This window comes from Oryx dammah, unplaced genomic scaffold, assembly GCF_014754425.2.
Source record: "Oryx dammah isolate SB20612 unplaced genomic scaffold, SCBI_Odam_1.1 HiC_scaffold_28, whole genome shotgun sequence".
Taxonomy (NCBI): Eukaryota; Metazoa; Chordata; class Mammalia; order Artiodactyla; family Bovidae; genus Oryx; species Oryx dammah.
In genome coordinates this window covers 51,512,542-51,634,437 of record NW_024070212.1, presented here as the reverse complement: position 1 = coordinate 51,634,437, position 121,896 = coordinate 51,512,542, and the positions used below count along the sequence as shown (strand labels likewise).

Below are 121,896 nucleotides of genomic sequence, written 5' to 3'. Positions count from 1 at the left end.
TGCTAAGTTGTGTCCAGCTCTTTGTGCTACCATGGACTGTAACATGCCAGACCCCTCTGTCCATGGGATTTCCCAGACATGAGTATTGGGGTGGGTTGCTATTTCCTTCTCTAGGGCTCCTCACAATCCAGGGATCGAATTTGTGTCTCCTGCATTGGCAGGCGATTGTTTACCACCTAATTGCTAGGGAAGCCCAAATAAATGAATTAGGGAATGACTTGATAGTCTCCCAAGTATTATGGAGTACCTCAGGTATTGTCACCTGCCTCTGCAAGAACACTTTGTATTAGGGAAGGAAGAAGGAAGGAGGGAAAAGATCCATGTCTTTTGGTATTTCCTGGAGTTATGAGTTTCTGATCTGGCAGTTTTCTCTTTCAGGGAAATAAGGGGTGTGTGTGTGTGTGTGTGTGTGTGTGCATGTACACATATGTGCACATGATTCACAAAGTGACCCAATATTTATTTTCTTCCACTCATGCCAAGACCTGAAGACCTTGGATTATAAAATCACTTCTTTACTCTGATAAGAAGAAAAAAAGTTAAAAGTCTCAGAGAGAGCTCAGTTTTAATTGTAAAACTTATGTGCTTGGCACTTAGGATACCAACAAGACTTGGATCTAATCTCAAAGGGCTTTTTACGTGGAGAGATATAGTATTTGATGCAAAGGAGAAGGTGCTAGAGCAGAGGCTGTCCCAGGAAACTTAGAGGAGGGGCTTTTAATAGAACCCAGGGCCTTCTTGCTTCTTATTCCAAGTATAGTTTGACTGCCAGCAGCAGCATCTCCTGGAAAATTGTGAGAAATGCAGACTCTCCAGCTTCAACCCAGACTGACTGAATGTGAATCATATGCACATTAATATTTGAGAAGCACTGGTCTAGGGGCAGGGGTGGGATATGAGAGTGTTCTTAAAGGAAATAAGTTTTGAACTGTTTGAGCATGAGTAGGGTTAACCAGGGGGCTTCCCAGGTGGCTCAGTGGTAAAGAATCTGCCAGTCAAAGCAGGAGAGGCAGGTTTGATCCCTGGGTCAGGAAGATCCCCTGGAGGAGATGGCAGGCAACCCACTCCAGTATTCTTGCCTGGGAAAGCCAAAGGACAGAGGAGGTGGCAGGCTATAGTCCATGGGATCACAAAGAGTCAGACACGACTGAGCAGCAGAGAGAAAACCGTAAGCAAAAGTTCAGAGTCATGAAAAACTATTGGGGTGTTTTGGGAACTGTATGTAGCTTAAAATTGCCAATCAATAGGGAAAGAGTAGGGGAGAGAGGAGAATGGAGAAATGCAGGAAGGTGGCAGGGTAGGCAGAGGCCAGACCCTGCTGGTTGTGCTTTATGTTAGAAGCTTTGCCTTCACCTAAAGCATCTGAATGCAGAGTTCCAAAGAATAGCAAGAAGAGATAAGAAAGCCTTTTTCAGCGATCAATGCAAACAAATAGAGGAAAAGAACAGAATGGGAAAGACTAGAGATCTCTTCAAGAAAATTAGAGATACCAAGGGAACATTTCATGCAAAGATGGGCTCGATAAAGGAAAGAAATGATATGGATCTAAAAGAAGCAGAAGATATTAAGAAGAGGTGGCAAGAATACACGGAAGAACTGTACAAAAAAGATCTTCACGACCCAGATAATCATGATGGTGTGATCACGCATCTAGAGCCAGACATCCTGGAATGTGAGGTCAAGTGGCTTTAGAAAGCATCATTCCGAACAAAGCTAGTGATGGAATTCCAGTTGAGCTCTTTCAAATCCTGAAAGAGGATGCTGTGAAAGTGCTGCACTCAATATGCCAGCACATTTGGAAAACTCAGCAGTGGCCACAGGCCTGGAAAAGGTCAGTTTTCATTCCAATCCCAAAGAAAGGCAATGCCAAAGAATGCTCAAAATACCACACAATTGCACTCATCTCACATGCTAGTAAAGTAATGCTTAAAATTCTCCAAGCAGGCTTCAGCAATACATGAACCATGAACTTCCTGATGTTCAAGCTGGTTTTAGAAAAGGCAGAGGAACCAGAGATCAAATTGCCAACATCTGCTGGATCATGGAAAAAGCAAGAGAGTTCCAGAAAAACATCTATTTCTGCTTTACTGACTATGCCAAAGCCTTTGACTGTGTGGATCACAATAAACTGTGGAAAATTCTGAAAGAGATGGGAATACCAGACCACCTGACCTACCTCTTGAGAAACCTATATGCAGGTCAGGAAGCAACAGTTAGAACTGGACATGGAACAACAGACTGGTTTCAAATAGGAAAAGGGGTACGTCAAGGCTGTATATTGTCACCCTGCTTGTTTAACTTATTTGCAGAGTATATCATGAGAAACGCTGGGCTGGAAGAAGCACAGGCTGGAATCAAGATTGCTGGGAGAAATATCAATAACCTCAGATGACACCACCCTTATGGCAGAAAGTGAAGAGGAACTAAAAAGCCTCTTGATGAAAGTGAAAGTGGAGAGTGAAAAAGTTGGCTTAAAGCTCAACATTCAGAAAATGAAGATCATGGCATCCAGTCCCATCACTTCATGGGAAATAGATGGGGAAACAGTGGAAACAGTGTCAGACTTTATTTTTTGGGGGGCTCCAAAATCACTGCAAAGGTGACTGCAGCCATGAAATTAAAAGACACTTACTCCTTGGAAGAAAAGTTATGACCAACCTAGATAGCATATTCAAAAGCAGAGACATTACTTTGCTGACTAAGGTCCGTCTAGTCAAAGCTATGGTTTTTCCAGTGGTCATGTACGGATGTGAGAGTTGGACTGTGAAGAAGGCTGAGCACCGAAGAATTGATGCTTTTGAACTGTGGTGTTGGAGAAGACTCTTGAGAGTCCCTTGGACTGCAAGGAGATCCAACCAGTCCATTCTGAAGGAGATCAGCCCTGGGTGTTCTTTGGAAGGAATGATGCTAAAGCTGAAGCTCCAGTACTTTGGCCACCTCATGCGAAGAGAGAAGGGATCGGGGGCAGGAAGAGAAGGGGACGACAGAGGATGAGATGGCTGGATGGCATCACTGACTCGATGGACGTGAGTCTGAGTGAACTCCGGGAGCTGGTGATGGACAGGGAGGCCTGGCGTGCTGCGATTCATGGGGTCGCAGAGAGTCGGACCCGACTGAGCGACTGAACTGAGCTGAACTGAGTCGGTGATAGAGAGGCACGATGCACTCACATTTGCCTTCATATTAGTGAGGCCCTGAGGAGCCTGAGAAGGTCAAGGTGGAAAAGCAGAGAAATTACTCAGGAAGCCATCTCAACAGTTTAGGAGAAAGATAATGAGAGTCTAACTCAGGTAGTGCAGTGAACTGGAGATCACGGGCAAACTTATTAAGATATTTTAGGAGGTAATAAGCAGATGAAAGACTTTACCGATTGAGGATGAGAGAATGGGAGAGGGCTGAGTCTTGACTGCATTAGTAGTGGGTGGTTGCTCATGATGCCACTCACACAGCATTATTCACAGATGAAAGAATAAAAGAAGATGAACAGGTTTGAGGAAGGAAATTATGAGTTCAGTTTTCAACATGTTCTGCTCTGGTGAATAGAAAACATGCATAGGAGGGAAAAAAAGAAGAAAACACTGTAAGGGTGGAGAACTGGGTGAATCAATGAGGGTGGAGAAGGAAAGCGAGGAGGAAGGAACAGTACCCTACCCAGATCTGGGGCTGTGCTCAGTCGTGTCCAGGAACTGTAGCCCGCCAGGTTCCTCTGTCCATGGAACTTTCCAGACAAGAATACTGCAGTGCATTGCCATTTCCTGCTCCAGGGGATCTTCCCAAGCCAGGGATCAAACCCACATTGCTTGTGATTCCTGCATCAACAGGTGGATTATTTACCTCTGCGCCACTGGGGCTACAGTCATACACCTTCCTTAGTATACCTGTAAGTTTTTCCTTTAGTCATGTTTCCAGAGACTGTTTCTTGGAACTTGGTTCTGGAAACTCAATGGACTTCAAAGAAGGGCAAACGGCTTGATTCATGATTTCCTATCCTGTGATCAACTCATCATTGACACGATTTGCTCTATGAAAAAATGTTATCTAACCTGGAGTTCAAGCTGCTCCAGGATTAGAATGACCAAACAGTTGTCTTTTCCCACATTGTCTTATGGGCGAGTGACTTTGCCCACTGTCCTCAATACTGTTTCCAAAGTGACAATAATACAATGCTGAGTGATAACTTGCTCAGTCGTGTCCGAGTCTTTGTGAGCCCATGTACTGTAGCCTGCCAGGCTCCTCTGTCCACGGAATTCTCCAGGCAAGAATACTGGAGTGGGTTGTCATTTCCTTCTCCAAATACAGTGTTAATATGTACCAAAATGTGTTGATATGTGTTTGCCCGTGGTTGTTCTTCAAGTTCTGGATGACTCCTTCCAAAAATCTTCCCTCTGTTAACTTTTACAACACTTTCATTTTGCACCTTGAAGTTCAGAACTCGACCGTGGTCTGTCTCGGATCACACTCGTAACTGTTTCCTATTTAGCAATCTGTTCTCTGCTCAGTCAGTCAGTCAGTCGCTAAGTAGTGTCCGACTCTTTGCGACCCCATGAATTGCAGCACGCCAGGCCTCCCTGTCCTCTGCTCACAGAGATCTAAAAATATCCTGGCCTTCTGAATCTCCACGGCAGAAACTCCATAAGGTTTTTTTTCTCTCTTTTTTTTTTTTACATTTTCCGATCAGTCCTTATCAGCCAATAAAAAGGGAAAGGTCGGCACGTGGTATATTAGTTCGGGCAGAGGGAAGGTATTCCAAGCAGATCCTTTCGCTCTTGCCAGAATCAAACATGGCGGGCTTCAGCCCGACCTTCCGGAAAACCCGGCTTTCTTTCCCTTGAGCCCGGCCAGTCTTTGGGCCTCCTTTTTAACCTTCCGTACCCCTCGGCGGCTCGGAGAGGGTCAGCACCTGGGAGCGCGACAGCGGACCTGCTTCCCGCCCCCATTCGAGGGCCCGCCCACCAGCCCGCGCCAGCCAGTCGCGGGCTGCGCTGCGGCAGCTGGCAGCGCCGGCCGGGCCCGCCCCCCAGCCTCGCTGTGGCCTGCGGCTCCCGGGCCGGTAGCGCCACTCTTGGTCGCGCTGACTCGTAGTGTGGAACGGCGGGTCACGGGTGCTCTTCTCCGGCCACAGATTAGCCAAGCGCCGCCGAGGCCGTCGGCCCCGAGCCTCCGCCATGGACTTCGAGGACGGTAAGCGCGGCCTCTGGCTGGTCACCGCGGCGGGCGGCAGGCGGGGTGGCCTGCCCCCGGGGTCTGTTTACCGTCTCAAGATGGCCGTGTGGGCTTTGTTCTGAGGGCCTTGAGGCCGTCCGCCCGCCTGCCCGCCTCGGGCCCGGTGCCTGGAGTCGGCCTCGGTGGGGACCCGCGCGCCCGGATCGCCCCGCCCGGCGCCCGCTGTGGCCCGCGACCCTGAATTCCGCTCCGGCCTCGGCGCGCGGAAGGAAGCTCCCAGAGCGCCGCGGCCTCCGGAGTGCCCAGATCGGCCCCCGCCCCGCTGCGAGCAAATTGCCAGGAAGCCTCCAACTTCCCGTTCTGGGCGAGAGGGCGAGAGGGCCTCCCCCGCCGCGGCTCGCGCTCGCCCGGTGGGCAGCGACCCAGATCGTCCTTTTAGTAAATCCCCAACTCCAGGTTACTACTCGCCAGATAGGATTTTCTGAGGCTTGTTCATGATCTTGTTCCTTGGTTGTCTTAGTTTTTAAGATGAGTTTAAAGGGCGTCTGTAAGTGATTAAGTATAGTAGATCTCCATCCAGAATGGAACGTTAAGGTATTTCTGGTTAGCAAAGTGGGATGTTTATCCGCCAACGAAGAGTGCCTGGGCGTTAATCCCTAAATTTAAAATGCTTCTGTGAACCAAAGCGTTTTCTCTGGACATTGTGTTAAGTTAGTCAAAATTTTGGCACAGCATCACGTGCCCTTCAAATTCAGACCTACACACAGCCGCCTGGGATGGTCTGCTGTTTAATTAAATGTGCACTACCTTTCGGTCGTCTCTTACGCCAGTTCTTTAAACCGTTTCATACGCTCACGAAATAAAATTAATTTGGTCTTCATATTGTCTTCAAATCTTGCCCAACTTTTATAGTGATTGGTGTCAGGGTAATATGAGTACGTAATGACAGCATTAGGGAGACTTGAAAAGGGATGTGAATATACTGGATTTACTCTTGAGTTACCGGGCGTTTCTGAATAAAATGGCTTCACTAATTAGTCGTAAGCCTCTAACCCAACCAACTTTGAATATGCTGAGCCTGATTAAATGATCTTTTGATCTTTGATTTGATTTCATGCCACAAAGAATTAAAGCTGCAAATCTAAGTGTATGAAAGTGAAGTCACTCAGTCGTGTCCGACTCTTTGCGACGCCATGGACTGTAGCCTACCGGGATCCTCAGTCCATGGGATTTTCCAGGCTCTACCGGTGTGGGTAGCCATTTCCTTCTCCAGGAGGTCTTCGCCACCCAGGGATGGAACCTGGGTCTCCCGCATTGTAGGCAGACGCTTTACTGTCTGAGCTACCAGGGAAGCTAAGTATATGAAAAGGGAATGGAATAACCTTTTGTGGATACTTTTAAGTTACTTTGAAAGAGGAAGTTCAGATATTAACAGTAGCACACTCTAGTGTTTGTTTTAGTTGAACTTTGACTCATTTTGATATCGTTACCTTTAAACTGAATATTTGAAATGCCAGAGTTGGGAATGAATTTAAAAAATATGTTGCTGTGTGTTCACACCAAACTTTGGTGACAGTACCAACACCCAAGGTGCAGCAGAAACTACCAGTGTGGGAGGAGGGAGCGATGGGAATGGTCCTCTCCCCCCATGAAGGAACCCATTGTCTTAGTATGTTTACTTTTTATTATCACCGACTGCCCACAGTTCTAAGCAGTGTGAAGCATAAAATTCTAAACAATGTCACTGATAAAATGTTCCCTCCCTCCTGCTCCCTCCCTTCCCCTACTGCTTTATTTGGGGGATGGAATTTGCCTGACAATATGTTGAACTCTAATCCTGTATAGTGTAGTTGGAGTCTATTGTATCCAAAGGACTGCTCTATTAAATTCCTATTTGTTAGTAGAATTAACTAAAGGATTTAACAATTGCCAAATCAGTTTTGACAAAGAAATTATGATCTTTGATAATGATGCCACATCCTGAATAGAAATAGCACACACAGGTATACACATATGAATGTGCATTTCTCAAATAAGATCTTGAAATCTTTATAGAGAGCAAATTAAGCGCCAAGAGAAATAGTAAATTGGGGAAAAAAAATATATAGAATCAATTCTCACATGTCCCTGTTTTTTGCATTGTTGGATATATAATTTGTCATGCTGTATAAATCAGTACTGGATCTCCCTTTTTGGCCTTAATTATATATCAGGTTTTATTAACTAATTTTTACATTACCATGATTTGGATGATAAAGCTGCCATTTGGGGAGATAGTGAAAAGAAAGGGATATATATTTTCCTATATGAAGTATATATAATTATTAACACCCTGTTTTTGCAGATAGTTGAGTTAATGGCAGTTTAAAAATTGTGTTTGTTTTTAGTAAGTGGGTATATAATTCAAGATTTTTGCTAATATTGCACTAATTCCTTTCTGTTAAATGTGTCTTCATAGATTATACACACTCTGCTTGCAGAAATACTTATCAGAGCTTTAATGGTGAGTATCCTTTTTCATTTGATCTAAAATACATTAAGGGAACGCATCTCAGTTTTTTGTCACCCATCTAAAGTACCAATGTAAAAGGGAAATTCTGCCTTGTTTCAGTCATTGTTTAGTCTTTGGATGTGTTAGTGTTAATGTTTTCATACTATGTATAGTATTTGAGTTAGGAAATTTGGAATCAGAAAACCTTAGGGCTATTCAGAGTAGTTTGACTCATTATTTGAATTCTGAGTTCTTTATTCCAAAAGGCCCTGACTGTATTGAGTGATGACTTATAAGAAACTAGCTGAGTTATTTTTGTTGAGTTAGAGGCTTTGGTATTGAGTAATGCAGATTAAATGGATTATTGGCTTGGTTTTTATATTGCTGCTTTCATAATTCATTTTGACCTGTTTTTGAGGTCATTTGCTTTAATGTGTCCAAATGTGTTAGTATATTAAGAACTGTCTAGAGCATATAAAGAAGCCTTATCAATATAAGTGTGACATCAGAGTGACTAAAGAGCTAGATAAAATCATGACGTATGTAGAATACAATTGGGGTAGAGTTTTGATAGTTTAGATTAGAGTTAAGGCTTTGCCAGACGGGATAAGAACATAAAGAAGAGCATGGAACAGTTCAAGAGGTTATAAAAGCATTATATGAAGGACCCCAGAGAGTGGAATTAAATTCCCTGATTGCCAGAAAAATGCAACTTTCAACTGTTGTACAGAATGTAATCTATTCACAAAATAAAACTGAAGCAAATGTACTATGAGAATAATTACCATGCAGTTAATTGCTACTTATCATCTCTAGGAATTTAGAGAAACTTCAAATTTGATGTCAGCTAAAAAGGTTAAACATATAGGAATAGTCAATATATACTGAGTACTGAAAAACATATTTTTGAGCAGGAGAGTGATTTAATAAAGTTACCAAAAGAAGTTTAATTTTCATCCACGTGTAGGTTATTTTGAAAACTGGAAAATTATCAAGAAGGAAGATTATCAAGTTTCATAAATTCAGGTGTAAGAATTTTACACCTTGGGAGGTGATGACAGTAATTTTTAAAATATTAAGCCGTTTCTTGAGAAAGTTAGCAGAACTTTCAGGCTGCCTGTTAGTGAGTAGAAAATTGAGAGGGATGCATAACAATGAATCCGGGATTGGAAACTGGAGTGAGCAGGACTAGTACTTTTACCAAAGAGATTTGGAATGATAGAAGGCCATTATTTCCATTAGGATGTACCAGAGAGTTGAGTTTATGCCTAAATATAGGACTTTGAAATACAGAATCATAGAGGGTCAGAAGTTTATTTTCTTAACATACAGGATTGCGAAAAAAAAAAAAAAAAGCTTAAAATATTTCTGTCACTGACGTTATGACCTTCTTTTGAAAACAAGCACATTGAGGTGTAGTAGACGTCTAACATACTAGTTTCAGGTATACAGCATAATGATCCCATATTTGTATATGCTGTGAAATGATCACAACAGTGAGTTTGGTAACCCTTGATCACCACATATAGTTTTCCTGCAATGAGAACTTTTTAAGATTTACTTTTCTTAGCAACTTTCAAATATGCAATACACTATTATTAACTATAGTCACTATGCTGTATATTACATCCCCCTGATTTATTTATAACTGGAAGTTGTTACCTTTCAACTCCCTTCACCCATTTCAACGACTCCCACCCCCTTCTCTGGCGATCACCAATTTATTCATTATGTCTACAAGCTTGGATTTTTTTGCTTTGTTTTGTTTTGTTTTGTTTTTTAAAAAAATTCTACATATAATGAAGTCATACAGTTTTTATCATTCTTACTTCACTTATTTCACTTAGCATATGCCCTCAAGGCCTGTCCATGTTGTTGCACATGGCACGATTCCATTCTTTTTCATGGCAAAAGTAGTATTCCATGTATATACATACATATGTATCACACGGCGTCAACTTTATCAATTCATCTATTGATGGACACTTAGATTGTTCCGTATCTTAGCTATTGTAAATAATGCTGCTGTGAAACTCGGGGTGCATGTATCTTTTCAAGTTAGATATTTTTTCTAGCAGTTAAATGTTAGACTTTTTTCTCTTAATTTTAGTTCCATTAGTGGTTTTCGTTTAAGGGTGATTGTTAGACTCCCCTGTGGAGCTTTTTCAAACTGTATCTATTTAGGTCATACTGTAGTCCTCTTGAATCTTAATTTTTAGGGTAAATGGTCCCAACTGTGTCAGCTTTAAGAACTATTCATATTTTGAATCGTTTTAGAATGCACCTCTGGTTAAAGAACACTGCTTGACAACACTGAGGCCTGAGTTATCTACATTTTATAAATGAGGACCTTAATTTCAGGGATGTAATTTGACTTCATTCAACAGATATTTACTAAGTGTTTTGTATTAGATAGTGTTATTGGAGCTGGCAATACAGTAGTGAATGAAACGGACAAATATTCCTGCCTTTGAAGTGTATAGTCTAGTGGGGTGAAATAGTAAACAAGAAGTAATATTTATTGTATTGCAGCAATTGCTTGGGAGAATAATAACACAGGACAGCTGTGTATGTGTGTGTGTTAAAATTTTAAAGAGATTAGCAAGGGTAAGAATCACTAACAGGGTAACTTGAGCATAGAGTTGAGGGAGATGAAGATGCAAGCCATGCCATTGTCTCCATATCTCCTTCTTATATAAATAGACAAAAAAAGGGAAAGCATTTCTGATAGAGGGAAAGCAGGAACACAGGTAGGGCTGAGTGCATTGTGCTTCAGAGTGACTTGAGAAGATGGGCTTGACTACAGCAGATGATTTTTGCTGAGTGATCTTAAAACAAGGTTAGAATAGGGAGGTGTATGTAGCCAGAAGTCAGTGAAAGTCAAAGACAATTTGCTTAACACACAAGAAGTAATAGAAAGTGAAGACCTTAAAGAATTGAGGGTGTGAGCAACACAGATACAGAGGAAGAACATTCCAGGCAGAGGGAATAGTAGATGCAAAAATGGGTGTATACCTGTTGTACTCTAGGAACGGCAAGGGACCTAGTATAGCTAGAGTGGAGTGAATAAGGCAAGATCACAGATGATGAAATTAAGTGGAAATAGATCCAGTTAAGAGGTAATGGGAAAGATTTCTCAACTTTGTCTCTGTTGACATTTTGGACTAGGTAATTGTTGTGGGGGAATGTCCTATGCACTGTAGAATGTTTTAGGAGCATTCTTGGTCTCTTGTCATTTGAAACAGGCAGCACCCATTACTCATTTTGGTGACAGCCAACAATGTTTTCATTGTTTGACCTCTGGGGGTCAAAATTGCCCATGGTTAAGAACCACTGATATAGGGTCTTATAGATCATCTAAAGGCTTGTTTACTTGGAGTAAGTTAGGAAGCCACTGGAAGGTACTGGGCATTGAATATAATTTAACTTACACTTTAACAGAATTCTTCTAGCTGTTTTCTTGAGAATGAACAGAAAGTTTGCAGAAATGAAAACAGGAAAATCAGCTGGCAGGCTGTTGCAGTAATGTAGGTGAGATATGCTGGTGGCCTGTACCGTGCTGATGGTAGTGTGGAGGTGATAAAAAGTGGTCTCATTCACGACTTAGTGTTACACAACTTGTTAGTTATTTTGATCATGTCGGTTGTTTTTTCATACTACTCCACACCTCTTGTGATTTAATTATAAGTGAACTTAACATTTGTTGAGCTTATCATTTATGAAAAGTGAAAGTGAAAGTCACTCAGTCATGTCTGACTCTTTGCAACCCCATGGACTGTAGTGCATGGAATTCTCCAGGCCAGAATACTGGAGTGGGTAGCCTTTCCCTTCTCCAGGGAATCTTCCCAACCCAGGGATTGATTCCAGGTCTCTTGCATTGCGATTCTTTACCAGCTGAGCCAGAAGGGTGTAATCAAATCAGTAGAATAGATTTGATTTAAAATATGTCAGATTAATTTTGAGTGAATAGTTTTCTTATTTAATATAAATTTTATTCAGGGATAATTGATGGAATGCTAAATATGTCAGATGTATAATGGTGTTTCATAATTTTTGAAGGTTATATATAATATAGTTATTATAAAATACTGCAGTATTCCTTGTATCCTTGTTCTCATTTACTGTTAACAGTAAAGATATGTTATAGTCTTAATAACTTTATTTTTAAAGTGATTTTTAAATTCATTCAGTAACCTGAAAGATATGTAAATGGTCATGGTCCTCTTATAGACTCTATCCCTATAATCAACACTGATTATATGCAGTACCTATAAAGACTTTTACTCTTTTCCTTTTTAACTAACTGATTAGTGACAGTACTATGAACAATAAACCAAAAGACATTGCTGTGTAAAGATAGCTCTGTTAATCTTTGTGTACTCTCTAGTGCCTGGGAAAAGGTGAGTGTTCAATAAATGTTAGTAATTTATGACTTTGTAGTGAAGTAAAAATATACAGAATCAAAAAACTGAAGGATTTAGTATCCAAAGGCAGCCTCTGCTGACTGAAAATAGAAATTAGCAGAAGTAGCAATTTAAGTTTTTTTGTTTTGTGTACCTAACTGAACCTAACTCTAAAATTACTTTTTAATACTTTTTAGAGGAAAGTTTTTTATTTTGAAGTCTTCATCTTAATGTCAAATTGTCCTCTGTTTGAGAGATATGAGCAACTTATATTGTATACTTATCAACTCTAAAGACAAATGACTTTTATTAGTCTGGAACTGTGTTATCTGATGTGGTAGACACTAATAGACACTAACCATGTATGACTGTTGAGTACTTTCAGTGTGGATAGTCTGAATTGAGGTGTGCTGTCTTAATATGAACTTGATTTGAAGTCTTAGTATAGACAAAAAACATTCAGAATATCTCATTAGTACTTTTTGTATATTGATATGACAAACTTTTTGTCATTAAAATCCATTGGTATGCCTTGTACTTTGAATGGATCTTTCTAATGATGTGTAATCCTGTAATATCAGGTATTAGTTATTTGAAAAATACTGGTTTATTCAGATTTTTCAAATATTGGCAGATTTTATTGTAGAAATTAAAAAGTTGTATTCAGTAATACCAGTGTCAATTTCATCAGAAAAGCCTTTTAAGTATTGGGAAACTGTCAAACTCAAGTTTTAAATTTTAATTTTCACATGAGGGCTTGAATTTTATCTTTGGCAACAAATACTATCAATTGTTCTTTGAAGTGACAGTTCTACTTCATTTTTGAGAAAGTGTCTGCCAGATGCTCAAGTCTGAAAGCCATAGTTTTTGAATGTCAGTGTTTCCTTTTAGTAAAAACAGTATTCCTTGTAAAAAAAAATGGCTAATTCAGTGGCTTTTCCTAAAGAGAACGATGGCACTTAATGAAACTTTATGCAGTGATATGCAGCAAAATTGTTTTATGTATACTTTTCATTTTACTATCCAGAATGTCGTAAAGTATACACAAAGGTCATGATTTAATAAAATTGCCAATTTTTACTTCTTCATCAGGACATTCTTTAAGTGAAGATTATTTTATTATTTTTATTATCTTTGGTATTTTATTTTTTACTGCAAGTGTGCAGTACAGCCATCAATACTAGTGTGGTCTGGGGTCACTGCCTTGATTTGTGCTATAGCAAAAACTGTTTTACCCACCAGTGGTTTTGCATCTTCAATGCAAAAAAAATTTTCATCACTGTGAAAAAGGCAAGTAATGTTTTAGTATCAATAATGTTTATAAAAATAGTTTGACCTTGTGGATCCCCTGAAAGGGTCCTGGCAACTAGTGGTCAACCGGCTATTGAAACCTACAGGCCTGGGGTACATAAAAAACTAGTAAAAAGAGACCCTAACCACAAGACTAGTGTACATTTAACGTGAGGTCACAGGACTTTCCTGGAGGTCCAGTGGCTTAAGACTACACACATCTACTGCAGGGTGCATGGATTTGATCCCTGGTTGTGGAACTAAGACCCCACATGCCACGTGGTGCAGTCAAAAAAAAAAAAGATTAAATAAAAGAGGCCACAGATAGCAGAACACTGTATAAGGCAGAGTATCATAAACACCATGTAAAAACGACAGACTTTTGCAGATATTCAAAAGAAAGACAATAATCAATTGAGACAACATCAGCAAGGTGTTCTTAAAAGGGTTAGTATTTGAAATGGACTTTAAAAAATTAAAGAATTTCAATAAGCTACTATTTGGGGAATAGAGAGAGCGTTTCATGTAGAAGCAACAGTGTGAAGCTGAAGTGGTGGATATTTATAGACTTTGGGAAAATCATTTCATCTTTTTGGTTCCATAATCTATCAAATGAAAAGGTTAAATCTGATCATTTAGGTTGCTTTCAGGTTTAAAGCTGCAAGATTTTGTTGTTAGGACCAGAATATTTATGTAATTATAATTAAAATTTAGTGTTTTTTAAAAAATAAAAATAAATGTACTTGCTTTGTGTATACTCTTAGTACATAAAACTTGGAGAGGATGATAAATGAAGACTTTTAAAGGGCTTTATAGGAAACACATGGTAAACGGTTTTTAAATTTTTTCAATTTTATGATCATAGTAAATTCATTTTATTACCTTTTTTTTGTATTTGTTTTTTATGTCAGAGGTGGGGATGTAGGTGGAATTATAGGAATTGTAATTAAATACACTTAGTGCTTTGATTATAATTTTTTTAGTGTTTACATTGCTAGAATTCACATTCATTCCCTTTATTCAAAGTATTTGAGGATTTAAATATTTGAGTCATTATTTATATGCAGAGTACCACATAATCGCCCCACTCTGATTTTACTTTTTAAAAATATCTATTTCAATTACTGTATGAACTATTTCAATTGGGCATATTTAAAATGAGGCTGCTTCGGATTTTTAGATGTTTTGAGAGGAGTTAGATGCAGAAAGGAGAAGGCAGTGGCAACCCACTCCAGTACTCTTGCCTGGAAAATTCCATGGAGCCTGGTAGGCTGCAGTCCATGGGGTCTTGAAGAGTCCGACATGACTGAGTGACTTCACTTTCACTTTTCACTTTCATGCATTGGAGAAGGAAATGGCAACCCACTCCAGTATTTTTGCCTGAAGGATCCCAGGGATGGGGGAGCCTGGTGGGCTGCCGTTTATGGGGTCGCACAGAGTCGGACACGACTGAAGTTACTTAGCAGCAGCCGCAGATGCAGAAAACGATACTATAAATTTTTTTTTCCTTTTAACATTATCAAATACCTTATTTTCTTGAGAATAGGAATTATTAACTATGTACCATTGTAGCACCTGACATAGGACCCTATGGTTGTATCCTAAGTCATGTAAATATTGGCTAAATTGAAGATAATTTTAATATAGAACTTTTTAGTTGATAGGTTTTTTTTAATCAAGTCTTATTGGCAAATCTGATTTTTCAGTAGATTATATGACATAGGACCCTATGGTAGTACCCTTGTCGTGTAAATATTGGCTAAATTGAAGGTAATTTTAATGTAGAACTTTTTAGTTGATAGCTTTTTAAAAAAAATTAGGTTTCATTAGCAGATCTGATTTTTCAGTAGATTATAATCTGTATGGTTTTTCCCTCAGTGTCTAGTGTGAATTTAGCTAATGTTAACAATGAATTATCATTTCAGGTGACTGATATGAATATCTTGTGTTTTATACAAAGATACCTGAAGAGAATGGTATTTTACTGACTTTTTGTTATTAACTATCTTTTAGGAATGGATCGTGATTATGGCCCGGGATCTTACGGAGGTCTGGCATTCAAGGATGTTTATCTAAAAATTCTTCTTTTGAGTGCCAGTAAAGGTAAGCATCATTTAATTTTTTTTCTTTTTAAACTCTTTATAGGGATGGATCGTGACTATGGCCATGGATCCTATGGGGGTCAAAGATCCATGGACTCCTACCTAAACCAGTCATATGGCATGGACAATCACAGTGGTGGTGGTGGGGGTAGCAGGTAAATTGCTTCATCACTTAGCCAAATAAGTAGATGACTATAAGATTCTAGATGATTTAAGTATTTTTTAGGCATGTTATGATACTTAAACTATATTTAGAACTGAATAGTCACCTTAAATGTTTAAAGGTGTTGATGGTTATAAAAACTGTCTCAATATCATTGGCAGACGTTACTTCAGGAAAACCATTATTTCATTATACTAGAGTAGGATTTTCTGTTTTTAGCAGTGATTCTTTTTTAACTCCTTGTCAGTCAGAATGCCCTAAACAAATGATATAAAAATATTATTGGAAATATTTGTGAAGCTTTTTCTTATGATTTTTCAAAAATGTATTTACTAATGTGGAGTGCTTTATAGAGTAGCAAAACAGTCTTTGACTAAAATGAAGTTAACCAAACCTGTTTAGCAACACTCAATTTGTAAGAAACATTTAAGATAGTTATTCTTTTAATTTTAGTTTTAATGTGAGTTACAGGAACATATTGTAATAATAAAAATATTCTTTAAATCATGTTTAGGTTATTTATTGGCAGGTTCTACTTGTGCCAGAAACACTTGTGGTCTAGATTAGGAGCTTTATATTAAAGCCATGAATGAATACAATATCTTTGTTTATTTTAATGCAGTACAGTTTTGATTGTACTTATGTTTCATTGTTGATGCTGTGTAAAGCTTAAACCTAGCTGAACTGCTTTAGGCTTTAGGGTTGACCACATTTTAGGCCAAGGAGGTGCAGAGATTCCTACTAAATATTGATATAAGTAAAACTAGTTAGGAAACTTTTTGAAAGTATTGTCCTTCTTCATAAATTGAAGGATCTGGTTTCCTTAAGGATGGATTGAATGATGCTTACTTTCCTTTTTTTCTGCTTAAGTGTGCCATTATGGTTTATAGTAGAGAGAAATCAGGAAAATAGATACCACAATTTTGCTTATGTGATAGATGTTTTGAAAAATGTAGTTGAAAAGAGGAATGATTTTTATATGGTTACTAGGATTCAGAAGTAAAGTGCCTTCTATTTAGTGATAAATAATTGAAGTAATGTGACACGTTTAAATATTTTACTTTATCAATTGCTGCCCTGTTACATTGTAAATGTAATGTGCGTGAACTATGTAGATGTTATAATTTATCTCATGTAATTGTGGGCCTTTATAAAACTATGTGTAAGATAAGCAACTTTTGTAATCCATGTTTTGGTGAGAAGTATGATTTGTTTCTTCTGTTGACTCTATTAAAACCTTAAGGAGACTGTGTGCTCCCTATTTTAGAGTAGCTTTATGTGATAATTTCATGTGATAATAGGGAATAATTTTCAAATAATTGAAGATAGGGAATAATTTTTCAAATAATTGAAGACATTATAAAATGTATTCTTCCTAATCTGCCTTGAAAATTCATATGCAAAGGGTATATATTGGTGGTCTTTTATGTTCTGTTTTATGTGCTTATTCTTCTAGATTTGTAGATTTATTAGTATACAAGTGAAAAGTGACTAAGAATTGATTATTAACGTTAACCAAAGTTTAGCAGGTTGTTAAATTTTATAACCAGATAATTCTCCCAATTTTGACTGCTGTAGACATACTGAAGCAGTTTTGTCATATAGATTATTGGGGGTGCAAAAGGATCTCTTCTGTGTCACAAGTAGCCTACATCTTTGTAGTCTTCAATTTGTGTCCCTATTGAAAGCCAAAATGTTGTAAATATTTTGTATTTTACAGTATTAGAGATAGGTTCAAAGAAAGTTTGAGTAGTCTGTGAACTTTAACAAATGACTTTTTCCAAGACTAGGGCTGGGCTTAAATAATGAAAGACAAATCTTTTCTAATAAAATAGCTGCCAAAAAGCAGATATTGAAGCTAAGCTTACTTAACTCAATTCATATTTAAACACTGACTCAGATAGCTTTCTATCTGGTCTCATGTTGAACTGCCCAGCCCTAATCAAGTGTGAATAAAAGTAGAACTGCAAACCAGTATGGTATAAATGAATTTTAGTTGATAAATGTCATCTGATAATTTGTCTTTTGAATTGTCTAACATTAGTAAGCTTACTTTTGTTTTTTCCCTCACTGTGCAACTCTTCCAGGTTTGGACCTTATGAGTCTTACGACTCCAGGTCTTCTCTGGGTGGGCGAGATCTGTACAGATCTGGCTATGGTTTTAATGAACCCGAACAAAGCCGCTTCGGAGGTAGTTATGGTGGTCGATTTGAGAGCTCCTACCGGAATAGCCTTGACTCTTTCGGAGGTAGAAACCAGGGCGGGTCTAGCTGGGAAGCACCTTACTCCCGTTCAAAATTGAGGCCTGGGTTTATGGAGGACAGAGGAAGAGAGAATTACTCTTCCTACAGCAGTTTTTCTTCACCCCATATGAAGCCTGCACCTGTAGGCTCTCGGGGGAGAGGAACGCCTGCTTATCCTGAAAGTACGTTTGGAAGCAGAAACTATGATGCTTTTGGAGGACCATCAACAGGCAGAGGCCGAGGCCGAGGAGTAAGTACAACAGAATCTTTTCAGATTCTTTTCACTAGTCACTCTTTTAAACCCTTTCAAGACCATGGTTTTCAACTAGAATAAACACTGTTCATCCCAGTGTATTTTGAAGCAAAAGCTGAGTCATAAGCATAATTTTTAGGTTGCCTGTAAAAGTTTTCCCAGTACCTTAGAAAATATATGGCAGTGTGAGATGACTGTTCATATAGTTTTGCTAAATCTCCCTTTATTAAAAAGGTGAGGATATTAGGTTTGGTCTAAAAGGGGTTAAAAGGAGTTGCATTTTTCCTTGTAAACACTAGCAGTTTTGCTAGTGGGACAGTTCTTGGATTATTTTAAAGGTAATGAACCCTTTTGGAGTTTCTGAGTAGGTTAAAGGTGCAATGTATGATAAAACGTATATACTTTGCTGCTAAACTCCAGCACATAGAATTTCTTCAAAGCTTCATATTTCACATTAAACACAAGAGAGACTAACAGTTGGTGATAGCTGAGGGTACTTTAGCCAGGTTTACGTGGTGAGGAAGTTGATATGTATAGTAGATTGTAGATGAGTTGTGGTCAGTATAATTTTGCTAACTCACTCTCTTACAGTATGTTCTATTGCTGGGTGTTCTGTCTTACCTCTGTCACTAGTTTTACTGTTGAGAAATAATTTCCTCCCTATAGAAACATGTCTATGGCTTCTTCCCAGGAAGTAATATTTTATAAGTTACTGCTTAAATGAATAAATATGCTAGTCTTCAAATATTTAATTTCAGGATATGTAGTATAAAGGTTATGCCTTTACATTCTTAGGTAACTTGACTGACAAGAAATTTTACCTAGGAAGTGTACATAGATTGTGGAGTTATTATGTAGTTTGATTTATAAAGAATACTGTATTTTTGCCATCATGTAAGAATTTTTTTTTTTTTGGAAGTGAGGTGCTCTTAATATTCTCTTTGCAGAGGAAAGTGCTTCTGTTCAGAAAATGTAGTAGGGCACATATTTTTGACTGCTCACTAATCTTTGGTATATCAGCATAGTTTGTCATACTTGTGTAGAAATTTTGCATTTATAACAGTTACTCGTTACTTATGTAAAATGCATTGCACCTTTAATGGATAAATAAAGATTTTTCTGATGTAACTATTTAAATCACCTGGAAACAATTTATTCAAGGTTAGATAGGTATTCCTAAGCATAATATACAAATGTAAGCAACTAGTATGTTGCTGTTCTACCATGCTTTATGGTTGTAGATTAATTGAAAATAGTTGGGATAATAGGCTTTGGATTTTGAAATTGAAAATCTACTCCAGCTTGAAAATTTGGAAAACTCTTAATGTTTTCCATGCTGTATATTACTTTAGGCAAACAATTTTTTCCTCAAAGACACTTGAAATGCCAATTTTGTTTTCATGATAGAAAAACAGGTATTCCTGTACTTTGTTTCCACCATTCTAGTCGAAGTCGACTTTTCTTTCTTTCTTCCTGTTAATGAAATAGATGAAACAATAGGTCTTTCCTTTTTAATCTTCACTTGTACAATTCCCATTGGATCCTTCTCTTCAGATTACTCCTCAATCTTTATCTTCTAAAAGTAAGGTTAGTAGAATAAATTTGTATGAACATGTGGCTTCTTGGTGTAGTGGGTTTTGTTAACGACGAGAAGAAAGGACACAAAGAGTCGTTTGGTTGCATGACTCTTCGTCTGTAAACTTTTGCTTCGTGGGCTTCTGGGTGAGAATATGTTTCTCTAGGTAAGAATGTGAATGGAACGTCAGATGCAATTCTTTATCTGAAGTGTGTCTTGGAAGTTGATGCATGGTTATGCTTTAACTCTCCTATTTCATACTAATGTTCCATCTCGCCTTCTCATCCCTTTTTCAACAGGGAGAAATCCTAAATCATTTCTGGATCTTTTTTAACTTCAAACTTCAGATATGGTCTTCTTTGTGTATCTTAGTTTTAAGCCAGGTTTTAGTAAAGATTTCTTTTAAGGTCTTTTCATGGGAAAACATCGATTAGGAACTCTGAAGAGGAGTTGTCAGAGAGTTGTACAAGTGGTAATATTCTCACAGGCACATAACGTTGTTTATGATCTCAAGTAATTTTGAATCATAAGAATCAAACAATAGGAAATATCCATATTTGTTCTTGTGGAAATAAAAATACTGATTCACTGGATTTGAGTTCCTGTAATAATTTACAGAATTTTTCAGTGTATTTAGAGTGGACTTGTAAATTTTAGTTACATTCTGAGGAATTTTCATTTGAAAAATTCTAGATAGATAAAATGTAATTTATATATGAATTCATACTTTTTCTTTGGATATTGTGCTAATATTTCTTGATTTCACAAATTTGCAGCATATGAGTGATTTTGGAAGCATTCATAGACCTGGAATTGTTGTTGACTATCAAAATAAACCCACCAATGTGACAGTTGCTGCTGCAAGAGGAATAAAGAGAAAAATGATGCAACCATTTAATAAGCCTGGTGGAACTTTTATCAAGAAACCCAAGCTAGCAAAACCCGTGGAGAAGATGAGCCTCAGCAAATCACCCAGTAAGTTGGAAAACATAATTGCTGTGGTTCAAGGCAGTTTTCATTATTTTTTTTAACTCAGTGCATTTAAATAATTTTTTCATGTTTATGTAGACAAATTGTACAATAATTACAGTTGTAGAAATTAGATCTGTAGTCATGGATATCAAAATTACCAAAAGATACTTATAAATTCACATGCCCTGATTCACCCCTTTTCCCTAAATCTTGACTTAGGGTGGAACCAGAACATCTATATTTTTAAAAAGATCTTACACATGATTTTGATTTGGATTCCTTTCTTGGGTGTTATATTTATTGTTGGGTAATTATTGAGGAAGTGGTATGTTCCACTACATAGAGTCTCTTTCATGAGGTCAAAGGCAAGAAATTTTTCATCGTCCTTGATGCCAGGAAAAGCTATATGTTCTAGAAAATTAATTTGCCTTTTGTCTTCTGGACTTTATTCTTAGAGATAATCATACTTCCATTTTTACATTGTTAAAAATTAAGAGCCAGTGAAAGTGAAATTAAGAAAACGATTCATGGTAGCATCAAGAAGTAAATACTCAGGAATAAATTTAACAAAAGAAGTACAAAACTTATACTTTGAAAACTATAAAACATTGTTAAAAGAAATTAAAGAAGATCTAAATAAATGGGATACTAAATAAATGTTCACAGATCAGAAGACTTAATGTTAAGATGGTAATACTCCCCAGACTGATCTACTGATTCAGCCCAATTCCTGTCAGAATGTCACCTGACTTATTTGCAAAAATTGACAAGTTGATTCAAAAATTCATAGGGAATTGCAAGGAACCTACAATAGCCAAACAATCCTAAAAAAGGAAGAAAACAGAAAGAGTACTGCTTCATGATTTCAAAACTTAACTACAAAGCCACAGTAATTAAGACAGAGTGGTACTGGCAAAAGGACGGATATATAGATCAACGGAATAGAATTGAGAGTCCAGAGATAAACTCATAAATCTATGGTAAATGTTTTTTTTTTAGCCAAGATGTCAGAATTATTTAGTGAGGAGAGAATAGTCTTTTCCACAAACGCTGCTGGAACAACTGGATAGCCACACGCACAAACTAACATACAGCACCTAAATGCAAGGGCTAGAACTATAAAACTCTCAGAAGAAAACAAGAGTAAGTCTTCATGACTTTGGATTTGGCAAGAAATTCATCTGACACTGAAAGAGCAACCAGATGATAAACAGGTAAATTGGACTTTGGGCTTCACTGGCGGCTCAGCAGTAGAGGATCTGCCTGCCAGTGCAGGAGACACAGGTTTGATCCCTAGGTCAGGAAGATCCCCTGGAGAAGAAAAATGGCCACCCACTCCAGTATTCTTGCCTGGGAAATTCCGCGAACGAAAGAGCCTGGTGGGCAATAGTCCACAGTCGCAAAAGAGTTGGACACAACTTACTGACCAAACAACAGTGAAACTGGATTTTATCAAAATTAAAACCTTTTTTGCTTCAGAGGACACATTAAGAAAGCTAAAAGATAGCTCACAGAGAAGGAGAAAACATTTGCAAATTATACCTCTAAGAGACTTGTATCTAGAATATATAGAATTTTTAAATTCAATAAAAAGACAAATAGCCCATTTGAAAAAAGCATCTGAACAGACATTTTCTCCCCCAAAAGATATACAGATAGCCAATAAGCCCATGAAAAAGTGCTCAACAGTTAGTTGCTGCTGCTGCTTCTAAGTCGCTTCAGTCGTGTCCGACTGTGCGACCCCATAGACGGCAGCCCACCAGGCTCCCCCATCTCTGGGATTCTAAAATCAAGACCGTGTGAAATTGACCACTTTTACTTACCTGAATGACTAGAATCAAAAAGATAATAACAGGCCTTAGCAAGGATGTGGAGAAATCTTCATATACCATTGGTGGAAATGTAAAATGGTCCAGGCACTTTGGAAAACAGTTCCTCAAATGATTAAACAAATTACCATATGATTCAGTAGTTCCACTGTTAGGTACGTATCAAGAAATATGAAAACATATGTCTACACAAAAATTTATGTACAGATACACGTAACATCATTATTCAGAGTAGCCAGAGGTATAAACAACCCGGATGCTCATCAGTGGATGAATGGTTAAATAAAATGTGGTTCGTCCATACAGTAGAGTATTTTCCAGCCTTAAGATGAACTACTGATATATGCTAGAACTTAAATGAACCTTGAAAAGGTTAATAAAATGAAAGAAACTAGTCACAAAAGTCCACATATATGATTCTTTTCATTTGGAAGTCTAGAATACAGAAATCTATAGGGTTAGAAAGTAGATTAGTGGTTGCTTTGGGCTGTGGGGTGTATAAGGAGAAATAAATAACAGGATACCAGATTTCTTCGTGAGGTGATGAAAATGTTCTAGAGTTGATTAAGGTGATGTTTGTGCATATCTGTGAATGTTCTGAAAAACATTGATTACATACTTCAAAAGGGTGAATCATATGGTATGAATTATGTCTTAATAAACCTTAAACATTTGAGCTGGGTTATTGTTACTTTCTCTGTTACTGTATTTTATTTAACTTTGTAATATATCTCTAAATGAAATCAAGTGCATTTGATCAAAATAGATTGTCAAGAATATACATAAATAAAAGGTAAGGAAATGTCTTTTTCAGCATTCATTGTGAAAACATAATAGCAAATACTATACAATAGATACTTTACCATTTTTGACTGTACACTGAATTATGTTTTGGTTTTTATATTTTATTTTTGCCTTGATGATTGAAAAGTATTTTATCTTTCCAAATTAGGTGACATTACAAGGGATTAAAAATCTCTCCTCCTTAGATTTAATATTGGATTATCTGTTATTGGGACTGGGCAAGGGGAAGATCATTGTAATGAATGAATATTTTAAATTTTTGTGATCTAATTTTTAAAACATCCTTGCGTCCAGTTTAAAAAATAAGATACATTAATTGTTAAGATGAATTTATTACTTCCTTTGATGTTGGAGGTGCTTAACAAGTCATGATAGCCTTCAAATAATTATTTAAAAAAGAAAGTGGAAGGGAAGAAGCAAGGAGGCCCTAGATAAGTCCTACTTTAAAACATGTTTTTTGTATATTTTTGGATACTGACAGTATATTTATTTTGTTCTTTGAATTTCATTTCTATTTAAATCGCTTCAGGATTAATACATGTATCCAGTTTGACAGAAAGATTGTATATATAATTGTTAGTAAACTAGCACTTAACTGAATGCTTACTGCATACTAGGCAGCAGTGTGTTAAAGGGCATAACAGACATTGCTATGTAATTCTCACATCAGCCTGCTCAGGTGTGGGTAGTGTACCAAACCCTCTACAGCTGAAAAAAACAGGAACAGAACAGATAAATTTGCTGCCTGGATCAAACAGCTGGCAAAGCCAGGGTTTATTCAGGGCAAGTCTTCCTCTAGAGACCCTTCAGGTAAAGATCCATGTGATTGTAATGGAAAATTACTTTGTATTTTATTATCCTTATTTAAAACAACTTTTTTTAAATAATTAGAACATTACAGACATTTTAATGTGTCATATCAAAAATATGATATTTGGAATTGCAAATATTGGATTTTTTCCCTCAAAATTATGAATTTTAATCCAAAACTCAGTAACACTTTAAATACTATTTTTAAATCTACTTTCCTGCCATGCTTTGCATTGGACATCTATATTATTTAGTAAAAAATAACAATATTCTGGAATTCTGGAAACCTGATTAGAGTGTGTGTTAGTAGGAATAAGTTTTATACTGTTACTTGATGGATTGTTATTTACTGAATTGTGTACTCTAAATATTACTAGAATAGGCAATTCAGTTGATCTTCTTTGGATAGATTTCAAAGGTATATTTTGCAGGTATAGTTAAATAAATATTACAAAGTTTGATATAGATACTTATTTGTCACTAAAGCAGATATATGTGACTTAACTTCTTTTTTTCTTTTAAACAAAACTTGAGAGTAGTGTAGTATATAACTTATATAACTTAAGAATGAAACCAAAATTCTGTAGTCAAATCAGGTTTTCACTGTCAGGCATGAGGTGGGCATTCTGAATGGTAACAGCTGAGTATTCAGGAATAAGAAGTCTTGCTATGCTGTACTATATAGACTGTATGATCTGTTGAAAATGGGTAGAGGTACAGTGTGTATCAGCTGTAGCATGTGAAAGGAAAAGGAAATTGCTTCTAGTTTAAGGTCGTATACAACCAAATTTTTCCATAGAGTGAGGGTTTGAGGGAAACTCAAAGAGGATATTGAAAATGATTAGTAAAATAGGAACGTATGTTTAACCTGTTATAAAATGATGAAAAATAATCTAGATACTGAACTTTAAGGTATTGAGTTTATATGGTTTTGAGACATCCTGCTGTAGGCATAGCAGATACTTAATATTTGTTTATTGTTAAGTTCATGAATCCCCAGGTGTTCATGATTTTGTATTAGATATTTTTCCAAAGGTAATCCAAAAGGATAAACAATGAATAAAAGGAAAAGTTGGAGGGCAGATGAGTTTTTTTTTAAGTCTAAAATTAACTATATTATAAGAAAGAACCTTTTTTTTCTTTAATACGAGATATCACTTCCTATCACATATGAAGTTGATGGTCTTAACAAAAAAAAAAAAGAGAAAATAACAAGTGATGATAATGTGGAGAAATTAGAACCCTTATACATTACTATGAAAATATAAAATGGTGTGGCTGTTGTGGGGAACAGTTTGGTGGTTCAATTCCATTTCTAGATATGTACTTGAAAGAACTGAAAAGAAGTATTCAACCAAAACACTTGTGTACAAATGTTCATAGCAGCATTATTCACAGTTGTCAAAAGGTTAAAACAATCCAGATGTTCATCAGCAGATGAATGAATGAAAAGGCAATGTGATGTATTTGCACAATGAAATATTATTGAGCTTTAAAAAGGAAGGAGGTACTGATACATGGTACAACACATGGAAGAGCCTTGAAGACATTATGCTAAATAAAAGAAACCAGATAAAAAAGTCCACATACTGTATCCTTCCTTTTATATGCAATATCCAGGATAGGAAAATCTGTAGAGACAGAAAGCAGATTAGTAGTTTTACCAGGTGCTTTAGTGACTTCTGTTTGGACTGATTAAAAAGTTCTGGAACTAAATAGTGGTGATGGTTGCATGACCTTGTGATAAACTTAATGTCACTAAACTGACATTTTGAAATGGCTAAAATAGTACATTTTGTGTATTCACATTAAGACATGTTTTGAGAAAAAGAGGAAGAACCTGCTTTTATTCATTTTAAGAAATTTTAAGAAAGCTGCTATAATATTGAGTTTTTGCATCCAAGGCGCTCTCTCTAGCGCTCACCGTTTTTCCACTTTCATGCAAGGTCGGGTTATTTGTCAAATGTTTTCCAAGGTGTGATAATTCAAAGTTATTTTAGGTAATATGGATATTATTACTTAAAATGAAGATAAAAAATGAGTGGATCTAGAGAAAAATAATTAGCAAATAATAAACATAGGTGAGAAGTAAATAGATAAAATTTATGATGAAAGTATTCATGTGAATGAAGTTTCAGAAATACTGAGTAATCTCAAACTCTGATTTTTCTGGTGAGTTCAGTTTAGATAATGACCACCAAATAAATCATCTGTCTGTAGTTTATGAATTGGGGACTGGAAAAGGAGAATGGAGAAGTGATTTTTAGTTTTAACTTTTTTGTCTGATCCCCTAGCAAAAACTGATCCTAAAAATGAAGAAGAAGAAAAGCGGCGAATTGAAGCTCGGCGAGAGAAACAAAGACGCAGAAGAGAAAAAAACAGTGAGAAATACGGAGATGGATACAGGTTTGTGCTTAGTAGAGTCAGAAAATTGGACTCATTAAAAAACTATTTCTAGGATTTGAGGGTGGGAAAATTGAGTAAAGGTGGCCAAAAGGTACAAACTTCCATTATATGATAAATAAGTTCTGAGGATATATTGTAGAGATGATGACTGTTGTTAACAATACTGTATTATATATTTGAAATTGCTAAGAGAGTAGATCTTCAAGGTTCTCATCACAAGAAAAAAATTACAACTAGTGAGGTGCTGGACAGTAACTAAACTCATAGTGCTCATCATTTCATAATATATACATATATCAAATAATTATGTTGTACATCTTAAACTTATACAATGTTATATTTTTTAAAAGATTTTAAAAATCAAATTTTTAAAAAGACTGTATTTTTAACAAATTTATTATTGTTGGTGTTTTAACCTGGTATTACAGTTACTCTACAGTTATATAGAGTTAGCCTGTGTTTGATACCTGTCTCAAGGATATTGACAGGTATGTTCAGTTTGCTACTGTCCACCTCCTCCATAACGATTTGCTCCTCAAGGTCTAAAAGAATGCTTTATCACTGTCTTTGAGACTTTCAAGCCACTGACAATCACTCTATATAGATTTTACAGCTAGAATTCCTGGTTTTTTTAGGTGCACAAGCAATAATCTATCTGGCCAAAAGAGATTGTGATGTTTCGTTAATTTTATGATACAGACTGATTTCAGAAATGCGATCAGGAAAAATATGTCTTAGAATCAATAAAATACTATGTTTAAGCATCAAATAAAACAAAAAAAACACCTAAACATGTTTCTTAGAAAAGGCAGATAAATTAACTGTGATGTGAAAAAATTCCTGAGAGTCAAATGAAAAGGATTGGTTAAAGACATATAGGAGTGATTTTGATTTTTTGATATTTACAGTCATCCCTTCATATGCATGGTGAATTGGCTCTAGGATCACCACCTCTCCTACACAGCCTCCACATCCCCAACCCCTTGGAAGACCAAACTGTGAGGATGCTCTGTGAGGGTTCTCACCTCGTTAAGATTAGAAAACTAAGGCCCAGAGAGTTTAAGTTGCCTAAAGTCACATGAAGATGCTAAGAAATAAACCCAGCAGTAGATTTCAGATTCTATACTCTTACTCAGGAAAATAAATATAATAGTACTCTAAGGAATTAGGTGGAAAATGGAGACTCAAGATAAACCCATTAAGAGACTGTTGTCATAATTTGAAGAAAAGGAAGTAACAGGGATATATGAGATAAGAATAATTAAATGGGAGAAAAGGGAAAATTCATTCTGGAGTGACTCTTGAGCTTTTCAATGAGTGCATATGTCCAGTGCAGGCCTGTTAGTCATCCTGAAGTGATTTTTGATCATCTAAGAGCTCTGATAGAGTGAATTACGGTTTTCTGGTGTCCTACCTACCTTTGTTTCTGCTTCAGTGATTTGGAAGCTTGAAGATAGAAGAGTGTAACGTTAGTGGAACTTTGGAACTTGATACTGCTTGAAGTTTGCTTTGGCTTTCTGATCTAGACTTGAAGTGGATAGTTAGGATTAGATGAAATAGATCCACTGATTCTGTTTTTCATACCCATTAACTCCAGTGTGGTCCAGAAATGCCAATTAGTATGATGACAGTGTTGTCCAGACAAGTACTTAAATGCTTTTTTTTTTTTTTTCTGACTTGAGCTAAATTTAAATCAACCATTACTTGGAAGAGAGGAAATCATTTATGCTGGTAAAATTGATTTCATTGGGATAGTCTTATGAATGCTTTCTAAGTAAATAAGGTAATATTTAAACAAACACTTTTTTTTCCCTTTACAGAATGGCATTCACATGTTCATTTTGTAAATTTCGAACATTTGAAGAAAAAGATATTGAACTCCATCTGGAAAGTCCTTCACATCAGGAAACGTTAGATCATATTCAAAAACAAACCAAATTTGATAAAGTGGTTATGGAGTTTTTGCATGTAAGTAGTTATTTTTGAAGTGAGAGGCACTTGATCTGACATTTTAATTTCTTAGATTTTCATCGTTACCCATAGTTCTCCTGTTTCTAAGAATTCAATTTACTGTTCACTTAAAAAAGGTTGTGTTAATATTAGTTTAGAAGTAGATGTGAATTCCTCTTTCATAGGTTGTGATTTGAGAGTACATTTTACATTTTTTACAGAAGTTTCTGACAGAGGTGTCAGGAAAATTCCTTTAACAGCTGTTTATTGATACCAAATCAGCTGTCGTCTATTAACAGTCTTCTATGCACCTGGTGTTGTGCTGGGTATTTTTCTTCATATTTCACTTCAACCTTATACCAATTTGTCTTTATCCTAAAAGATTATGCTCAGAGCAGTTTAGTGACTTTCAATAAATGGAAGTCTGAATTGAATTCAGAGCCAGAGAGCCTGTTTAGCGTCCTTTATCAGAGTGTGGTCATCAGTTCAACAGTTTTTCTTGAATACTTAAGAGTAGGTGCTATGCAGGCACAGCACCTGAAGACACTGAAGACACAGACATCCCCTTTAGTGAACTAACAGAAATTGGAAATCAAACACACACACACAGATGACACTATTAAGTAGAAGAGCCCTGAGTGATAGTGTAAGTGGTATTGACTTGGAGAAGGGTAGGATAGTTTGGGTCAGGGCTGGAGCTGGACTGCTAACTGTACTTAAAATTAATTTGGGCAAAAGAGATGGAATTGTTAGAAGGTTAGAAGTACAGTGATCCTGTATCCTTGGAGAATTGTGTTACCTTAATTAAATTTCTTTCTGTAATTTTGTTCAACTAATTCCTGTCATTTAGGACTTAAGTATTCACTTCCTCTGAGATCTCTTGCCTATTCCAGCTGTCTTTGATCTCTCTCTATATATATGCCTAAAATATTAATACATCTTGAAAAGTAAATACTTTTTGCAGTTTCCTGGGCCTAAAATATTAATACATCTTGAAAAGTAAATACTTTTTGCAATTTCCTGGTACTTCATTATAGTTTAGAAGTAGATGTGAATTCCTCTTTCATAGATTGTGATTTGAGAGTACATTTTACATTTTTTACAGAAGTTTCTGACAGAGGCATCAGGAAAATTCCTTTAACAGCTGTTTATTGATACCAAATCAGCTGTCGTCTATTAACAGTCTTCTATGCACCTGGTGTTGTGCTGGGTATTAGATTGTAAGCTCCTTGAAAACATTTACCAGTTTTATATAACAGGTACTGTTACTTTTCATAGGCCAAGCATGGTGCTGGGCCTATACTACGTACTCACTAAAAACTTTTTGGATTCTATTTTGTTTTCTAGGAGTGTATGGTAAATAAATTCAAGAAAACATCTATTCGTAAGCAACAGACAAATAATCAAACAGAGGCAGTCAAAATAATAGAAAAGGATGTTATGGAAGGTAAGTTAACAAATTGATTTAGAAATTTACATATATATTTTATATACCATAACCTATTTCATTGTAAATGATGCCCATTAGAGTGATACAGTACATAGTCATATATGGTAGGTCTGAGTGTGTTATCAGAAATGAACTCCTTTGATTCCTGTTCTCATGCTTACAAGTTTATCACTACCTTCTCTTAGGTCTTTCACTTCCTTTCCTTCATAGAGAAAGTATCAGCTTTGCCTCTACTGGAAGATACAGTCATCCCTAGGTATTTGAGAGAGAGGTTTCAGGACCTGCTTGAGGTATCAGAATATGCAGATACTCAAGGCCCATAGTTGGTTTTCCAGTATTTATAGATGCAGAAGCCATGGATACAGAGGGCTGCCTGTACTTGTATATGTCATCTATCTCTCTTATTCCTTCTCATCTCCTTAAAGACTTCTGCTCAAATCGTGAATTCTTCTCTTCTGTGTTTCAGGCTTTCCTTGTCTTTTGATTCTGTCTCTGAAGCCTATACACTTACTTAAACAAACAAACAAATTAAAAAAGACCTAAAGAAAATAGAAAAACATAGACACTAATTCCTGTAAAACCTGCCTTTCTCTTTAAACAACCACCCTTCTTTAAGCATAGTCCTCACTGTCTCTGTTTCTTCATTCTCACTTACTACTTTACCCACAGTGGACAAGTTTCTGCTATCATTAGTGTACTGAAACTGCTATGACGGAGGACACCAACACCAACTTCAGTTTTATTCGGCAACATTTTCCACTGATAACTGTTATTTATAAATCTATTTCCTGCCTTGGTTTCTGTGGTACTCACTGCCTCTCTTTACTCCCTTGTCATTTTTACTCTTTGTGGTTTTCTTTCTCTACTAAGGTTTTAGAAGTTGATATTTTGCAGTATTCTGTCAGTCCTGTTAACATTTCTCTTTATATTTCTTCCTGATGAATTAATTTATATACAGAATTTAAATCAACATCTATATGTTGATTACTTATAGATATATATCTCCAGCACAGATATCTCTTCTGAACTCCAGTCTCCTACATCTAGCTGCCTACTGACATCTCTCTTTAGCAGTCTCACAAATTGAACATACTAAAAAAATTTATCCTTCCCTTGAGTATCCCCCACCTCATGAAGAAAACAAGACAAAACTTAACGGGTATCTCCTTCATTTATCTTGGGAAGTGACCCCATCAATGCCAGAACTGTGCAGTTAATCTTAGTACTTACATTTGCTTTACTATGTCTGTAGTATTTTTGTTCAGTCGATTCTCGATTCTGTCTTTTGAATACGTACCAAGTCTGTTTTCTTTATGTCTTTTTAAAATACTGAATTTGTTAAAATCTTTATGTGTTCTATTTTTCTAATTAGTTTCCTTCCTTTCAGTCTTATCTCTTATTCTACAACATGATTTTATTACTTGAAGAATTTAAATAATAAAATGGCTTCTGCATCTTCCACAGAATAAAGTTCAAATTCCTAGGCATGGCATACAAAGTTCTTCATGATCTTGGCCTTGCTCTTTTCCCGTTTTGTTCCTTCTTTAGTCTGTGCCCCAGCAATGAGGAATTACTTGCAGTTCCCAGAAAGTACCATTTTCTCTTAGATCTTTCTTTTGCATCGACAGCTGTCTGGCTGGGTCTGACGGAGGTTGGTTCTAGGACCTTCCTGCAGATACCAAAATCTGTCATGCTCAAATCCCTTATACAAAATGGGTGTAGTATTTGCATATAAACCATGTATGTCTTCTTATATACTTTATTTTTTGGACATTTTCTTTAATTTTATTTTAAATTTATCTTTTTGATTGGAGAATAATTACAATATTGTGTTGTTTCTGCCATATTTCTTATATCATCTCTAGATTACTTACGATACTTAATGTAAATAATTGTCGGTGTGGAGTTTTGATTTTTTGGAACTTTTTAGAAGTTTTTTTTTTTTTTTAAATATTTTCTGTCCATGGTTGGTTGAATCTGCAGAGTTGGAACCAGCAGATACAAATGGTCACCATATAGTACGTTACAGTATTACTTCAAGAATGAAATGTGAAAGATCATGCAGATCTTTTTATTTAGTTGAAGCTGCATGTTATCTATTGTTTTCTTAATCAAATGTCATGATAAATTCAATTGCCCAAGGAAGAGCCAAATCAGTTTTTCTCAACATAAAAAAATACATGATTCTTTAAAAATGATATAATTCTAAGGAAACTGGTGTGTTCCTAACAGTTTTTCATATGCAGCATTTAAAGAAAATTCCTGTGAACGTACATATAACTTACTGCTGCTGCTGCTAAGTTGGCTTCAGTTGTGTCCGACTCTTTGTGACCCCATAGACGGCAGCCCACCAGGCTCCTCCGTCCCTGGAATTCTCCAGGCAAGAACACTGGAGTGGGTTGGCATTTCCTTCTCCAATGCAGGAAAGTGAAAAGTGAAAGTGAAGTCGCTCAGTCGTGTCTGACTCTTCGCTACCCCGTGGACTGCAGCCCACCAGGCTCCTCCGTCCATGGGATTCTCCAGGCAAGGGTACTGGAGTGGGGTGCCATTGCCTTCGCCATATAACTTACTTATTTAGCATATTTACTAAAGTTCTATTATGTGGCTGGCACTGTTCCAAGGAACCAGAGATACAGTGATAAGTCTGGGAGCCAAAGCTGTTATTTTCTTTCTATTGAGATGTGTAGAAATCAACAAATAAAATAGGTTTTAAAAACATATAAAGTAGCCTTCACTTGTAATAACTCTCAATCACCGTTTTTAAGATCTAACATATATTTTTGTCTTTTATGAATCCAATTTTGACTTTTTCCTGTCTCTACCCACCCACATTCATAAGCATGAAAATTCTTATTTTACTACAGAATCAACATTTTTATATTATATTTTTGGGGGTTGAACTTACAGGCCTCAGAAAATCATTGTATAAGATGAGTAGGAAATATAATGTAATTATAGTTTATAATTTTAATCTTATATCCATATAGTTTTTTAACGTCCCCTAGACTGTAAACCGGGAGACACTGAAATGAAGCCAAGAACATAAAACAAGGTGTAAAGATGTCATGTATTGAAATCCTAGTCTGTTCTGTCACTGTGGAGTTATGTTAGAAATCAATATCAAAAGATACTTTAAAATAATCCACATATTTTAAAGTGCAATGTGACATTTACCAAGAGAGATCTTTAGCTTAGCTATTGAAAGCCTTGATAAAGTTCGCAAGCTGAAAAAACACAGGTGATGATTGTAGAGAAGTGCCGGGAGCCAGCATGGGAGATCCCACCCATGACAAGGTCATGCGGAGGAGACCTGACAAGCAAGGTGGATCAGCACTCGAGGGACTCCCTGGACCTGCTCGAGCATCTACCCTAAACCAAAATCTGTCTGTCTACTGTTTACTCTATTATGCCTTTCACCAACTCTTCTGACATTAACAGGGGCCTATCCCCGACCACCTTTCTCTGGAGAAAATCAACTCAGGGCTCTAGTTGATAAGTCTCCTGGGCATGAAAGGAGCATTTCAATTCAAACCCCCCTGTTAGCATTGTAGCTTGCTTGCCAGGTTTATCCAGACTCTTGGAATTATGCATATGCTTGTTCACAACATCCCAACCATGACACGGGAAGCCTAAGCATTCTAAAAATATAGAGCCCTTCGAGGGGTGAAAAAGTTTTATTAGAATAATACTGGTGAAGGGTTTCATTGTTGAGCCAATGCTTGCTGCCAAGTTCCCATATCCCTTATCCATTGTGTGCCTGGGAGTGCATTAGTTAATGTAGTTGGAATGTAAGAAAAACAAGTAGTAGCCTTGTTATTAACCATTCAGACCTTTGAGCTAATAAGTTCTTTCTTTGTTGTGACCCACTGCACCTTTGCTCCGTGAGAATGTAACTCTGTTTAGTACTTTCTGAGGCTGACACAGATTAGAAATATAAAGAAAAAAAACACTTCAAGGGAAAACAAGTTTTCTGGTTGATCAACCTTTATCATAAAAGGGTCATAAAATGTCAACAGGCCTCCAGGCCAGAAGATAATGTACGTAAGACCCTTGTTTATGGAAAGGCATACAGAAAAAAATCCTGGTTTCAATAAGGGCAAAACTGCTGGAGTGTTTGAGCTGACTCTGCATGACCTTGCATCTTTCATTTTCCTCTCTGTACAAGTCAGGGTATAAAAGCCCCTTTTGAAAATAAAGTTATGGGCCTCGCTCACTGAAGCTTGGTCTCCTCGTATCTCTCTCTCTCTCTTTTCGCCAATGCCGTCCATCCTGAGGGTATCCCTGGACCCTGCCGAGGAAAGAATTTAAATGAGAAATTAATATCATAATAAGAGATTAATATAAAAATGAGAGATTAATATCAAAGATACTTTGAAAATCTCATGTATTTACTTTTAATTGATGTGTGTATCTAAGCAGCCATAACAAGGAAACTATTTGTAACAAAAATGAAGAGAGAATTTATCAGGTTTTGTTACATGCATTCTGAAGCTGCTCAGTGCAACTAAATACCATGTGGAATCTGAATAAAGTATGAAAACATAATTATCCTTTCATTTTTAATCTATGCAGATTTATGAGATACGGTAGAATAACTCTATACTCTGATCCTTTTGTTTGGAAGAAGGAGTATAAATCATAATGGAAATGAAATAGTTAAAACTTGATATGTCAGGAGTATATGAATCATTGCTTTTCTCATTAATAGTTGCATTTCTTTTGTAGGTGTTACTGCAGATGATCACATGATGAAAGTAGAGACTGTTCACTGCAGTGCTTGCAGTGTGTATATCCCTGCTTTACATAGCTCAGTTCAGCAGCACTTAAAATCTCCTGATCATATCAAAGGAAAGCAGGTCAGTTTTAATCTACCTTAATAAAGTCAATGAATTATTTATCTGATCTCTTATTGCCCTTTAAAGGCTATTGTTTCACACCTGCCTACTTGTGTACAATCCAGTTGATCTCATGAGTGACTTACTGTAAAGATACTTAGAGAGGCAGTGTAGTATAGTGGTTAAGTGTAGTATTGTGGGCTCCAGAGCAAGACTTCTGTGAATCCTGGTTCAGTACATACATATGTTAAGCAAGTAATAAACTTTTCTTTGTCTAAGTTTCCTTATCTATAAAATGAGGATAGATAAATCTGTGATTGATTAAGGATTAGTTTAATTAAAATGTAAAAGGCATCTAAAGTAGTACCTGGCACGTAGTATGTATTCATGAAATCATAGCTGTTATTGAACTGCTTTTTTTATTGTTAACGTTTTTTAAAGGTGGTGCAAAATTGTTTTATGAGTGTGTGTTTGTGTATTTTAGAACAAAAAAGAAAGACTTGTTTTTTGATGATTGGGAAAATAAAAAGCCAGTTACTTTCTATTGTTACATTTTTAGTAGAATTTATTCAGAAATTCTAGGAAACTTTTACTATTTCCTTCTTGATTAGTATTATTTAGCTCCTATGTTGGTTAGTTTTATTTAGTCAATTTATTTCAAATAAAAATATTTATTTTGTGAGAAATTTTTTTGAAAAGCAAATTAAAAATTCAAGTATTAAAGGCTTACGTTTGATAGCATGAAAATTAATAGTCGGAGTAGCTGGGGCTGGAGAAGGTAGCTCCAGAATAGATAGGAGAGAAAGCAAGTGTTTAGTAGACTTGGACTTAAAGAGTATTTAGTGACTGGATGTTTTTTGTTGAAGTTCACTGGTTTTTTGAATCTTCATTGTTTTAATTCATAGATCATTTAGATTGTAGTCGCAGTAGCTTTTGTTGTTCTATAGCTTTATTTGCCAGAAATTAAAGTTATTTAATAATTCTAAGAATTTGAGCATGCAGTCATTTTAATTAAGGGAATATTTTTCATGGCATCGTTTTCAAGTGTCTCAGTGTGTTCTGCTTTTCATAGGCTTATAAGGAACAAATAAAAAGAGAGAGTGTCTTGACTGCTACAAGCATTTTAAATAATCCAATAGTGAAGGCACGATATGAACGTTTTATTAAGGTAAGACTTGAGAGCAAAAACTGGGTTATATTGTAATGTTGCAACAGTTAAATATAGCATGATAACTCTGTGATATTTAATATAGCACAAAATCAGGAGAAATTTACTTGATATCATACATACAGGTAAAATGTCTTTTTTCCTAATTGTTGGGATTTGTTGGGGGTGGGAGCAAGACGCCATTCCTTTCTCATTCCCTTTCTAGCTCTGGGTCATTTGAGAGATACATAAGAATCTTGATAGAAGACTCAAATGTCAGCTTTATCCTTGATTTTTTTTTTTTAAAGGGTGACTTGGATGATATGTCTTAGATAGTTATTGTGGACTTTCTAATATTTCACTCCTAGATAGACTTACCTCCCCCCAACTTCTGTGACTGCTTCAGCTGAACAGCAGTAGGATTCGCTTAGTCAACCACATTACAGAGCAGACTAGAATGCACCCTTTCAGTTGCTTAGAAGACACAAAAGAGGGTCTTGATGCCCAAGTGAATCCCTTCTGTCCCCTCTTTTGGGTGTTCCTAGTGGAGGGAAATTCCTAAGAGGAATGACCTATCCAATTGGTATTTCTTCTTCTAAGCATGCCAGTTGGATAAGTCATTCCTGGATAACACTTGGATGGAAAGCAGGAAGTTCAGATACTTTGCTTCAGAAACAAAGCTCCTGCTCATAGCATCACAAGACCAGAAGGAAGGAGGTTTGCTTCAGTTAGGAAACTCAGAGGTGGGTATACCTGGCCTACTGCTTCTCAGGATTTTTGCCATATATTATTCCAGTGATCCTTCTTTACATATTATTCCTCAACCAGATGACTTCCAAGCTGAATAAATCTCAGTTCCTTCCACTTGTTCCAGAAGGCCCTATTTTCTGATTATTCTATTTGGCACTGTTGACTGCACTCTTGACACCATTTTTAAAAGGTGAATACTGCCCTAATTTGAAATCATATTTTGTTGGTGATATGGTGTCAGAAAGATTAAAGCATCATAGCTAAATTAGGAAAGATTAGATTTTTATTATCCTTGCTATATCACAAACTTGAGAGGTTAATTGTTTCTAATGATGTATGAAGGTAATTTGTAATGAGAAAAGAATACAAAGTAGAATTTCTGTGTAAGGTTTTCAAGTTACACTTTAGAGTCACTTCATGGAATGGGAGATGTTGGAATATCTTGCCTCTCATGCATACTGTGGAGAAAGTAACTTAACTGAGAATCTTCTAGAACCTTGTTACTCTGTGCGATCCAAGGATCAGCAGCATTGACATCACCCTGGAGGCCCTTTAGACATGTAGAGTATCAATTCATATACAGGCCTATTGAATAAGAATCTTCATTTTAAAGAAAGATCGTAGTTGATTTATATGTATGTTAAAACTCAAGAAGCACTGGTGTCTAATTACTCGGAGATGCTCTTTGGCATTTTTTTCCAGCAGTCCTGTCTGCTCCGTTTCTTGCTGTTCTAGAGTCCACAGAAAACTTCTGCTCATAATCAGCTCTGGTCATGGCTTGAAAACACTTCGATCTTTAAGTGCTTAGAATGACAAAATACTTTTTAAAATCTTTGTCCTGTGAAATAATCAGTTCATCAGTTCCTCCCAGTTCTCCACTTACATATGTTCTGCCTTCACTCTGGCCTGGAAACTCATGGTCAGCCCTTAAAACAGTGCAGTGCTGCCATTCTAAAACTCTTTTCTTAATTTTTCTACTGCTTACTAGTTCTCAACTCTGCCATTTATGGTTAGCTTTACTCACTCTCGTTCCTGCTAAAAACATCATGGAATTGTGCCAGTACTATGTTTGCTAGATTTCACTGCAGTTCACAATAATTTTACTTGCTATCAATCAATGTAATATGCTTCCTGTAGTGACTGTTTCAAACTTTTCACTCTTCACATATCCATATTTTATTTACTCCCTTCACTTACCATATTATTGTCTTTTCTCTCGCTCTAGGGAGATTGAAGACCACTGGATGTGAACTCTAACTTTTCTGCTTTCTACTTTTTTTTTCTCATTGTTATATGTGAAGGAAAATATTCTTCTTTGTGCTTTATCTGTGTTCTTGTTTCATCAGTTATCTCCTTATCTCCTGATTTCCCCCCCCATTTATTATCTTACTACTTTATCCCAAAGAGACATGTTTATGAGTTTCTTAAACTAAAAATGACTGAACTTTTCCTAGACTTTAGCCCTTCTTATCTCTTTTCTTATCATCATACTTGAAAAGATGGTTTACTCTGCATTGTGCTCTTTACTTCCTATATATTACTCACTCTCTAATCTAGTATTTCCCAATAGGAGGTGTATGATTAGAATCCCCTGTGAAGTTAAAATCAATTAAAAGCTACCCAGGCCCCTTATAAGACCTTCTGAATTAGGGCTTCTCAAACTTTTCTGGTAAAGATATCTCTAAATATTGACTATGCCAAAGCCTTTGACTGTGTGGATCACAATAAACTGTGGAAAATTCTGAAAGAGATGGGAATACCAGACCACTTAACCTGCCTCTTGAGAAATCTGTATGCAGGTCAGGAAGCAACAGTTAGAACTGGACATGGAATAACAGACTGGTTCCAAATAGGAAAAGGAGTACGTCAAGGCTGTATATTGTCACCCTGTGTATTTAACTTATATGCAGAGTACATCATGAGAAACGCTGGGCTGGAAGAAACACAAGCTGGAATGAAGATTGCAGGGAGAAATATCAATAACCTCAGATATGCAGATGACACCACCCTTATGGCAAAAAGTGAAGAGGAACTAAAAAGCCTCTTGATGAAAGTGAAAGAGGAGAGTGAAAAAGTTGGCTTAAAGCTCAACATTCAGAAAATGAAGATCATGGCATCTGGTCCCATCACTTCATGGGAAATAGATGGGGAAACAGTGGAAACAGTGTCAGACTTTATTTTTTTGGGCTCCAAAATCACTGCAGATGGTGACTGCAGCCATGAAATTAAAAGACGCTTACTCCTTGGAAGAAAAGTTATGACCAACCTGGATAGTATGTTCAAAAGTAGAGACATTACTTTGCTGACTGAGGTCCGTCTCGTCAAGGCTATGGTTTTTCCTGTGGTCATGTATGGATGTGAGAGTTGCACTGTGAAGAAGGCTGAGCACCGAAGAATTGATGCTTTTGAACTGTGGTGTTGGAGAAGACTCTTGAGAGTCCCTTGGACTGCAAGGAGATCCAACCAGTCCATTCTGAAGGAGATCAGCCCTGGGTGTTCTTTGGAAGGAATGATGCCAAAGCTGAAACTCCAGTACTTTGGCCACTTCATGTGAAGAGCTGACTCATTGTAAAAGACTCTGATGCTGGGAGGGATTGGGGGCAGGAGGAGAAGGGGACGACCGAGGATGAGATGGCTGGATGGTATCACTGACTCGATGGACGTGAATCTGAGTGAACTCCAGGAGTTGGTGATGGACAGGGAGGCCTGGCGTGCTGCAATTCATGGGGTCACAGAGTTGGACACGACGGAGCGACTGAACTGAACTGAACTGAAATGCTTGTTAAATATGCAGATTACCAAACTTCTTTCCTGGACACTTGATTCAAGAGGTTTAGGTCTGAAATTATTTCATTTTGTGCTTTTAGCAAGAGCTTCAGTACTTGATTAAATCAGTATCTCAGAGTAATGGACTCTGGACCAGTGTGTTTTGAGAGCTTCAGTTCAGTTCAGTTCAGTTCAGTCGCTCAGTCATGTCCGACTCTTTGCGACCCCATGAATCAACCTGCATCTTCCTACCTAGTGTATCTTAAAGTGTAGCACTAGTCTTATACTTCCCTGTTTTAATAACCTTCATTGCCTCTTCATTTCTTATATTATTAATATAGCCTTCTGATATGCTCTAATTTATGAGACATAATCTAGATACATAATTAAGTAAATTAAAATGCTAAAGCTGTGAATGTTTAGTGAATTACAGATTTATCTTTTTTAAAGTAAAAGTAAAGTATGATACCTAATTTGTTTCTGATTTTCATTTGAGTTTTCAAACGTACTGATTTTCATTTGAATTTTTTAAAGAGAACTTGCAACAGTAGTGCATTGAATACTGATACAATTAAGTAGAACATAAATCTTCATCTGCTTTGTTTTATGGAGTATAAAGTACTGACTTCAGGAATATATATACCCACATTGGTATGAAATAGATACTCAAAAAATATTAAGTAGATTTAAAATACTCAAAAAATATTAAGTAGATTTAATATAAGTTGAAATTAAGTTTCAAATATTTATTTTTAATGATATAGCAAATAAAAATTTCACTGATTAAAAAATAAATGCACTCTTTTAAAAGCTTTTTTTTTTTCATGTTTTTAGGGTGAGAATCCCTTTGAAATTCAAGAGCATTCTCAAGATCAACAAATAGAAGGAGATGAGGAAGAAGAGGAAAAGATTGACGAACCTGTGGAAGAAGAGGAGGAAGAGGAGGAAGAAGAGGAGGAAGTGGGAGAAGTGGAGGAAGTAGAGGAAGGAGGGGAAGGTGGAGGAGTGGAAGGAGTGGGGGACACAGAGGAAGGAGGGGATGTAGAAGGAGAGGGGGAAGTGGCGGCAGTGGGGGAAGGAGAGGGGGAGGGGGTAGGGGAAGTAGAGGAAGAAGAAGCAAAGGAAGAGCCTGTTGGCTTTTCTGTTGACCAAGCAGAAGAAAATTAAATATAAGGTATTAGTCAGTTTGAAAAGAAGCTTTAAATTTTTGTCCCAATGTGGAAAAGGGTAAGAATTTCAGTAGTTTAAAATATGAGAGTTAACACCCATGTTGCATGCATTCCACACATTACAATTTGTTTTATATAATTTCTAAATGTTTGACATTTGTTTAATAAAATGAAGGTAAGACTATTTTAGTTTAGTTTTTATAGCTACCTAACTTAGTTTCAAGAAATTGTTTGTATAATTTTTAAGCTTAATTTTTATTACTTTATTGGTATTGAGGATAACAGATGTGTATTGTTAGTATGTCTGTTCTAATCATTTGAACTTAAATGCTGCTCTTGGGAGTATATATTCAAGTGTGCATTAATGTTTTGAATACTTACCCTAGAAGAGATAAGTTGGGCAAGTATTTTGTGCTCTGTGTATTTTTTTACTGCATTGGACATTGAATATAGTAATTTGCGTTAAGATACGCTTAAAGGCTTTTTGTGACCATGTTTCCCTTTGTAGCAATAAAATGTTTTTTACAAAATTTCTCTCCCTGGACTAGCAATTTAAAATGAAACAGAATTAATCAAATGACTATATAAAATTGGAATTTGCCTTAATATATGAGTTCATCTTGGTATATGAGTGTTTTAAGATAATTAAATTGACTTGAATTAAAGAAAAAATTTCACTTTTTTAAAAGTATGATTAAAATATTTTTAAACATAATTCAACTAGAGATCAACCTGTAACTGACCTGTTTATACTTGTTTTAATTCACTCATTTTCTCTGTGCCTGTGTCAGATCTTGAAATCTTCTTGGAAATACATTTGAATACAAATAATTTTTCATAGTGATGTTAATTCTTTTGTCATGGCTGCTTTTGGCTGAAGAACCAAGAAGCAAACAATCACTTTTTTAAAAAAGAATTATTTCTCTCTTGAATATTTCTCTCCTTTTTATAGCTCATATGCTTCATACTCAAAAGAGAAGATGAGATTGATAGACTGTGTACTCAGTCACTTCAGTCGCTTCAGTCATGTCTGACTTTTTGTGACCCCCCCATGGACTGTAGCCCACCAAGCTCCTTAGTCCATGGGAGTCTCTGGGCAAGAATACTGGAGTGTTTGCCATGCCCTCCTCCAGGGGATCTTCCAGACCTGGGGATCAAACCCGGGTCTGCTGCATTGCAGGCATATTCTTTACCGCTGAGCCATTGGGGAAGATAGATTGATAGATTGTCTTATCTTCAGATGACTGTGTCACTGAAAAAAGTATTGTTCTTGTTTGAATCTTAACTCTGGTAAGGAATCTTTTGGGAGGGGGATTCTCCCAGTGAAATTAGCTTCTGAAAAATTTGAGGCATTGTGTAGATGAACATATGGGTATATAATTTTAAGGCAATAAGTGGGTGAATGTATGGGCATTTGTAGAATTTCGCAGATAATCTCTCTTTTTGTGCACAACAGACTTCTAAAAATAGATTTTTTTAAGGTCAATTTGGGTTTATTGTAGTGGACTAGATTCAGTTCAGTTCAGTCGCTCAGTTGTGTCCAACTCTTTGCCACCCCATGAATCGCAGCACACCAGGCTCCCTGTCCATCACCAACTCCCAGAGTTCACCCAGACTCAGGTCCATTGAGTTGGTGATGCCATCCAGCCATCTCATCCTCTGTTGTCCCCTTCTCCTCCTGCCCCCAATCCCTCCCAGCATTGGAGTCTTTTCCAACGAGTCAACTCTTCGCATGAGGTGGCCAAAGTATTGGAGTTTCAGCTTTAGCATCAGTCTTTCCAATGAACACCCAGGATTGATCTCCTTTAAGCTGGGATTGGGTGTCAAATAAGAGAAGGTTAGTTGAAGATTAGAGAAATTTAGATCCTATCTAGGAGTCTGTATTAAAAAGACATCAGAGCGCCTTTGTGCTCAGAAGTTATAGGATTTGATAGATCTTCCTATTTCTCATTTATTTTAAAATTTTGGGGAAAGATTAAGATAAAAGGAGACCAGAGCTCTTTAGATTAGAATTGCAGCTGGTCCTCTGTATCCACAGGTTCTGTATCTCCAGATTCAACCCACTGCAGATCAAAAATATTTGGGAAAAAAAAATTCAGAAATTTCCAAAAAGCAACACTTGAATTTGCCAAGCTTATGTGGCATTTACATTTTATATAACACATTGTATTAGGTATTATAAGTAACCTAAAGATTTAAAGTGTAGGGAAAAATGTACATAAGTTATATGCAAATACTGTGTCCATTTTATGGCTTCTCAAGTGGTTCAGGAGTAAAGAACCCACCTGCCAATGCAGGAGATGTGGGTTCCATCCTTGGGTCAGGAAGATCCCCTGGAGAAGGAAATGGCCACCCACTCTAATATTCTTGCCTGGATAATCCCATGGACAAAGGAGTGTGGTGGGCTGCAGTCCATGGGGTCTCAAAGGAGTAGGACTTGACTTAGCAACTAAACAACAACAAAATGTCCCTTCTGTATAAGGGACTTGAGCATCTGTGGATTTTGGTATCTCGGGGGGTCCTAGAACCAACCCCTGCAGATACTGAGGGATGACTGTATTGGATTCTTTTGGTGCACCAGTAGAGTACTTTTTTAAAAAAAAGGGTCCCAGGTAATTTGATAAGTGAAACTTTTGAAAGGATTTCTGTTTAACAAGAGTTTCTGTAACAACTTCTAAACATTTTAGAATGAGAGATAAAGAACATCTAAGTAGTGATCTTGTTCAGAAACATGTAAAAACATTTATTCAGATTATTTGAAAAGTATTAATAAAATATATTGTGTTGTGCTTAATTCAGAGATTTAAAATTTGTATATCTTTTCAGATAATTTGTAGATAGGCAGTTTAGTTTGCAGGCAGATTAATTTTTGTGATCCTTAGTGTTTATATTTTCATGATATTACATAAATGTAACACTTTAATACACTTTTAACTTCTGTTATCCAAGTATTATTTGTTTTCTTTATCAAAAGGCTAAACATGCAGTTCTGTAACCAAAGAAATTTATATACAACATACACAGTTGTCTAAACGAGATGCCTAGGGACTATCCTGCAGTAGTCTCTTTTTATCACTGTCTACTTCCAGTGTCTTTCCAGTGATTATTCAGTGTTGTTTTCCTTTAGGACTGACTGGTTTGAATCCTCGCAGTCCAAGGGACTCTCAAGTGTCTTCTCCAGCACCGCAATTTGAAAGCATCAATTCTTCACCTCCTAGCGTTCTTCATGGTCCACTCTCACATCAGTACGTGACTACTGGAAAAACTATAGCTTTCACTATATGGACCTTTGCTGGCAAAGTGCTGTCTCTGTTTTTTAATATCCTGTCTAGGTTTGTCATAGCTTTCTTCCAAAGAGGATCTTTTAATTTCATGGCCGCAGTCACCGTCTGCAGTGATTTTGGAGCCCAAGAAAATAAAAAAGTCTGTTACTACTTCCAGTTTTCCCTCTTCTATTTGCCATGAAGTGATGGGACTGGATGCCGTGATCTTTTTTGAATGTTGTGTTTCAAACCAGCTTTTTCACTTTCCTCTTTCACCCTCATTAAGAGTCTCTTTGGTTCCTCTTCACTTTCTGCCATTAGAGTGGTATCACGTGCATATCTGAAGTTGATGCTTTCCTGGCAGTCTTGATTTCAACTTGTGATCACCTAGCCCAGCATTTTGTGTGATGCACTCTGCATTTGGGCTTCCCTGGTGGCTCAGTGGTAAAGAATCTGCCTGCCAAAGCAGGAGATGCAGGTTCAGATCAGAATCAGGAAGATCTTCCTGATCCAGGGAATTGAAGGAAATGACAACCCAGTCCAGTATCCTTACCTGGGAAATCCCATGGACAGAGGAGCCTGGTGGGCTACAGTCCATGGGGTTGCAAAAGAGTCAAGCATGACTTAGTAACTAAACAATAACCACCGCCTCCAGTCTATCTGGAGGTCTGTGTTTTCTGCTTCCTGAATTTATCTGCTCATTCTTCACCTCAGCTGCTACCAACTCCAGTTCAAGTCACCATCATCTCCTTCCTGAACTATTGAAATAGCTTACTAACTAATCTTGCTTCCACTCTTACCTTGTTAGGATTCAGTTTTCCACACAAAAGTATAATCTTTTAAAAATGTAATTCAGATGATGTTAGTTTTCTGGGGGCTCATTACCTGTACAATCCAAACTCCTTATGGTAGTCAGGCCTTGTTTAGATCTCTGACTTTATATCATTCTTGCCACTGGTTCTGATGGCCTTTTTTTAGTTTTTTAATGAAACTTGTCTGTCTTCAGAACTTTGCATTTTCTGGAACCTGTACCTGTCAGCTTTCATTAGTAGACACTTCATCCTTAGGGTACCTTAAATGTTAGAAGAGGCTGCTCTGAGGAAAGATAAGGATAGTAGTTCTTAATTTTTGTTAAAGTGAGAATTTAGGGGCACCTGTGTCCCAGATGTCCTAGGTCATATTCTTGGGGATTGGTGTGTTTTTAAGAGGTATCCCAGGTGATTCTGTGGGTAGTCATCATTGATTGCATTTGAGAATATTTGTAGTGCTTTTACAGAAATTTTAGTGAATTTACTGAAACTCTCATATCAAAGCAGGGGCATTTGTCGCTTAATAAGCTGTTATAAATTTCAGAGAGTCTCCATGATATTTTATGAAAGCATTGGAATGACCTGTTACAAATGTTTTTGTTCTTTCTCCTCTTACTGAATTATTTCTTAGAAGCATTTTATAAAGTCATAATAATAGGAGGAGGAGTTTCTCCATATAACGAGGTTTCTCTTGTGTTATTCCCCTACTTAAAAATCCTTCATTGGCTTTCAATACCAGCCAGTGTAATTAATATCCAAATCTTTTTAGGGTGGCACCTGTGGCTCTGTTTTGTTCCTCTTCTGTTTCTTCAGCCTTATATATCAGTCTTAACATATTTGTATTAACTGCCTCTCCCCATAAACATTTGAATTTATGATCCTACTTCAGGAGACAGGAGTGGATTTTAGAGTAGCCAAGATTTGACTGTAACCTGACTATATCATAACATCTGGATATTCTATTTGTATTTTGCAATATCACACTATTGTAGAACATACTTACTTATATCATATTTTATAGTAGTATATAATCATGTAACATAGTCCTCTCTTAAGAATGAGGTTGAGGTAAAAATGAGAAAAGGAAAGATATACCCATCTGAATGCAGAGTTCCAAAGAATAGCAAGGAGAGATAAGAAAGCCTTCCTAAGTGATCAATGCAAAGAAATAGAGGAAGACAATTGAATGGGAAAGTCTAGAGATCTCGTCAAGAAAATTAGAGAGACCAAGGGAACATTTCATGCAAAGGTGGGCACAATAAAGGACAGAAATCGTATGGACCGAACAGAAGCAGAAGATATTAAGAAGAGGTGGCAAGAATACACAAAACAACTATACAAAAAAGATATTCATGTCCCAGATAATCATGATGGTGTGATCACTCACCTAGAGCCAGACATCCTGGAGTGCAAATTCAAGTGGGTCTTCGGAATCATCACTATGAACAAAGCTAGTGGAGGTGACGGAATTCCAGCTGAGCTATTTCAAATCCTGAAAGAGGATGCTGTGAAAGTGCTGCACTCAATATGCCAGCAAATTCTGAAAGCTCAAAAGTGACCATAGGACTGAAAAAGGTCAGTTTTCATTCCAATCCCAAAGAAAGGCAGTGCCAAAGAATGTTCATACTACCACATAATTGTACTCATTTTGCACACTAACAATGTAGTGCTAAAAATTCTCCAAGCTAGGCTTCAACAGTATGTGAACTGAGAACTCCCAGATATTCAAACTGAATTTAGAAAAGGCAGAGGAACCAGAGATCAAATTGCCAACATTTGTTGGATCATAGAACAAGAGAATTCCTGAAAAACATGTTTCATTGACTATGGCAAAGACTTTGTGTGGATCACAACAAACTGTGGAAAATTCTTCAAGAGATGGGAATACCAGATCACCTTACCTGCCTTCTAAGAAATCTGTATACAGGTCAAGAAGCAACAGTTAGAACTGAACGTGGAACAACAGACTGGTTCCAAATTGGGAAAGGAGACATCAAGTCTCTATGTTGTCATCCTGCTTATTTAACTAATATGCAGAGTATATCATGAGAAATGCCAGGCTGGATGAAGCACAAGCTGGAACAAAGACAGCTGGGAGAAATACCAATAACCTCAGATACACAGATGACACCACCCTTATGGCAGAAAGTGAAGAGGAACTAAAGAGCCTCTTGATGAAAGTGAAAGAGGATCGTGAAAAAGCTGGCTTAAAACTCAACATTCACAAAGTGAAGATCATGGCATTAGGTCCCATCACTTCATGGCAAATAGATTGAGAAACAATGGAAACAGTGAGAGAGTTTATTTCCTTGGACTTCAAAATCACTGCAGATGGTTATTGCAGCCATGAAATTAGAGGACACTTGCTCCTTGGAAGAAAAGCTACGACCAACCTGGACAGCATATTAAAAAGCAGAGCCATTACTTTGCTGATAAAGGTCCATCTAGTCAAAGCTATGATTTTTTCAGTAGTCGTGTATGGATGTGTGAGTTGGACCATAAAGAAAGCTGAGTGCTGAAGAATGAATGCTTTTGAACTGTGGTATTGGAGAAGACTCTTGAGAGTCCCTTGGACTGCAAGGAGATGAAACCAGTCAATCCTAAAGGAAATCAGTCCTGAATATTCATTGGAAGGATTGATGCTGAAGCTCAGTCCAATACGTTGGCCTGAACTCCAATGCATTGGCCACATGATGAGAAGAGCTGGCTCAATAGAAAAGACCCTGATGCTCAGAACGATTGAAGACAGGAGGAGAAGGGTTTGACAGAGGATGAGATAGTTGGATGGCATCACTGACTCGATGGACATGAGTTTGAGCAAGCTCTGGGAGATGGTGAAGAACAGGGAAGCTCAGAGCTCTTTGGTTCATAGAATCCTTCAAGTGAAAGCCATTGCTACAGCTTGCTTGCTAAATGGAGTGAAACTTCTGATGTAGGAGACTCCTAGAGGTTGTATCTAAGGGCCATCAAAGTGTGGCAACACCTTATGTGTTCTGTGGATACCACAAGGAGCTTTGATTCCTCATGCTTAGAAAACCAGCAAACAGAAACCTGGGGGCTGTCCATTTTCCATTTTTCCTTCTGACTTCCTCCCTCCTTCCTCAACAAATATTATAGAATGCTAGCTTCCTCAAAATAAAAATAAACTAGATAACAATAATGGAAAATCTAGTAGTTGGCAGACTATTATCTGTAAGACTCCCACTGCCTGTTTTCATGTGAATTTTGCATTTTTAAAGGGCTTTAGGAAGCAAAAATGGACTACATGACAGATACCCCTCAAAGCCTAAAATACTTTGCTGACTGGCCCTTTAGAAAAATTTTGCTGATTCCTAGGTTTTCATATTAAACAACAACCTAGAAGCAATACAAATTGAAGGGAAAGAGCAATGTGAAAGATAGGCAGTAGGTGGCTCAGAGGTTAAAGTGTCTGCCTGCAATGTGGGAGACCTGGTTTCGATCCCTGGGTCGGGAAGATCCCCTGGAGAAGGAAATGGCAACCCACTCCAGTATTCTTGCCTGGAGAATCCCAAGGACAGAGGAGCCTGGTGGGCTTCAGTTCACAGGGTTGCAAAGAGTCGGACACGACTGAGTGACTGAACTGAACTGAACTGAACTGATCTTAACAAGCAAAAATAATTTCTAGGAAAATAAAACAGGAGGGAAAAAGAACTTCAGAGTAAGTATAATTAGTATTATATGAAATAATAATTAGTAATTATAATAATGAACTTTATATATAATCCTTGGACAGTGTTATGTATTTTAATCTTCAAAGAGATTTGCGAGATCTAATTTTAAAAATGCAAACTGCTATGAAAAGAAAATAACTTGAAAATAAAAAATAGTTGCTAAAATAAAAATTTCTCTTTTAGGCCAAATAGTTGAATAAACATGACTGAAAATCACACTACTGACCTAGAATTTTGACCTAAAAAATAATTACAGAATCTGATAAAATCAAATAGGTGAAAAATAGAAAAGTAAAGAGACAGAAGATCCAGGTAAATACCATCCATTTAAAATAAAGCTTAATGACTTTAGAGGCCGTGTGTGCTCAGTTGCTCAGTCTTGTCTGACTCTTTGAGACCCCCGTGGACAGTACCCTGCCAGGCTCCTCTGTCCATGGGATTTCCCAGGCAAGAATTCTGGAGTGGGTTGCTGTTTTCTCCTCCAGAGGATTTTCCTGACCCAGGGTTAGAACCCACTTCTGAGTCTCCTGCATTGACAGTTGAATTCTTCATCATTGGGCTGCCTGGGAAGCTTAGGAGTCGGAGATAATTCACTATGCATACATCACAGTGCCAGGTGTTTGGTAAGTGATCAATATTTTTGAATGAATGATTCATGCGTGTATATGGGTATGAGTTCCAGAAGGTGAGAACAGAAAAAGAAAATTGGAAAAAAATTTTAATTGCTTAAGATGAAAGGGATATATATGCATAATTATGACTGATTTGCATTGGTGTATGACCAAAACCAACACAGCATTGTAAAACAAATTTCTTTCAGTTAAAAAAAAATCTAATGAGAGATTGATCTCATATTAAAAAGACTATTAAAAAGTACTGAGAAAAAATAATGGAAAAAGAGACATTTGAAAAATCCTGACAAAGTTTATGTAATTCCAGGATAAAAAGACAATCTCAAAGTATCTAAAGAAATCTTATAAGGGGAAAAAAATAACACTAGTCTCAGACTTGTTATCTGTACATCGAGATACTAAAAGATACTGTTACTTTTAAAGGTATGAAGACAAATTGTTTTGAATTTAGAATTCTATCAAGTTAAACTTATTTTGAGAGAGTACACAATGAATGCATTTTAGAAATTCTAGAACATGGAAAGATTTGGGAATTAACTGTCATACTATGTAGTCAATAACATGTTGTTCAGTTGCGTAGTCGTATCCAACTAACTCTTTGCAACCCCATGAACTGCAGCATGCCAGGCTTCCCTGTCCTTCACTATCTCCCAGAGTTTGCTCAAACTCATGTCCACTGAACCAGTGATGCCATCCAACTGTCTCGTCTTCTTTGTCCCCTCCTCCTCTTGTCTTCTCTCTTTCCCAGCTTCAGGGTCTTTTCCAGTGAGTCAGCTCTTCAATTCAGGTGGCCAAAGTATTGGAGCTTCGGCTTCAGCATCAGTCTTTCCAGTGAATATTCAGGGTTGATTCCCTTTAGGATTGATTGGTTTGATCTCCTTGAAGTCCAAGGGACTCTCAAGAGTTTCCCACAGCACCACAATTAGAAAGCATCAGTTCTTCAACACTCATCCTTTATGGTCCAACTCTTCCATCCATACATGACTACTGGAAAAATCATAGCTTTGACTATATGGACCTTTGTAGACAAAGTGATGTCTCAATAACATGAAATCAAGTTAATTATGTGATAAAAAAAACTGTTGACATAAATAAATTTGTTACCATAGCTAAGTATTTGAACATGGCTCTTTCAAAAATTATTAGATGAGTTCAAAGTTGAGGACACAGGTTTTGTATCATAAAATTCTAAAACTTTAATAGTTATATTTATTTTCAAATACTATGAAAAGTAATCATAAAGCAGGCCACAAAGAAGTCACATAGGTTCCATTCTATTATCACAGTATAATAAAGTAGAAATTAACAGGTGGATAACAATCAATAAAAATCAAATCAGAAAACTTTCTTGTGATGCTTGCTTTAAAATAAAAATGAAATTTCAAGAAAGAATTTCCATTTTATTTAAGCTATTCCAGATTATACAGAAATCTGAAACACTTCTGAGTTTGGTCTCTGAGACTAGCATTACTTTTATTCCAGAATGTTGTCTGTCAAAGATAACTAGAAAGCAATCTCAGGAACAAATGTAATCATTGAAGAAAACATTAACAACTTAAGTCTGAAAAACTTGGTCATGGGAAAGTAGGATTTATCTGTTAATGTAATGCAATACTATGACTTTTATAAAAGGCAGATTAGATGGGAAAAAAAATCATATGATAATCTCAACAGATGCTGGAAAAATATTTTCTGAAGTTTAACACTCCCTGCAGATTTAAGTCTTATCAGGCTAGGAATAGATAAAAAAAATTTACTTGGCTAAGGACATCTACCAAAAACCTTCAGCAAATGTCCACATTCAAGTCAGGATCAAACCTGTTGGTTACACAACAGTCATTTAACCACAAGAGATAGAAATACCAGGGAGAGACAACAATGTCATTTCAGGTAATGTGATTGTGGAGATAGTACCTCCAAGAGATTCAAGTGAAAAGCTATTAGAAATTATGAAAGGTAGCTTTGTTTCATAGTTGAACATAATAAAGCCTATAGCTTTCTATGGGTTGGTAAGGGCCAATTTGAAATGTAATTTTAAAAATCCTATTTGCAGTAAAAATCTGTACTATATATACTATTAACAAATAAACAATTGGAAAGTATAAGATCCATATGAGGAAAATTGCACTTTAATGAAGGATGTAAAACAGCTAAAAAATAAGCATTTAATGTTTTTGTTGGTAAAAGCTCAGTATTATCCAGATGTCAGTTATTTTCAAGTGAATTAATGAATTTACCACTCCAATGGGTTTTACACAATGGCCACCCAGCTCCATTTTGAATGCTTGAACCATAGTTACTCCATTTTGATTTTTAAATGCATTCTTTTCTTAAATGGTTGAAGCAGGTGTACAATGCATGTTTAATAGACTACAAACTGGCTGTTTTGATTAGCCTAAAGTTCAAGTTAAATTATGTATCAGCTAGAGTGACTTCCCCACACCTCAGTATGTGAATATTACTTCCATTAATCCCATTGCTTAAAACACCCACATGAACACACCTGTTAAAAAGGTGGGGAATTGTATATATTTTATATTGTTATGTTTCTGGTAAAAAGCAGGGACCTTTTATTCAGATTTTATAGGGAATGTGAAAATAGATGTTGGGGTACTATTAGCAGCATGTGCCATTTAAACTGATTTAAAAATTCATACACAAAGTAAATAACCAAGAAAAACAAACTTGAAAATACAACAATGAGGAGAATTTGGCTTATGTTTCTTACTAGAGATGAACAACAAAACTACAGTAATACATTAAAGATAAATAGATCAGTAGATCAATGAAATGGATTAAAGAAATAGACATACAATACGTAGATACATAGTATACAGTGAAGATACCAATTTGAACCAAGGATAAAAGGTAAAGTACACTGAATGATTTGGAGACAGACAGTACAGAACAGTCACACTGGAGGAAGGTAAATACCTATGTCACTTTATTTATTTTTATTTTTATTTTTTTAAACATTTTTTTTTTTTTTTGGCCATGCTGTATGGCAAGTGGGATCTAGTTCCCCAATCAGGGATTGAACCTGTGCCCCCTGCACAGGAAAGGGAAGTCTTAACCACTAAACCACAAGGGAAGTCCCCCTATGTTACTTTATACATAAAATAAATTTCAAATGGATAAAACAGACGTAGTTAAAAAAACTACCCAAGTACTAAGTTAAAATGTAGGAAAATCATAATTTGGGGATGGAGGTCTATCTAAGCAAGAAGACATTAAGAAAAATGCTGACATGAAAGAAACTATTGCTGAGTGAAAGACACCCTGAACAACATTGAAAGGAGCGACAGAAGCAGAGAAAATATTTGCAATATGTGTAAGCGATCAAAGATTAAGTCAAAGAGCGCCAATTTATCAACCGTTATGTTGATAAATATTCAAATATCATAGCCACTTTGGATGAGGAAAGTGGGCCCTCTTTCAGATGGTGGATGGCTGAATAAATTGTTTCACTTTAGGAGGGCAGTTTGGAAGTAACTTGCAAAATTTAAAAAGCACGGATTATTTGATCCAGCCCTCTTCATAAATAGCTATTCATTTTCCTGAAATCTGAAATGCACATGAATGCAAAGATAACTTGTTAACATCTAATCTAAAATGTATTGAGGTTGATGCTTTTTTACTGTTATGAGAAGGTGTCAAAAAAAATGCCACTTGGTTGACAGCAATCATAAGAAAGTCATCAATTGTAAAATGCATTCCAGCTCCAGAGATGATAAACTATGGGGGAGGGGGGAAATGTGTCTAGAAATTACTGAAGCAGAATATATCTAAAGAAATGGTCTTTGCCATATTATTTGTAATAATGAGAAATTGGAAACAACCTAAGTATTTAATAATAAGGGGAGTAATTAAATTATAGTACAGTCATGACAGTTGAATACTAGATAGTCCTTAGAAAGAATGGGAGAGACCTGTACATTTTGACATGGAATGATATCCAAAGACAAGCAAGTTACAGTATAATGATAGAATTGTACTTGGAAAAACTGCATGTGTGTGTGTATATATATATATAAATTTATATATAAATTCCAAACTATATATTTGTATGTTGTTGGTGTTTAGTTGTTAAGTCATGTCTGACTGTGCAACCTCATGAACCTGCCAGGCTCCTCTGTCTGTGAGATTTTCCAGGCAAGAATACTGGAGTGTATTGCTATTTCCTTCTCCAGGGGATCTTCTTGATCCAACAATCGAACCCACATCTCCTGCACTGGCTAGTGGATTCTTTGCCACTGAGCCACCAGGGAAGCATATATTTGTATAGAAGTGCATAAATGTGTTTACACAGAAAAAAGTCTGAAAGAATAGTGTTAACTGTAAAGTTGGAAGTTCCATTGGGAAAGCAGTAAGTTTTTGTTTTTAACTCTACCTATTTGGTTTTTTGTTTGTTTTCTAAACAAGGATATAACCATGTTAATACTGTTCCTTGAGGTAGGAGATGCAAAAAGAACAAGTTTAGGTGAGGTGGATGATAAATGAATTTAGGGGCATGATAGGTTGGTATTCCCTGTGGGATACTGAAATGGTGATATCAAGTAAGCAGTTGGATACATGAGCGTGGAGCTATGGGGAGCTTATAATCAACTTATAGTGTTAATGTTTTCTCTTTCAAGTGATGAGTTTAATATTCATGTGTCTGACAAAAATAAAAATATAATTTCTTGTGGCAGCACAGTGAAACACAGCTTCTTAGCCTTGGAATGAAGCAGATCTTTCTTCTCCTCTGTTCCCCACCCCTATGGCAGCAGTACCATGTTCTAGTTTTGCCTATCTTGAGAAAAACATTTAAATTAAGAAAAGCTTCAGTTTTCTCATATATAAAATAAAGACACTACTATCTTCCTTGTATGACTGAAGCAAAGATTAAATGAGTATAAGTTAACACCTAGTATTGTTTGTGGTACTTAGCTGGCTTTCAGCATTTACATTTTACTTTTCTTACTGTTACCTAAATATCAGAGTTTATTTATTTATTTTTACTTAGAGATAAAAGAGAAAAAGAAGGGACTTCCCTGGCGGTCCAGTGGTTAAGACTTCGCGCTACTAATGCAGGGGACCTGGGTTTGATCCCTGGTCAGGGAACTAAGTTCCCACATGCCCTGTGGTATGACCAAAAGATTTTAAAAATAAATAATAAAAAAATTGCTCACTTAAAAAAGAGAAAAGGAAGTATTGGCTTGGTAAATCTTTATGTAAAATTAATACAAAAATTTGGGGTTTTCACATTGATTTTAAACAACTCCTGCTTTTTTATCGTATGTTTTGGAGATTATATCACATCTACTCGTTTCTCCATAATGTTTGCATAGGCCTTTGGGCAAAATTAATTATGACCTGATAATTTGATATAAAGAGAAATGATAAATGGCTCATACAACAGAACCAATCATAGTTGCTCCTCGTAATTTTTTTCCTTCAGTATCAGAGGTCCTCCGCTGTCAAGGATATTATTAACCTGCTAATATTGGAGCTCCAAACTCAGCCACCACAGAGTTAAACAACTCTCCTCACCTGGGGTTTGAATTGCTTGTCAGAGCCGAGGTCAATCTCACTGTTAAATGACAGATGTTTGCCTGCAAATCCCTTGTATCTCTTCACGGGATATAAAGTTCAGTGCCTGGAACAACAGGGTGGTATTCTTTAATAACTGCTACATTTATTCTTTAGAGATTTTACAAAGATGTCCTATTGCTCCTGGAGGGCTCCCTTGACACCCAACTCTGCATTTTCTTTTTGCATAATGCCTACAATTTAGAGCCACCAGGCTCCCTGGTGTATAGCTCCTGTATCCTCGGTTCAGTATAACCAAAATACTCATAAATCTCCTTTTCTTTCAGTAGCTTTCTGCAGCAGCTGGGGCATGACAGTGATGTCCCTGATCTATAATTCCAGACAGCCCTGGGGTGAACAGACAGACCAATCCAAAGCCACTACGTCAGATAAAACGATGTTGTTTGCACAACTCAGTGTCCTCAAGAGGTAGTCATGTAATACTCCCAATTTGTATTCTGCATAAAACTCCTTTTACAAGTTATAAACTTCCTACAGGGAACAAACGTATCCAGCTAAAGGATGCTGAACATACGACTATGTAATGTAATTTTAAACTCAAAAGGAACGTGCTAAGCCTTTTACATCCTATAAGCTGAAAGCTATAAAAGAACCCACAATTTCTGTTTGTGTGACATTCTTCACTTTGAAATTCTAATCAAGCAGTGTTTTCCTAAGACCTTGTGTTTGATATGCAGTGCTAGGAACATGGCTGATTAATATAAATATTTGAACTCTACATATCTTGAGACTTTATTCATAGTTATCACAAAAAAATAGATTGTTTCATTACTTGTGTTTTATTGACTTACATTTGAGTTGGCTATTAAATGATCCTATTATCACATTAATTATATTAGAGAAATTTTGATTAAATGATTTACTTGTATATTTATTTCCATGTTGTCATTGTTGTTCAGTCCCTCAGTCATGTCCGATTCTTTGCCACATGTGGTCTGCCTCATGCCAAACTTCCCTGTCCTTCACCATCTCCCAGAGCTTGCTCAAACTCATGTGCACTGAGTTGGTGATGCCATCCAACTATCTAATCCTCTGTCGTCTTCTCCTCCTGCCTTTAATCTTCCCCAGCATCAGGGTCTTTTCCAATGAGTCAGTTCTTTGCATCAAGTGGCCCGGAGTATTGGAGCTTTATCTTCAGCATCAGTCCTTCCAATGAATATTTTGGACTGATTTCCTTTAGGATTGACTGGTTTTATCTCCTTGCAGTCCAAGGGACTCTCAAGAGTCTTCTCCAACACCACAGTTCAAAAGCATCAATGCTTCAGCTCTCAGCTTGCTTTATGGTCCAACTCTCACATCTGTACATGATTACTGGAAAAACCATAGCTTTGACTACATGGGCCTAGGTTGGCAAAGTAATGTCTTTGCTTTTTAATATGCTGTCTAGGTTTGTCATAGCTTTCTTCCAAGGAGCAAGCATCTTTTAATTTCATGACTGCACTCACCATCTCCAGTGATTTTAGAGCCCAAGAACATAAAGTCTGTCACTGTCTCCATTGTTTCCCTATCTATTCGCCATGGAGTGATGGGACCAGATGAAATGATCTTAGTTTTCTGAATGTTGAGTTTTATGCCAGTTTTTTTACACTGCTCTTCCATCAAGAGACTTTTTAGTTCCTCTTCGCTTTCTGTGATAAGGGTGGTATTATCTACAAATCTGAGGTTATTGATATTTCTCCTGGCAGTCTTAATTCCAGCATGTGCTTTATCCAGCCTTGCATTTCACATGATGTACTCTGCATGTAAGTTAAATAAGAAGGGTGACAATAATCAGCCTTGATGTCTCCTTTCCCAATTTGGAACCAGTCCGTTGTCCCATGTTAGGTTCTAACTGTTGCTTCTTGACCTGCATACAGGTTTATCAGAAGGCAGGTAAGGTGATCTGGTATTCCCATCTCTTGAAGAAATTACCACAGTTTGTTGTGATCCATACAGTCAAAGGCTTTGGCATAGTCAATGAAGCAGAAGTAGATGTTTTTTCTGGAATTCTCTAGCTTTTTCTATGATCCAACAGATGTTGGCTATTTGATCTCTGGTTTCTTTGCCTTTTCTAAATCTGTCTTGAACATCTGGGAGTTCTCAGTTCATGTACTGTTGAAGCCTAGCTCGGAGAATTACTTGGAGCATTACTTTGATAGTATGTGAAATGCATGCAACTGTGGTAGTTTGAGCATTCTTTGGCATTGCCTTTTTTGGGGGGATTGGAATGAAAACACATTTTCCAGTCCTGTGTCCACTGTTGAGTTATCCAAATTTGCTGGCATATTGAGTGCAACACTTTCACAGCATCATCTTTTAGGATTTGAAATAGCTCAGCTGGAATTCCATCATCTCCATGGTATGTCCTAATTCTTCTCTCATTCAAGATCATGGATTCTTAATCTTCGCGCTGTTGACATTTTGGACAGAATAATTCTTTGTTGTGGAAGGCTCTCCACAGCATAATGTCCTGTGCATTATAAAATATTTAGCAACATGCTTGACCTCTGTTTCATATATTCCAGTAGGATACTGCCAGTCATGACAATTGAAGATGTTTCTAGACACTGGCAAATGTCCTTTTGGAGGCAAAATCTTCCCTAGTTAAGAATCACTGATCTAAATGTATTAAAAACAGCGGGGTATGGAATTTGAACTCTAAATGTTTTGCTTAAATATATTAGGATTAAAAAAAAAATAGGCAGCCTTAGATTCAGTTCTAAGGAGCATGTGTAGGCTTTTTTGACATTTTCCCTCTTTACTCACTAATAAACCATACTGTAGGTATTTCTTTCTCCACTCTGTGTTGTAGCCCTCTGCATCCCAGAAGCATCTATGCCTTACTCTTTTTTTTTTTTTTTTTTCCTGTCTCCAGCTTCTAGTGCAATGCATTGCACATGGTAGGTGCTCAAAAAAATGAACTGGTCGTATGACTGTTACAGTTATTTTTCTCTTGGAAGTATATATCTGTAAATATACAGACCTTTTGAGAATAGATGTGTCCAGCTATTTTATTGTGCTTTGTGTTATCTTTTATAAGTTGGAGACTATTTTCATGAAGCATTAAAAAAAATAATTTTATTAAGTTTTGGCTCCACTGAATCTTGTTTGCTTTGCGTGGGCCTTCTCTAGTTGTGGGGAGGTGGGGCTACTTTTCATTGTGGTGCATGACCTCATTGCTGTGGCTTCTCTTGTGGAGCACAGGCTCTAGGCATGTGGGTTTAGTTGCAGCACACAGACTTGGTAGTTGCAGCTTGGGGGCTTTAAATCGTGGGCTCAGTAATTGTGGCACACAGGCTTGTTTTCTCCTCAGCATGTGGAATCTTCTGGACCAGGGATCAAATCCATGTCCCCTGTACCAGCAGGCAGATTCCTATCCACTGCACCACTAGGGAAGTCCATGAAGCATTATTTGTTCACCTCACATACCCTGAGTGCTTATTAGATATCAGACGCTAGTACTAGGAGCTGAGGATACACTTAAAAATAAATGGACATAATCCTTGTCCTTGGAAGTCTTACTGAGGCTGAAAGTGGGGCAATTTCAATTCAGGAGTGACCTGCTCACTTAGGTCTATCTGACAGCATTGGTTTCCATAAAAAATAAAAATTGTGTGTGCCTGGAAACCACATCTGTATACATGGCACGTTATAAACTTGGCCTCTAGACTTCCAGGGTTTCCCTTCTGCTTCAGAGATCCTAAATGATTTCTTTTAGCTTTTCCCATGCTCCAGAACACCAGAGGAGGAAATCTGGAGCCAACAGCCATGGGGTTATCTTTGGAAAGAGTCAGGAGGCAGTGCTCTGGTCTTCGGAACACAGTGCCTGCCAGGAATGTAGAGGCACAATCCAAGGAAGCACGAGATGTTGTGTGAGAGAAGAAAGTGCAGAATAGTTTTCTTTCTCCTCTAGTTTCGGATGCCTCCCTAAGTTTCATTAGGATCAACTGGCTGTCTGTGGGATACGGTAACAAAAATAATTCAAATTCTCCTGCTCTCACCCTTACCTGCTTATTAACTTATTCTGTTTAGTTCAGTGTAAAGTCTTCACCCCGACTCCAGCTTTCCACATATACCAGGGAAACATTCTACCCACGTGTTCGTGAATATTTGCTCACACTGCTTGTGGTCACTGCCAGACACCAAGCTCTCCACGGCATGACATCTCTGAGAGCTTCATTTGAATCTGCGTTTGGTATCCTGCCAGCAATATGGGATCCTGCAGAAGTCTTTCTGACCTCATCTTCTACCTTACCCAGTATGCCGCAGGTACACTGGCCTTCTTTTTGCTCCACTGATATCATACTTGCTTCTGTCTCATGGCCATTGTGTTTAGTGTTTTCTCTGCCCAGAATGCTCTTTGCCCAAACCACGGCATGACTGGGTCTCTTTCCTCATCATGACGTTAAACTCAGAGAGGTCTTCCCATATAATCATCCTCTATCCCATTACCCTTTTACTACTCATTAGATCTAAAACCACAGCTTCCCAGGTGGCTCAGTGGTCAGGAATCTGCCTTCTGATCAGGAGGCACAGGAGATGCAGGTTTGATCCCTGAATCAGGAAGATCCTCTGGAGAGGGAAATGACAACCCACTCCAGTATTCTTAACTGGGAAATCCCATGGACAGTGGAGCCTGGCCAGTTACAGTTCATGGGGTCACAAAAGAGTCAGACACAACTGAGCATGCATGCATGACAGCATGAGATCTAAAACTGTTTCACTTATTTATCACCTGTCTGCTTCAGGAGAATGTAAGGTCCTTGGAAGTAAAAATTGCTTCTTTTAATGCAACCCTGGTTCCTTGGCATCTGGAATGGTGACAGGCATTCACTAAGTATTTATTCATGTAGCTAGTTAATCAGTCAATGTTGCCACACACATACATACCCCCAGGTGTTCTTTTGGCTGAGTAGAGGTGTGTGGCAAAATGGGAAAGAATATGTCATCCTTATTAGCATTTTACTTTATTAGGACAAGGTTTCTCAAGTTCAAAACTACTGACAGTTTGGGCAGGATAATTCCTTGTTGGGGAGCCTGTCCTTTGCATTGTAGGATGTTTAGCAGTGTCCCTGGGATCCACCCACTGGATGCTACCCATCCCAGTTTATTACAAGCTAAAATGTCTCTGGCTGCTTGCTAAGTCACTTCAGTCATGTCCGACTCTGCAATTCCATGGACTATAGTCAGCCAGGCTCCTCTCTACATGGGATTCTCTAGGCAAGAATATTGGAGTGGGTTGCCATTTTCTTCTCCAGGGGATCTTCCTGACCCAGGGATTGAACCCAGTTTTTCTGAATTGCAGATGGATTCTTTACCATCTGAGCCATCAAGGAAGCCCCCAAAATATCTCTGTGCTGTGCTTGGTGGCTCTGTAATGTCTGACTCTTACATTGTGATCCCATGGACTGCAGCCCGCCAGGTTTCTCTGTCCAAGTCTCTAGATGTGCCAAATATCTGCCTGGGGGCAAAATCGCTCCTGGTTGAAAACCACTTTATTAAAGCGATCCAAAGCCAGGAAACTTGAACATCTGTATCTTACAGAGTTGTTGGAGACATAGTTTTTTACGATTGTTTTTATGATAATGTTGAGTAATGTACCCTAAACTCAATGGTGTGCAGCAATACACATGTTTTGTTTTGTTTTCCATTTTGTTTTTTCTCACGTCTGCAGTTTTCCTGGGTTTGATATAACATTGTCTGGGCTGGACAAGGTTTGACTTCAAGCTGATGATTTGATTCAGTCTGTTTCTAGTATCTCTCCTTCTCTTTGCATCAGTGGCCAGCTGAGTCCATTCATGATGAAAAGCAGATGTGCAAAAAGGGAAATCCAATCATGCTACTATATTTCAAGCTTCTGCTTTTGTCACATTCTCAAAAATATAATTGAGAAAACAAGACACATGGCTAAGACCGAAGTCAAAGGGCAGGGAAATACACCTACAGTGGGAAGGGGAAGGAGGTTGAGTATTTGCTGAATGGAAACCCAAAGGTTCACACAGATCCTTCAGTTTCACTCACAGTTCTCTATTTAGACACAGAACAGAAGACTAGAGCAGGAGACATGTCTAGGTGATAATCACACTGAAATCTTCCCTGACAATTCAGATTTTAGTGAGGAGTCCTTGCTTTTCCCCTCAGGATTAGTTGATTTCAGGATGACTCTTAGTTCAATTTTAATCTGGCTTAGACTTTAAGGTAGAACACTCCTATACAAAGTTTTGATAAAAGTATTCGACTTTTGTCCTTCAGAGGGTCTTTAAAGAACAGAGCTATTATTAATTTGCTTTAAAAAGAGAGAGATTTATTTACTTAATCATTCTTGGCTGTGCTGGGTCTTCATTGCTGCACGGGCTTTCTCTAGTTGTGGCGAGCGGGAGCTACTCTGTAGTTGCAGTGCTCGACTTCTCATTGCGGTGGCTTTTGTTACACAGGCTCTAAGATGTGTGGGCTTCTGTAGTTACCGTTTCTGGTCTCTAAAGCACAGGCTCAATAGTTGTGGCACGTAGGCTTATTTGCTCCGCAGGATGTGGAGTCTTCTGGGACTAGGGATTGAACTCATGTGCTCTGCATTGCAAGGCAGACTTTCAACCACTGGACCACCGGGGAAGCTCTAATTTGCCTTTTAATAATGTTCTCTTACACATATCATAAAGTACTTTAGGAGGTTGAATCAGTTGTGATTGTGTTTTATTGCAAATGATAAAAACTGACTTACATTGGCTTAAACAAAAAAGGTTTACTTTTCTCACATGAGGAATCTGGAGTCAGACAACTACTGATGTTGGCTCAGCTGCTCAGTGTTGTCTGAGTCAGCCTGTCGATTCTTCTGGCCTTTCCCTCATCAACTCGAGACACTTCTGCAGCTCCAAGCAATGTATTATCTACATTTAAGGCAGGAAGAAGGGATGGCAGGAAGGCAGTTCCCAGACATATCCGTCTCTGTTAGTGGGAAGGCAAATATCTTTCTGGAAATTCTCTGGCAGACGTCTGCTTATGTCTCTTTGGCCAGAACTGATCACTGGCCACCTCTAGCTCTGCTGAGTGGAAGATGGCAAGAAAGAAGATGACTGGCAAAGACAGTTGAGTCAGTTTCCCAACAAGCCCTGGAGAATGGTTTTGATATGCTATGATTTAGAGGAAAGCAATAGCAATAAACAAATAGCTATAGTAATAGCCTCACTTGGTCAAACATGGACACGTCAGGGACTGTGTTATTTGCCTTGCATTTATTGTTATTTAATCCTCATCCAAACTTGGCTCATGAAAACTGAGGCTCAGAGTGGTTAAGTAATTCCCCCAGATCCATCATAGTGCAGTACACACAGCTGGTAAATAGAAAAGCTGTAATTCATGCCAGTTCTATCTGATTCTGAAGTTTGTGCCCTCAACTTTGTTATGAGTACACTTTAATAGAGGAATAATTTTAAAATCAAGAATTCATAGATTTTTTGCACTCTCCCACTTAGTGGAATTGATGCAATTCCAGTTGAGCTATTTCAAATCCTAAAAGTTGATGCTGTGAAAGTGCTGCACTCAATATGCCAGCAAATGTGGATAACTCAGCAGTGGCCACAGACTGGAAAAGGTCCATTTTCAGATATCTGTCAGCAGATGAATGGATAAGAAAGCTGTGGTACATATACACAATGGAGTATTACTCAGCCATTAAAAAGAATACATTTGAATCAGTTTTGATGAGGTGGATGAAACTGGAGCTGATTATACAAAGTGAAGTAAGCCAGAAAGAAAAACACCAATACAGTATACTAATGCAAATATATGGAATTTAGAAAGATGGTAATGATAACCCTGTATGCGAGACAGCAAAAGAGACACAGATGTATAGAACAGTCTTTTGGACTCTGTGGGAGAGGAAGAGGGTGGGATGATTTGGGAGAATGGCATTGAAACATGTATAATATCATATAAGAAATGAATCACCAGTCTAGGTTTGATGCAGGATACAGGATGCTTGGGGCTGGTGCACTGGGATGACCCAGAGGGATGGTATAGGGAGGGAGGTGGGAGGGGGTTCAGGATTGGGAACACGTGTGCACCCGTGGCGGATTCATGTTGATGTATGGCAAAACCAATACAATATTGTAAAGTAATTAGCCTCCAATTAAATAAATTTAAATTAAAAAAAGAAAAGATCCATTTTCGTTCCAATCCCAAAGAAGGGCAATGCCAAAGGATGCTCAAACTACCACACAATTGTTCTCATCTCACACGCTAGCAAAGTAATGCTCAAAAATTTCCAAGCCAGGCTTCAACAGTATGTGAACTGTGAACCTCCAGATATTCAAGCTAGATTTAGAAAAGGCAGAGAAACCAGAGATAAAATTGCCAACATCTGTTGGATCATAGAAAAAGCAAGAGAATTCTTGAAAAACATCTACTTCTGCTTTATTGACTATGCCAAAGCTTCTGACTGTGTGAATCACAACAGACTGTGGAAAATTCTTCAAGAGATAGGAATACCAGACCACCTTACCAGCCTCCTGAGAAATCTGTATGCAGGTCAGGAAGCAACAGTTACAACTGGACATGGAACAACAGACTGGTTCCAAGTCGGGAAAGGAGTATGTCAAGGCTGTATATTGTCACCATGCTTATTTAACTTATGTGCAGAGTACATCATGTAAAATGCTGGGCTGGATAATGCACAAGCTGAAATCAAGATAGCCAGGAGAAATATCAGTAACCTCAGATACACAGATGACACCACCCTTATTGCAGAAAGCAAAGAGGAACTAAAGAGCATCTTGATGAAAGTAAAAGAGGAGAGTGAAAAGGTTGGCTTTAAACTCAATATTCAGAAAACTAAGATCATAGCATCCGGTCTCATCGCTTCATGTCAAATAGATGGGGAAACAATGGAAACAGTCAGAGACTATTTTTTTTGGCTCCAAAATCACTGCAGGTGGTGACTACAGCCATGAAATTAAAAGACACTTACTCCTTGAAAGAAAAGTTATGACCAACCTAGACAGCATGTTAAAAAGCCAAGACATTACTCTGCCAACAAAGGTCCATCTAGTCAAAGCTATGGTTTTTCCAGTAGTCATGTACGGATGTTAGAGTTGGACTATAAACAAAGATAAGCACCGAGGAACTGATGCTTTTGAACGTGGTGTCAGAGAAGACTCTTGAGAGTCACTTGGACTGCAAGGAGATCAAACCAGTCAATCCCAAAGGAAATCAGTCATGAATGTTCACTGGAAGGACTGATGCTGAAGCTGAAACTCCAATACTTTGGCCACCTGATGCAAAGAACTGACTCATTGGAAAAGACCCTGATGCTGGGAAAGATTGAAGGCAGGAGGAGAAGGGGACAACAGAGGATGAGATGGTTGGATGGCATCACCGACTTGATGGACATGAGTTTGAGCAAGCTGCAGGAGTTGGAAATGGACAGGGAAGCCTGGTGTGCTGCAGTCCATAGGATGGAAAACAGTCAGACATGAGAAAGTGACTGAGCTGAACTGAGCTTAGAGTTATTCAGTTCCTTAAGTTTGGGAAGTGAATAATGACCCTAACATTCAGCTGTCTAGGTACCCTTAATACATTTATTGGTTTATTCAAATACTTACTGAATAATAAACACATGTAATACACTCTGCTTGGTGCTATGTGTGAGAAAGGCTTAAAAAGTGTCTGGGAGATTGAAGCATTGATACTCATTTATGAATTTTTCAGGCTAGAAGGGAAATATATAGACAGGAAGAGAATATAAGTTGGAAAGTATAAATATGAGACTGTAAGATACACAAAGATGGTGAGCATGTCTGTTTATGTTTCTCTCAATGTTCCCAGAGCCGGTATATTCCCTTATACTGTAGAGCTCAATAAATATTTGCTCACTTGAACAGAAGAAAGGAATAGATAGAATGTGATTGGACTTCAGACTAAGCTTTTGTTCTAGCTGAAGAAATTAGAGAAGGCTGTGTGGAAGAAGTGGCATTTGAACTAGAACTTGAAAGATGCAAATGACTTGGATGTAAAGAACTGGGGAAATGGAAGTGGTGGAAGAAAACCATTGCAGGAAGACGTATCATCCAGAGTGAGGCACAGAGGAAATCTTGGACTGTCTGGGGACCAGCATTAGCCTCCACGTGGCTGCAGTGCGGGACTCGCCCACGGTAGCGGCATCGGACGGTGGCAGGTCCTGGAAGGCCTCGATGCAGAGTGAAGTGTTTGCAGCTTATTCTCAGGCCAGAGGGAAAGAGTGAGGTGACATGGGCAAAGCTGCGCTTCAGAAAGATAAACCCTTCTGCAGTTTTAAGGTGCACTGGAGTAAAGAAAAGCTGGTAGGAGGTGCAGACTGGATGGAGGGCTAGTGGGACATTCCAGATGCAAAGTAAAGGGCCCACTGAAGCCTCACCAGGCTAACAGTGGAGAAGTAGTAGGTATGAACCAGCTTGCAGATCATGTGATGCTGGGGCCTAGGGAGAGGAAGAAAGTCAAAGACTGTGCGCAATTTTTTTTTACTTCAGCGACAATAGCAGTAGTGCTGTTAAAACAATTGAGCTCACTGAAAAAAAATTAAACAACTTCCTGTTGGTTGACTTGTGAGGGGAAAATGTAGCTAGTTTTAGTCATTCGGGGTTTGAAGGTGTTGGATATCCAGGTATGAGTGAAGCATGGCTGGTGTGGGTAGGAGATTCTCAGTCATCCTGAAGCAAGAGCTCAAGTCAGAGGATTGTGGCAGGAAGAGCACAGAGGGGAAGGTGCTGAGAGTCAGGTCTATTCAGCCAGCTGCCACTACCTGGGGCCTCATACTGCTTATCACCGCAAGCAGGTAGCCTGTGTTTAGGTAACAGTGGTGCTAAGAGGATGGAGGATGTTTTGGAAACTCCTAAGTTTTGGGGTATGTGCACATGTTGGGCTTCCCAAAGGGCGCTAGTGGTCCTGGGACATCTGCTAACACAGGAGACGAAAGAGATTCGGGTTTGATCCCTGAGTGGAGAAGATCCCCTGGAGAAGGGAACAGCTACCCACTCCAGTATTCTTGCCTGGAGGATTTCATGGACAGTGGAGCTTGGTGGACTACAGTCCATGGGGTTGCAAAGAGTCAAACACAGCTGAAGCGACTTAGCATGCATATTCATGTACATGCATGCATATACATGTGAGAGAAAGTATCACAGGGAACTCTGCTCAGTGCTCTCTGGTGACCTAAATGGGAAGGAAATCCAAAAAAAGAGGGGATTTAGCTGATTCATTTTGCTGTACAGTAACTTCTACACTTTGGCCAACTGATGTGAAAAGCCAACTCATTAGAAAAGACCCTGAAGCTGGGAAAGATTAAGGGCAGGAGGAGAAGGGGACGGTGGAGGACGAGTCGGTCGGATGGCATCAATGGACTGACTCAATGGACATGAGTTTGAGCAAGCTCTGGGAGATGGTGATGGACAGGGGGGCCTGGCGTGCTGCAGTCCATGTGGTCACAAAGAGTTGGACACAACTGAAAAATTGAACAGCAGAAACTAACACAACATTATAAAGCAATTATACGCCAATAAAAAAAATTTTTTTTTAAAGTGTCCTTTAGTGATTTCCAACTCTGTCCTCAGCATTTTTTATAGTGGAAGGCAGGGGGCAGCAGAGTCCCACTTTTCAAAGGCAACTCAGGCTCTAACTTGAGAAGAAAGGTTTTTTGTTTGATTTTTCCTTGAATCTTTTTTGTTAATGAAACCACATCCTCCTTTCAAGTCGGAGAACATAGCTTGTTTAAGTTGCTGTCTTTGAGTAGCAAATGAATCCGAACCTTTACTTTGAGGGAGTGTGTCTCCAAGGTGATTGTCAACTTTTTTAAGGAAGGGAGTCAAGAACTTACTTACTGGTGAAATAAGTGTTAGTCACTCAGTCGTGTCTGACTCTTTATGACCCTATGGACTGTAGCCCACCAGGCTCCTCAGTCTGTGGGATTCTCTAGGTAAGAATACTGGAGTGGGTTGTCATCTCCTGCTCCAGGGGATCTTCCCAACCCAGGGATTGAACCTGGGTCGCTGCATTGCAGGCAGATTACCGTCTGAGCCAACAGGGAAACCATTTACTGGTGAAGGTCCTGTGCTATGTCAGTAGAAGGCTTTGGGTTAGATAGTTAAGAGGGAGTTTTAGCCTGAGAGCTAACTCTATTCTGAAGACAATGGTTTGTATCTAAAGAAAAAAAAAAAAAAGAAAGGTCTACAACAGCAGCAGTTTCAAGATGCAGTTGCTGTAATGGCTTCAGTCTGTAAAAGCACAGTCCACAGTCCTTGTTGCTACTGTTGGCTGGTTTTCTTTAGTCAGATTGATCTGGGTAAGTGTGGGAAATGAAACCACAGTCACAAATAGAACTTATATTTCTTTGGTTTGTAACCTGACTCGCTATTGCAGTTCTTGTAGTCTTCTCCATTAAAAACTTTTTTTTTTTTTTTACCTTTCAGTCTCTGTCTACTGTCTAGCTTGCCTGAGAAGCAGGCGGCACAGAGATCTCTCATTTGTTTCTAGTGCTGAGCTGTGCTGTCTGTCACCATGTGGTGTCACCACTGGGCACCTGAGCAGTGGGTCTTAGTTGCCCTTCTGTGCGCCAGTCAAGCTGACCCCATGCAGAGCTGTGGGGCTTGCTTCTCCCTTTGCATTTTGCTTTGTTACACAGACAAGGAGCATCTCTGCCTTGCGTTTACCATATCTATAACACCAGCATTATGCTTGCTATGGAATATGTGCTTGATCTTTTTTTTTTTTTTTTAATTGTTGCTGGAGAGGCACCAAAGCCTCTTCAGCTCACTATCTTATAGAATCTTAAATAAATTAAAACAATTTTCCCCCAGTTCTTCTACTTGTACTTCCTCTCTTTTTAGGCATTAGATATATGGGTTCATGGGGATAAGTACAAAGGAAAAACTCTCCTGGGTTCCAGGGGGAAGGAGGGGGCAGTGTGCAGATAACTGGTGCTCAGTGTTAATGGTCACATTGAGATGAGCTGGTGGAAGGATCTGCCCTGAGTATCTCTGATGTTGTTCTATACTCCACACTGTCTTCAATTATTTCATTATGCCATTCCTCTTATACTTCCAGGTCTTTTGTTCATACTGTTTTCCCCCTTAGAAGGTCCTTTTTCTTTTCTGTTTCATGGGCTTTTCTAGTCCTACTTTTTCTTTTTCCTTCATAGCATTTATCACTTTTTAAATCAAGTTGTATAGTTTATCTATTATGTTTGTTGTCTGTTCTCCCATTCTTCTACGAGAATGTAAGCTCCATGAGTGTGGGGATCTTTGTTTTGTTCACTGATAAATCCCAAGCAACTAGAATACTGCTTGGAACGTATACAAACTCAGTAAATATTTGCTAGATGAGTAAATGGATCCTTAAAGGCTCAATTCAAAAGTCATTCCCTCGTGAAGACTTCCATGTCTGACATCTACTCCCAACTCTGGATAAAATTTATCTGCCTTCTATATTACCATAAAGATTATATTTGTATTATACCCACTTACCCCAGTATATGATAGTTGCTTTATATTTCACTAAAAATGATAAATTAAAATGTAACAATATGAAATTGAGAGTTTTGTTTGAGGCACAAGAATGCAATAAGTATGAAATTTCAAAGTGAGATAACATCAAAAGAGGCAAATTTCCATGAATTTCTCATGCAAGTTTCCACGAGTTGACTAAAAAAAAAACCCCACCCACACTATGATATTGAAGCATCAAGAGGGTAACATTGTGAAGAGGTTTTTGAGGGGGATTTCTTTTGCAAGAGCTGTGCTCTGAGTCTTCCCTCCCTACCAGGAGGAGCATGGAGAATGCTTCCTTCAGAAGAAGGGTTTCAAAAGGACTAATGGAGATGTGTCCCTGGCTGTTAGGGAGACAGAGTGGCTTGTTGAGTCTTGCCTGGAAATTATAAAAGACCAAAGAATTTGATGCTTTCGAACTGTTGCACTGAAGAAGACTCTTGAGTGTCCCTTGAACAGCAAGGAGATCAAATCAGTCAGTCCTAAAGGAAATCAACCTTCCTAAAGGAAATCAGCATCAGAAGTGATGCTGAAGCTAAAGCTCTAATAGTTTGGCCACCTGATGCGAAGAACTGACACACTGGAAAAGACCCTGATGCTGGGAAATATTGAGGGCAGGAGGAGAAGAGGGTGACAGAGGATGAGATAGTTGAATGGCGTCATTGACTCAATGGACATGAGTTTGAGCAAACTCTGGGAGATAGAGAAGGACATGGAAGCCTGGTGTGCTGCTGTCCATGGGGTTGCAAAGAGTTGGACACGACTGAGCGACTAAACAACAACAACAACAACAAAAAGCTGGCTGGCCAGATGCTCTGGTGTCAGGAGCAAGGAGCCACTCCTAGAGATTGCTGGGGAGAGTCAAGTGTTCCCTTGGAGCAAATGTGAGCTGTGTCTGGAGTCATCATTTTATTTAAAATTTTTCATTTTTTTGCCTTTGCCACTCAGCATCTGCAATATTAGTTCTCTGAGCAGTGATTGAACCCATGTCTCCTGCATTGGAAGCAGAGTCTTAACCACTGGACGGCCAAGGATGTCCCTGAAGTCATTACTTTAAATCCTTCCCAAGATTGCTGCCTGAAGGCTCCCCTACCAGACAGCCATGAAGAAAGGAAGTGGTCAATCAGAGGCCAAAATTTACATTACCCTTGTCAGAGGAAGAGTAGTCTAATATTTTTAAGAATATTGAAGAATATGTGAAATTGTTAAGAGAGAAAAGGTCATCTTTAAACACCCAAAAGCAAGTTTGTCCCCAAAGGTGAGAAACTGTCCCTAAAGAAAATCAGTCAAAAATAAAAACTTTCTGCCCTCTGCCTCTGCTCCTTCTCACTTCTTCTTCTTTTTTTTTTTGCCTCTGACAGGGTGGAAAATCTAGTGGCAAACTGGGGAGAAGTAGAAATGCCGAAACTGGGAGAGGGCACCGTGGAGAAGAGGGCAAGGTTGAGGCCTGTCTTTCTCCCTAAACGAAGTCAGCCTTCAGCAGAGCGCTCCCAGAAACATTCTCACATTAAACGAGGTTAGAGGCTGTACTTTAAAAAATTATTTATTTATTTATTTTAATTGGAGGCTAATTACTTTACAATATTGTGGTGGTTTTTGAGAGGCTGTACTTCTTACATGGGACTGGACATTCTGATTTCTGAATTAAGATAGTTATTAATGATTTCATTTGGGACTCCCGCATGGCACTAGTAGTAAGACTCTGCCTGCCAATGCAGGAGACCCAGGAGATGCTGGTTCAGTCCCTGGCTTCAGAAGATTCCCTGGAGGAGGGCGTGGCAACCCATTCAAGTATTCTTGCCTGGAGAATCTCATGGACAGGGAAGCCTGGCAGGCTATAGTCCATGGGCTCACAAGGATTGAGAGATAACTGAGCATTGGAGCCTGGAGAAGGTGATGGCACCCCACTCCAGTGCTCTTACCTGGAGAATCCCATGGATGGAGGAGCCTGGTAGCCTGCAGTCCATGGGGTCGCGAAGAGTCTGACACGACTGAGCGACTTCACTTTCACTTTTCACTTTCACCCATTGGAGAAGGAAATGGCAACCCACTCCATTGTTCTTGCCTGGAGAATCCCAGGGATCGGGGAGCCTGCTAGGCTGCTGTCTCTGGGGTCGCACAGAGTCGGACACGACTGAAGTGACTTAGCAGCAGCAGCAGCAGCAGAGCATTGGAGCCACAGCCACATTAATGAGTTAGAACAATCTGAATACTCTTTTTATTACTTGGGAATCTTCAGAAATGTGATAATGTCTGAGACTTTACCCAGGACCATTGGCAGTCCTTTCACCTCTGCAAGAATTTTAAAGGAACAGTGAAGTCAGGCTTTGTGATTACCTCCCAGGAGCCCTGCTTGCTCATAGTGTCAGTGATAATAATCAGATTAGTTAATGTTATTGTGTGTTCTTCATTTTCTGGGCACTCTGCTAACTGTCTCTGGGCACTATGTATCTGTCCCATGATTCCACCTGACAACCCTCTGTGGTAGGAACTCTTACTGTATTTAAAATGCAGGAAAATTGAGGTTGCACAACATTAGCTGACTTTCCCAAGGTTTGCACACCATTTAGAAGTAGAGTTAGAATTTGAACCCAGGTGATCTAATTAGGCTTCATTCTTTACTAGCTTCACATTTACCCAGGAACAAGGCTTCATTCATGTCCACTTTCCCCATGCAGAGCACAGGGCCTGACTTTCAGTGTCCCACAAAGTCTCAAGTGTGAACAATAGGTACATATATGTTGTTGGTAATATTTCATAGTAACATGTATACAAAATTAAGCAAAATATAGTATGGAGGAACTTAGATATTAGAATCAATTCAAATTCCTGTTTGAATTGTGACTATACTGCTTCACAGCTGTTCTGTTACTTAACCTATCCATGTCACAGTTTTCCCATCTGTAGAATGGAATAATAATACTCAAATCATATTTTGTGTTGAGGACCAAAGAAGATAATAACTATAAAGCACTTAACAGTCCCTAGCATTTAGCACATAATAACTGTACTTGCCATAGCCTGTGGCTCAATAGTCTAATGACATTGACTTATTTGAGTTTTGTATTGTATTGGATTTCTGAATTAGCAGAGGGAGTTTGGTAACAGTAGACAGTTAAGTCCTTTTGAAGGAGGTTGACATTACCACTCATTACCTCTACATAATTTGGCCTTAGGCCAAACTACAGGGAGGGAATACAGCCCCACCCTTCAGCAGAAAATTGGATTAAAGATTTACTGAACATGGCCCTGCCCACCAGAGCAAGACCCAGTTTTGCCCATAGCAGGTCCCTTCCATGTACCTCAGTTGGTAAAGAATTTGCCTGTGATGCAGGAGTCCCAGGTTCAGTCCCTGGGTTGGGAAGATCCCCCTGGAGAAGGAAATGGCAACCCACTCTGGTATTCTTGCCTGGAGAATCCCATGGACAGAGGAGCCTGGTGGCCTACAGTTCATGGGATGGCAAAGAGTAGCCCTCATAGTCAACAAGAGTCCAAAATGCAGTACTTGGGTGCAATCACAAAAACGACAGAATGATCTCTGTTTCTGAGGCAAACCATTTAATATTACAGTAATCCAAGTCTGGGACTGGAATGCAAAAGTAGGAAGTCAAGAAACACCTGAAGTAACAGGCAAATTTGGCCTTGGAGTACAGAATGAAGCAGGGCAAAGGCTAATAGAGTTTTGCCAAGAGAATGCACTGGTCATAGCAAACACCCTCTTCCAACAACACAAGAGAAGACTCTACACATGGACATCCCCAGATGGTCAACACCAAAATCAGACTGATTATTTTCTTTGCAGCCAAAGATGGAGAAGCTCTATACAGTTAGCAAAAATAAGACTGGGAGGGGACTGTGGCTCAGATCATGAATTTCTTATTATCAAATTCAGACTTAAATTGAAGAAAGTAGGGAAAACCACTAGAGCATTCAGGTATGACCTAAATCAAATCCCTTATGACTATACAGTGGAAGTGGAAGTGAGAAATAGATTTAAGGGACTAGCTCTGATAGACAGAGTGCCTGATGAACTATAGACAGAGGTTCATGACACTGTACAGGAGACAGGGATCAAGACATCCCCAAGGAAAAGAAATGCAAAAAAGTAAAATGGCTGTCCGAGGAGGCCTTACAAATAGCTGTGAAAAGAAGGGAAGCGAAAAGCAAAGGAGAAAGGAAAGATATAAGCATCTGAATGCAGAGTTCCAAAGAATAGCAAGGAGAGATAAGAAAACCTTCCTCAGTGATCAATGCAAAGAAATAGAGGAAAACAACAGAATGGGAAAGACTAGAGATCTCTTCAAGAAAATTAGAGATACCAAGGGAACATTTCAGGCAAAGATGGGCTCGATAAAGGATAGAAATGAGATGGACCTAACAGAAGCAGAAGATATTAAGAAGAGGTGGCAAGAATACACAGAAGAACTGTACAAAGAAAGATCTTCAAGACCAAGATGATCACGATGGTGTGATCACTCACACTCACCTAGAGCCGGACATCCTGGAATGTGAAGTCAAATGGGCCTTAGAAAGCATCACTATGAACATAGCTAGTGGAGGTGATGGAATTCCAGTTGAGCTATTTCAAATCCTGAAAGAGGATGCTGTGAAAGTGCTGCACTCAATATGTTAGCAAATTTGGAAAACTCAGCAGTGGCCACAGGACTGCAAATGCCAAAGAATGCTCAAACTACTGCACAATTGCACTCATCTCACATGCTAGTAAAGTAATGCTCAAAATTCTCCAAGACAGGCTTCAACAGTATGTGAACCGTGAACTTCCACATGTTCAAGCTGGTTTTAGAAAAGGCAGAGGAACCAGAGATCGAATTGCCAACATCCAATGGATCATGGAAAAAGCAAGAGAGTTTCAGGAAAACATCGATTTCTGCTTTATTGACTATGCCAAAGCCTTTGACTGTGTGGATCACAATAAACTGTGGAAAATTCCGAGAGAGATGGGAATACCAGACCACCTTACCTGTGTCTTAAGAAACCTATATGCAGGTCAGGAAGCAACAGTTAGAACTGGACATGGAATAACAGACTGGTTCCAAATAGGAAAAGGAGTATGTCAAGGCTGTATATTGTCATCCTGCTTATTTAACTTCTATGCAGAGTACATCATGAGAAACACTGGGCTGGATGAAGCACAAGCTGGAATCAAGATGCTGGGAGAAATATCAATCACCTCAGATATGCAGATGACACCACCCTTTTGGCAGAAAGTGAAGAACTAAAGAGCTTCTTGATGAAAGTGAAAGAGGAGAGTGAAAAAATTGGCTTAAATCTCAACATTCAGAAAACAAAGATCATGGCATCTGGTCCCATCACTTCATGGTAAATAGATGGGGAAACAGTGGTTGACTTTATTTTTTTGGTCTTCAAAATCACTGCAGGTGGTGATTGCAGCCATGAAATTAGAAGACGCTTGCTCCTTGGAAGATAAGCTATGACAAACCTGGACAGCATATTAAAAAACAGAGACATTACTTTGCCAACAAAGGTCCATATAGTCCAAGCTGTGGTTTTTCCAGTAGTCAAGTATGGATGTGAAAGTTGGACCGTAAAGAAAGCTGAGCATGAAAGAATTAATGCTTTTGAACTGTGGTGTTGGAGAAGACTCTTGAGAATCCCTTGGACTGCATGGAGATCAAACCTGTCAATCATAAAAGAAATCAGTCGTGAATATTCATTAGAAGGACTGATGCTGAACTGAAGCTCCAATATTTTGGCCTCCTGATGGGAAGAGCCGAATGATTAGAAAAGACTCTGCTGCTGGGAAAGATAGAAGGTAGTAGGAGAGGGGGATGACAGAGGACGTGATGGAGGGTGGCATCACTGATTCAATGGACATGAGTTTGAGCAAGCTCTGGGAGATGGTGAAGGACAGGGAAGCCTGGTGTGCTGCAGTCCATGGGGTTGCAAAGAGTTGGACATGACTGAGCAACTGAACAACAAGACAGTTAAGACTCAACTGTAGGTAAAATTGTGAAAGAGACTTGAAGCTATTGACCAGTGTACATTGTGGCTGATGCCCAAGGCTGGATTTGCCTCTTTCACAGAGAATTGTACAGTGTATATTGTAATTAATGTATTTTTGGAAGCAGAATCTATGATATAGCTTCTCTAGGCCACAAACTATGCTTCCAACTTTTACTCTTTTGTGGCAAAACCTATGTCCAGACCAACTCACAACACTTAGTCTTTCAGTATCTTGTGAATTCCCCCAGAGTGAAATATGTCCTTTATTTTGTGTGTGTGTGTCCTTTATTTATCTTTGAACACTGCCTTGGTAAATGCTTATGGAACAAGAGACTTGATTTCCATTTAATACATGTCAGTTTTAACTTTTCTTTTATATAGAATTAAGAACATGTACAATTAGAATCATACAATTAGAAAGGACCTAGAGAAAATGTAGTCCAACTGTCTCATTTTATGCATGAGGTAATTAACCCAAAGAGAGATGAAGTGATTTGTGGAAGGTCATATAGTGAGTTAATTCCAGACCTGGATCTAGAACCCAGGTCTTCAGAGGCTGTTTTGCTGCTCTAAGAGATTACATTTGAAAATGTGTTAATAATATCCAACATTTACTTACTATAGTCTCAGTTCAGTTCAGTTCAGTTCAGTTCAGTTGCTCAGTCATGTCCGACTCTTTGCGACCCCATGAATCGCAGCACGCCAGGCCTCCCTGTCCATCACCAACTCCCGGAGTTCACTCACACTCGCGTCCATCAAGTCAGTGATGCCATCTAGCCATCTCATCCTCGGTCGTCCCCTTCTCCTCCTGCCCCCAATCCCTCCCAGGATCAAAGTCTTTTCCAATGAGTCAACTCTTTGCATAAGGTGGCCAAAGTACTGGAGTTTCAGCTTTAGCATCATTCCTTCTAAAGAAATCCCAGGGTTGATCTCCTTCAGAATGGACTAGTTGGATCCCCTTGCAGTCCAAGAGACTCTCAAGAGTCTTCTCCAACACCACAGTTCAAAAGCATCAATTCTTCGGCGCTCAGCCTTCTTCACAGTCCAACTCTCACATCCATACATGACTACTGGAAAAACCATAGCCTTGACTAGATGGACCTTAGTCGGCAAAGTAATCTCTCTGCTTTTGAATATGCTATCTAGGTTGGTCATAACTTTTCTTCCAATAGCACTTTACATTTATTAACTCATACTTTTCTCTTGACAACACTGCAAAATAGGTACAACTTTTTGTTTAACTACAATAGAGTGGTTACAACCTATAGAGTTCCCGCTGTGAATCAAACAATTTGATTTTGTGTTACTTAAAGAGAGATCACTATTTCTTTTTTAAAATTTATTTATTTTCAAATGGAGGATAGTTGCTTTACAATATTATGCTGTTTTCTGCCATATATCAACATGAATCAGTCACAGGTATACATATGTCCCCTCCTGCTTGAACCTCCCTCTCACCTCTGCAGTGTTCATCACAGCACTATTTACTATATCTAGGACATGGAAGCAACCTAGATGTCCATCAACAGATGAATGGATAAAGATGTTGTGGTACATATACACAATGGAATATTACTCAGCTATAAAAACACATTTGAGTCAATTCTAATGAGGTGGATGAACCTAGAGCCTATTATGCAGAGCGAAGTAAGTCAGAAAGAGAAAGACAAATATTGTATATTAATGCACGTATGTGGAACCTAGAAAGATGGTATTGATGAATCTATTTGCAAAGCAGCAGTGGAAACACAAAGAACAGACCTATGGAGAGATCATTATTTCTTCAACTTCAAACCTTCAGCCTTGAAATATATTTTTATTAGGGCTAAGGAGATATACTCTGAAGAACCTACTACTACAACCTCAGTATGACTACTTGAGGTCATACTGTCCAAAACCTCTCACTGCAGATGTATGCTGCTGCTGCTGCTAAGTCGCTTCAGTCGTGTCTGACTCTGTGCGACCCCATAGACGGCAGCCCACCAGGCTCCCCCGTCTCTGGGATTCTCCAGGCAAGAACACTGGAGTGGGTTGCCATTTCCTCCTCCAGGGGATCTTCCTACTGATGGATCCAACCTGCGTCTCCTGCATCCCCTGCATTGCAGGAGGATTATTTACCAGGTGAACTATTGGGGAAGCCCAGAGATAGTCATGCTGCTACTGCTAAGTCGCTTCAGTCGTGACCGACTCTGCACGACCCCATAGACGGCAGCCCACCAGGCTCCCCCATCCCTGCGATTCTCCAGGCAAGAACACTGGAATGGGTTGCCATTTCCTTCTCCAGTGCATGAAAGTGAAAAGTGAAAGTGAAGTTGCTCAGTCATGTCTGACTCTTAGCGACCCCATGGTCTGCAGCGCACCAGGCTCCTCCATTCATGGGATTCTCCAGGCAAGAGTACTAGAGTGGGGTGCCATTGCCTTCTCCAGAGATAGCAATAGTTGGAAGCAAAATGTTTTGCCAAATGCCTTCCTAGAAAATTATTTTCCAGCTGCAGTCATATTTACCGTTAGAAGGGCATGTGCAATTGTGACCTTGCTCATAATTTGGCTTCTCCCACCTGCCCTCAGGGCACATCTGTGACCTGGCTAGAAGCTTTTCTGTGAGAAATCTGGGAGCTCCGGCCCCTGCCTCTCATCCACCCCAAACCAGGACACTGTGATTACCTTCGTGTGTTATGAGATAAGGGTGCAGAAGGAATTAGAGGAGGACCTGTCATTCAGTTTAAATCCAATGTAATTGCCACAGGCTCATCTTTGAGGGCTTTATGGAGGAAATAAGCACCATCAGGTTGCAAGGCTAATTTTCCTGTCCATTCCTATAAAGGAACTATCCTCAATAAATCATCTTCCTAATGGATATGATGGAATTATTCTTCCAGGAAGGGTGAACCTGGAGGAATGCACAAACATATGTCCCTCTCAAGGGCAATAGGAAACAAACACAGAGCCATAGCTGCCTGGGAGGGTCTAAGGCTTCTGAGGGATTTGTTCCACGTCTCTCTCTCTGAGGTCATTCTTTTTTTTTTTTTTTTAAGATAAAAAAATTCACTGTATTTGCTAAAAAGAACAAACAAAAGCAGTTCACCCATTTCTTGTCCCCTACCTTGGAACCACTAATCTGTAATTTTTTAAACACACACACACACACACATATATACACCCATCTCTTAGATTCCACATTTCAGAGAGATTATATGGTACTTATCTTTCTCTGATTCATCTCACTTAGTATAATGTTCTTGAAAACCATCCATGTTGTCACAAATGGCAAGATTTCATTATTTTTATGACTTTTAATATTCCACTGTGTGTATGTACATATACACACCACATTTTCTTCTTCCATTCATCAATGGATGGACACAAAAATTGTTTCCATATCTTGGCTATTGTAAATAATGTGCAATGAACACAGGAGTGCAGATACCTTTTTGAGTTAGTGTTTTTGTTTCCTTTGGATAAATACCCACAAATAGAATTGCTGGATCCTAGATCATATGGCATTTCTATTTTTAAATTTTTGAGGAATCTCCACATTATTTTCCATGGTGACTATTTCCTCCATTAGCACACACACAGAGGTTCCCTTTTCTCCATATCCTCACCAATACTTGTTATTTCTTGTCTTTTTGATAATAGACATTCTATTTGGTGTGAAGTGAGATTTCATTGTGATTTTGATTTGCAGTTCGTGGTGGTTAATGATGTTGAGCACTTTTTCCATGTACCTGTTGTTCATCTGTGTGTATTCTTTAGAAAAAGATCTATTCTAATTCTTTCTCCGTTTTTAATCAGACTTTTCTTTCTTGCTGTCCAGTTGTGTGGATTCTTTATGTTAATATATTTTCAATACTAGCCCCTTATCAGATATATGATTTAAAAATATTTTCTCCCGTTCAGTAGGTTGCCTTTTTGTTCATGGTTTTCTCTGCTTTACAGAGCTATATGCTTTGATTTAGCTCCACTTGTTTGGTTTTGCTTTTGTCACTTTTGCTTTTGGTGTCAAATCCAAAAATATCATCACTAAGACTGATGTCAAGGATCTTGCCACTTACATTTTCATCTAGAAATTTTATGGTTCCAGATCTTAGGTTCAAATTTTTAATTGACTTTGAGAGTTAGTATTTGTATGTGATGTAAGAGAGTATTGTATGTGCAGTGTAAGCTTTTAAAGTAAAGCATGTGGTACAAACATAAGAAGAGACAAAGGGAAAAAACGGGAACAACAGCAACAAAAAGCCCAGTGTAGATAGATCCATGGCTATATAGTAGCATCATAAATTGGACAGGAGATGATATATTGTTTACTACAGTGTGTTTGCAACATTTCAACACTGGCTTACTTTTGTACCAACTGTGTCTCTAATACAGTAGGCGCTCCATTTCACATCATGGACAAAATTGAACTCAACATGGATTAAAGACCTAAATGTGAAATGTAGGACTAGAAATCCAATAGAACTTATTATGATTATTGATAACAAACCACAAGAGTACTTATAGCCTGTGAACTTCATTAATGGAAATTATAGATATTTTTTCTGCCACATAAAGTTATGCATATTTCTCATCATTACTTTGAAATTATAGTAGTTATTAGATCCTTTGACAACTTTTCATTTAATGCCTTAATAAAGCAGAACACATATTACTATGTCACAAATGGAAAAATATTTTTATAACTGTATTTCAATAAATTGATTTCCTTTGTAATTCCAAATATTTTATTTTATGTTTTAAGAAAAATATTCTGAGAAGTCCATAAACTTCATCAGACTGCCAAAAGGCTCTATCATCCAATAATAAGATTCAGAAATTCTGAGAAAGGAGGAATAATATATGGGTGGAGGCAGAAGCCAGATTGCAATGAATTGTGAAGTGACTCCAACTGAGGACGTGAAAATAGCTAAGAAGACTGATTTGGGGCAGTCAAGGGAAAGAAGTGATAGATAAAGGGATTAACAGGATCAAGAAGAAAACCATGAAGAAAAGCATGAGTGCCTTAAGTTGCCATGAAGGATCTGTTGGAAAGGTCAAGACTGAAAGGAGACAAGAGGGAGAGTGACTGAGGTCATGAGGTCTCAGACAGAGTAGGATGGAATGAAAGGGGAGCATGGTGGGGTGAGTTAGCCCCAGAGTGGGTGGAAAGGACAGGTTCACACGCATATACATTAGGAGAGAGAGGAAACAAGGAGTTCCAATATCTGACATCCAAAAACTTTAGGGGAAGGGATCATTTACAAGCTTTGTGCTTAATAGTACAAAGGTGTGGAGAAGGGAAGGTTGTTGACTAGAGGTTAAAAAAAAATTGCAGAGCAGATCCTGGGACTCTAGTGGTCTGCACCTGTTGAGTTGTAGCGGAGTCAACACAACCAAACTGAGAAGACAGACAACTTAAAGCAGTTGTGAGGGGAAGTCAAGTGAAAGTCCCTCAGTTGTGTTGGACTCTTTGCGACCCTATGGACTACACTGGAGTGGGTAGCCTTTTCCTTCTCCAGAGGATCTTCCCAACCCGGGGATTGAACCCAGGTCTCCCACATTGCGGAGAGATTCTTTACCAGCTGAGCCCCAAGGGAAGCCCCAAAATACTGAAGTGGGTAGTCTATCCCTTCTCCAGTGGATATTCCTGACCCAGGAATCAAACTGGGATCTCCTGGATTGCAGGCAGATTCTTTACCAACTGAGCTATCAGGGAAACCTGAGGGGCACTCAGGAGGGCCATTAAAAACACACTGATCTGGAAACTTTTTTTCCTGTGAAAATGGAAATATTTGGCTTTAGTCATTCATAACATTATTTTATGTGGGACTTCCCAGGTGGCACAGCAGTAAAGAATCCAACCACCAATGCAGGAGATGCAAGTGACACAGGTTGGATCCCTGAGTTGGGAAGATCCCCTGGAGGAGGGCATGGCAACCCACTTTAGTATTCTTGCCTAGAAAATCCCCTGGACCGAGGACCCTGGCAGTCCATGTGGGTCCCAAAGTCATGTTTAAAAGCTTTTATTTTTAAGAATCTTCAGGACTGTATATCTGTTGCCCTTCTTATTGAAATGAGCAGGAGATTTGGACTGTCTGCACTAAGAAACATGGACATGAACTAGGAAACATGACTGAAACCTGACATTGTTTTTTCTTTAAGATGACAGCATTAACCTTAACACACAGCAAAACAGTCTATATTTTATACCTTATTTTACAGTTAAAATTACTATTGTTATTTGGAAATGCTCTTATCTTTGGACTAAATATAATAAAATATAAAAACTTAGTAATATTTAGCAATTTTAGTTTTGATCTTGGAAAATAAATTTAGCAATAACATCAAAGAGTTAAAACCAATTTCTTGGTTAACATTCTGATGAAAAAAAATCTGCAAGAATCATAATAAAACTTTTTTGTTCTGTTCTATATGCTTGCTTACAGAGAATATTGAACACATTAAAATCTTTTACTTAATATGTTAATTTTGTTATTTGTAGTTTAACTATTTGAAAAGCATCTTAAAAATGTAAAAACTGATTCAAATGAGAAAAGGAAGAATTCGTTAAACTGGAGCCAACCATCTGTATTAATTAATGTGCACGCATGTAAGTCACTTCAGTTGTGTCCAACTCTTTGTGACCATATGGACTGCAGCCCGCCAGGCTCTCCCATCCATGGGATTCTCCAGGCAAGAATACTAGAGTGAGTTGCCATGTCCTCCTCCAGGGGAATCTTCCTGACCCAGGGATGAAACTCACATCTCATGTCTCCTACACTGGCGTGAATTCTTTACCACTAGTGCCACAGGGGAAACCTGTTAATTAATGTAAGCTTTGTAAAAAAGAAAATGAAGACTTAAAAAACCCAACTGGAGACCTTCACTGCATATGAGTCCCTTCAAAATGGTCACCTTGGAAATGCAAACACATTTTCTAATGATGTTATCCTTACATTATTTACAGAACATGTCTTTCAGAATTTCCTCTGAATGCTGTTGCACATTTCATTGTTGTTGGTAATTATATTAGTCAAGTTGACACATAAAATTAATCATAATAATGATGTTTTCAGTAAGGGAAAAATCTTCTTTTTTGGGGAGGTAAGTTTAATTGAGAAATAGCAAAGTTCCTTAAGAAATGGGTCTGGTGAAATAGCAAACAGACTATTGTGGTCAAAGACAGAAAGCATGGCGACAGTGTAATGAGATGAATTTTCTAATGATGGAAAGAAAAAAAAAAAACCCTCCAGAAATGCTTCTGACATCAGTCATGCATGTGAGCTAAATTAGAAAGGCAGGTAGGATTTAAATTACAGAGGCTGGCATTGCAAAGCTGCTTGAATGTAATTTTAAATCCAATAGGGGATCCATTAAAGGTTTTTGAGCAGTAGGATGAGATCTAGGACTTTGTGAAGTTGTACTGATATAATAACCTTTTCAGAAAAAGGAAATGATTTGACATTATTGGTGGACTGATACTCTATTCTTCTATCCTCTAAAAAATAATTTTCCTTGATGGAAAGCATGGTAGTGGGAGAGGGCAAAGATTAATTGTTGATAATCACTGTGATACTAGATCATTAATTGATTAAATGAGTCAAATCACTGAAATCATTATCATTTATTTTTTTAAAAATTCTTTTAAAATGATATAATAAGCACCTCTTATGGGGTCACATAATATATTCTATTTGTCTCCTCTGCACCTTCTATAATGCTAAAAATTTAGAAATAATATTTCATCAAGGGATAGCTGGTGAGTGGTCATTTACTCTTAAATCTCAGGTGGTGCAGTAGTAAAGAATCCACCTGCCTCTGCACGAGATGCAAGAGATACGGGTTTGATCCCCATGTCAGGAAGATTCTCTGGAGAAAGGAATGGCAATCTACTCAAGTATTCTTCCCTGGAAGACTCCATAGGTACCTGGAAGGCTACAGTCCATGGAGTAGCAAAGAGTCAGACATGACTGAATACACACACACAAACTCTTTTTCTATTTGAGGGTATCAACATTCACTTAGCCTACTTGGAAACTTCTGAGTTATTCTAGACACTTTCCTATGACATTTGCATTAAATAGACAACCAAGTCCTATTTTGCCAACAACATCACTGCCTTGATTTAGGTTCCCATGAGCTGTCTATAAACCTCAGTGATCTTATTTATCTTTTAAAATACAGTGTCACTCCCTTCAATAAATTTATCTGTTCATTCATTCAATCCTGCAAATAATAACCAGGCAGTGTATTAGGCTCTGAGTCTATTATAGCAAACAAAGTAGACACCATACCTGATTTCATGGATGTGTAATTTAATGGGAAGTTGGGTGTAAACCTATCTATGGTTATGAATTGTAATCAGTGCTATAAAGAAAAAGAACAGCAAGGTTAGAGAGAAAAGGTGCTGGAGCCAAATTATTCTTTCTAAAGATCAAATTTGATCATATCTAAAATCTTTCCTTCAGTTGTCTGCAGGATTAAATACAGACTACTTTGAGTGGCTCACAAGGGACCATACGTTTGTACCTTAATGTCTAGCATAATGCCAAACTCACAGAGGTCAATGATACTAGTGGAAAGAATGAATATTAATCTTAAATGGTTTTAAGACAATCTTCTATTTACACACTAACAAAATTTGTTCATTTTGAAACAGATTGCCAAATACTTCATTAAAAAGGAAAGAATGTGCTTCCATCAATTTTCGAGTCCAGATTACATGCAAAACATTTTTTTTGTCCTTGAAAACACTACTAGAATTTTAACTGAAATATCAGAAATGTGCTATTACTATAATGTGTAAAACATTGCTTTTTTGTATGTCAGGAGAAGACTGTAGTAAGGGTAGTGAAAAACAGATTGACATTTGGTCATTATTTCTTATCAAGGGTGTTTTACTTGTAATGCTATTTGACAGCTATATTCTAGGTCTGACAGCATTGAACCAGCGTAATTCCCACTGAACTGCTCTAAATAGGCAGTATTGCAATCAGTTTAACAACCCCTGGAGGCAATAAAATCTCTCCTTTGAACAAATACTCAAGGGGAAGAAATCTAAGATTTATAAAGGGCAGCAAGTATTCAAGAAAGGGGCAAAGTTTATATGTGAGCCTATAATTGATGTTTCCTTTGTTGGAAAAGGAAGCTTGAGGATGCTTTAAGAATTAATCTTTAACAAGTTCTAATCTGCACTAACAAGTGTGTTCAGATGAGTGAAAGAGATATGTGATTCTGAGAGTTAAGTTGCTTCCAGCCAGCTAAGAAAATTTGAAGGGGTCTTAAAAGTATGAGAACACTTTAAAATTAAACCAGAAGACTTAAGCCATGTCTCTTTGATGTCTATGCCAGAGGGTCACCATCACTAACAGTGTTGATTAAGCTTTATGATTGGTTCATGGTTTGTACTTAATATGTATGTACCTGTATGAAGAAAATTTCAGTCAAATATAGTATCATACTTATTCCAAATGAACTTGCCAGTTCTCCTTCTGTTGATAGTACTTTAGTTAAACACAAATTTAGTCAAGGTTAATTAAGACTATCCTAGTTTTAATCTACTTCTATCGCTATTGGCTGTGCATCCTTGGGAGTATTATGCCATCATTCATAGTTTTCTCATCTGCAAAATGGAATTCATAGTTCTTATTACTGGGGAGGTTTGAAGGTATGTAGCTGAAGAAAATGGCAACCCACTCCAGTATTCTTGCCTGGAGAATCCCAGGGACAGAGGAGCCTGGTAGGCTGCCGTCTATGGAGTCGCACAGAGTTGGACATGACTGAAGCGACTTAGCAGCAGCATTAGCAGAAGAAGCAGCTGAAGAAGAGTGCCTCATTCAATGTGGGTCACAGAGTAATAGCTGAAGCTATGTGATAAGCAACTATTAATTTTAAGCTGCTTGATACTCTCAGTAACCATATGAGGTTGGGTATAATAGTAGAGTAGAGAGGGTGCTTTGAGGGTGGGGGTTTCTTAGGGGAAATAGGTTGTGATACAGAATGAACTTAATTCTCTATTTTGGACCCAGTTGCTAGGGAAGTAGCTTTGTCCCTGTCAGTGAACTCCAGGGATGTTGGTCCTGAAATTGGAATTCTTTAGCATGTCAATGTTCTTGTCTTTCTCTAGAGGGTGGTGGGGGCAGACACTACCATCGAAATGTCAGAGAAACCTATCTTTACCTCTCTATTTTTTGGCACCCCTCTCCAGTACTCTTGCCTGGAAAATCCCATGGACGGAGGAGCCTGGTAAGCTGCAGTCCATGGGGTCGCTAAGAGTCGGACATGACTGAGCAACTTCACTTTCACTTTTCACTTTCATGCACTAGAGAAGGAAATGGCAACCCACTCCAGTGTTCTTGCCTGGAGAATCCCAGGGACGGGGGAGCCTGGTGGGCTGCCGTCTATGGGGTCACACAGAGTCGGACACGACTGAAGCGACGCAGCAGCAGCAGCAGTGATTTATAAAAGTGTGTGTGGTGTGTGTGTTGGCTTTTTACTGTTTTCTGAAGCTCTAGCTCTTTTATCTCACTGTTTACATCTATGTTGTCTATGCAGCTTCTGTAGCACTAGCAGGGTTCCTTTGTATGAATGGTTCCTGCCTAGGACTCTCGCCTTTCACCATTTATTTAACTTAATAAATTCTGTCCATCTTATGGGTCTCAGCTTAAACGCTGTCTCCCAGCAAGCTTTCTTTGACTCAAATCTTGAAAGCCCCCTGCCGCCATGTGCCCTTACAGAGCTCCAGTCCCTTGCCACACCCTCTCTCATGCACTGTCATTGTAGGAGGCATTCTTGCTCTCTAATAGTAAATAGTATCTGTTTCTTTATTTCCGAGCATATGAGAGGTTTGCACCTTCTCAACTTCTGGAAGTTCGGTGAAGCCATATGGTTTGACTTGGCTGATAATTTGTGAGCAAAATGCTCTGTGCTCACGTCCTTCTCTCTTTTCTGCCATGGCAATTCCACAGACCTATGCTGATAATGGAGGTGCAGTGGTGAGTCATCACATGGAGGGCGGCTGCCACGGAGAGTTGTCAAGACACACAACAGACAAACAACAGACACTGTGTCAGATACATACCTTTGTGGCTTTCTAGCCACTGAGTTTTGGGGGTTGCTGGTTACTGCAATATATCTTGGCTGATAAGGTCATTGATGGGCCATCATAGTGCTTCCTCACCTGTCTATATAGATCTTTAAGAAAAATAATTGTCTTGTTCATCATCCTGTCCCTGGAGCCCTGTTACAGGACTGCCTGGCATATGGTAGGCAACTAATACATCATTCATGGACTGAAATAATGATTCTATATCAAGGAAGGAGCTATCTGAAGATCTGATTTCCACAGTAATCAAACCCTTGGCGTGTTGCTGTTGTGAGAAAAAGTGATGAAGAAATATTATTTGAGGAGAAAAATATTGTTCATGATTCAGTATCTAAAGCTGTTGAAAATAATTTTTTTTTTTAGGAAAAAAGATGCTTTATCATTGAAAGAAATCTCCATAAAGACAAAAATTAAAATGCACACTTCTTTTTATGGATAAACAATGGCATTTCTTTCCTCTCCCAGTGACTCTTACTCTGGTGAATCTTGATTTAGATTTTGCCTTCTTCAAGAAGCCCTCCTAGCCCCTGCAAGTCAAGAGTATATTTTCTTCCTATATGATCTCACTGCATCATTTACAACCTCCATTTTAGCACTTATTACTTTACATTTTATTTGCCTTTTTAAGAAACTCTAAGCTCTATGTTGATAGGCAGGGACTGTGTCTATTTCACAGTTACGTCCCCAGAGCTTGGAACATGGTGAGTGTTGAATAAATATTAGTGGAATGAGTGAATAACAGCTAATATTTGTATACCACGTTAAGACATTCCTACATTTACTTTCTAAATTAATCTTCATATACAATCATGAGAAGTATATGCCATCATGAGGGCTTCCCTGGTGGATCAGCTAGTAAAGACTGCACCTGCTATGTGGGAGACCTGGGTTCAGTCCTTGGGTTGGAAAGATCCCCTGGGGAAGAGAACGGCTACCCACTCCAGTATTCTGGCCTGGAGAATTCCATGGACTGTATAGTCCATGGGGTTGCAAAGAGTCGGACACGACTGTGTGACTTTCACTTTCACACAATCATGAGAGGTAAGTATAACTTTCTGTGTTTCATTGATGAAGGAAAATGGGGCTCCATGAGTTTACATGCCTTTACCAAGGAGCACCCACCTATAAGTAGCAGATTGGGACTGTCACTTTTCTGGTATTTATTTCACAGCACATTTTCTGTCATGGGTAAGGAGGTTTGACTTGGGCTAATAATGGTGTGAGACAGCAAGGTTTCTGTGGAGAATGCCAGATGCTTCCTGATTTTAGTCATACTGGTTCTGTATGAGCCAGAACTATTATTCCAAGCTCTCTGGGGGAGTTCTTAGTGTAAGTTTAGAAAAAAAAATGCTGAATTCAGGCTATATACGTTAGAATCCTGGCCATTACATCTTGTGAGCTTGGGTGAGTTTCATAACCTCTGTAAGCCTCAGTTTTCTCAAAGGTAAATTGGGAACAGTACTATTGATCTCATGGGTGCATTTGAATGTAGTCCTTAACTTAGAGCCTGGCCCAGATGTGATAATTAAGCAGTGGTAGTTATTATTATTACCATGACTATCAACCTTGTGTTATTAGTACTCTGCTGTGCAGTCTACACAGCAGGCTCAGAGGCCCTTGTTTTCTACAGTGAATAGAGAATATCATCTTGGCAGTTCCTATTGTCAGTTAATATACAAACTGGTCTTGAGTTCCAGACCATGCAGGCTCCCTTGTACCTGGTAATACTCAGGGAGAATCCTGCCTTCTGGTCATTGGATAGTATTTTTGTGGCTTTAAGGGGGCCAGACTTCATAGGACTGGAGCCTGTAGGCATGTCTTAGTTCAGGATCTGAAGACTTGCAGATTTGGAGAAGGGGTGGATAAAGGTGTACTGGGTTTCAAGGAGAAACCAAATATAGAGTTGACCAGTAATACAGGAGAGATGTGACCTGCATAAAGCCAGAAAAACATGAAAGTAGCTAATAAATACTGATTGCTTAGTATGTATCAGGTACTTAATGTGTAGTATTTAATTCTTAGAAAAACCCTGCAGATTATGACATTATCCCTGCTTTTGTATTTAGGAAGCAGAGGCCCAGAAAGCCTAAGTAACTTGCCCATAGTCTCACATATGGTACCAGCAGGAAAACGCCTTTATCATGCAGGGCAAGTCAGAACCAGAGTAAGAAGGTGTGCTAGAACATGCTGTTCTGAGGAACACCTCTGAACCGGATGCTTTGGTTTCTGTGGGTTATGCTGATGAGCGTTAAGTACCCAGCCCTACTCAGGTGGTCCCTGAAAGCAGCTGACCAAGCTGGCTGCACATCACATTCCCTGGGGGCTTGTTAATGGTACAAATTTCCAGGTCCTAATCCCAGAGGATCTCAGGCGGTCTCAGGTATGTCCAACAAATCAATGTTTTTAACCATCAACTCAGAAAATTCTGAAGCACCTGGTCTTCTGGCAGGTATTTAGAAACCTCCACCTTGAAGCCTGCTTCCCTGGTGGCTCAGATGGTAAAGAATCTGCCTGCAGTGCAGGAGACCCAGGTTTGATTCCTGGGTCAGGAAGATCCTCTGGAGAAGGGAATGGCTACCCACTCCAGTATACTTGCCTGGAGAATCCCATGGACAGAGGAGCATGGCGGGATACAGTCCAAGGGGTCACGAAGAGTCAGACATGACTGAGCAACTAACTCTTAACACCTTGAAGCCACCCACCCACTGGAGGCATTGTGGGGTTTTCATGCAGGCATTTCTTCCCACAGCTGTTGGTAAAGAATCTATTGATTACCTAGAGCTGACTAGGAAAGAATTGGAACCGTGCTGAAGAATTCCCTTGGTTTCTCAAATCTTGGGCTTCAAAATGAAACCTGGGTTAATATCCTGCAGGTGTGGAATGCAATGTGGGCTGGGAAAGGTATTCCTGTGAAATTGTCTTTATTCTCCACAGAATGCTGCTGGCTTGTTAGGTGAGCTTAAAATCCTCAGTATTGGGTTTGAGTTTCTCAGCAATCATTTGTGTTCTACCCGAGTAAAGAAGCAATAAGCATTTTGTCTGCAGTGAGCTGAATCATCCTGAGGGAGCAGTTTACATCATTAGAATGTAATGAAATAAGTTGTCACCAACAGCTGCCAACTATATTTCTGGTGACTTGGAAAAAGGTTATGTTTAGCAGACATTTTCTGAGTTGTATTTACTTTTGTACATGGAGGGAGGCCGGGTATGCTGGCAGGCTGATGTTCTTTCTGATTTCAGGTACTTTTAATAATGGTTTGTCTGGGTGAGTACAGAAGAATTGAGTAAAGTTCTTGATGAAATGCTGAATGTCAAAGCAATAATTAAATGCTTCACTAGGAGGCTTGAAGAGTCTGTTTTCCTCAGTGATGAAGTGTGTAGCATAATAAATACTATTCATCACAGAATTTTCTTATCTTATTATTAGGCACAGCAGTAAAAACTCTTGTCTGAGGAGCCAATGCATCTTGAAGCCTTTAAGTTTTTTCCACCTCCACCATCAACTCCCTGGCCCAAGCCTAATCCATGCTGAAACAACAGCAACAAACTCCTAACTGGTCTCCCCCTCTCTCTACTTGCCATTCCATACACAGTTCTCCATTTGGTAGCCAGAATAATTGTTCTCGACACAAATCTGTTTGTATTTAGTTGCTGTTTCCCCAGCATTTAGATCCAGCTTTTAAAAAATATTTATTTGGCTGCACGGGGTCTTTATTGTAGCATGCTGGATCTTTATCTGTGGCATGTGGAATCTAGTTCCCTGACCAGGGATCAAACTCCATGCTCCCCCTGCATTGGGAGCATGGAGCCTTAGCCACACTTCTACCAGGGATGTCCCTAGAACAGTTTTTGACACATGGTAGATGGCCACTAATCATTTGTTAATGAACAAATAACTGTTACTCTCCTGCTTAAACCTTTCAAACCCTCCCCACTGCCTTTGGGATACAGACCAGCTTTCTTAACGCGAGCTTCAAGGCTCATCCCCTTCCTTACACACTCTGCTCCATCCTGAACTTCCTGTGGCTCGTCCAGTCTGCCATCTTCCTCTTCTCTGAGCCTTAACACCTGCTCTTCTGTCTGCCCAGATATCTTCCCTTCATACTACCTACTTTTCTTTAACAGGTAATACCTTTTCATTCTTTTGGTCTCAGTCTAGATGTCAACTCTTTTAGCAAGTCTTCTCTGATTCTCCCAAAATTGAGTTGCTTGGACCTCACGTGTGATTCCAGCTCCTGGACTTTCCCACCACATCTTTGCTCCATTGCTCTGTAATTGCTGATTTTCTTGTCATGAATGCAAGTAGGTGTTAATTCCTGGGGTGCAGAGATGATATCTATCTTACTTAACATTCTACAGGTCCTATTAGCTAACACAGGTCTTGGTCCCTAGTACAATAAACTATTGCCTGCTGTTGAGTGAATGAATCAGTTGATATAAATAGCCTAGGGAACCTAAAAGCATATCCTTAGTTTTCCCCCTGGCCTTTAGTCGGAAGAAGGTCCTAAAGATACTTTCACAGGCTTGCAGAGTTACTGACTCTGGTTCAGCTCCCTCACTTGATGCCTACGTGGTCACCATTCTGGCCCTAGCTACCATCAGTCCTCAGTTGGATTAGAGAAACAGACTCCTAATTGATCTCCCCCATACCTGCTTGTCATTCTACACACAGTTTTCTATTCAGTGGCCAGAGAGGTGGAAGCCCAGAGTGTTTGAATAACTTATTCAAAGCTTTCAATGGTTTAGTGGCAAAATCATAATGAGAACCCATTTTTAAGGAACTTTTTTTCTAGCTTCTCTACAGTCCCAAATATCCCCTGTTTAAATACAATTTGATTCTGATTCATACTTTAGTCTCCTAACATAGATATGTTATTCTAATTCCAGCTGTGCTTTTCCTTGAGTTCTTTGCACAAGTCCTAGAAATCATACCCTTACTCCCTCTTTGCAATTCTGGAGACATCTGCTTTCCATCCTAAGTAACATCCCTTATTTAGAGAGATTTCACTAAAGGAAGTTATAGAATAATCCTTAAATCTGCAGAATACTAATAAAGGCTTGATGCCTCAAAAAAAATCTGTATTCAACTTTTTCACCCTCAGTGAGTATATATTTTTTTTATGGATTCAGTCTATGAAGACACAAGAGGGAGGGGGCAGGAGCTAAAGTCTGTTCTAGTCCAGAAGTCTGTGCTCTCTCTTAATTGCTTCTTGGTAAGTATCTTTGTCATTCAGTTCAGCGCAGTTCAGTCGTTCAGTCGTGTCCGACTCTTTGCGACCCCATGAATCGCAGCACACCAGGCCTCCCTGTCCATCACCATCTCCCAGAGTTCACTCAGACTCATGTCCATTGAGTCCGTGATGCCATCCAGCCATCTCATCCTTGGTCATCCCCTTCTCCTGCCCTCAATCCCTCCCAGCATCAGAGTTTTTTCCAATGAGTCATCTCTTCTCATGAGGTGGCCAAAGTACTGGAGTTTCAGCTTTAGCATCATTCCTTCTAAAGAAATCCCAGGGTTGATCTCCTTCAGAATAAACTGGTTGGATCTCCCTGCAGTCCAAAGGACTCTCAAGAGTCTTCTCCAACACCACAGTTCAAAAGCATCAATTCTTCGGCGCTCAGCTTTCTTCACAGTCCAATTCTCACATCCATATATGGCCACAGGAAAAACCATAGCCTTGACTAGATGGACCTTAGTCGGCAAAGTAATGTCTCTGCTTTTGAATATGCTATCTAGGTTGGTCAACTTTTCTTCGAAGGAGTAAGCATCTTTTAATTTCATGGCTGCAGTCACCATCTGCAGTGATTTTGGAGCCCCCCAAAAATAAAGTCTGACACTGTTTCCACTGTTTCCCCATCTATTTGCCATGAAGTGATGGGACTGGATGCCATGATCTTCGTTTTCTGAATGTTGAGCTTTAGGCCAACTTTTTCATGCTCCTCTTTCACTTTCATCAAGAGGCTTTTAGGCTCCTCTTCACTTTCTGCCATAAGGGTGGTGTCATCTGCATATCTGAGGTTATTGATATTTCTCCCTGCAATCTTGATTCCAGCTTGTGTTTCTTCCAGTCCAGCATTTCTCATGATGTACTCTGCATAGAAGTTAAATAAGCAGGGTGACAATATGCAGCCTTGACGTACTCCTTTTCCTATTTGGAACCAGTCTGTTGTTCCATGTCCAGTTCTAACTGTTGCTTCCTGACCTGCATACAGATTTCTTAAGAGGCAGGTCAGGTGGTCTGGTATTCCCATCTCCTTCAGAATTTTCCACAGTTTGTTGTGATCCACAGAGTCAAAGGCTTTGGCATAGTCAGTAAAGCAGAAATCGATGTTTTCCTGAAACTTTCTTGCTTTTTCCATGATCCAGTGGATGTTGGCAATTTGATCTCTGGTTCCTCTGCCTTTTCTAAAACCAGCTTGAACATCAGGGAGTTCACGGTTTACGTATTGCTGAAGCCTGGCTTGGAGAATTTTGAGCATTACTTTACTAGCATGTGAGATGAGTGCAATTGTGCAGTAGTTTGAGCATTCTTTGGCATTGCCTTTCTTTGGGAGTGGAATGAAAACTGACCTTTTGCAGTCCTGTGGCCACTGCTGAGTTTTCCAAATTTGCTGGCATATTGAGTGCAGCACTTTCACAGCATCATCTTTCAGGATTTGAAACAGCTCAATTGGCATTCCATCACCTCCACTAGCTTTGTTCGTAGTGATGCTTTCTAAGGCCCACTTGACTTCACATTTCAAGATGTCTGGTTCTGGATTAGTGATCACATCATCATGACTATCTGGGTTGTGAAGATCTTTTTTGTACAGTCTTCCGTGTATTCTTACCACCTCTTCTTAATATCTTCTGCTTCTGTTAGGCCCATACCATTTCTGTCCTTTATCGAGCCCATCTTTGCATGAAATGTTCCCTTAGTGTCTCTAATTTTCTTGAAGAGATCTCTAGTCTTTCCCACTCTGTTGTTTTCCTCTATTTCTTTGCATTGATGGCTGAAGAGGACTTTCTTATCTCTTCTTGCCATTCTTTGGAACTCTGCATTCAGATGTCTATACCTTTCCTTTTCTCCTTTGCTTTTCACCTCTCTTCTCCTCACAGCTATTTGTAAGGCCTCCCCAGACAGCCATTTTGCTTTTTTGCATTTCTTTTCCATGGGGATGGTCTTGATGCCTGTCTCCTGCACAATGTCACGAACTTCATTCCATAGTTCATCAGGCACTCTATCTATCAGATCTAGGCCCTTAAATCTATTTCTCACTTCCACTGTATAATCATAAGGGATTTGATTTAGGTCATACCTGAATGGTCTAGCGGTTTTCCCTACTTTCTTCAATTTAAGTCTGAATTTGGTAATAAGGAGTTCATGATCTGAGCCACAGTCAGCTCCTGGTCTTGTTTTTGTTGACTGAATAGAGCTTCTCCATCTTTGGCTGCAAAGAATATAATCAACCTGATTTTGGTGTTGACCATCTGGTGATGTCCATGTGTAGAATCTTCTCTTTATTGGTAGTTTGTTTTCCTGAACACTCAGGGACCCAGTGAAAAAAATTTTCCATTTCTTGGTGTCCATTTTTTAGCTATCCTCTGGAGGAGGGAATGGCAACCTACTCCAGTATTCTTGCCTGGAGAATTTCATAGACAGAGGAGCCTGGAGGGCTACAGTCTATAGGGTTGCAATGAGTCAGACATGACTGAGCAACTAACACAGCATGCAATGACCATCTTGTTTCATTCATAGCAAGGCTTTTTTTTTTTCTTTTGTGTTTGTTTGGTTATTTTTCCCTTTCCCTAGCTTGTTGTTGCTGTGATAGGGCACATTATAAAACATAATGGGGTTTTGAAAGGGAGATAGCTGATACTGGGATTTGCCATGTGTCCTGGGTTAACATGCCTATAAGTAAGAATCATTTGAAGAAGGTGCAGAATGAATTTTAGGGTTGAGGTCTTGCAGGCAGTCATTAGGACCTGGGCTTTGGAAAGGTGAGGATGGAAAGCAGAGAGAGGTGTTTTTAGAGGCCAAGCAACTGGGACCACCTTCAAGTGGCAGGTGACACATCCATGGAGAATCTAACTAAAAATCTTGCATATAGCTGATGAAGTATACAAATCTCAGGGCTTCTTCCCCAGCACATTCTTTCCTTCCTAAAAGACCATAGCACTTCTTTTTAAATGTTTTATTTCATTTTAATTTTAAAATAATTTTAGATTTATGGAAAAATTGTAAAAATAGCACATTTTTATATTCGCAATTCTCCAAACATGATTATTTTTACCATATATGCTTTACCATTCTCTCTTTCTAGGCACACAAACTGAACACACACACATGATCTTTTTTTGAATCATTTGAAAGTACATCACAAATATGCCACTTTACTCCTATGTGTTTAGGTGTATATTTTCTAAAAACAATGACAGTATCTTACTGAACTACAGTATAATTATGAAAATCAAGAACTTAACATGGATACAGTATTAATTATTGTCTAACCTATGAACCCAAGTCAAATCTTGTCAATTATCTTCTTAACTTCCTTTATGAAAAAAACAATTCTGATTCAAAATTCAATCCAGATTATTCTTTGCATTTGGTTGCCATGTTTTTAAAGTTTTCTTTAATCTGGAATCATTTTTCTTTGTCATGACTTTGACATTTTTGAAGAGTACAAGATATTTATTTTTTCGAAAGTCCCTCAGTTTGAGTTTGGTTTTTTTCTCATGATTAGATTCTGACTGTAAATTTTTGGCAGGAAAAGCACAGAAGTGCTGTGAGTCTCACCTTCACGCTGGCTTGCATGTGCTGTCAGCTATAGTACTGGTCATATCTCATTAACAATTGCTTGGTCAGCATGGTATCACTTGGTTAGATTTCTCCACCATAAAGTTACAATTTCTCCTTTGGTAATCAGTAGGTATCTTATGGAGAGATACTTTGAGACTATGCAAACATCTTATTTCTCATGAAGGTATAACCCAGTACATTTAGCATTCCTTAATGATTTTTGCCTGAGACTATTATTACCATGGTAGTTGTCAATAGTGATTTTGAATTGCATTATTTCTTCTATATTTATTGATTGGAATTTTACTTCAAGGAAAGTTTTCCCTTCTGATTGATTGATTTATATTTATGGTCTCACAGACTGTTCTCTTCTTTGTTGTCATTCGTTATTGTAAGTACCTATTTGGACGCTCAAACTGACCTAGGTTTAGCTTGCAGGGAGCCCTTTAAAGCTGGTTCTGTATCCTTCTGATCTATCTTCCATCAGTCTTTGAATATTTTGTTACCCTCTAGTATAGCAAAATGTTGTAGACTTATCTTGTACATATCCTATCTCAGTGCTGAAACTAGTTATTTTTTTGAGTTAGCTCTAACTCCTTTTGGTGAAGAATGGCATTTAGAAACCAAGATCTGGGTGCTGATGGATTCATCAATACTGAAATATCATTTCTTCTAGTCTCTCAGTAAATACAATCAGAGAACTCACACACACACACACACACATACTCTCACAGACATATATCTCTTATTTCTATTTCTCGAGAACCTTAACTTTTGCTTATTTAGCTCACAGGGCAATGAAAAAGGAATTATTATTTTGTCTGGTTAGCACTTTAAAAAATTTCTAGGATTCATATTTTCATCAGGATTAAAAAATATTCATCTTTTCCTCCTCAGTTCCTGGACACATTTCACATATCTATTTTAAATTTGCAAACTCTAAAACATGTGTGACATAGAGTTACAAATATAGATCAATGTAAGTAACCAGGAACAATGGGAGAGTGGAAGTCTCACTGGTCTCCAGGGTTTGATTACAGAAGGTTTTGGGCATCAGAATATGCCATGATATATGATCTTGTTCCCTTGATGAGGCAGGTGAGATGGGAAAAGTTTGATTATTTCAACATACATGATAAATATTGATCTGAAAAAAACAAGGAACAGTATTTTGTTTAGATACATATTACAATATACATGTCAGTTAATAGTGATTGTATTCAATGAAAAAAATGCTCTGTGGCGAAATATATGTTATTGTTGTTCAGTCGCTAAGTCATTTCCAACTTTTGACTTTTTGTGACCTCATGGACGGTAGCACCCCAGTCTCCTCTGTCCTCTACTGTCTCCCAGAGTTTGCTCAGATTCATGTCCATGGATTTGGCAATGTTATCTAACCATCTCATCCTCTGCTGCTCCCTTCTCCTTTCACCTCCAATCTTTCCCAGCATCAAGGTCTTTTCCAATGAGTTGGCCCTTCACTTTAGATAGCCAAATTTTTGGAGATTCAGCTTCAGGTGAAATATTTCAGGAGTATTGAATATGCTAGTGGGTACTGCGACTTCAAAAAAAAATTTGTTTTTTAATTGAAGGATAATTGCTTTACAGAACTTTGTTGTTTTCTGCCAAATATGGTATTATGACTTTTCAAGAAAAGGATATAGTGCAAAATTTCCCAGACTTACTTCTCTGTGGAATCCCCTTTTTATGGATCATCTAGATGAATTTGTGTTCCATGAAAACCACTCTGGAAAATGCTGTTACATAACTCATTCACTCACATAGAGTCATAATACAAAAATGTCCCAGAAAACGTAACTTGCTCTGAGCCCCTGAACTCTCCTGAATGAAGTCCTGATGAAGTGGTTTATGTTTTCTGTAGAGGAAAGACGCCCCAAAAGTGTGAGTTACATTTTTCTCTCTGACCCAGGTTTCTATGTGTCCCTGATCAAATGGAAAGCTTGGGGTTTTCCTGTCCTTGTAACAATGAGGTAGTGGAGATGCTTAAATTTTAACAAATGTGCTGCTCTGGTGTGCTTAGTTGCACAGTCATATCCGACTCTTTGCGATCTCATGGACTGTAGCCTGCTAGGCTCCTCTGTCCATGGGGATTCTCCAGGCAAGAATACTGGAATGGGTGGCCATGCCCTCCTCCAGGGCATCTTCCCAACCTAGGGATTGAACCCAGGTCTCCCACATTGCAGGCAGATTCTTTACTGTCTGAGCCACCAGGGAAGCCCAGGACTACCAGAACAAACGTGCTAATCACTCTGAATATTTATTTCTGACGGATACATCCATACTATCTCCTGATTTCCCAAGGGTTCCTGCCCCAACTTCTACCAAAAGCTGTTGTAATCCCAACTCCTGAAATGAATTTAGAACATTTTGGAAAATACATGAGTGTCAGAGAGGTGACTTTAGTAGAAGTATTAGTGATACATGTAAACTAATGCCACTGCATAGAACATTTTAATCTATATTCCTTTAAAAAACATGTTTGTCAGAGAAATTAAGAGTTGGTAAGGAGATCCAACCAGTCCATTCTGAAGGAGATCGGCCCTGGGTGTTCTTTGGAAGGAATGATGCTAAAGCTGAAACTCCAGTACTTTGGCCACCTCATGCAAAGAGCTGACTCATTGGAAAAGACTCTGATGCTGGGAGGGATTGGGGGCAGGAGGAGAAGGGGACGACAGAGGATGGGATGGCTGGATGGCATCACGGACTTGATGGACATGAATCTGAGTGAACTCCAGGAGTTGGTGATGGACAGGGAGGCCTGGCGTGCTGCGATTCATGAGTCAGACACGACTGAGCAACTGAACTGAACTGAATTGAACCTTAAGAAATCCACACTTTTTATACTGATTTATTTTTTTCCAATGAGCCACAGAAAATGCAAGTTAAATTAAAAATTTTTGCAAGTAGATTATATCATACAAATATTTTAGTATTTTATCATCTAGAATAATGATGTTGACTATAAAATGTTTTTATACTTTTAGTTTTTTTTACTGACTGATAGGTGTTTACCAATGCTACTAAATACATTCCTCCAACATTTTTAAGATTAATGAACAAAACATTCTGGGTCCCTGAATGGGTGTTAGATCTGTAAATCAAACTCAAGGATCATTTAAAATTACTAATCATAAGCAAATAGATAAGCAAGAATGACTATAAATTGGGTTAATTACTGTAGCTCAAGTTTTAGCTCATAATTTTGACTTTCAAAGGCTACACAAACCAATTTTGTACTCTTAGATTATAATGAGCAGTCTTTATTCTTTAATCAGTTCGCCCGTATCTAGCTGTCTAATGTAACATTCCTTTGAAGTCTAGAAAGATCTAACATAATTGAAGAAATGTCGAACTACTTGACTCTTTTTTTTTAATATAAAGGAATTAAACATTAATCAGGCTTGTGCATCTCAATTAAGCCAATTAAAATTATCACAGAATGCAGTGCAGACCGCAATAGGTAGCTTTAATGCTTGAATACATTATCAACTTTTACCTAACATTCCCATCTTCATTATTTTGTTTCTCAAAAAAGTAAATATAGACCCGAAATCCATATCAGAAAGTCCACCAGTTAATACAATCTGGCAAAGCCCTGATGAAAGAAACACTTAAAATGGTGTTTATTTAACTAGTGCTGATAGTGCTGGAACTTACCTTACATTTTTCTGCCAGAAAAGGAGTTCTGTAATTATGGTGATAACTGGTGCCTTCATCCAAACAGCCCATTAACTATCCGATTTGTTTCCCTAACAACCAGGAAGCGGTTTTGGTCTTGCAGGCTATGGTATATATACACAAAGTCCATATAATTACTAATAATTTGTAACAAGTGTTAATTGATAAACAGCTCCCTCTGGTAGCTTAATTAAAGCTGTAGGATAGTGAGGCGATTTACAACTGGGATTGATCTCAATTAGTCAACAAAATCTGTGTAGTCTGTTCAAAGGAGAGGAAGGAAATTTAGCCTAGTGAGGCTTTGGGGATTTTGTCTCGTCTTCCCTGTTTCTTTTTCCTCCAAGAAGAGAAATACCATCAGAAGAGCTGCACTGCTTTGTTGGGAACCATCTACCCAGCTTACACGGGGTTTCTTGTAAGTTCTTTGGCATTTGTTCCTCTCTTTGTTTATTCTCTGTCAGGTTACTGAAAAAATATTCAAGGATTTGCTTTTATTACACCCAGTGGTACACATTGCTGAACACCAACCCTAAGGGACCCAAAAGTAGAAAGGAAAAAAACCAATTTTTTAAAATGTCAGGTTTTGATCTGGCAGATCTGTTTGCAAACTGGCATTCGGGGGGCATAATAAAAAGGAAGCCCAGGAAAGGTGGCGTGGGGGAATCACCAGAGACCAGGAGGCCTGGGGATCTTGTAAAGGCAGTTTGGCTGCTTCAGGATTCAACTCATTTTATCATGTGGGTTGATATAGTAAAAACCTAATCTAAGTGTTGCTGAAATTGCCCCTCTGGAATAGAAGAGGAAAAAGGTGTCATCTGTGCTCAGTGAGATCACAGACTGGCTGCAAACAGCTGCTGAAACATTAATTAATCTGTTTGCAAATAAATTGTGGATCTGTACTAGCTGAAATTGCTGTTATAAACAAGCTGGGATGCTGTACTTTCCAGATTTGTCTGTATTTTAAGACTTTTTCCCCATATACTGCAAAATCACCAGGGCCCAGATACTGTGTGTTTACTTCTAGAAGCTCTGAGCCAGTCTACTGACATTACCTCACAGACACTCAGCTTGGAGGCAATCCATACCGGTTGTGGTACTTTTGAAAATGGTACAATACTATGTGAAAGGTCTGTACCTCATTTAAGTCAGATTTGTTAATCAAAGAGAATGAAATATTCTACAGAGCAAATGAATGTGGATTTAGTAATTTTGTAATTTTAAAGCATTTGGTAAGTGTCACAGTTGCTTAATTTGTTTTAACTAGACTGTGGCGAATTCTAGTTGCCTTGATACTTAGAGGATTAATGTTGGTTCCCAGTACTTATTCACTTTTTAAAAAGTGATAGGAAATGTACTGTAACAGAGAATCTATAAGAGTTTGTTTTGCCAAAAATTGAAGTTGGGATGCTCTCTGTTCCCTGGGTTTTCTGTCCTTTGTTCTTGAAGGTGATTTTAATTCAGTGAACATTTGTGTGCCCACTCTTCAGTTATCCAACCAATGGTTATCAAATGCTGAATATGAGTCAATTATTCTGTTAGGTGCTGGGTTATAGGAGGTCCTCGAATGTAACCCACATTCTCAAAGGGCTTTGGTCTAGTGCAGGGACTGACCAGCGTTTTCTTATAGGGCCAGATAGTAACTATTTTAGGCTTTGGGGCCTGATGGGCTCTGTATCAATATCCAACTCTGCTGTAGGGTAGAAGCAGCCATAGCCAATATGGAAATAAATGAGCACGATGGTGTTCTATTTACAAAAGCCAGCAGCAGACTGGAATTACTCTTGGACTCTGTTTTGCCAGTTTCTGGTTTAGTGGGAAGGAGTCAAATAAAAGCCAAACTACAGTACCTGCAACACAACTCAGTGGTCTGACTGTGTTCCCTTGGAGTTATTGGGTGTTACTGGGACACATTGCAGGGACATTCTATCCAGGTGTGAAGGTGGTAATGGTTGTAAGTTAAGGTTAGGGCCAACAAAGTCTTTAGAGGAACTCTAAATGAGAACATCTGAATGAGAAGAAGCTATTCAGATGAAGGGCAACCAAGGTGGGTGCAGTGTGCCAGTTATAAGAGACAGGATGGGTCAAAGTCAAGGGTGAGAGACTGTGGTATGTGTGGTGATATCATTAAGACATTCATCCATATTATAATTTCCCTCTTCCTTCCAGACACATGGAAGGATCACACTTCTCCATTCTGCCCTAACAGTGAACATAGCCATGTGACTTGCCACGGTCAGTGAAATGTGAGAAGAAAGGGCATGTTACCCCTGGGTAGAAAACAAGGGCCAGTGCTGGACTGGCTCTCCACATGCACGTCCCTTGCAGGCATCACAGACGCTCTGGTAAATCTATCTGAGACTGAGCCTGCATCTTCCTTAATTCCTGAGAAATTATCACGAAAGCCTACTTACAATTTGCACTGAGCATTTCGCGTAAGATCTATTTAAAAAAATAATTTTATTTATTTATTTTGTATTTTTGACTGTGCTGGGTCTTTGTTGCTGGGTGGAATTTTCTCTAGTTGTGGCCAAGCTGGGGGCTACTCTCTAGTTGCTGTGCGAGGGCTTCTCATTGTAGTGGCTTCTCTTGTTAAGGAGCATGGGCTCTAGGGCATGTGGGCTTCAGTATGGTAGTTGCAGTTCCCAGGCTCTAGAGCATAGTCTCAATAGTTGTGGCTCACAGGCTTAGTTGCTCCGCAGCACATGGGATCTTCCATAGCAAGGGATCGAACCCATGTCCCCTGCATTGGCAGGAAGATTTTTTTACCTGAGCTACCAGGGAAACCCTAGTGTGATGTTCTGATAAACTTGTGTTGAGTGAAACACTGCAATGTTCTTTTCTAAATTCTGGCAGGGCCTAGTCTATCTTGATTGTTGCACTGTTTTCCTAAGACTGAAACTATTTGTGGAAGAATTTACCCTAGTTACTGAGGTAGATCTAAGGAATTTGCAGTCTACCGACATGCAATCATGACACAAAGCAAGATGTCTAAGTGCTTTGAGAGAAGTAAAAAGTCCAAAGGAACACCATAAGGGAGAAAGCCCATCCTCAGGGCTATCAAGAAAGGCTTCATTAGAGAACTGTCATTTGATTTGAGCTATAAAAACCGCGCAGAAGCATGCCAGCTGCGACGGACCGCGTAGAAGCATGGCCGAGAGGAGCTACCCCACGCCCGAGGTCAGGAGCGGCAGCTGAGAGGAGCAACGCCACGTCCAAGGAGTGGCGGCTGCATGGGCACAGGAGGGCTGAGAGGAGCTAATCCACGTTCAAGGTCAGGAGGGGTGGCAGTGAGGAGATAGCCCTTGTCTAAGGTAAGGACCAGCGGCTGGGCTTTGATGCAGCAGCTGTGAAGAGATATCCCACGTCCAAGGTAAGGGAAATGCAAGTCAGATGGTAGGTGCTGTGAGAGGGCGTCAGAGGGTGGACACACTGAAACTATAATCACAGAAAACTAGCTAATCTGATCATAGAGACCACAGCCTTGTTCAACTCAATGAAACTAAGCCATGCCTTGTGGGGCCACCCAAGACAGACAGGTCATGGTGGAAAGATCTGACAGAATGTGGTCCACTGGAGAAGGGAATGGCAAACCACGTTAGCATTCTTGCCTTGAGAACCCCATGAACAGTATGAAAAGGCAAAATGATAGGATACTGAAAGAGGAACTCCCCAGGTCGGTAAGTGCCCAATATGCTACTAGAGATCAGTGGAGAAATAACTCCAGAAAGAATGAAGGGATGGAGCCAAAGAAAAAACAGGACCCAGCGGTGGATGTGACTGGTGATAGAAGCAAGGTCCGATGCTGTAAAGAGCAATATTGCATAGGAACCTGGAATGTTAGGTCCATGAATCAAGGCAAATTGGAAGTGGTCAAACAGGAGAGAGCAAGAGTGAACGTTGACATTCTAGGAATCAGCGAACTAAAATGGACTGGAATGGGTGAATTTAACTCAGATGACTGTTATATCTACTACTGTGGGCAGGAATCCCTTAGAAGAAATGGAGTAGCCATCATGGTCAACAAAAGAGTCTGAAATGCAGTACTTGGATGCAATGTCAAAAACGACAGAATGATCTCTGTTCGTTTCCAAGGCAAACCGTTCAATATCAAAGTAATCCAAGCCTATGCCCCAAATAGTAATGCTGAAGAAGCTGAAGTTGAATGGTTCTATGAAGACCTCCAAGACCTTTAGAACTAACACCCAAAAAAGATGTCCTTTTTCATTATAGGGGACTGGAATGCAAAAGTAGGAAGTCAAGAAACACCTGGAGTAACAGGCAAATTTGGCCTTGGAGTACGGAATGAAGCAGGGCAAAGGCTAATAGAGTTTTGCCAAGAGAATGCACTGGTCATAGCAAACACCTTCTTCCGACAACACAAGAGAAGTCTCTACACATGGACATCACCAGATAGTCAACACCAAAATCAGATTGATTATATTCTATGCAGCCAAAGATGGGGAAGCTCTATATAGTCAGCAAAAACAAGACCGGGAGCTGACTGTGGCTCAGACCATGAACTCCTTATTGCCAAATTCAGACTTAAATTGAAGAAAGTAGGGAAAACCACTAGACCATTCAGGTATGACCTAAATCAAATCCCTTATGATTATACAGTGGAAGTGAGAAATAGATTTAAGGGACTAGCTCTGATAGACAGTGCCTGATGAACTATGGAATGAGGTTCATGACATTGTACAGGAGACAGGGATCAAGACCATCCCCATGGAAAAGAAATGCAAAAAAGTAAAATGGCTGTCTGAGGAGGCCTTACAAATAGCTGTGAAAAGAAGGGAAGCAAAAAGCAAAGGAGAAAAGGAAAGATATAAGCATCTGAATGCAGAGTTCCAAAGAATAGAAAGGAGAGATAAGAAAGACTTCCTCAGGGATCAATGCAAAGAAATAGAGGAAAACAACAGAATGGGAAAGACTAGAGATCTCTTCAAGAAAATTAGAGATACCAAGGGAACATTTCAGGCAAAGATGGGCTCAATAAAGGACAGAAATGGTATGGACCTAACAGAAACAGAAGATATTAAGAAGAGGTGGCAAGAATACACAGAAGAACTGTACAAGAAAGATCTTCATAAGACCCAAATAATCACAATGGTGTGTTCACTCACCTAGAGCCAGACATCCTGGAATGTGAAGTCAAGTGGCTTTAGAAAGCATCACTATGAACAAAGCTAGTGGAGGTGACGGAATTCCAGTTGAGCTATTTCAAATCCTGAAAGATGATGCTGTGAAAGTGCTGCACTCAATATGCCAGCAAATCTGGAAAACTCAGCAGTGCCCACAGGACTGCAAAAGGTCAGTTTTCATTCCAATCCCAAAGAAAGGCAATGCCAAAGCATGCTCAAACTACCGCACAATTGCACTCATCTCACATGCTAGTAAAGTAATGCTCAAAATTCTCCAAGCCAGGCTTCAGCAATATGTGAACTGTGAACTTCCAGATGTTCAAGCTGGTTTTAGAAAAGGCAGAGGAACCAGAGATCAAATTGTCAACATCTGCTGGATCATGGAAAAAGCAAGAGAGTTCCAGAGAAACATCTATTTCTGCTTTATTGACTATGCCAAAGCCTTTGATTGTGTGGATCACAATAAACTGTGGAAAATTCTGAGAGAGATGGGAATACCAGACCACCTTACCTGTGTCTTGAGAAACCTATATGCAGGTCAGGAAGCAACAGTTAGAACTGGACATGGAATAACAGACTGGTTCCAAATAGGAAAAGGAGTACGTCAAGGCTGTGTATTGTCACCCTGCTTATTTAACTTATACGCAAAGTACATCATGAGAAATGGTGGGCTGGAAGAAGCACGAGCTGGAATCAAGATTGCCGGGAGAAATACCAATAACCTCAGATATGCAGATGACACCACTCTTATGGCAGAAAGTGAAGAGGAACTAAAAAGCCTCTTGATGAAAGTGAAAGAGGACAGTGCAAAAATTGGCTTAAAGCTCAACATTCAGAAAACTAAGATCATGGCATCCGGTCCCATCACTTCATGGCAAATAGATGGGGAAACAGTGGAAACAGTGTCAGATTTTATTTTTTTGGACTCCAAAATCAGTGCAGATGGTGACTGCAGCCATGAAATTAAAAGACACTACTCCTTGGAAGAAAAGTTATGACCAACCTAGATAGCATATTCAAAAACAGAGACATTACTTTGCCAAGAAAGGTCTGTCTAGTCAAGGCTATGGTTTTTCCATTGGTCATGTATGGATGTGAGAGTTCGACTGTGAAGAAAGCTGAGCCCTGAAGAATTGATGCTTTTGAACTGTTGTGTTGGAGAAGACTCTTGAGAGTTCCTTGGACTGCAAGGAGATCCAACCAGTCCATTCTAAAGGAGATTAGTCCTGGGTGTTCTTTGGAAAGACTGATGCTAAAGCTGAAACTCCAGTACTTTGGCCACCTCATGCGAAGAGTTGACTCATTGGAAAAGACCCTGATGCTGCGAGGGATTGGGGGCAGGAAGAGAAGGGGATGACAGAGGATGAGATGGCTGGATGCCATCACCAACTTGATGGACATGAGTTTGAGTGAACTCTGGGAGTTGGTGATGGACAGGGTGGCCTGGTGTGCTGCGATTCATGGGATTGCAAAGAGTTGGACATGACTGAGCGACTGAGCTGAACTGAACTGAACTGATAATGAACAATTAGAGTTTTGTCAGACAGTTATGTACAACAAAATGGAAGTGGCTTATGAATGGTACAAGGAGAATGAGAAACAGTAAGGAGGCCACAAAATGTTGAATAAAATTATGCAGGTTGGCAGCAAGGCAAGAAAATCAAGGTCAATCAGTGGGGATCTATACGCCATACTAAGGGGTTTGAACTCTGAGGTAGAGTAGGCAGAGCAGTTGATGTAGAGTCAGGTGACAAACCTAGACAGTGTATTAAAAAGCAGAGACATCACTTTGCCAATAAAGGGCTGTATAGTCAAAGCTATGGTTTTTCCAGTCGTCAAGTATGAATGCGAGAGTTGGACCATAAAGAAAGGCAGAGCACCAAAGAATTGATGTTTTTGAACTACAGTGCTGGAGGACTCTTGAGAGTCTGTTGGACTGCAAGGAGATCCAACCAGTAATTCCTAAAGGAAAATGAACCCTGAATATCATTGGAAAGACTGATGCTGAAATTGAAGCTCCAATACTTTGGCTACCAGATGCGAAGAGCCACTTCATTGGAAAAGATCCTGATGCTGGTAAAGATTGAGGGCAGGAAGAGTAGAGGGGCAACAGAGGATGAGATAGTTGGATGACACCACCAATTCAAAGGACATGAACCTGGGCAAACTCCAGGAGACGGTGAGGGACAAGGAGGCCTGGTGAGCTGCATTCCACGGGGTCACAAAGAGTCCAACACAACTTAGTGAGTGAACAACAACAACAACGGAACACACGGTTTTTTGTATGCTTTCTACAAATTGCTAGCTGGGGTTGGACAGGAAGGGTGTCTCTCTCCACAAGGCTACTGATTTGGTACCGAAAAGGTACTCTCAGACTGGCACAATCCTGGGCACATTCCTCTTTCTGTTCCTGGAGACAGCAGGTAAAGACCCTGAATTTGTTGATGGAACAAGTCAGTGGCTGCATTTCAGGGATACTTACGATAATGCTTATTCTGGGTTTATTAGTTCACTTTTAAAGATGATGAGACTGAGGCCCAGAGAATTTACCTGAATCATTTGGCTAGTTCAAGGCCTGTGCTAAAACTGAAGCTTCCAAGCCATACTGTACAATCTCTCAAACGAGAGACTCCTAAGCCAAGGTCCTGTTCTCCAGGTGTTCCCAAAGGGATATTGGAAGTCAGAGGGCAGAAATGAGGTCTCATGTGGTTGGAGGAACAACTCCAAAAGAGCAAAGGAACTGACATTGTGCATCTGGCCTTGCTACATGGAGGTGGGAATAAGGTTATAAGTAAAGACCTGAAGTGGTGGCCAGAGGGTGGAGCGGGTGGGGACATTAGGGAGAGTTTGATAAAAGAGTACGAACTTTCAGCCATAAGATGAGTAAGATCTGAAAATCTAATGCATAACATGATGACTATAGTTGATAACAATGTATTGTATAATTGAAATTTTCTAACAAAATAGAGCCTAAATGTTCTCACTAAAAAAAAAAGGCGAGAAACAAAAAGATAAATATGTGAAATGATAGAGGTATGTATTAATTCTCTAAATGAGGGAATTCTCTCAATGTATTACATGTATGTTGAATCATCATGATGTACACTTTAAGTATCTTACAATTTTTTTTTGTCAATTATACATCAACAAAGCCGAAAAAAGGGACCTGATATTCCCATAGATGAGGTTGTTCTTGACATAAGACTTATGCTTCCATTAATGTCATTTTAGGAGCCTCTAATGCTTGAAGCTTTGCACATTCCTTTCTCTTTGTAGTTACATAAATCACTGATTACAGTTGCTGTCAATGCAGTATTATTCTAGGAGTAATAAGTTTTAAAATTTTTGTTAATGGCTCTCTGCTTCAGAGGCAGTGAGATACGGAGCATGAAATCAGAAGTTGGCTTGCTTGGATAGTCTGGTTCCCAAATCTGCCAACTTCATGCAAAACTCAATCTCTTCTGCAATTGTTTTCACCCAACCCCTTGAAAGGGATGGAGAAGCTACTGTCAAATCTTTGTAAATAAAAGATGCCATTTTTGCTGCTATCCATTTTAAGACTTTTCCAAGTTCAATAGGAAGGAAGAGACTGCTGCCGTGGTGTGTCGGCACTGATTGTTCAGGATGGTGGGCTGTGGTAGAACACTTTGATTTTCTTGAAGAGTCTTTCTCTTCCTCAGGGCGAAGACAAGGCTGTATCCTTTGTATCTTTAAGCTTACACTTACTAGTGGACCTGTTAGACATTTGTTTACATAGTTTTCTCTCTCACTTATCTAGGAACTCATTGAGAAGCAAGATTTACTTATCTTTGAGCCTTCACACAGTGAGGTAAAGTGGAATTGCATTGTATGTGAATCCTTCCTGTGCAGACGCATTTCACTGTATGTAGGTGGGGTGGTGATGGAGAGAGAGAACGGAAACAGGGAGAGATGGAGAGAGGTGGAGCGAGAGAGAGAGGCTGAGAAATGGAAGGAGGCAGATTTCATTATGGAAAGCAGGTGATACCACTCACTATTGCATGTAATGGTCTGAATAAGCAGCATTTAGGAGTCTCGCATCTCTAGCTTCCATTCTCTCATGCAGTCCCTATGTCCTTATGCTTCTTGTAGAGTGAGCATATTGCTGTGCTGGGTGTGATTCTTGTGTTTAAAGGTACATAATTTTCCTGCAACATGGCTGCTAAACTCAGCCAACTACTTCATCTCTGCTCGGCTGAAATAGCTGCAATCTGTTCCACTGCTGAAGAAAAACTTGTTCAGAATTACTGAAAGATGCGGAGGTGTCAATCTCCAATGTCAACCCTTCCTGAGAGATTTTCAAGCATAATTTCGACTGTGCCATGTATCTCACCTCTGCCTTCAAATATGGACTGTTGAGTCTCCTTCACACCTTGGCATTATCTTGGGCATATCCCATAGCTTTTCCAGGCACTTTTGACTTTAGAGTTGTCTCATTTTAAGGTGCTAAAATGGCCAGTCAAGTTCAAACTACAGCTTCATTCTCTCATCCAGTTTCAAGCTTCTCCATTTATCCACTTCCCACTAAACTTCAGCCCCATTCAGTAATCTGTAGATCCAGCAGGTGAAGATGTATAGTGTCTTGCTTTTTCACTATTGCTCTGCTTTATTCACTTATCTTTCATACCCCTTTATTCTTCCAGCTCCTCCTCTGCTAGGGCAAGCAGGGTGAGATGAGCGTTTAAGGCACTGCTGTACTCAATGAGCGGGGATGAAATTTGCCTGTGGTACCTTCCATGTGGCAGGAAACTGAAAGTTGGCTCTCTCCTTCTGGGAAACTTTTGTGTGTTCTTCAGAGATCCCTTTGGGGATCTTTGGCACTGCACTGACGCTCAGTGTGGGAGATTCATTCTCCAGTTAGGCTCCTACAACTGTTCTCTCAGCTCTTGCTTAGGATGGTAGACTGACAATCTCATTCTGCTGGTGTTGCCTTGCCCTGAAAGGTAGCTTCCTTCAGCGGAGACCTTTCAAGACAGTAGCTAGTGAGATGGACCCTAGGTTCAGAGGAAAACTCAGCAACCTTGCCCCCACCAAATTCTGGAAGAATAAACCACTCATATTGCTGTCTTTCTTTGTTACTGTGGTCTACACATGTTTTTATCTCCCTTGCAAGGACATTGTCTGTGTGTCCCAAGAACTGCCCAGGCTCAGCTCTGGTCCAAGGTCACCGAACTCTCTCTTCACCTCAGCCTTTCTTTTGGAGGCTATCATGTCAGTTGTCTCTTCTTGTAAGACTACTCACTTCTTGAATCTTCTTTCTTGAAGACTTTCTTGAATCTTCTTTCTCACTTGGCTTAGGAAGGGCCAGCTAGGAAAAGAGTTAGGGGAAATGCCACAGTATAACTGACTCATTTGTTGGCTTTTTAATTTCAGTGATTCTCTCAATCTTCATCTCTAATATCTTAAATTCTCTTGTAAACCTGGATTTTGATAACAGCCAAAATGGCTACCCACTCCAGTATTCTTGCCTGGAAAATTCCATGGACAGAACAGCCTGGTGGGCTATAGTCCATAGGGTCACAGAGTCAGACATGACTAAGCACACACAGAAATAAAAAACTAGTTTTTCCATCTTGTATCTTTCAAGGATTTATATTTTTTAAAAAATCAGATATATGGATATTTGCTATTTTCTGCTTTGGGCTTCAGTTTAAATTTCAAGATAATTGAAAAGTCCCTTTCAACAGTTTGATAGAGTAACACGTGAGATTTTTTTTTTTTTTGCCTTGCATACTAATTTCAAGAGCTTTTCCCCACTTATATAGTTTCATCATATACATAGGTGCTCAATACATATTTTTTAATTGAATTGCACCCATTTCCATACCTGTGGTCAAGCCAAGAGAAATTATGTGTCCCCTAGAGAATCTTCCTTCCTTTTCTGGCCTAAGATCAGCTGTTAAAGTGGGCACTACCCCTTCTGGTAGTTTTCAGAAGAGGCCAAAAGAAAACTTTGCCAGGAGACATAAGACTGATGTATGGAAAAATGCATTTTGTTATGAAATAGGGAGACTGAATGTTGTAAACAGGACAGTTATTTCTAAATTAACCTAGATATTCAAGTAATTAAATAAAAACACCAAGCTTTTTTGTGATCTTAACAAAATGATACTATAAATTCATTTGGAAACATAAACTTGGAAAAATCCTAGGGATTAAAAAGAAAAGACAAATATGAGATAACAAACTATACTACAAATCTGTAGCATTTAAAACAAAATAGATATTCTGGAAAAAGAGTTAAACCAATATGGAAGTTGATTATTGATAAAAGAGTTAGATCAATGCTGAAAAAAATATTTAGTAAAAGATTTGGTGGGAGACAAGTGCTCATTGGAAAAAAATTTCAACTATATTTCTACTTCATGTCTTACAGCAAAAAAAAGATTAAAGACTTAAATATAAAAATCATACTGTAAATATTCTAGAGAATTCATAGTTGCATATTGTAAATCATTTTGAATGAGGAAGAGCATATTAACTATAAAACAAAATCTCAGAAAACATAAAAATATTGACAATTTGGAAACATAGATATTTAATACTTTTTTACAGATAAAAGAGCCATTGCTGCTGCTGCAGCTAAGTTGCTTCAGTCGTGTCCGACTCTGCGACCCCATAGACGGCAGCCCACCAGGCTCCCCCATCCCTGGGATTCTCCAGGCAAGAACACTGGAGTGGGTTGCCATTTCCTTCTCCAATGCATGAAAGTGAAAAGTGAAAGTGAAGTCGTTCAGTCGTGTCCAACTCTTCGCGACCCCATGGACTGCAGCCCACCAGGCTCCTCTGTCCATGGGATTTTCCAGGCAAGAGTACTGGAGTGGGGTGCCATTGCCTTCTCTGAAAAGAGCCACAAACAGTAATAAAAAATAAAACCCAACCTGGAAAAGTAATTGCTTATAAAGAGTGCTTTTGAAATATTAAGAAAAAGACTAAGAAGACGTTAGTAAAATGTATGTGAAGATGCAAAGAAGCATAATTGAGGAACCTCACTCATAATTAAAAAAGCACAAAGACAGTGACATACTATATTAACCTATTAATTTGCCAAAGATTAAAAAGTGTGATCTTTTCCTTTGTTGGCATACACACAAGAAAAAAGAATACACTTATGCACTGTTGGTAGAAGTGTAAACTGGTGAAATGTTGTTTAGAAATAACTGACATGATTTGTCAAATTTTAAAATATGTATATTCTTTAACTGTGAGATTCCACTTTCAGGAATTATATATATGTATATACAAGTATATGTTTATATGTGTGCGTGCTAGGTTGCTTCAGTCCTGTCCAACTCTTTGCGACCCTCTGAACTGTAGCCTGCCAGGCTCCTCTGTCCAGGGATTCTCCAGGCAAGAATACTGGAGTGGGTTGCCGTTTACTCCTCCAGGGGTTCTTCCTGATTCAGGACTTGAACCCACGTGTTCTACAGCTCCTGCAGTGCAGGCGAATTCTTTACCACTAAGTCACTGGGGAAGCCCCCCAACCCTAACACACATGTTGCTGTTGTTCAGTCGCTAAGCTGTGTCCAACTCTTTGCAACCTCATGGACTGTAGCACGTCAGGCTTCCCTGTCCTCCACTATCTCCCAGAGTTTGCTCAAGTTCATGTCCTTTGAGTTACTGATACTATCTAACCACCTCATCCTCTGCCACCCTCTTCTTTTGCCTTCAATCTTTCCCAGCATCAAGGTCTATTCCAACGAGTTGGCTCTTCACAGCAGGTGGGCAAAGTACTGAAGCTTCAGCTTATATATATATATGCTTCCTAGGTGGCACAGTGGTAAAGAATCCACCTGCCAATGCAAGAGAAGCAAGAGACACAGTTTGATCCTTGGGTGGGGAAGGCCCCTGGAGTAAAAAATGGCAACCCACTCCAGTGTTCTTGCCTGGAAAACTCCATGGACAGAGGAACCTGGTGGTCCACGGGGTTGTAAAGAGTCAGATACAACTGAATACACACGCACACACACACACAAGTTGAAACAAATAACTAAATGCCTAATGACTTATGATATGTTCGTATTAGTATCCATAAAAAGGTTTGAGACAGATATAGAGATATTGACATGCAAGGATATCTAAGACATTTTATTATGTGAAAAAAGCAAACCAGAGGAAATAATGTCAAATATGACCTTATTTGTGAGCAGAAACAGGATACTCAACTAATGTGGGTGTATATACATATAGGTTCTACATACAGAGAAAAATGAAGCTGTAGAAGATTCTTACCCTTAAGAATCAGACTGAATGGCTGGAAGGAAGAAGCCCCTTAAAAACTAGTTATGCTTGGGCTTCCCTGGTGGCTCCGCGGTAGAGAATCAGCTGCCAATGCAGGAGGCGTGGGTTGGATCCCTGGTCTGGGAAGATCCCACATGCCATGGGGCGACTAAGCCTGTGTGCCACAGCTACTGAAGCCGAGCGCCCCAGAGCCCACGCTCACAATGTGAGAAGCCGCTGCAGCGAGCAGCCTGCAAGCCGCAGCTCGAGAGCAGCCCCTGTCCCCCGCACCTAGAGGAAAGCCTCCACAGCAGCAAAGGCCCAACACACTCTAAATAAATACATACATGATAGTTCTGTTTTTCTATACTGATTAAGTATGTTGGTGCTGTTTTACATGAGCCATATAAGCTTTCATTACTTAAAAACAAGTTAGGAAAGTTACAAAAGTTAGTAAAAGGCCCAAGTCTACAACAGAGGCTATGAGTGCCCTTCACACTCCTTTCCCTTTCCAGTTCGGTGCACACTGCCTGACTTCAAGATTCCAACATCTGGATCTTTTTTCCTGAGGGTTTTCTTTGGCCTCTGAAGCTCTCTACTTACCCTTAAGTGTGTGTGAGCTCAGCTGTGTCTGACTCTGTGCGACTCTGTCTGACTCTGTCTGACTATAGCTCGACAGGCTCCTCTGTCCATGGCACTCTCCAGGCAAGAGTACTGGAGTGGGTTGCCATGCCCTCCTCCAGGAGACCTTCCCAACCCAGGGACTGAACCTGTATCTCTGGTGTCTCCTGCACTGTAGACTGATTTTTTGCCCCTGAGCTATCTGGGAAGCCATTTACCCATATGCTAGGCTGGAACTATCAAAGAATGAATGACCCTCAGGAGCACCCTCAACCAATGACTGACAGGAGAGGTGGTGGAAAAATACTCTAGTGCCCACAGTGTCTCAGAGTCTTCCCAGTGGGACTAAGTTTCAGTTGTCTAAATGGCAAGTGGCTTGATAATGGCTTTTGTTGATTGCCTTTGCTCCTCTGACTTACTCCTTTACCCTCTTGCCAATATTTCCTTCACCTTCCAAATACCACAAGCACCCATATCCTTGTCTTCTGATAGCTGCTGGAAGAACGAGGACTACGACAGAGCCTCTCTGTGGTTTCAAGGTGAGAGTTGCACCCAACCAATTAACTCAGTGGTTGAGCAGAAATCTCTAGGACCATTTCACGCAGGTATTTTCCAAGTGTGAGCACTTATAAACCTCTGAAGGATGTTTTGGTTTTTGGAAATCAAGACATCCTTTATGCTTTAGATAAACTCTGCTCAAAGTGCTAGGCTGGTGGGCTGCAAGAGTGGGCTCCTCCTGAGTCTTCTGAGAAACTGAGGGAAGTTGAGGGGCCAAGCATCAGCCTTGAAGTATTTAGAGAGGTCACCTTGATGGTTTCTTGGCCTCTCCCATTTCCCTGAGAACATGTAGTAAACATGTTGTAGTAATCAGCCATATGGTTGGAAGTGTATATCGTGGGCAGTTGCAGAACCTAAGGCTTTTCCCACAGGTTGTGATGGAAGTGTTTGTCCCAGGTCCTCAGGGTCCCAATCACAATTCTGTTTTACCCACACTGTGTTCCACCAGGATTTATAGAGCTGTCAACTTATAATTGGACAGAAGGTCTGAGTTCAGTTATGGAAACAGAATTTTATTCGGTTCTTGTGTTTTGAACAGTTGAGCATTTTATGGCTGGGTTAGTGAAAGGTTTTTATGCTATTGGTGTCATGAAACATTTTACAGCGAGGGATAATTGAGTTGTTATTTTTTCACTAGAAAATAATGTTATCAGCTTGGCTTTGGGGACCAAAGCAAGGAAGAGCTCAATGAATGACCAGAATTCAGGGAGACCCAGTAATTATGAAATCTGCATAGAAACAAATGCAGCAAAAGAGCAAGACTAGAGAAAGCAAAAACTAATTTTGATTCTCCTGTAAAATTCTGACGGGAACAATGAAACAGTCAAGGACATTATAAATCCATTCATTTATTTCAAAATTTGCAAAACAAATCCCTTCTCACACATAGTATTTGTACAACATGAAATTATTATTCAATAAGTTGACATTTTAAACCTATTACTGCCTAAACCCATCTATTACTGAGCTATTCAGAGCACTAAGTTAACATTTACCAGAACATTCATCCTCACATCATGGGGAGATCAAGCTGAAATCCTTTATTTCATATTCAGATCTTGCCAGGTCAGGATTGAAATCGGCTACCTTTCTGATACTTTACTGAAAAGCCACTGTGAAATCCACAAAAGAATTATTATCAAGTTACTGCAGTTATTCAGCTAGATGTTGACTTTGATATGTCAAATCTCTGATCTTTAATAGAAAATTGATGGTCGTGCCCTGAGGGTCAGTCATACGCACGACCAGGATAGGCCAAGGTTTGCATTAAATTACAGCCAGTCTTGTGGTCTCATTCCCTGGCAGCCAAAGTCAAACAAAGCAAATGGATCCCTTGCTAGTTGAGTCTCTTCATTGTTTTGTGTTGGCATATGGATTTAATTCTGTAATGGGGCACTGCTGGGCACAATCTGCCTTATTGATTTTCTGGAGAGAGTTTTTTCTTAGAGTACCCGGAAGTGCAATAAAAGAAAAGCAACTGGTGCAATTTTTCTTTTCTCCACCTTGGATGGTTGTGTTAGCAGCTGATTGATTCTGCCACTAGAAATCAGATGAAGATATTAAAACTATATCATCAATCAATTTGTTTTTAGAGGATTGGCTTTCTCTGTGTTGGCAGGCTAGAGAAAAGAAAATAGTAATTCCCTTATGTCTCAATCGTGGGGCAGGTTATTTGGCCGTAATGCTCCCTAGATTTGAGCTGTGCTAAAACAAACTCTTTCCGTAATGGTAATGGCTGCTATGCTCCCATTTCCTGTATGGAAGGTGGGAAAGGGAGGGGAAACCGGAGGGGAAGATCATGATATAAAGTCTGTGGTTCTCACAGAGATTCTTGTGTCATTAGAGTTGTTCAGCTGCCTGGCACAAAGCATAGACTGTGGAGCTCGAACAGACCCCCATGCCTGTCGCCCTCTTCCTACCCCAATGAGGCAGATGAAAACACTGATCCAGGGAAATTGAGGGCTTTGTACAGAGGGTCAGAGAGAATGAGCACTCTACTCCAGTCTAGTGGAGATCTAAGCAAAATGTAAAAAGAGGAATAAAAAATGGCAGTAAAAGTCATTTTTTGATATTGTTATTCTATACTTCAGTTATCTCATCTGTAAACTCTACCTTCCTCAAAGGTTGTTGTAAGGATTGCATGAGAGGTTCTGGTGGTGTTGGGTAGCTTCTCCTGGGACACAGCTCCCTGGGGATGGGCACCTGGCTCAGGCGGGCTATGGCCACTGTGGGATGGAATTGGCCTCTGACTCTCATCTCCTTTCTGCCTGCTTGGAAGCAGTGATGATGTTGTACTCAACTGGAGTGTGTGGAGGAACGGGTGCAGCATTGTATATGTTATTTTTGATTGTTTATCCCTTTCCAGCTTCAAAGAGACAGGAAGCATTTTGGTTTCCTGGTGTTTGGTTGGTCAAACTCACTTCTAGCTCCTTTGCTGACAGCCAAGAGAAGAGGATCTTTCCTCTCTAGAGAACATCTATGTGAGGTGTGAACAAGAGCACATTGTCAAACCAGGGGAGGTCAGCATGTCACAGCACATTTTATTCATGCCACGATAGAGACAAGTGTGGAAACAACTCTTCAATACAGTATATCATTATAATATTCTCCATTTTAATTATACTGATGATTATATAGTTCTAAAATCCCCTTCTAATGCCACCATGTCTAAAAATATTTTGGAGAGCAATACTAATAATAGAAATAATATTAATAATAGTACTTACATTTTTTTGGGAAAGTTAATATACAACAAACATTGTGCAAGATATTTACATAGATTTTCCCACTCCAAAGAGGGAGTTCTTTTTTAATATTCTTGTTCTGAAGATGGGGAAAACAAAGCTCAGGAAAGTGGAATAACTTTCCCAGAGTCTGAAGGTAAGTAGCCATGCCTCCTTCAATTCTAGAAATGTCTGAAGCTGAAGCACCAGCTCTCAGCATCCATGCCTTGGCCAGGCTGTTTGCTGGTGTTAGTTTGCAAGAGGGAAAAAAACACAACTTTTTGTTTTCTATGTGCAACAATTCTCTGAAACTTTAAGTGGAAGCACAGAAAATAAATTGAAATCTATCCTGTCATTTCTCAGGGTCTTACATTCATTCATTCAATACACATTTGTTAAGACTTTGGTATGTGCAGCAAGCTTGCCAGGGGCTAGGGAGACAAAAGATGGAGAAATCTTGGTTCTTGTCTAATTAATATAGTCAAAATGCAGGCCTGGTTAGCATGGCATGGTAGGGCTGTGAGTAGGATGAAAAAGCCAGCATTTTGCTAAAGAAGAGAATATGAAGAAATAGGGTTGGGTTTTGTAGGGGGCACTTTTCCCCCCCCTCTCATTCCTGATGTTTATGATAAGACAGATTTTCAGGTTTTTACCTTTGGGGGAAGAAAACACTGAGAGGGTCCTAAAAATATAATTTCAGCAAGGTCTTCTTCCAGGTTTGCAGGGGTGAGCGCTGGAAATGACATTCATCTGGCTCAAAATAAATACTCATTAAATAAATTCAAAATAAGCCACGGGCAGGCTCTTTAAAATCCAGGGTCAACCGAAGCCATCCAAATTTGCAGCTGGCGTTATCCTCTCCCTATCCAAACAGGAGTGTGTTTTAATGAAAGAGGATCACTAAATGTTTTGCCTGCATTTTAAGGCGTCGAACTCTCAGAGAGCGAGTTCTGCCTCACAGCCAGAGCTGGCCCCTTCCTCACCCTGCCCCTTTCATCTCCCTTTGTTCCGTGTCTATGCTGAGGCTGAGATTTCCCCACCTCTCTCTGTCTTACTGTGGCTCTGAAAGATGATTGCCTTCTGGTGAAGCCCTTTCCCCTTCTTCTGTACCCAAGCTCCGTGTTCAATGAACATCAAAAAGCCTTATCATACCCTGATGGTTTAAATCTTTAAACAGAGCGTAACAGCCGGAGTACATCCAGGCCGCTCACATCCTAGAGCCTTGTCACTGTGTGTTCCTGCAACAATTACCAGGAGAGGGAGGCTGCAGAGTGAATCAAGTAGCGAGTGTTGTCTCCCTGGACTCCATGCTGATGCTCTGATCAGGACTTCAGCAAAATTCTGTTTGAAATGAGAATAGACTAATTTTCATCCGACTCTTCTCAGAGGAATCCCATGTGGTCCAACACGCCAAGGGTCATCATTAGAAAACCGCCTTCAAAAGAGCTGAGGCTTCTTGTGGCAAAGCTCTCTCCCTTTGTTAAATTTATAAACATTTATGTAAAAATGTATACATTAATTGTTCAGGCTCTTCTCAGCCCGGAAAGCTATGCCCAGGAAGGTACTTGGGGGGAAATAAACTCATAAAAATACCCCAAGTCAGGATGAAAATGGCCTCGTTTTGACTGAAAATTCAGAAGAATTCAGTGATCAAAGGCGATTCTTACTCCCAGCTGTTCAAAGGGACTTATATTAAAAAAAAATCAGATGTGACCAAGAATAGAAAAGAACTCATTAAGAGCTTAATGAGATGGTGACAGGTGAAGTCATCAGTTGCTTAAACACTGTAGAGTTTTTTTTTTTTCCTTCTGTAGGAGTCACTCGTTTGTTTTCCTGGATTTGATTTAGATTTCCTATCCATTGTTATCAAATGCAGAAAAAGTTCATCAAAAGGGGAACCTTTTTCAGTCCCGAGTTGATGGGCATCTAGGTGATTAAGACATCGTCTTCCCCACTTGCCCCTCACCTCCATGGGAGATGTTTGCAAGCACATCCAGGGAAACAAATAATTGACGTGTTTCTCCTTTCCCACTCTTCATAGGTTTCCTTGGGAGAGAACTCATGAGTGAGCACGTACACCAGGAAAGGTATGATTTGGGGAAGTTTAACAATAATCCTCATAAACCCACAAGCGAAGGTAAGTTTTGGGGGTCCCTAGAGACATAAAAATAAGGAGCCCTAGGGAGAGAGAGGACTGTGTACCTTTTTATAGCTTTTATTTTGCTACTCAGGTGTTCATAAAATACTAAAACCAAGCAAAAGAAATTTCTTTTTTTCTCCCCTTCTAATTCTCTTAAGCAGCTTAAATCCCCTTTGACTTTCCCCAGGCAAGTCTGGAATCTCTTGCACGTTTCCAGGCTCTGACCTTCCCGACGTTGGTCTCCCAACACTAGTAGCCAGTTTTTTTATTCTTTAAGTGCTAGAGGAGTCATGAAAAATTCAGACACTGGGTTTCCCTGAGACCAATCTGGTGGCTTTTTCTTTGTGCTAACTGCTGCTTTCTATGCATCATTCAAAAGGTACATACCAAGTTGTCAGCGCCTGAACTGCTACTTGGTGTTAAACATGAATATTTGTAGCTTAGCAAGGGACTAAATTTAAAAAAAATTAATATTTGACAAGCCCAAAGAAAGGCATAACAGGTCCAGAGTATCCATTTGAAAGCTTTTTTATTTGTAAAAAGTAAAAACTTTTTGTCCAACTGGGGTGATTCTGAGCCACAAAAGGTTTGCTTTGAAAAAGCACTGATTACTAGACTTCTTCCAGGAACATCGATTATGATTACAGCATCACAAATACAGCAACAAAGTTGTTTTTTTTTTTTTTTTAATGTGGATGTAGGAGGAATATTCATTCTACACCCGTGCCACTAATCTTATGTGACCAGAAAGCCAAGCGAGATGATATAAGACTGATGCTAGTCGCACATCAACTATACCTACAATGGCAAAATTGCCTTTTCCCACATTTCTTAATTAGAATGAGAATCAGCTTAGAACTAATAGAATCTCTTATTAGTCACAAAAAGAATGGCTGCTCTCCAGTTCAAGTGGCATATCTGCATAACTTATAGCCTTAAGAGCTTATAGTCCCTGGTACTCTTGGCTGACTGCCTTTAACTCTCTCATATTAATGAGTTGTTCTAAATTTAGTCTGCTGTGACAAACTAATATTAATACAGTATTTTATGGCCCACAGCATTGTTAAAACATAGGAATGAAACCCAGAGTCAAAGGGAGGGGGCGAGGAAGTGAGATTACTTTGTGTGATTGTCAAGATAGAAGATAACCCGAGTATGTAGATATTAAGACTTAAATATAATACACTGCTTATGGATTTATATTATGTGAAACATTTTCTATTATTTTAAATCCTTGTGGTATTAGTTTCCTATTTTCAGGGGTTTATAAGTTGGCCGTACAAATTCACTCTGGGCTGAAACTTGCAATGCAGGGTCTTAACCTGGGGACATTTTATTTATTTATTTTATTTAGCCAAATGACAAGTCAGTTTGGCCATTTTTAACCCAGGCAAGTGGCCAGGGGGAACACAGGTTTGAAATACACTTTTGTAGACAGAACTCCAGTTTCTTTCAAAAAGTGAACACTGAGAAAAGAAAACAATAAAGGACGCAGGGGGTGAATATTATAAGAAAAGAAAAGCAACAAACTCTGTCAATAAACATGATAAGGGGATTTATTTCCTTAAAAGTAGACTGTACGTTTTAAGTGTACACACTGTGAGTAGCAGTCCACCGACAGGTCCTGGTTCCAGTTGGCACCCATGGGTAGGCAGCAGATTTGTACCATCTGCAGAAGGCTTGGATGTGGTTGTGTGTGTCATTTATACTTGTCATTTGTAACCAAGTAATAGAAACATTCAATGCGGGCTCAACCCTGTTCTCTAGCAAGATGCAATGCTTGCTCTTTAATGAATCCACAACTTCAGAAGAAGAAAAGCGAGTGTCACAGTTATTATCATAGGCAGCGCCAGCCTGCCAGGTGCGTCAATCAGGGAGACTGTGAGGCTTTCGTAAGTGAGGAAGTGGTGGGCTGGGAGCTTGTGGCAAAGACTGGTTGGGTAACTCGTTTTTAAAGTCTTATGGGATAGAAGCCTGCTGAAATGAATGAGTGCTGGGTGGTATCATTTTAAGTAAAAGCACTGAAAGTTTACTGCAAAGCCAGCTCCGTGGGTGACTCTCAAGATGTGCGGTGTCCATTTGGCAGGTATTTTTAAAAAGTCTTTTTATGTCTTTAAAAAGAAAGCCTGTGTGGGAAATTGTCATTGTATTTCTAGGACATTACATTTTTCAATTTGTAGAAAAATATCATTTTATTGGAAACTGAAATTTTTCCTGTTTTCCTTTAATATAGATTTAATTCTATGACACTGAGGTCAGTTGATAAGATTCTTCTCTTTCCTCTGTTCACTCTGTCAGGTCAATGCTGAATAATTCACAGATAAGGCATTCCCTGTCCATACCCAGCTTCTCAGGGAGACCCTGGGAAGGGTTTCCTGCCTGGAATTTCACAAAGAAAGAAAAATTTCTTCATAAAGGAAACAGGAACTGACTGCTCTCGAGAGCAGAAGAAAAACTCAACTGCCCTCACCCAGTAAGAGACTTGTCAAGTGGAGGCCAGGAGACCCATGGCAGCAGGCAGAGCCGGAAGGCAGGGCTCATAATTTTTGGCTCTCCAGTTTGGATGACGACATGTTACTGGGTGGCAATGCGTCTGAAGAAACTGAAAATACCAACAACCATGATAAGGCAGAATGATACAGACATTTCTAAAGCAATTGATTCCTCTGTAATAAAAACGTAGTCAAATATAATCCCAGAAAACAGAAATATCCACTTTGAGGTGTCCAGTTTAAGGAGATAATCATTTCTTATTTATTAATTTTTTTGGTAGAATTCTTAACCTCATAATACCCTTCCTGTTAATGGGCTAAAATAAAACATATACCAATATTTAGATGCAAATTAGCAGTAACTATCTGCTAAGGTGAACAACTTCCCCCAGGGCTGCTTAAGATAAAGCCTCAGTCCCTGTTGCTTCATGGCTATATGGCTCATGCTCGGTGAGTCCTGGATTTCATCTCCTTCAAATGTTTGGCTCACGTTGTTTAGATTTAGCTATTGGTTCTACATAACAGATGTTGATGGATTTTTGAGCTAAGAAGATGAATTTTTTGCTTTGCCAGAAGAGAAAATAATTTCTGTATTTTACGTTCCCCCTGCTGAGTTTCACAATGAAACTGAAAACCAGGTAGGGGTAGAGTCTATCTGATTTTTAAGCTTTATTGTTCTTGTTTAGTTGCTGCGTTGTGTCCAGCTCTTTTGTGACCCCATGGAACTGTAGCCTGCCAGGCTCCTCTTAAGCTTTGCTACGGATTTGAATTTGGGCTTCATTTAGCAGGGGTTGGCTTAGTATCTTGAGTCAGGCCTGGTTTTAAGAAATCATGCATTGATTGTGCGGAAGCTTCAGGTGAGATAATTTACTAGAATCAACAAAATTATTCCACACTCTGAGGAAGTCTTCCTGCCTAGCTGCTCTTTGGGACATAATTCTTCTTCTCATATACTTTGTGGATTGGAGAGGTTGCAAGGGGAACGCTTTACATTACTAGAGCCTCTAGTTAAAATTTAGGACACCTTTCAAAGTTCTCCCACCATTATAACTAAAATTATGTAGCCACTTGAAATTTTAACTTAGTTTAAAAAGCAGCATACTTGCATAGCTCAATATTCAGAATATAGTGTAAAATGTCTAGCTTTCAGCCCTGTTTCCCAGATGCCCGGTTCTGTGCTCCTCCTCAGAAGTAACTGGCATTCGCATTTTCTTGTCTGTTCTTTCAGAAACATCCTAGGCCCATATTGTTTTTCCCCTTTTCTAAAATGACAGTGTTCTTCACGCACTGTTCCGTACTTTGGTTTCATTCTCTTACTAACTCATCCTGGAGAGTTTTCCATTTCAAATCATGAGAGCTTTCTCCTTTTGGTGGGGGGGGGGGCAGCACTATTCCATTATAATTGTAACAAAATTTACTTTTCAAAGGATGGAAATTTAATATTTTGCAGTTAAAAACACTGTAGTAAGAATACCCTTGTACATATGCTATGTCACACATATGCAAAAACATCTGTATGAAAAATACCTAGATATGTAATTGCCGGTCAAAGAAACTGTAGATTTGTAACTTTGATGGATGTTAGCAAGTTATCTTCCATGGAGGTTGTACTGATTTATAATCCCTCCGGTGCTGGAGGAGAGTGTCGGATTCCTCACACCCTGAGCATGCGGTAAGTGGTATTAGTAAACAATGAATCTTGTCAATCTGATAGGTAAAAAGAAGATACTTCAGTATAATTTAAATCACAATCCTCCCATTATGAGTTGAGGACACATTTGAAAATATATTTAACGGCCGTTTGTATGTTATCTCCTGTGAACAATGTGTTTATATCTTCAGTTACTTCTGTTGAACAAGCCAAAACCCGTATTTTCCAGCTTTTCAAGCTCATGAATCTGGACTTTGACATTAAAGATTCCAGTTAGTTTTTAAAATGTTTGGATAGGAGTATTGGGAAAAAACCAACTCAAGATGATATGAACATGAATGCAATGTGATTTTGTTGAGCCTTTCATTTTTTTAAAAATTATGGGAGTCCTGATTTTATTTGAAGATTTGAAGCAGACACCAGAAAAAGGATCATTTTTTGAAGCTCTATATCTCAAAACTTGACTTTTAGAAGAATGCATCTCTGCACATAGATCCCAGGATATGCAGATATTTCTTGCATCTTCTTTTAAATATGGATTGACCCTATAGTCAGTTGCCATATATTCATCTACCAATGAAGATCTTAAAGACTGGAGGAATCTATGATCACTCGACCAGCACGATTTCAATCTTTTTACTGAGGGCTTTACTCTTGTTATTTGTTCTTATTTTATTAGCTTAAAATAATTTAAAAAAGAAGTCTAACATGTATAGGAGAGTACCAGAGAATAAG

The 121,896-nt window shown here is 39.0% G+C and overlaps 1 protein-coding gene across 4 annotated transcripts; it reads left to right on the top strand.

Annotated features, from left to right (window-relative positions):
• The first annotated feature begins 4,776 nt into the window (after positions 1-4,776).
• Positions 4,777-41,067, top strand: ZNF326 (zinc finger protein 326). Of its 4 annotated transcripts, XM_040232352.1 has the most exons (12): positions 4,985-5,181; positions 7,622-7,666; positions 15,361-15,396; positions 15,493-15,604; positions 17,700-18,105; positions 20,461-20,659; positions 26,394-26,505; positions 28,326-28,473; positions 29,803-29,902; positions 34,631-34,761; positions 35,813-35,908; positions 40,238-41,067. In XM_040232352.1, the coding sequence occupies exons 1-12, from the start codon at positions 5,166-5,168 to the stop codon at positions 40,568-40,570; spliced, it is 1,734 nt and encodes a 577-aa protein (XP_040088286.1). In that variant the 5' UTR covers positions 4,985-5,165; the 3' UTR covers positions 40,571-41,067. The 4 variants fall into 4 exon arrangements, with proteins under 4 accessions (XP_040088290.1, XP_040088286.1, XP_040088287.1 ...); XM_040232353.1 differs by lacking the exon at positions 15,361-15,396 and having other exon boundaries at positions 5,031-5,181; positions 40,238-40,570; XM_040232355.1 differs by lacking the exon at positions 17,700-18,105 and having other exon boundaries at positions 5,034-5,181; positions 40,238-40,570.
• Positions 41,068-121,896: the final 80,829 nt, after the last annotated feature.

Coding starts and splice junctions, on each gene's coding strand:
- ZNF326 (XM_040232352.1), top strand. Junction 26,506..28,325: donor AAATACGGAGATGGATACAG/GTTTGTGCTTAG, acceptor TTCCCTTTACAG/AATGGCATTCACATGTTCAT. Junction 35,909..40,237: donor GATATGAACGTTTTATTAAG/GTAAGACTTGAG, acceptor TCATGTTTTTAG/GGTGAGAATCCCTTTGAAAT.